This window comes from Tauraco erythrolophus, chromosome 21 (assembly GCF_009769465.1).
Source record: "Tauraco erythrolophus isolate bTauEry1 chromosome 21, bTauEry1.pri, whole genome shotgun sequence".
Lineage (NCBI taxonomy): Eukaryota > Metazoa > Chordata > Aves > Musophagiformes > Musophagidae > Tauraco > Tauraco erythrolophus.
Genome location: NC_141485.1, coordinates 6506520 through 6612078, shown reverse-complemented (window position 1 = coordinate 6612078; position 105559 = coordinate 6506520). Strand labels below are relative to the sequence as shown.

General features: G+C 45.3%; 4 protein-coding genes and 1 non-coding gene across 7 annotated transcripts; 2 read left to right on the top strand and 3 right to left on the bottom strand.

Moving 5' to 3' along the window:
- Positions 1-1648: 1648 nt before the first annotated feature.
- Positions 1649-13891, bottom strand: GUSB (glucuronidase beta). Its single transcript, XM_086624852.1, has 12 exons — positions 13655-13891; positions 11743-11931; positions 11100-11281; positions 10433-10575; positions 9727-9914; positions 8632-8784; positions 7850-8028; positions 7290-7436; positions 6039-6123; positions 4314-4490; positions 3564-3699; positions 1649-2330 (listed from the first exon to the last, which is right to left on the bottom strand). Exons 1-12 carry the CDS (start codon positions 13889-13891, stop codon positions 2173-2175), a joined length of 1974 nt encoding a protein of 657 aa, XP_086480978.1. The 3' UTR covers positions 1649-2172.
- A 1791-nt stretch (positions 13892-15682) lies between these two features.
- Positions 15683-25034, bottom strand: LOC147527270 (argininosuccinate lyase). 2 transcript variants are annotated; one of them, XM_086624477.1, is made up of 16 exons: positions 25017-25034; positions 22865-23059; positions 21820-21903; positions 21444-21500; positions 20756-20853; positions 20028-20105; positions 19656-19733; positions 19168-19220; positions 18667-18729; positions 18334-18448; positions 17572-17656; positions 17353-17412; positions 17097-17180; positions 16741-16821; positions 16386-16492; positions 15683-15882 (listed from the first exon to the last, which is right to left on the bottom strand). In XM_086624477.1, the coding sequence occupies exons 1-16, from the start codon at positions 25032-25034 to the stop codon at positions 15732-15734; spliced, it is 1407 nt and encodes a 468-aa protein (XP_086480603.1). In that variant the 3' UTR covers positions 15683-15731. The 2 variants fall into 2 exon arrangements, with proteins under 2 accessions (XP_086480603.1, XP_086480601.1); XM_086624475.1 differs by having other exon boundaries at positions 25023-25034.
- A 4614-nt stretch (positions 25035-29648) lies between these two features.
- On the bottom strand, positions 29649-37914 carry LOC147527269 (argininosuccinate lyase). Of its 2 annotated transcripts, none has more exons than XM_086624522.1 (16): positions 37897-37914; positions 36325-36517; positions 35287-35372; positions 34911-34967; positions 34561-34658; positions 33839-33916; positions 33466-33543; positions 33151-33203; positions 32646-32708; positions 32313-32427; positions 31561-31645; positions 31342-31401; positions 31086-31169; positions 30800-30880; positions 30318-30424; positions 29649-29815 (listed from the first exon to the last, which is right to left on the bottom strand). In XM_086624522.1, the coding sequence occupies exons 1-16, from the start codon at positions 37912-37914 to the stop codon at positions 29665-29667; spliced, it is 1407 nt and encodes a 468-aa protein (XP_086480648.1). In that variant the 3' UTR covers positions 29649-29664. The 2 variants fall into 2 exon arrangements, with proteins under 2 accessions (XP_086480648.1, XP_086480649.1); XM_086624523.1 differs by having other exon boundaries at positions 37903-37914.
- A 4587-nt stretch (positions 37915-42501) lies between these two features.
- TRNAG-GCC (transfer RNA glycine (anticodon GCC)) lies at positions 42502-42572 on the top strand. Its single transcript has one exon. It is a non-coding gene; the product is annotated as a tRNA-Gly (tRNA).
- A 2717-nt stretch (positions 42573-45289) lies between these two features.
- Positions 45290-75216, top strand: CRCP (CGRP receptor component). Its single transcript, XM_009978214.2, is given in 8 exon segments — positions 45290-45313; positions 46438-46473; positions 49760-49808; positions 49811-49857; positions 52956-52968; positions 52971-53049; positions 65995-66052; positions 74343-75216. Coding segments are annotated over 8 exon segments (450 nt in total). The 3' UTR covers positions 74487-75216.
- Positions 75217-105559: the final 30343 nt, after the last annotated feature.

Below are 105559 nucleotides of genomic sequence, written 5' to 3'. Positions count from 1 at the left end.
TAGAAGGGTTAAAGCACTTGGTTCCCCAGAGATACCGGTTTATAGAATTTCTGCAGCTTCATCATGTCTTGCTGAATGTTGTGTGCACATGGGTGTGTAAGGGTTTGAGCAGCATTGCCTTGAGGCTTTAACTGTTTACAGTTCTTTAAGCAACATGCAAAAAAACCCTGTCAAGTATGTTATATTTAGCACTTCCTGCTTTCCTTGGTTCTGTAGGTCTGCTTTAACTCCACTCCAACAAGATCACAAAGTATCTGGAAACTGCTGTATGTTTTCCTGGATTTGGGGGGGAGGAAGGGAGGGAGCTGTTGGGGAAGGCGGGTTGGGTTTACAATTGCACTGAGCTGTTAAGAACAAGCAGGAATTAGGACTCTGAAACCTGGGCTTACCGTAGGTGTGGATGTTAAACTTTGCATCTGCTTTGTTGGAGTGAATGGAAGTAACAGCTTTCTTATCTGAAACCACAAGCCCTGCGCCTTACAAACTAGATCTCTATGATAACGCATTAACGATGTCAAATCTTTATCTGCATTTTGATGTGGCAGCTGTTGGTACCTTATGTCTGTTGAAAGGGGAAGAAAATGTTTTTTTTTAAAAAAAAGATGTCTAGAGATCAAGAAGTTGAAACAACTTTCAAACATTGGTAGTGGGCTTAAATATGGTATCCACTCTTATACCAAGGTACGTTTGAGCAAGTGTCTTTTTACCACAGATAGACATTTACATTCTGGGTTTTTAGTTATATAGAAAATCTGTAAACCTAACACAGTATAACCATAAGAAATGTTCGTAGTATGTTTCTTCTTTTCCCTTAAAAACTCAAGAAAAATTGTTTTGAAGTCTGCAGTAAACATCTGTGTCCTTATTCTGCATGTGGCAGTGTAGAAGGTGATGTTGGTTTCTAATGTACCACATCTAAAGGAAAGATAATTTGGCCACCACACAACATAAGAGCAAATATTTTCTTTGTATTGGCAGATGTTTTGGTCGCTTTCTTGTACTGGCAGAAAAGCCAGTTGCAGAAGAAGTAGTCATCGCGACAATTTCACATGGTATCCATGAATCAGAATGATGAAACTATAATTGTGCCAACTTCCAAAATTGAGTAGGCAGCCTCCAGTCTTGTGGTTCTGCTGTAGGTGACGCTGCTCTTGGGACAACCCTGGGATGTTGTAATAAGTTTGCAGACCAAGTGTTCTGAGCTCTTCTGTGAGTATTGGCACCATCTATTACTGTCGAAAGCCTGACCTTTAGAGACCTGTGAGCCTGGTGCGCAGCCTGAAAGGGATGTTACTGCACTACAGTACTGCCTGACGTAGCGTGTGCACGTTAATTTACACATGGCCCTTCCCCAGAATGCTTCAGGCGAGTATCAAAAAGGGTTAGATCCAATTTATCCTCTAGACTGTTATCACTGTAGTACGTAGTGACAATTTAATATGAAGGATGCTCTTACATGCTGGAAGGTAAAACCGCATCTAATCGCGGCAGTTCTGGTACTGTGATTAAAATAAATAGTTTTAAACAAAGTTCAGTTAATGTAGTACCTACCTATCCAACATACTCCACTTTGCTGCTGTAGTATGAATTCCATACTGTACTGGAGTATGTTGGGTATCTTTACAGGAATAGTGGTTCCTCTATGCACTCCCTGGATGTTGTGAACTCCCAGAATTTCTCAACCAGTCACATACATTCTGTCCAGCAAGAGAAGCTATATAAATTGTGCTCATCCATAATCCTGTGGACAATTTGCTGCGATCTGGATGGAGTAACTGTTAGGGGAGTATAACTGGAAAACCTCATTTGGATTGGAGGGATGTGATGTTCATTTAGAGTAACTTAGATATTTTTTTAAGTCTTCAGCATTGATTTGTATCATGTAATTTTTTTACTTTTTTTTTTTCCATAAACAGATACCTCAGTCAGGATCTCTAACTTCAGCTCCTTGAAACTCTGAATACTCATTTTACTACCTGGAGACAGGAAGCCTACAGACATGGCTAAGTGTAGGAAACTAGTGTTTCTGATCTGCTTTCTATCATTGTGACTCCTTCAGGTGGACTAGAAATTGCATTAGACTTGCAAGACTTGAGTCAGGCATAAATATTATTTAAACAGAAATTTAATGAACCAGTTCAGCATAGTACCCAGCCACTCTAGCTTTTGATTTCATTTTAGAAAGGGGGTATGTGATCTTACTATAGGAGGAAGACAGCTTGATTCATTTGCAATCTTCCAGTATCTTTCTCTAAGAACAAACGCAGCTGATTTGGGTTGTCGTTGGCGGGTAAATATTCCTTTCTTGTTCCCCAAAACACGTGTGGTCCCTGTAGAGAAGTTATAAAATAAAGGAAGTATATATAAAATGCTCTTATATCCCCTACTATGAACTGTTATGATGTATGCGATAAATCAGGTTAGGTGGAAGAGACCTATGCACTTTCTTCTACACATAGTCAGGTACAACAGGGAACTTGGCAGATGTAACTTGTGTCATCTTGGCAAGATTAATTGATGTAAACAAGCAATATAGTTGCAATTCATTGTATTTACGACTGGTAAGTCGATGACAGTTAAGGTGTACCCATTAACTTGATCAGTGTTGTATTTACAGCAGATGTTCCTTCTGCCATTAGTTCCACCTTGAAATTTGGTGGTGAAAACGTTGATAGCTAACTGTTTGACCATACTGTCCTTCAGTGGTGTCTGCATCCTTTTTGCCTATTTTAGTTTTCATAGGAAACTAGAAAAGATGATTGCAACATGTAGAGGGACTGGTACAGCGTATGTGAACTTGTCTGCATTTTCTCCATCCTCCTATTTGAAATGAATATTACTTTTCTGACTGCTTCTCTGCAATGACTTGCTTTCTATTGGTGCTCTACAGGTTATTCTTAATGGTGTTTCTCTGCCTGAATTTAACACTGACTGTTGACCACCCTAACTCACTGCAGCTGGCATATGCATAACTGGTTCCTTACTAGGTCTCCTTCTGAGTTGTTTCATTTCTGAGTGACTGTCTGCACTGTAGATGAGGTAATGTCCCATACTTTGCAAATGCACGTATTAATAGTGGATGGAGTGTCATGATAAACAGTTGTCTACCAGTGTGGCATCTGGTCTTCTATAGCTAAACCTCGACCAAGTTATCAATACGTTATTTGAGGTGCTCTGTTTCTAAGGGCAGTTGTAGATGAAATATGAAGCAAGTGAGACACATCCCTAATGGCTAACTGAAGCTCTGAATCGAGGATGGCCAAGAAATAAAGTAATCTGGGGCTGCTCACAAGCTTCCCTTTGCATTCTGCCCTAGTGCACAGTGTCATGTTCTGGGTAGCATCTTTGCAGGTGGGACATCTAGGAGCTCAAGCTGGAGAGAGAGGATGCACTAAGTACTGGCAGGACCTTTCCTCTTGGCTCTGGTCATGCTGGACTTTGTCACAGAAAGTAGCTATGGTCTGTCTTGGTAAGCAGAGGGCCCTTATGTCCTACCCTACAGCACAATATTCTTTATGTATCATGAACTATTTTAGTTGTTTAGAATATAAACATAAGCTTACCTTGATTAGTCATGAAATCAGCAAAATTCCATATGAGCTCCCCGACCACATACTCTTTCCTCTTTTTGTCAAAAACAGAATGGTACTCTCTTAGCATAGCTTTCTGATACTCCTCGGTGAACATAAGAGGTGGATCCTACAGCCAGGAAAAAAGAGGTGGCCTTGAATGAAGGTGACAGTTAATCTCAGTAAAGGCTCCATATGTTAGCTTCCTATTTACTGGGGATCTGCTTCCTGAAAACAAGGTTTTCAGTTGCTTGGTCTTTTCATTGCTGCTGCATTAACAATGGCTATTTAGTGACAATTAGCAACTACTGAAATTACAAGGGGAAACACACATAAAATACAAACATAATGCCATATATACTTGGGGGCAGTCCACAGTTTTGCTTAGTTAATCGTGCTTTGTCATGATAGGTGCTGGTGTGCCAGCCCCTTCTATGCAGGATAGCATCATGAAATGAATGTCCAGTCTCCAGTGTCCTATTTTCCGATTAAGCATTTTCTACAAATACCAAAACACAGATTTCAAAGTGCTCAGTGCTTTTACTCAAAGCTAAGAACTTCTTTAGGTAGAAGCTAACCTTTGTTATTCATTGGCAAAGCTCACTGATTTCAGTGGAGCCACTTACAAGCTAATGCATCTCAAAACTAAGTAGTCAGGCTCAGTGGTGCCCATCTCCAGTTAAGTTTCCCTGACCCTGTAAGAGGAGCAGTGCTTTTTCCTCTCTAGGCCATTGTAACACTTACGCTGTGAAGTCCAGGAACTGAGTCTGCTCCATATTCACTTTGGATAATGGGTTTTTGGTAGGTTTTATACCAGTTCTCAAACTGTGCTGTGAGTTGTAGTGGAATAACTTCCAGATGGCCTGAGTCATGATACCAGGAGAAGTAGCTATTTACACAAATTACATCCACGTAAGGAGCCTACAGAAAACAAGGTGAGAATATTTTGTCAACAGAGTGAGTAGACAAGCCTCACTCATAAAGCTAAATCCTCCTTTTGGTTCAATTCATGGAATCATTTAATTACACGTAGAATGAAGTCCTTTCCCCCATCACTCAGGCCCTCCCAACATGACATCCTTCCCAGAAAAAAAAGCAGGATAAATTTAACAAGCTAATAGCATATTTATTTGGCATTTTTCTTACAGATTTAGGAAGTCACAGCAAAGAGTTAGACAAGATCAACCCATTTCATCCTCAGGTTTGTTAGAAATTTGTGAGTTTCCAAGATGTCTCTGGCTTGCTGGTGCATTTAGATGTACTTTGAGTATTGGAATGTGATTATCAAGTTAGTGGTCAAATATTTTGACTAGCAACTAAATTTGTGCATCAATGGTGCAATACTAAGACTAAGTATTCTGCAAGTTATATGCCATTTCTACCACATGGACAGTGTGATAAAAGGGCACGCAGCCCACTAAAGATAAAGTGATGTTGTATGTAATTTGTTCAATGTTCTCTTAACATGTTTTGTAATAAAAGGAAAAAGTTCTAATATCACATCAGCGTATGAGATCTATTATTTGGTTTTGTTTTCCTGCATTGTCTCAAGTTAGTCAGAACATGCTTGTGGGGATGGGATGTCAGAGTCAGTGTGCATGTGCCTGATCAAACAGCAATTTCCAAAAGCAGATTCCTGCTGGGCACCTTCAAAACTCAGGCCATCAGTTTTATTTTCCTGGGGTGGGGAGGAACAGATCTCCTGCTAATTGCAGGACAGCCTGAAAGAAATACAAAGTGTAACCTGTACCAGGAATGTGGGATCATGTACCTACAAACTCACCTGCTACAAGTGTTTATTGTACAGTAGTGACAAGTAGTATAAAGCCATCTTGAAAAATTAAAAATTGCATAGGAACTACTCTGGGAACAAATTGATGTGTGCGAAAGATTTTTGGATCGTGCTCTGTCAGCTTAAGGTACAGACATCCAAGAAAGTGCCTTTTGGCTATTTATGCAGCTCTAGGACTTTAATTACAAAGCTGGAAGAGCTTTCAGATTATTCAACCTTAACAGACATCTGCCAAAGAAGATCGAGAGCAGTTTAAAGCAGGAATTAAAGCAAAGCTTCCTTCCTTTGGACTTCCACAAGGGCTGTTAGCATTTTAAAGAGGCTTAAGCTTTGGTTTAATTGCAAGTGAAAATTCTGAGCATTAGTAAACACAATCAATGGAATAGAAAAGCATGACAATGTTAATGAAATCCAGGGGTCTGATCCTACTACTTCACTCAAGACAAAGAACTGTTCTTCTCTCTTAACAGATTTTTTTTTTTTTTCAGCTGGACTACAACTACAGGATAAGGTGCTTTGTACTAGAAAGAAAAAAATTTAAGTTTTATTCCGCCTCTCCCTCTGAAATACCTCCAGTAAACTTGGAGAGGTGGGGGGAAAGGACTGTAAAACAAATGACAAGAAATTTAATGTATGAATTAAAAAAAAAAAATATCTAGAAAATAAAGTGAACTTACACCATGATCAAGAGCGTAATTAGCTTCTGTCACAAAGGTTACTGGTCTGGAGGGATCGAGAGCTTTAGTGTGAGCTATCACTGTCCTGTTTGCAAACAGCAAAGCAAGAGTTCAACAACAGCATGGAGAAGCACAGCCCTATTTCCCCAAGCTCTCTGTCCCTCCACCCCCCTCAGACATTTAGGGCTGCTTTTGATTTAGCAGACAGAGTATTTTTAATTAAATACTTGGTGATCATCTGCTATAAAGTGCCTGCAATTCTAGCCAGTTCTGTAGGAGTACAAACATGATGGCAAAGAGGCTGTCTGTCACAAAGTTGGTTGCTGTCCCACCTGGAAAACGGCCAGAGTGGAGGTATACCAAACATGGGCTTGTTAATTTGTTGGTGCCAGCACCTTAGAAGTCGGAGAAGGGGCAGTTGAGTTTGAAGACGAAAATGTAAGAAGGGGAACGGGAAGTTTCTGAACAGCTCCTGGGCTGTGTTCCTGCAGCAGCAGGAGGCCCTAGTCCTGTTCCACAGCAGGCAGAGCAGTCACAGCTTGGTTGCTTTTGAGGAGGCTCCGAATGAGAGAGATGAGACAGAGAACGGGAGGGTCAAGCTCTGCTGCTACCTTGACATTGCAGGGAGGTGCTGGATCACTCTGAAGAATGAAAATCAGTTACCTCTTAATGCACTTACAGCTACTAGGGACAGTCTGCTACCTCATTACAGAGATGATGCTTCGCTATCCAAAGCTTAAATCTCTTTAAAAATAAAGCCAAGAGGTCTGTAGAGACTCAAAGCAGTGGCTCTGAAGTGGGGTGTCACGATCCCCTGCAGAACAAATAACTAGCACTAACTGAAGAACCTTGTCTTCAGAATTAAAGGACAGTTATTTTACAGCTTTGCCGTAATTCTCAAAGAATTTAGCACTTATCTTCTTTTGGTAACAGGAATATCCTGTTCCCATCAGGTCTGCTTTTGCTTGACCTTTAGGTCAAGAATAGATGCTCAGGCCAAATGGACTCTGGGTAATTTTGCGGAGCCTTACTCGTTCAAAAACAACAGGCTGAGACTGTTGCACGGTTATGAGCATGAGTTCAACACATGCAGCAGTTACACTTTTAGTTTGCATCTGTGAGTACTGTTTCAGGGTTCCCAAAAAAATGTTTGTCCTCTCTTTACTACTACTCTGTGCCATCCCAAAGGAAGAAGATGCATCACCTGCCAAGATTCAAGCCTCAGCTCTGGGTACGACCACATGCACTTACTTAAAGTAGTAAGCTGCTGGGGGCAGCTCTGACGCTGGCTCGTTGGCTACCGACCACATCACGACTGACGGCCTGTTCTTATCTCTCTGGATCAGCTCCTCCATCACGACAAGATGATGCTGCAAGGACTTGTTCCCAAAGCTCTCGCTGAAAAACAAAAGGAAGCCGGACCCGGTGAGGTGAGCGTATAAAATCCATCCCCTTTGCCTTCCCCTGTGAAAGCTCAAGCCTCTGGGGTGGGTAAGCACAGCTGCGCCTTGACACTGAATATGGCTTCTGCCCTATTTCCCCGAAGCCCGCTGCACAGTTCAGGGCCTTGGTTTGGGCTCGTTAATTGAGCCAGACCAAATGACATGATGGCCACGTGACAAAACGCCCTCCGGTTGCCCAACCTCACTGGGCACGCATGGCGCAATGGGCCGATTTCTAAACAGAGCAAAGTACTGGCGTTATCAGGACAACGGGTGCTGCGGGAAGGGGAATGCTGCGGGAAGGGGAATGCTGCAGCAGGAGTGAGCAGAGGAGGAGGAGGAGGAAGGGTCCCTGGCGTGACTGCTTACGGTGATTTAATCCCCACCGCCGGGCACTCGTCGATCACCACGATGCCGTAGGCGTCGCACAGGTCCATGATCTCCTCGGCGTAGGGGTAGTGGCTGGTGCGGAACGAGTTGGCCCCCAGCCAGCGCAGCAGGTTGAAGTCCTTCACAACCAGGGGCCAGTCGAGGCCTTTGCCACGGATCTGCGGGGGGGGAGAGAGACATCGCACCCCATCGGTGACGGGCTGGGACTCCTCGCGCTGGACCGCTGCGTTCCTTCACGCTGCCGGAGAGTTTCCAGCCTCAGGCGCTATTTCCAGCGGACTGCTCCGCCACTCCGTGCGGTGTGTGCCCTTCTGAGGGGCACGGCTACACGCACGCCCGCAGCCTGGTTGTCTGGAGCAGCGGAGGGGATGGTGGTTGTGCTGCTGCCAGGGACCGAGCCTCTGCCGCGGCTCTGGGGCCTCCCTGTGGCCGGAGGGAGCTGCCAGAGACTTTGTTCCTGGCGTTTCCTGGGGTGGGGAATCCGTGAGTTGTATTTCTGACCAGACACCACGGCTGGGAGATGGTTTAGCTCCTCCACCAGCACACTTGGGCTCACCCATCTGCCCCGAGAGGGATGTTACACCTATGGCAGGACTGGGCATGGTGTGCCCTTAACGCTGGTAAAAGTTCCCCCCAGCAGCTCCAAGCATGGGAGAAGGGTGTGAGGAAACAGCCCCTTTTGAGTGGAGAGCGGAGAAAACGGGGTGCTGCCTCAGCAGCACCAAGCGAGGTGCCATGAGGTGCCCCCACCGCACACTTACGTCCGCGTCTTCGTGCTTGTTGACGCCGTGGAAGTAGAAGGGCCGGCCATTGATGAGGAACTGCGTGCTGGTGACGTGGACGGTGCGGATGCCGACCGGGAGCATGTACACATCCTCCAGCAATGCTCCGTTTGCCTGCGCCTGCATTCTCACCTGGATTTTTGAGGGGGGAGATGCAAGTGATGTGCTGGGCTTCACAAGGATGCCCTGTCCTCCCTCCCCTCCGTGTGTAAGGGCTATCCTGACCGCCCATCGTTTCCCAGCCCTGCCTCGGCACATGGCCTGCTCATCACTGCTGCTTCGGCTGATTCTTGTGGTCCCCATGCACCTCCTCAAGGAAGGAGGAAGGTCTGACTAAACAGAAAATGGAAATCCAAGCTGGGGAAGCTGAAGGATGAAGAATGAACATTGGATGGCCCTTTTGGGGCTTGTTCACCCTGAAAGCTTTAGTTTCTTTTCCTCTTACTCATCTGGGCTGTTTCATTCCCCCAGGCAAGGCAGTGGTACACCTCTTCTGCCCTGCACCTTGATACCAAGCAATGACTGAAACATCATCTGCTCACAAGAGATACAAACCTGAGCCTCTGGAAACTCACAGCAGCTCATCTGCCATAATTTCTGCATCTAAACGTCACTACTCATCCTTAACTCACAGAGTCTTCCAGGATTGTGCTATTGAAGCTGAACTCTTGTCTTGCAGAGCAGAAAGCAAGCACATTGCATGGAAAGCATGTGGAAGAGGTTAGGAGCCTGTTCCTCAGAAACTCTCCACTTTTGCAGTATCTCCTCTCCTGTGGCATCTCAGACAGTCCTTTGCGAGGGGTGCATTGGGCCCTAATTGTGAAGGGCAAGCATCTGAGAGTGCATGCGTGCACTCCAGGCATGCCCACCTCTTCTCACCAACAGATCTTTCAGTTCAGCACCCAGGAAGCTGGCAAAGCTTGATTTGATTATTGCATAATTAGCAATGTCACTCTGGTCACGTGAACAGGATCCACAGGAGATGAGTATGGAAGATGGGCCATATGGCAGTTCCTTAACACTATTAGACAGTCAGAGGGAATGTATGCAGAAAGGAAGAAACGTCACTGTTACCTCTAAGGAGTAGCGGTATCCAGGGTTCTCATGCATCAGGTAAGGCCACCAAAGATTTGGGTTCAGGACTTTCAGCTCTCCAGCTGACCCATCACCTGTAGCAACCACTTTCCCCTCTTGGTCACGTAAACTCAGGGACAAGGAGTAGTGTGTGCTGCCAACAACCGACACCTGATATTGCACCATTGCTGGTTCAAAGGAAACAAAAGGCGATCAGAGACTGCCATGAAAGGAAAAACACATGCATCAAATGTTGGGAGGGTTTTCACATAAAGCAGCATTAAAAAAAAGAGGGAGATATAGAACAACAGAGTGGCATGAACTGAATGTAAGAAGCATGACCTGTCTGTCTTGAGGTCCAGAAGTTTCCAGCAAGATTTGTGTTTCACACAATTCTTTTACTTAGAGATAATCCTGCTTTAAGTGGCAGGAAGACTGCCCCTACTGAGAAATTCTACTTTGAGAAACGCCTGATCATCCTTTCGCTTTATCAGTAGTCTCTTGCAAGCACTTCTTTTTTTCCTTATTGCTTCTGAACTCTTTACCATATTCTTGCAGCTGCTGACCTGTGCAATAGACCAGCTCAGGTTCAAGAGGAAGCCACTACGAAACAAATTCAATCAGACTTTTGTAGGATATTTTCTCTGCTGCCCTTGTCATCTCCATTTGGAGCCTCAGGTAGCTGCTGTAATTGTTCTGGACTTACCAACATTCTCTGATGAAGTAGTTGTCACAGTAATATCATCTATGTAGACAGAAGGAGTGGTGTAAAGCACAACTGGGCGATGGATTCCAGCATAATTGAAGAAATCAAACCTGGTGTTCTGTACAAAATAGTTCTTGGGATACCTGAGTGAGCAAGACAGGAGAAACGGCTGCATTATGTTTCATTACACAAGAACTGAAGGCAGCATATGGATGCTAGCAGTGTAAACAGAAACGTAAAAATAGATGCTAGCTGGTAAAATTGTCTTTACAGCAGGATGGATCTATCTCTAGATAGTGCCACTGCTGCTACACTAGAGAGAACTGCCAGTTAACGAGTATCTAACACACGGAATAGGTTTGATCCTTCAGGATAGCCAGTACTTGCAGTTTCCAGCTGAACTCAAGCTTTTCAACTCTGTCATTGAATCAGCTCAGCAAATCCCTTAACCTCAGTTCCCCGCGCATAAAACAGATGCGATAACTCAGTGCAGGTTCCTCTTAACACTGAAGCTTAAACTCCTCCCTGCTCGACTGCTGAATTTCGGCATAAATGCAACCCATGCTTTTGTAAGATGCTCGGAGGGTCTTATGAACCAGCAGCCAAATAAATTCCCATCCCCTCATCCCTGGCATAAGCTCAGCAGTGCAGCGCTTTAGCAACTCACCTTGTTTTGTCATTCATGTACTGAATTGACCCCGGAGGCAGAGTATGAGGTGTCAGAGTGTTGTTGAGCGCAACGGTGATGCGGCAGGGGATCCCTGGGCTGCCCTGGACAATGCTGCTTATATCTGCTTCAAAAGGGAGGTGCCCCCCTTCATGCTTCACAACTTCTACTCCGTTGACCCACTGCAGGAGAAGACACCCATTAGCCCAAGAGGCAGAGTTACTGGGTTTTAGTGGGAGCACAGCAAGGACAAGGAAAGGAGCCCAGCAAAGAGCAGTAGGGATTCCCAGTAACACTGAACCTTTTTCAGGTTCTTACTCCTTGAGGGATCAATCTAGCAGCCCTTCCTTTGCCAGGAGCTAGGTCTGGGTCATGTACAAGCACGTGACACTGAGAGACACAGTTTTGGGCAGATCCTGTAGCAAGGAAATGTTTTAGTTACTAGTCCTGGCATTGGACGATCAGAGAAGAGACACCTGGGAAACACGACCAAGTTCTTGGCAGGAAGAAAACAGCCAAGAGTTAAGAAAATAGCAAACAGATATAAAATCTAGGCAGAGATGTGTTTGCTGAAGAAGTCACGGGACGGATTTCAGGGCAGCATGATTTTGGAAACACACGGACAATTTCCTGTGCAACGTACCACGATGGAGTAGTAATGGGCACTACCGAAACGGAGCACCACTCTGGTGTTGAGGTCGTCCTGAAGCCAGCGGACAGGAAGCAGCACTTCTTTTTCATACCAAACCCAACCGATGTAGTTCTCCAAGCTGGGGTCTTGAGTGATATCATTGAAGCTGGCAGGGACTGGCATGTCAATCACAGGACCGGTCTGGCAGGAATTGCACAGAAAGAGAGGGAACGGATAATTAAAAAAAAAAAAAGAAGAAATGTTACTGTCTTGGCTGTCCAACTTGTACTGCTGGAGATGTCCCCTTCCATGGACAGCCTTACAGTCCCTTTGCCAAGTGAAAATACTTGGGAAAACCTCTTTAGAAACTGGTGTGTTCTGCCACAGCTCCTATACAAGACCTACACAATATCAGGCCCAAGAACCTGCCCGTTCCTACAGGAAGAAGCTGCTCATCTTTTTCCGCTCCTGGTTTATGATAGGGAAATGCTTTTATTAATGGCTCTGGTATTGTGGAATCAGAAAAGTGAGGGGGGAAAAAAAAACGGCCAGGTTGTTGTTTCAGCCTGAGACTTCCCACGAACCGTAGTTTCTCCTGCACAGCTCCAGCTGTGCGGTGTGCAGTGCTGGTGGGGTGTCAGTTCACTGCTGTTGGGTGCTGCTTGTCAGGCTCAGAGCTGTAGTAGAAGAGTGGCAAGAGTCACAGATATTTTGGGCCACTTCTCCCAAGGAAGGTCTGTGGAGACTATGTGGGATGAGTACAGCCTTTCTCAGTCCCTGAAAGCAATATGGATTCCTTAGGATTACAATGGAGTCCATTCACTTGCTTATTTTTAATATAAGGATTGCAGGCGGGCAGCGGTGTAATACGTTTAACGCCGAGGTAACCGGATGCTATTGCAATACAGAGCTGTTCATTTTTAGCACCTCCTGCACTCGTGATGTTGCATCAAGTGCTGCAGCAGCTTCCCCTTTCCTACGGAAGCCTTTCCATGGAAAGCGGAACCAGGAAGGTCTGGTCGCCCAGGGGTGAGCACCATGTGCACAGCTGAGTCAGCACTGACCTGTACTGGTACTGCAGAGAAACTCAGCGCCCTTATTAGACATCAGAAAAACCCAGCAGGAAAATCCTTGGATGGTGAAGTAGATTTTTCTAGTATCTGATCCAGGAAAACCTTTGACTGGGATGGCCATAATGCGCATCTCCCTCAGGGAGATTCTCTAATGTCTAAAGTAGGTTGAGCATACATGTCTAAGCCTCCCTTTGGTGGACATAGTCTAGGATTCCTCTCCTCTGGCTGTCTCTTTTTGCAAAACTTCTAGCAGCGTAGTGTCTTTCAGCTCTTCTCCCCTTCCACGATTTGGAAAAAAATTGGCCAAAAGGCTAAAACGGAAACGATGAAGGACGCATACATTTTATGCACAGAATACATAACTTCTTTTAGGTAAAGGTTTTAATTTCATAACGGATTTCGGTTACACTAGAACCTGTTTATCTGCACTCGCCTACTTTGGAACAAATAATTCAAGAGTGCCCTTTCCCGGCAGGTTTTTGTTAATTCCATGTTGCGCAAGGCCAGCCTTGCTTTTGCAGCACAGGGATTTCTACCACAGCTGAAGGTGGCTGCAGTTCATTCAAATGCTTTCTGGCTTCTGAGCAGAACCGGGGCAATTAATTAAATTGCCGGGCGGTAATTAAAAAGCCTCTTAGGAAAACCTCAGCCTGGCGATAAGGCACTGAGCACAGGGCGGGGGGCAAAGAGCAGCCGCTCGGCGAGCCCGGTGGGGAAGGAAAGGGGAAACGTTTTCTTCGGGAGAGGAAACAAGCCCGCTTTGCAGGGGGGCCCTGCCCGGGAGCAGAGCACCCCCCTGCCCCGCGGAAGGGGCAGCCCCTGCCCGCGCCCCGCTCCCGGCCCCGCCGTACCTGCCGGAGCGGCTGCCGGTACCAGCGCTGCACGAAGCCGGCGTCCCTGCCCGGCGACAAGTCGGCGCGGAAGCTCCAGAGGCCGCCGAGCTCCTTCCGCTCCCGGGAAGGGGTCTCCCGGGGGTAGAGCATGCCGCCCGCCGCGGCCGCCGCCCGCCCCAGCGCCAGCAGCAGCAGCAGGCGGCGGACCCCCGCCACGCCGCTGCCCACCCCGCCGCCTGACGCTCCTGCCGCCATCTTGGTTGTGGGCAGTGCCCGGCCGCGGGGAGGGGCGGCGGGGGCCGGTCCCGCCCCCGCTCGTCGGGGCGGCTGCCGAGCCCGGGCGCGACCGGGTGCTGTGCCAGGGGGCTGCGGGCACCTCCAGCCAAAGGCATCGGTATCCTGGCGTGAAAGCACTTGCAGGAGCTGGGCTGTGTCCAGGACTGCGGGATTTCCGGGGGGGGTGTGGGGGTGTGGGGGTGTGTTTATTTATTTATTTACTCTTAATTATTTTCAGAGTCACTTGTTGAAGCGGGAGGGCGAGAAGTTACTGGAAATGGCACAGAGCGCTGATGGCCAGACGGCATTTCAGGGCCAGGCAGAAGGACGGTCTCCGCATTAGAAATCCACCTCTGGGCTCACCTGTGAAGCATGGTAACGTTTCCTGCTTACACCACATCCCGAAGAACCTCAGTAGGAGTAAAACGGGACAGAGGGAAGTATCACAGGGGCAAGAGAGGAAGGAAGTGCCATCGGATTGATTTTAATTTTACGGTACGTTTATTTGTAGCCCGTGTTTGTTTCCTGGATGAGAACATGCGCTTCCATGTGCAATATGCAGCTGTCAGTCATGCTGTATCCGATTTAATTACAGAAGCAAGAGCCTAGTCTATTGCAGATCAATGAAAGGTTTGGTGACACATGAGGATATCAGGAGGATCAAATAGGGAATACCAGTCGTTATGGAATTTATTTAAATAAGAGATTGAGATGTGGTAATCTGCTAAAACCACCTTTTTTTTTTTTTTTTTCAATCAGCAGCGCCCCACATTACTCAGCACTGACCCCCAAGATGCTGAACAGTGGCTGCTGGGAACAAGCAAAAGTCTAGTTGGCTCAGGGCTGTGAAGGTACTGATCAGGAATGAGAAAATACAAACAGGGAGAAAGTTTATATGAGGAAGGAGAAGAACTGTGAGCTGGGGAGGAGGAGATAATTCTGAGTCTGTTGTTATCACCTCTCCATCTGAATTAAGTGTACATAATTGATTTCCCTGCCACAGCTAACTTAGCTGGAAGGTAAGACAAATGTACTAAACCAGAAAAACATGGCAGTAAGCAGCAGGGCATTCAGGAACTTCCTGGCATTTCATTGCTCAAAGAAGACTTTTCCTGGTCATTGTTCTGATTTTACTTCTTTAAGGACAGAAGGGAAAACTGTAAATGATTTTTGTAAGAGGCAACAGCAATGCAATGCCAGGATTTTTTTTTTTTTTAAAGTAGTCTACCCTAGCTAGGTTGGAGGCAAATGAGGGCATGTGTCACACAGAGGAAAGAGCTGGACCTGGGACCATGCAACCCTGTGCTTTGGTGTAAACCAGAGCCAAAGGTGGTTTTGTGATGGACTGGGATGACCTGTGGGTTTACCTGCTGGCCAAATTCTGCCTAAAGCTATGCAAGTTCCATTGCTAGATGGTGAGGAGGCTTCTTTTCTGCCAGAAGCAGGGAGAGAAACATAATCCTAGGAGGAGGGCAGTGATAGCTGGAGATGTGGCGTATGTTGCAGGTATTGCACCAAGTGTCTCTCTTTGTGAAAACACACAAGCCTCCCTCAATACACGCACTAACACTACTGCTGCTCTCTTCCTACCAGCCCCCTAGAACTTGAGACCCCAAAATGAAGCTCCTCTGCCAGGTTCACACATGAGTGAGTGTTTCCCCAAGCCTCATGAGGGCTGAGGAAGCCCAGCCCAATCAGGCCCCTTAGAAGAAAGACACGAGACAGGAGGTTCGGTGAACTACAATGCACCCCAGTGTTTATTAACTCCAGATTAGTGTGATAGGCACAACGCTGCATCCACGGGATATCTCCCCACACTCTAAGCTTGTTCCTTATGCCTCTTCAGCAGCTCCCTCAGCTGCTCGATCTGGGCAGTCACGCTGCTCTTGGCGGTACCACCCATGGCCGTGTACTGCTCCACGCTGTTGACAACGTTGAAGACCTGGGAGACGTCGCTGCCAAACAGGGGGCTGGGGAGGCAAAGAGAAGAGGGGTCAGTGGAGAGCGCTGGGTGCTGTTGGCTGGCTTTACATGCTCACTGCCCGCAGAGAGGCTGAGGGACTGCAGACGCAGCCTTTTTCCAAGGGGGAGGCCTCGAGCAGCCCTGTTCTGCACTTCTACTGCCTGACAGTGGCTGCTTGTGGCAGACCAAAGTCAGTTCCAAGGGGAGATGGAGCAAGTTACGAGCCAGACCCCTTTGGAGGGCTGGTGCCTCCAGGTCAGGGCATGAGTTTCTTCCAGTCTCGCTTGGTACCTGCTGCCCATGCCCCGCTGGAGCTGAAGGGTAGTGATGTTGTCCCCTTTCAGTGTTTTCAGGCCCAGCAGTAGCAGCATTGATATTCAGGCCAGAAGAATTTATGGGGAGTTGTCTGCCCCAAGTATTCTGGGGAAGGGCATCATAAGGAGGCCCATACAAAGGGAAGCCGATACCTGCCTGTTGAGGGGAGTCATGGCAAAGAATAGTGATACGAACCTGATGCTCTTCAGGTCATCCAGGCTGAGATTATTGATGGTCGTGCCTTTAGTCTCGGCGAGGTGGACGGCCTTCCCAGAGGCAATGTGGGCTTGTCTGAATGGCATCTGCAGTGAGAAGCAGAGGCCACAGTCAGTGACCAGGCAACTGGGGTGCAGCCTCAAAGGAAAAAATGGATGTGCTGTCTGTTTTGGTTGGCTTGTTTTCACTTAGGGCAATGCCATGTGAATCCATGTTTGGTGACCCAGAGTGATCATCACCTGGGGACAGAACAGAAGGCCTCATCTCAGGCCCTCACTGAGCAGTATTCTGCGTCCAAAGAAATCACAGTTCCAAATCTCACTCTGATACTTACTCCTTTACGAACCAAGTAGAGAGCCAGGTCAGTAGACAGCATGTCAGGGCTTAAAGCTTTCTCCATGTTCTCCCTGTTGATCTGCAGAAAGGAGAGTCAGAAGGAGACATTATCATCAGCTCCTTCTTGGGGATATGTGAGCGGTAATAGTGAGGGGACTTCATCTGCAAGGGACTTGGCACTAAAGGATGCTCTGACCCCCTAAGCAGCTGACAGAGGGGCACATAATGAGAGGGGCATGTGTGAGGCACTGAAGAGCCTTCACCTTAGGACCAGTCCAGAGCTCTTTTACCTGTGCTACTTACAGGATGTGCCAACCCACATCCATGTTCAACAGTGAGAGGCTGAAGCCCTACCTGGAGGGTAGAAATCACTCCAGTGGCAACCTGGAGCACAGCATTCAGGGTGTCCACAACATCAAAGACGGCTTCCTTGTCCTCCTGTGTGAGAACAGGGATGGAAATTGCTGTAAGGCAAACCTGAATGCCCGGCCTCTGCCCCTTTCTCAGCACCCTGTGCACAAGCAGGGAAGTGCGGTGACAAGACTGCTCAAGAGCAGGAGGTGGCTGTGCCTGCTCAGAGAAATGGAGCGAAAACTAACTTCTGCTTTACCTGCAGGTCCTTGTTGTAGGTGCTTGGAAGCCCTTTGAGAACCATGAGAATAGCAGCCAACTGCAGAGAGAAACAGGTAAGGCAGAGAGAGGCAGTTAGCTACAAGAAGAGAAGCACCGTGCCCCAGCAGAGGTTAAGAGCCTGGACTGGGCACGTTTCTTTAGCTCAGCCCCAGTGTGAGCAGTTTCCCCATCCCATTTCTTTCTTTAGCAGGCTCACCCGACCAAACACACGACCAGCTTTGCTGCGGATCAGTTCCAGACTGTCAGGATTCTTCTTCTGAGGCATCAGGCTGCTGCCAGTGCTGAAAGAAAGACGTGAGGAGTGTAATGGTGAGCAAGACCCCAGTCCCTACAGACACAGGCTAAGACAGGTCGTGCAGCGTTCTGACCCAGCCCTCCAAAACGACACATACATCCCCTTCCCTGGCCACCTTTCTAGGGTGTAGGAAAGCAGTGAACTGAGTGTGCCGAGTTTCTCCTGTGTCCCATGCAAAGCCTTTGGTTTTGCAGTCTTGTCTGGAGCTACCACACAATCGCAGCTCTCAAAGAGGAAGCAAAAAGGAGGCTTCCCCCACGCCCCTCTAGAGGTGGTATCAACAGGCCAGCCTAAGTGCTGCTGTGACCACGGAGAGGGAGGGCTGTGGTTGTGCCACCCTGAGAGACAAGGAGTCTGTTAGGATTGCAAACCCGGCTAGTCAGGGAAGGGCTTTGGCAAGCCCTCCCATCCGAGGAGGAAGTTCTCTCTGCCAGCAGTTGCTGGGGAGGAGCGTCTGCTGAATGCAGACTTGGCTGAGTTACCAGAATGAGAAATAAGTGAACGTTACTGAGCAATGTTCACCCTACGGCTGCCTTTCTGCCAGCCTTTCAGTGCTGTGGCAGCCTTGTGCCTCAGAGAGACCCCAACCACGGTCTTATTCTCCCACGTGAGCATAACTGAGAAGGAGATAGTGGGGCAATGGCTCTGTGCCCAGGAACCTACCTGTAAGCATCAGAGAGCGTTAGAAAGCCAAACTCGCTGGTACTGTAGATGATGAGATCTTCAGCCATCTTGCTTAGGTGGATCATCAGCAGGGTGGCAACAGAGAGGAATTCCACTGCACAGAAGGCAGGAAATGAGGAGGTGAAAAAGGTGCTTGTTTGCTTGACAACCCAGGGAGCCCTGACTGGAGTTTAAACATGAGCAAAAAGATTTTCCGTATAATTACTTCCTAGTGAGGAATTTCAGTCCCCTTGTTAGAGGAGGTCAATTGGCAAGGTCTCGGAAGCCTGCTTCTAAAACAGTGGTGGGAAGAAGTGATCGAGTGGTGCTTACCCACAAAGTCTCTCTCGCTAACGGCATCCATGCTGTTCAGGCTGATGGAAGCAAAGTCCAACTCTGGAAGGAGAGGGATGAATGTCACGCTTGGCATGTCTGGAGCTTGAATGCAGTGGGCTGCCCCAGCTCCTGGTGCTGTGAGCCTTTGAGTAGTCCCAGGAACACAAACACGCTGAGTGGGGTTTGCTATTAGCCCAAGGCAGCCAGTGGGCAGCAGAGGTGGTTCTGTTTATGCTCCCACTCTACAGGCATCTGAAGTCTCATAGTAGTAAAAAGCCTTGTGGCTTTACTGAGTCATTAGGAGCTGCCTCCCACCTGTGTCGCTGAGCATCAGAGAGCATGAGATCATATGCATAGTTTTTTTATTTATTACCCTCCATCCCTAAGTTAAGGTGCTGCAACATGTCCAAAATAACATCAGGACAACGTATCAATGGTTCCCCAACTCCCAGATATTATGAGTAGACCTGTGCCTCTCAATCACAGGGAGACACTTACCACTGCGCAGAAGCTCTCTATCAATTTCCAGTGGGTTTCCAGCCAGGGCACCACTGCCAGGGGAGAAAGAAACACAAGTTATGCATGATATCTTGTACACCCCGAACAAAAGTGAGCTCTTGCAGGAAGCGATGTCACCTCTCGGAAGATTTCCCTCCTCATGTTGATTCTGGTGCCACACAGTGTGGCCTGAGGCTCAGCAAACTCCAAACTCTGGACTAAACCAGAAGTTCTCTTCCAAAGAGGAATGTTTGCTTGATGGAAACCTTGGAGTTCTTGATTTCAAGAAGGGAGAACAGTGTCTCTATGGTGAGAGTCATCTCTTTGGAAGAGTCTTCTCTTTGGTGAAAGAAGCAAGGTTTGTGCTCTCGCAGCTCTACAGCACTTATTGCAGACAAACCCCAGTGGTTCAGGGGATGCAAAGATCTGCCTCCGCCATTTTGCAGAGCAAAGTGAGGCCCAGGGATTACACAGAAAGTAAACTTTACCTTCCCAAAGGCAAAACGTTGATCCTCCTCTTCACCTCTCCCAGGCGCTCAGAATCACGGGTCAGTGCAACAGCATGGCTGGGAAAGAACCATTCACAACAGATAAAGCACCTGAAGTCAGGAAATGTCGCGAGGACCAAGAGGTAACTCTGGCCAAAGGACGGAGCGTACAGAGAGTCAGCCTCCACTGCCCACTCAGTGCTTGGGTGCTGGCTCAACCAGAGCCACACAGGAGCACGGGGAGCTCCTGTTCCAGTTTGCAGGGTTCCCTCTGCTTTGTCACCACCCTGGGCTGATGCGCTTCTAGGCTCTGGCAGAGCAGGGCCCCAAGGGTGGAGAAGGTTCCTCCAGCCAAGTGTGAAAGGTGGTTACCTGAGCAGGAACTGGCTCCATCTGATGGGCTGAGCTTTCTGCAGGTGGGTGTAGCCAGGTAAGATGACATCAATTTCTCTGCATGTGAAAGGAGAGAAAGAGGTGAGCAGCTGCTGTCAGGACAGAGGGCAGTGGCAAGTACGCTGCAGGATTCCCTGGCAAGGTCACAAAGAGAACTTCTTTAGCCTGTGTTGTGTTGTGCTGGTCTATGTGTCTTCCTCTCCCTGTCACCTGCTACCTAAGCACACTTGGTTTAGTTCTCTCCCGATCTTCCAGTGTGGTGTGTCTGCCTAGACCTCTCTGGAAACTTGCCTGGTACAGTAATCCCTCTGTAGCCAGCAAAGATTCCCCAGTCCACCACTGGTCTGGAGTGTGGTGTGCCAGGAGGAGAGTTAGACAGGAGTTAACACAGCTGAACTTTTCTCATGTGTAGCAACTTGAAACATGTTAAAGTCCCCATCTCTTTCAGATGGATTTGGCACTTTCTCAAGTCTTGTGTGGACCTCGCACCTCAGTTCCTTTGCCAGGATACACTGGGGGAAGAGGAAGGTCTCTCTGGCGTGAACTGAGAGAAAGAGGGTCTGTTGTCTTTCCCTGTGCTATCACAGAGTGCCTGGCTGTAACTTTGTCCGTAGAAGACCCTGCTGCTGCCCTGACTGGTGTCAGTCAAAGAGCAAGCCTACAAGTCTCTTGCCCCTGCAAGGCTGTGAATATGGAAGAGAACTTACATGGCAGCGCGTTCCACCAGGGTCTTAATGAGCTGCAGGAGGTGAGTGGAGATGACAGAGAGGGAATTCTTCATGAAGAGCTTCAAGTCAGTCACAACCTGTATGAAATTGGCCAGTCAGACAAAGCAGAATAGGACATTGTAAGTGATCAAATATTGTTCAGCAGAAAGCCATCCTTGTTCTGTGTGATGGGAAGGAAATCTTCCTCTTACCAGATGTGTCCCTGGTCACTGATTTGTGAAATTACTGTATTTTGCTTTCCATGAACAGAACCAAAGCCCATTTGGATTTCTAGAGTATTGTCAACTTTGGATCAGAAAATCCACAACCAACAGAAGTCGGTCATCAGTAGAAGGACTGATCCTGAAAGATATATGGCACCCAGCCAGTAAATCACAGTTTCTGTAGGCTTTGAAAGGGTTGTCAGTGGAAGTTTGTGGCCTTATACCACCAGGAAGCAATCCTGCACAGCCCATTCCTCTGTGCGGATGTCATTAGTTGATGGCCCTGGGGAGTAATGCTGAACAGTGACAGAGCATGTGAGAGATAACATAAAGAAATATGATTAAAAACTGAGATGGGTAGGAATACAGATAGAGGAAGAAGAACCAAAGGATTTTCTGGACCGAGGTCTCCTGAAGTGAAGTTGGGGAGGAATACAAAATAGAAATAAAGATTCTGTACATACCTGATCATTCCTGCTTCTTCCAGTGTGCAGCTTTCCAGCAACATCTCCAATCAGCTCCTGAGGACAAGAGAGAGGTTTCTATCAGTGTCTCTGTATTCTAAGGAGGAGACTTCACATGAGCAGACCCCATCCCTGCCTGGAAGGGACTCAGCTCAAGAATCCAGTGAGTAGCCTTGGGATCTCTTCTGGGGAAGGGCAAGTTTGGGTTCTATGCTTGTACAATGCCTCTTCCACAAAAGGGGTCTTGGAGACACTTGATTGTGCCATTAGTGCACAAGGTCCGGAGGAATTCCACAGTGGGAAAGAGGCGCATGCACTTAACATCAAGCAGATCTGGCTACAGAGGAAGGGGAACAAGGGGTTAGAAAGCCCAAACCTTTAGTCTGCGTTCATTGGCAGTGTGGATATCCTCATCGCTTTGTTTCACCACAAAGACTCCTTTAGACCATTCCTCAGAGATCTACAAACATCAGCAGAAACACCAGTCAGCCACAGCAGTTACCCGGCTGTGTGTAGGGCTGTAACTGTCCCCAGCAAACAACAACTTCTGCTGTCCCAGTGGAAATCAAAGGGTTAAGTCTTATGCGAGCTCTGGCATTCCTGTGCTTTCAGGCCAGGGCTGGCTGCTTGCTATATCCAGATATTCTATACTGCACTTGGTGGGATACATCTCTCGACCCAGGATGATCCTGCAGCGTTATGGCTATAGGAGGATTTAAGCAATGCAAGAAAAACGTGAGCTGAAATGTCAGTGATTGCTATAGCATTGTCCACAAAGATTTTCCTATACAAACATTGTATAGAGTCATCATTGTCCATGGCGGGTGAGCAACAACAATGGATATTTTCAAAAAGCGCTTAGCTGCGGACTTCTCTTCACCCCTATACAATGCTATGCATTGCGTCCTACTGACTCAGGCAGCCAGACTCAAAAGGATCCCAAGTGCCAGCAGAAAAAGAATATTCCTCATTCATACTGAAACAAGTCCTCGTGAACGTTCAGTCTGAAGAGGATGGGCGGGCAGGTCACACTGAGCACACCTCTGGAGGCACTGAGGCTGCCACAACGAGCACTGACAATGTGCACATCAGGGCTTCAGGCTGCCCCTGGGAGCTTGTCAGCTGGTTCACATCCTGCTGTTGGGCTTTGGTGCCTTTAGTGAGATGCAATTTGAACATCGATCCCCTGCCCAGAACACCTCCAAGTGTACCAGGTACAATCCACATGGGCCTGTCATGTCCATGGTTTAGGACAGCATTCTCTTTCACACAGCACTTAGCACATGCCTAGCTCTAAGCAATTGGACATGAGGACATTTCAAGATGCTTTTAGAACAGCAACTCCGGGAGGCTACTACAGATGCTATTGGAAAAGTAACCATTTATTCCAGCACACATGACAGATGGGAAGAAATAAATACCTTTTCCAGGCCACTCAGGATCTTCTCCAGCTCAGTTTTAGACAGGATCCCAGCCTTCTCCAAGGCTTTGGCGTAAGCCATGCTTCCCTGGATATCGACTTCAGACAGTCTCTGATCATAGGTAATGGAAGCATTGAGAATCTCCATAATTGGATCTGTGCTTCCACTGAATCTTCCTCCCCAAAGTTTATCTCCCTGAGAGAGAGGAAGAAGCAAATCGAGAGGCCTATTAATGACAGTTATGGTCCTGTGCATGTAACATCCTATTATCTGTTTCTCCAATATAAAGGCTGTGCTCAGTTACGTCCTTGCAGTGTGGAAGCACTGAACAGAAAGGCCCCTGGACTTCCGGACCTTTTACAAGTAGTTAAAGAGGTGGAGAACATGTCAGTGTCACTAGCATTTATCCCCTGAGGTGTCAAGTGTGGCTCAGCATGAATTTCTCTTTTTGAGGCAGCCGCAGGTCAATAACCCTTTGATAGCCTTTTAAAGAGGGGGGAAAACAGTGGTCAGTAAAGAATACAGTGAAATGTAGATTCCTCTAAGTCCTTTTTGTGCTGTTGACCTAAAAGATTTTTCTTTGAGCGACAAAGAGCTGAAGGCCAGCACAAGCCACATTATGAAGTGTTTGAAGTTACCATTTGAAGCATCTGCAGAGCCCATGATGTGCTCGCGAGCTTGGCACAAAATTAGCATAAAACTTGTTAAGGTGCAGACTCCAGAAGGGCAGGTCTGGGTACCTTCAGCATCAGGAATGTTCAGAAAAAAATCAATCAACAAAAGAGTTTTAAAAACACATAGGAACAAAAGTTGTTTTTCCACGCAAACCAAGATTCATATAGTAACCTCACACACGTGAATGTGTCATCTACCCAACTGCTTCACTGGGCGACCAAAGACAGGTACACAACTCCAGCTGTGCATCGCAGCAAGGTGTGCGTAAGCTTTTTCCACCAGTGATTCAGCAACTGAATGGATTCACTAGCCAAGAGCCATGTATGTCACTTGATCAGAAGCTTTTTGCTTGCCCAGGTAGGACACCCCCTGAAGCTCTAACTCTGACAAACTTGCACCAAAACACGTAAGAATTTACTTGTGCAGAGACCTGACAACTTATCCAAGATTTCAAAAGCAACCCTCCAACACTAGCAGAAATGAAAAACAAACTGGAGGACGTTTAAAGGAAGGGCCTAAATACAATTTTCATTGCAGAGCGGATAATAATTACTCATCTACTTGATTTTTTTAAACATCTCTGTCAAGCCTCCTTTCATGCTGTACACTGTAACTACCATGGACAGCAAGAAGCTCACACACACAGCTGCAAACTTATCTGTGCCAGGGCTTTATCGGTCAGACAAAGCACTGTTGGGCAACCGTAGACACTTTTTTCCCTAGTGACTGTCTCCACATCTCTGCTGATCCCTGCGGAAACAATGTGCCTGAGAGGACACCAGGATGGAGCCTACGGAGGTAAGAGTGTGAGCACGCGCTTTTCAATATCTTTAAGGCTGCTTTGTCAGTAAGCTGAGAGGGGATCAGAATTGAAAAAGTGTTAGAGGTTCTCAACGTGCATCTGGTGCCCACAGGGGCATGGCATAGGTGATGCTAAATTAAAGGCCAGTGCCAGAGGCTAAGAGCTTGAGTGAGGAACAGGTATATCCAGGCATCTAAGTATAACTGCAGTATTATGGGTTTCCATCAAAGCAAGAAGCTGGTCAGCAGAAGCATTGCAACACGTACATCTGCAATCAGGAATCAAAACTGAGACTAACTTCAGCTAGCTCCAGGACTCTGGTTAGAGAAGTGGCTAGTACAGTCCAACAGCTGATGGACTCTTGCCTGTATCCCAGAGCAGAGGCCAGGGCTGTCGGAGCCCTTTGGAATGCAGAAAGCGTGACTTGCTAAGATGACTAGTCACGGCTCACCTACCAGGCACAGAAACTGAAAATGCAGCTTTTGTACAAGAAATGTTTGCACAAGCTGCTGTAAAGTGCCTCCTGCCCAAACACAAGCCATCGGTTATTAGTGTCTCCCAGACAGACGGAAGCAATGGCAGGCTGCTCGGCCAGGACTTGGATTTCTCTAACTCGGCTGAGCTCGCGGCTGCCAGAGCATCCCGAGCCTCCCCCTCCGGAGAAGCAAAGTTCACCCTCACCTCGGCTGCCATTTCGGACGGCGTTTACTGGTGTGCGCAGCGATCCCGGGAACTGGTGCAACCTGTGGAACAGCGAGGTGAGGCTCAGCGCTGCCCCCGGGCCCGGTCCGGCTGCAGCACGGGGTGAGTCCCCGCTGCCCGGGTCCCCGGCCCGGCCCCTCCGGGAGCCGCGGCCCCGCTCACCTGCTCCGTAGCGAAGCCCCAGTGGCCGCTCGCTGCTCCCCGGCCCCGCCGCCCCGCTTTTACACGTCTCGGCGCGGGGCTGGCGGCTCGTCCCGCCCCGGCGGGGCGGGGTGTCCCCGGGGCCGGCCCCGCTCCGGCCCCTCCTCCCCTCGTACCGCCCCGCGGCGCAGCGGTGTTGCTGGTTTGCCGGAGGGGGTGTGTTACGGCGGGATGGTTTGGGTTTCAGAGGCCTTTGAGGCAGTGCAGAGAGTGCATCCCTGTTCTTTTGTCCCCTCTTGGGTTTTTCTGCCCTTTAACCAGCCCTGTTGTCACAAGACCCTAGGATAATTCAGGTAGGAAGGGCATAGTCCAGCTGTCTTTCCTATGTTCTTCTCTGTCCTGCTATTCATCTTCTTTCTCAGTTGAAGTCTTGGGCGCAGTGGGATTGCATGATTGGGGCATGCTGCTTTCTGTAGTGGAGAGGACACAGGCAGGGTGACATGGCTAGCATCAGGCTGCCTCTGGCTACCCAGCCTGCAGGAGCAGTTACCTTTTGCAGCTGGATTTCCAGTGTGCTGCCTTCAGTATCAGTCCAGAACTAGGCTCTGTATCTGGATTCATAGCCAACCATTAATTCACTACTTCTCACACATTTCCACTTAGGATATTTTTTTCGGAGATGATGACCCTGCTCCCTTTCAGACTTCCAGGCTTGCAAATGCACAGGGCATCAGTGTTGACACTGCGTAAACCTCTTTGAACCATGTTGTTGCCAGGTTCCTTCCTCTTCTGAAGTCCCTCATTTTTAATGCTTCTCTTGCTGTGTTCATTTTTGATGAATGTCGTTGTCCTTGTTCTGGGCTTTGACAGGAGGTTGCTCAGGATTTGGTAAAAACAGTAAGCACTAGATTTACATCCAGAATGAATCATATACAGGGAGAGGCTTTACCTCCTGGTGTTTGTGATATGGGCTCAAGATTGGCTATCTGGAACATGCACAACCCATTCAAAGACTGGTCCCCCTCAGAGACCATTTGTGACCCACAGGGCTAGAAAAGGAAAACTGGGATCTCTGTGACGCTTTCAGAGTTCCCTTGTATCTGTTTTGTTATTTGTGTTTTCACATCATTAACCCTATGTATGTGTGATATATGAAAGCTTTGATTTCTAGATATTACCTGCATTTAAACTGTTACACGGTTGTATTTAACAGTGAAAGCTCCAGTTTTGGTTCCATTAGTTCCAGGCCTCTCTGAATTTTTTCCATTTATCTGCACGTGCATCTCTCTGTAAGGTGAGGAATAGAAATGGTTGAAGAATCACAATGAAGTTGATTTGTGTTGCCTCTGGTAAAGAGGAGTCCAGTCTAGCTGGACACATTGGATATTGCTGTCTCAAATTCAACCGTGGTGCCTGCAGGGGACGTTGCAGTCACACAGTGCATCTGTTTCACGACTCTTGTGGTGGCAGATAAGCTCATCTTCTTCAACAGGCAGCCAGGGGATAAAAAGACCAGGCACAGCAATTCGTTTAGAAGGCAGAATATTCAGCAGGATTTTTCCAGAATGTAAAAGCAGGCTAGAGATCTTTTCTTTTGAGGAGCCCAGTGAAGAGTTCACTACTTTTTGTAATGTTTCAAGCAAGACCCCCTGTGTAGGTTTGTTATTTGCTTGGGTGTCAAATCAGAGTTACATAGCCGTCTGCTGAAAGTTTCAGTAGCTCATGATCAGCCTACATGAATTTTTGGCTTAAGTCCTTTCCTGTGGTCTGTAATGGAGCAGGGATTCAAGACCAAGTCCAGAGTAGTATCCAAGCCACTGATCCTTCTCTCTCTACAGATCCTCCTGTTGTAACAGCCAGGGCTTTAAAAACCCAAGTCACAATGAGTCATTGTAGGGTGATGGTGAAAGTCTGAAGACACTGTGGACCACACAATCCTGTAATGTCTGTGGAGCTTTAGAGACCTCCACAGGTCCCTCCCAATCTTAAATAATTTCACAATTTTAAGAAAAGGGTGGATGGGTGGAAAGTACCAGTAATTACGAGTTAGTCATTTAGGTAGGAAACTGAGATGCGATAATCTGCTAAAACCTCCCTTTTGCTTTCAGTTTGGCAGGGCCCTGTGTTACTCAGCACTGGCCATGAGGAACAATGCCAGATGTTTGCTGCTGGGAGCAAGAGAAAATCTATTCAGCTGAGGCCTCTGAAGGTACTGAGCAGGAGCTGGAAGATACAAACAGAGAAAAAGAGGGGAGTGGCACAGATAGAGAAAGCGTATGGGAGGGGAAAAAAAAGAACTGTGAGGTGGAGATAAGGAGATATCCCTTCTTCTGACTGTTGGTGTTGAGTGTTGGTGTCCCCTCCTTCTCCTGCTCCTTTCCCCTATCAGCTAAGTGTGAGTAAGTGATTTCCTGGCCACAGCTAACCTATCTGAAGAGTGAGACACAAATGCCAAAATAGAAACATAGCAGGAAGTATCAGAGCAAACACAAAGGAGGTTTATGAGGTGGTGATTGAAATGTGCTGTTCTTTAAATGCCGGGAGAACGGATCAGGTTTAGAGCCAGAATAAGGGGAGACTGGGGTTAGGGGGAAGTGTTGAAGAAAGCGAAGTTCTCCCACGTGTTTAAAGTACAAATGCTAGAAAGGTGGGATGAAAACATGTTGTATCTCCTGGGGTACCTCATCAATGGCAGGAGATTAAGCTCATGGCAGTTTGTACTGTCTGTGCTCCAGCCTTTAACCTAAACATGGTGAGGCAATGCTTGAGTTACTGCCATTGCCTACGTTTGTTACATACCGAGTCAGGAAAGTATTGCTGCATCAGCATGGAGGGCAGGGTGCTGAGCAAAACGCCACCTTTAAAGTGCTGTGACAGAAAAGAAATTGTCCGTGACAAAACTAGCACTACTGTGCTGTGGGTGTCACATTCAAACTGGTTTAGTGTTTAATGAATATTGCCCCACCTTCCCCGTAGACAACTGTTCTTTCTGTACCTTTTGACTCAAGTAGCAGGCGTTTTCCATCCAGAAATCAGTGTAGAACCATGGTGGGGAAAACTATTTCAAGTGTTAGGTTGAAAATATTTTATTAAACAATGAAAGACACAAGGTCGCTGCATTCTCATTCCCCAAGTAAGACTCTTCCTTGTCTTTGTTCCGATTGTATTTTTTTAAGGACAGAGATAAGGACATAAGATTTGTAAGAGGCAGCCAGCCATGCCAGTCTCTTTTCAAACATTCTGCCCCAGCTAGCCTGGCCTGGGTCACAGAGAGGAAAAAGCTTGACCTGGCACTATGCAGCCCCTGTGCTTTGGTGGAAATCAGAGCCAAAGATGGTTTTGTCATGGGCTGGAATGATCTGTGGGTTGACCTGCTGGCCAAGCCCTGCCTAAGACTATGCAAGTTTTGGTGCTAGGTGATGAGGGGACTTCTTCTGGCTGCTTAATCTCCCCTGCCAGAAGGCAAGCAAGCATACTCCTATGAGGAGGGCAGTGATAGCTGGTGATATGGCCTGTGTTGCAGATGCAGTACCAGGTGCACTTTGTGCACACCCACAAGCCTCCTTCAGCGCATTGTGTAGCCTGCTCTGGCACTGCTGGATCCAGCCTTGTGCTGTATAGAATCATAGAATAATTTAGGTTGGAAAAGACCCTTAAGGTCATTGAGTCCAACTGTTAACCTAACACTACCAAGTCCACCACTAAACTGTGTCCCTAAGTGCCACCTCCATGGATGGTGACACAGCCTCTTCCCTGGGCAGCCTCTTCCAATGCTTGACAACCTTTTCAGAGAAGAAATTTTTCCTAATATCCAATCTAAACCTCTCCTGGTACAACTCGAAGACATTTCCTCTAATCCTATCACTTGTTACCTGGAAGAAGAGGCAGGGACCTTGTTACAGCCTCCTTTCAGGAAGCTGTAAAGAGCAATAAATTCTCCTCTTAGCCTCCTTTTCTTCAGACTAGACAATCCTGGTCCTCTCAGCTGCTCCTCGTAGGACTTGTGCTCTAGACCACCCTTCACCAACTACACAGTCCGTCTTTGGACAAACTCCAGCACCTCAATGTTTCACTTGTAGTGAAGGGCCCAGAACTGAACACGATATTTGAGATGCAACCTCACCAGTGCCAAGTACAAAGGGACAATTGCTTCCCTAATCGACCCCTCTCCTCGCCAAGAAACACATCTTCAGGTCTCTTGTAGACAGACACTACTGCTGCTCTCTACCTACCAGCTACCCAGAGCTGGAAGACTCCACAACCCAGTTCCACTGTCAGGGAAGAGAGATTTCCCTTTCTTTCACATCGGTCAGTGTTTCCCCAAGCCTCACGAGGGCTGAGGAAGCCCAGCCCAATCACGCCCCTTAGAAGAAAGACACGAGACAGGAGGTTCAGTGAACTACAATGCACCCCAGTGTTTATTAACTCCAGATTAGTGTGATAGGCACAACGCTGCATCCACGGGATATCTCCCCACACTCTAAGCTTGTTCCTTATGCCTCTTCAGCAGCTCCCTCAGCTGCTCGATCTGGGCAGTCACGCTGCTCTTGGCGGTACCACCCATGGCCGTGTACTGCTCCACGCTGTTGACAACGTTGAAGACCTGGGAGACGTCGCTGCCAAACAGGGGGCTGGGGAGGCAAAGAGAAGAGGGGTCAGTGGAGAGCGCTGGGTGCTGTTGGCTGGCTTTACATGCTCACTGCCCGCAGAGAGGCTGAGGGACTGCAGACGCAGCCTTTTTCCAAGGGGGAGGCCTCGAGCAGCCCTGTTCTGCACTTCTACTGCCTGACAGTGGCTGCTTGTGGCAGACCAAAGTCAGTTCCAAGGGGAGATGGAGCAAGTTACGAGCCAGACCCCTTTGGAGGGCTGGTACCTCCAGGTCAGGGCATGAGTTTCTTCCAGTCTCGCTTGGTACCTGCTGCCCATGCCCCGCTGGAGCTGAAGGGTAGTGATGTTGTCCCCTTTCAGTGTTTTCAGGCCCAGCAGTAGCAGCATTGATATTCAGGCCAGAAGAATTTATGGGGAGTTGTCTGCCCAAGTATTCTGGGGAAGGGCATCATAAGGAGGCCCATACAAAGGGAAGCCGATACCTGCCTGTTGAGGGGAGTCATGGCAAAGAATAGTGATACGAACCTGATGCTCTTCAGGTCATCCAGGCTGAGATTATTGATGGTCGTGCCTTTAGTCTCGGCGAGGTGGACGGCCTTCCCAGAGGCAATGTGGGCTTGTCTGAATGGCATCTGCAGTGAGAAGCAGAGGCCACAGTCAGTGACCAGGCAACTGGGGTGCAGCCTCAAAGGAAAAAATGGATGTGCTGTCTCTTTTGGTTGGCTTGTTTTCACTTAGGGCAATGCAATCTGAATCTGAGTTTCCTGGGATGTGAAGAGGGGGAGGCATTAGGAGATAAAACTCCACCTGCAAATTACTATCAAGTCCACCTGGCAGTAGTTCCACTACTTGGGATACATGTAAAGAATGGGTTTCCAGCTTTCGTATTTGTTGACCCAGACTGATCATCACCTGGGGACAGAACAGAAGGCCTCATCTCAGGCCTTCAGTGAGCAGTATTCTGCGTCCAAAGAAATCACAGCTCGAAGTCTTCTTCTGATACTTACTCCTTTATGAACCAAGTAGAGAGCCAGATCAGATGACAGGATTTCAGGGCTCAAAGCCTTCTCCATGTTCTCCTTGTTGATCTGCAGAAAGGGGATTCAGAAGGAGACATTATCATCAGCTCCTCATTGGGGACACATTAGCTGACGTTGGGGCCATTATTGAGAAGTATGGGTGAGGCACTGAAGAGCCTTCACCTTAGGACCAGTCCAGAGCTCTTTTACCTGTGCTACTTACAGGATGTGCCAACCCACATCCATGTTCAACAGTGAGAGGCTGAAGCCCTACCTGGAGGGTAGAAATCACTCCAGTGGCAACCTGGAGCACAGCATTCAGGGTGTCCACAACATCAAAGACGGCTTCCTTGTCCTCCTGTGTGAGAACAGGGATGGAAATTGCTGTAAGGCAAACCTGAATGCCCGGCCTCTGCCCCTTTCTCAGCACCCTGTGCACAAGCAGGGAAGTGCAGTGACGAGACTGCTCAAGAGCAGGAGGTGGCTGTGCCTGCTCAGAGAAATGGAGCGAAAACTAACTTCTGCTTTACCTGCAGGTCCTTGTTGTAGGTGCTTGGAAGCCCTTTGAGAACCATGAGAATAGCAGCCAACTGCAGAGAGAAACAGGTGAGGCAGAGAGAGGCAGTTAGCTACAAGAAGAGAAGCACCGTGCCCCAGCAGAGGTTAAGAGCCTGGACTGGGCACGTTTCTTTAGCTCAGCCCCAGTGTGAGCAGTTTCCCCATCCCATTTCTTTCTTTAGCAGGCTCACCCGACCAAACACACGACCAGCTTTGCTGCGGATCAGTTCCAGACTGTCAGGATTCTTCTTCTGAGGCATCACACTGCTGCCAGTGCTGAAAGAAAGACGTGAGGAGTGTAATGGTGAGCAAGACCCCAGTCCCTACAGACACAGGCTAAGACAGGTCGTGCAGCGTACTGACCCAGCCCTCCAAAACGACACATACATCCCCTTCCCCGGCCACCTTTCTAGGGTGTAGGAAAGCAGTGAACTGAGTGTGCCGAGTTTCTCCTGTGTCCCATGCAAAGCCTTTGGTTTTGCAGTCTTGTCTGGAGCTACCACACAATCGCAGCTCTCAAAGAGGAAGCAAAAAGGAGGCTTCCCCCACGCCCCTCTAGAGGTGGTATCAACAGGCCAGCCTAAGTGCTGCTGTGACCTCAGAGAGGGAGGGCTGTGGTTGGGCCACCCTGAGAGACAAGGAGTCTGTTAGGATTGCAAACCCGGCTAGTCAGGGAAGGGCTTTGGCAAGCCCTCCCATCCGAGGAGGAAGTTCTCTCTGCCAGCAGTTGCTGGGGAGGAGTGTCTGCTGAATGCAGACTTGGCTGAGTTACCAGAATGAGAAATAAGTGAACATTACTGAGCAATGTTCACCCTACGGCTGCCTTTCTGCCAGCCTTTCAGTGCTGTGGCAGCCTTGTGCCTCAGAGAGACCCCAACCACGGTCTTACTCTCCCACGTGAGCATAACTGAGGAGAATGACTCCCTAGACACCAGAAACTTACCAGTAAGTGTCAGAGAGCGTTAGAAAGCCAAACTCGCTGGTACTGTAGATGATGAGATCTTCAGCCATCTTGCTCAGGTGGATCATCAGCAGGGTGGCAACAGAGAGGAACTCCACTGCACAGAAGGCAGGAAATGAGGAGGTGAAAAAGGTGCTTGTTTGCTTGACAACCCAGGGAGCCCTGACTGGAGTTTAAACATGAGCAAAAAGATTTTCCGTATAATTACTTCCTAGTGAGGAATTTCAGTCCCCTTGTTAGAGGAGGTCAATTGGCAAGGTCTCGGAAGCCTGCTTCTAAAACAGTGGTGGGAAGAAGTGATCGAGCAGTGCTTACCCACAAAGTCTCTCTCGCTAACGGCATCCATGCTGTTCAGGCTGATGGAAGCAAAGTCCAGCTCTGGAAAGAGGGGGATGAACAAAGGAGGTCAGGCTCAGCGTGTCTGAAGCTTGAATGCAGTGGGCTCCCCCAGCCCCAGGTGCTGTGAGCCTTGAGTAGTCCCAGGAACACAAACACGCTGAGTGGGGTTTGCTATTAGCCCAAGGCAGCCAGTGGGCAGCAGAGGTGGTTCTGTTTATGCTCCCACCCTACAGGCATCTGAAGTCTCATAGTAGTAAAAAGCCTTGTGGCTTTACTGAGTCATTAGGAGCTGCCTCCCACCTGTGTCGCTGAGCATCAGAGAGCATGAGATCATATGCATAGTTTTTATTTATTACCCTCCATCCCTAAGTTAAGGTGCTGCAACATGTCCAAAATAACATCAGGACAACATATCAATGGTTCCCCAACTCCCAGATATTACAAGTAGACCCGTGCCTCTCAATCACAGGGAGACACTTACCACTGCGCAGAAGCTCTCTATCAATTTCCAGTGGGTTTCCAGCCAGAGCACCACTGCCAGGGGAGAAAGAAACACAAGTTATGCATGATATCTTGTACACCCCGAACAAAAGTGAGCTCTTGCAGGCAGAGAAAAAAACACAGTGTCTCTGTGGTGAGAGTCATCTCTTTGGTGAAAGAAGCAAGGCTTGTGCTCTCGCAGCTCTACAGCACTTATTGCAGACAAACCCCAGTGGTTCAGGGGATGCAAAGATCTGCCTCCGCCATTTTGCAGAGCAAAGCGAGGCCCAGGGATTACACAGAAAGTAAACTTTACCTTCCCAAAGGCAAAACGTTGATCCTCCTCTTCACCTCTCCCAGGCGCTCAGAATCACGGGTCAGTGCAACAGCATGGCTGGGAAAGAACCATTCACAACAGATAAAGCACCTGAAGTCAGGAAATGTCGCGAGGACCAAGAGGTAACTCTGGCCAAAGGACGGAGCGTACAGAGAGTCAGCCTCCACTGCCCACTCAGTGCTTGGGTGCTGGCTCAATCAGAGCCACACAGGAGCACGGGGAGCTCCTGTTCCAGTTTGCAGGGTTCCCTCTGCTTTGTCACCACCCTGGGCTGATGCGCTTCTAGGCTCTGGCTGAGCAGGGCCCCAAGGGTGGAGAAGGTTCCTCCAGCCAAGGTGTGAAAGGTGGTTACCTGAGCAGGAACTGGCTCCATCTGATGGGCTGAGCTTTCTGCAGGTGGGTGTAGCCAGGTAAGATGACATCAATTTCTCTGCATGTGAAAGGAGAGAAAGAGGTGAGCAGCTGCTGTCAGGACAGAGGGCAGTGGCAAGTACGCTGCAGGATTCCCTGGCAAGGTCACAAAGAGAACTTCTTTAGCCTGTGTTGTGTTGTGCTGGTCTATGTGTCTTCCTCTCTCTGTCACCTGCTACCTAAGCACACCTGGTTTAGTTCTCTCCCGATCTTCCAGTGTGGTGTGTCTGCCTAGACCTCTCTGGAAACTTGCCTGGTACAGTAATCCCTCTGTAGCCAGCAAGATTCCCCAGTCCACCACTGGTCTGGAGTGTGGTGTGCCAGGAGGAGAGTTAGACAGGAGTTAACACAGCTGAACTTTTCTCATGTGTAGCAACTTGAAACATGTTAAAGTCCCCAACTCTTTCAGATGGATTTGGCACTTTCTCAAGTCTTGTGTGGACCTCACACCTCAGTTCCTTTGCCAGGATAAACTGGGGAAGAGGAAGGTCTCTCTGGTGTGAACTGAGAGAAAGAGGGTCTGTTGTCTTTCCCTGTGCTATCACAGAGTGCCTGGCTGTAACTTCATCCGCAGAAGACCCTGCTGCTGCCCTGATTGATGTCAAAGAGCAAGCCTACAATTCTCCTGCCCCTGCAAGGCTGTGAATATGGAAGAGAACTTACATGGCAGCTCGTTCCACCAGGGTCTTAATGAGCTGCAGGAGGTGAGTGGAGATGACAGAGAGGGAATTCTTCATGAAGAGCTTCAAGTCAGTCACAACCTGTATGAGATTTGTCACAGACAAAGCAGAATGGGACATTGTTAGTGAGATGGACCATATTGCTCTAAACTAAACCACTCCTTGATCTGTGTGATGAGAAGGTGCATCTTTCTGTCATCATTTGATCATTATATTGTGGTAATGTCACTGTATCCTGCTCACCAGGAAAAGACCAAAGGATTTTCTGGACCGAGGTCTCCTGAAGTGTAGGTGGGGAGGAATACAAAATAGAAATAAAGATTCTGTACATACCTGATCATTCCTGCTTCTTCCAGTGTGCAGCTTTCCAGCAACATCTCCAATCAGCTCCTGAGGACAATAGAGAGGTTTCTATCAGTGTCTCTGTATTCTAAGGAGGAGATTTCACATGAGCAGACCCCATCCCTGCCTGGAAGGGACTCAGCTCAAGAATCCAGTGAGTAGCCTTGGGATCTCTTCTGGGGAAGGGCAAGTTTGGGTTCTATGCTTGTACAATGCCTCTTCCACAAAAGGGGTCTTGGAGACACTTGATTGTGCCATTAGTGCACAAGGTCCGGAGGAATTCCACAGTGGGAAAGAGGCGCATGCACTTAACATCAAGCAGATCTGGCTACAGAGGAAGGGGAACAAGGGGTTAGAAAGCCCAAACCTTTAGTCTGCGTTCATTGGCAGTGTGGATATCCTCATCGCTTTGGGTCACCACAAAGACTCCTTTAGACCATTCCTCAGAGATCTACAAACATCAGCAGAAACACCAGTCAGCCACAGCAGTTACTCGGCTGTCTGTAGGGCTGTAACTGTCCCCAGCAAACAACAACTTCTGCTGTCCCAGTGGAAATCAAAGGGTTAAGTCTTATGCGAGCTCTGGCATTCCTGTGCTTTCAGGCCAGGGCTGGCTGCTTGCTATATCCAGATATTCTATACTGCACTTGGTGGGATACATCTCTCGACCCAGGATGATCCTGCAGCGTTATGGCTATAGGAGGATTTAAGCAATGCAAGAAAACGTGAGCTGAAATGTCAGTGATTGCTATAGCATTGTCCACAAAGATTTTCCTATACAAACATTGTATAGAGTCATCATTGTCCATGGCGGGTGAGCACAACAATGGATATTTTCAAAAAGCGCTTAGCTGCGGACTTCTCTTCACCCCTATACAATGCTATGCATTGCGTCCTACTGACTCAGGCAGCCAGACTCAAAAGGATCCCAAGTGCCAGCAGAAAAAGAATATTCCTCATTCATACTGAAACAAGTCCTCGTGAACATTCAGTCTGAAGAGGATGGGCGGGCAGGTCACACTGAGCACACCTCTGGAGGCACTGAGGCTGCCACAAGGAGCACTGACAATGTGCACATCAGGGCTTCAGGCTGCCCCTGGGAGCTTGTCAGCTGGTTCACATCCTGCTGTTGGGCTTTGGTGCCTTTAGTGAGATGCAATTTGATTCCCTGCCCAGAACACCTCCAAGTGTACCAGGTACAATCCACATGGGCCTGTCATGTCCATGGTTTAGGACAGCATTCTCTTTCACACAGCACTTAGCACATGCCTAGCTCTAAGCAATTGGACATGAGGACATTTCAAGATGCTTTTTAGAACAGCAACTCCGGGAGGCTACTACAGATGCTATTGGAAAAGTAACCATTTATTCCAGCACACATGACAGATGGGAAGAAATAAATACCTTTCCAGGCCACTCAGGATCTTCTCCAGCTCAGTTTTAGACAGGATCCCAGCCTTCTCCAAGGCTTTGGCATAAGCCATGCTTCCCTGGATATCGACTTCAGACAGTCTCTGATCATAGGTAATGGAAGCGCTGAGCATCTCCATGACTGGGTCTGAGCTTCCGACAAACCTTCCTCCCAACATTTTATCGCCCTGCAAGTAATGAAGTTAAGTGGGTTGAAAACACTTCCTGATATATCCCTAAAGATCAGATGATGTCCATCCCACTCCTTATCCAACTAAAACTGAGGACATACTCAGGAAATGTTTTTTCAGTGCTGTACCATTGAGCAGTAAAGCCCCGGACTTTAAGACTATTAGCAAGTAGTTGCAGAGGTGGACAGCATATCACTGGCACTAGAATTTAGACCTTGAGATGTCAGAACTGTCTCAGGAATCCTCCAAGATACTTTACCCTGCAGGACTGTGCAGGGAGTATGTCCTGTCCTTGCAAATGAATATCAGGGCCTATGGTGCAGGATGAACATGCATCTCTCTTTTAAGGCAGCTGCTGAGCACTGACCATTTGATAGTCTCTTGGCAGGGGGAAAAAAGTCAGGGAGTCAGGGATGTAGTGAAAGTTATTGTCTACTGTTACTTGAAAGAATAATTATAATAAACCCCACTCTTTTAGGAGACTAGAAGAAAATATTCAGTTGAGAAAGACCTGTGGGCCAGCACAAGCCACATCCTCTAAAAGACTCCTGTGACTATGGAGTTTTTGGAGTTTCCATGTGAGGCATCTGCAGAGCCCATGATGTGCTCGCAAGCTTTGGCATAAAATTAGCATAAAACTGGTTAAGGTGCAGACTCCAGACGGGGAGGTCTGGGTACCTTTCAGCACCATAAATATTCGGGTAAAAAGAAAAGGGAATTAAAAAAACCCAGGACCCCAAACCACCCCTGCAGAAGGTCTCCCGAGCAGCGCGGCGGCGGGGCCGAGCGCTACCATGGACAGCGGGCGGAGCGGCGCCCGCGCCGGGACCCCGCCGCCCGGGGGGACGGGCCCGGGGCCCGGGAGACCCTTTCCCAGCGACTGTGTGAACCAGCGTGGCTGGGAGGAGAGCAGGAGCGAGCCTGGGGAGGGCAGGGTGCAGGCGCGGGGGGCTGGAGATCTCTTTTGAAAGCAGGTTTTTGTCAGCTGCGGGCGGAAACCGGAGTTGAAAAAGCCAAAGTTTTGCAGCTCCTCGCTGGGAAAGCAGTCCCCTGGGGTGAGCGGCAGAGGATGGGGAGTGAAGGGCGAGTGCTGGGAGCTAAGCGCTTGGATGGGGAAGAGGTATCTAAGTCTGTCTTCGAGGTATTTAAGTATATCTTCACTACGGTGGGTTTTCACCAGAATCAGAGGTAGGTGGTCCGAATATTGCAATAAATGTTTGCTGTCCCCTTCTCCACTCAAACCCCAGGAAAACAAGCAATTTTAGAGAGAAGCACCCGAAGGAGCATGGCAGGTTGCAATGCTGGGGTTACCACACCGGGAACTCGCGGCTGCCAGAGCACCCCAACACCCCCCTGCCGGAGAAGCAAAAGTTCACCCTCACCTCGGCTGCCATTTCGGACGACGTTTGCTCGTTGGTGCAGCGATCCCGGGAACTGGTGCAACCTGTGGAACAGTGAGTGAGGCTCGGCTCGGCTCGGCTCTGCTCTGCTCTGCCCCGGCCCAGATCCCCGCTGCCCGCCCAGCCCCGCTCACCTGCTCCGTAGCGAAGCCCCGGTGGCCGCTCGCTGCTCCCCGGCCCCGCCGCCCCGCTTTTACACGCCTCGGCGCGGGGCTGGCGGCTCGTCCCGCCCCGGCGGGGCGGGGTGTCCCCGGGGCCGGCCCCACTCCTGTTCCCCCCCATCCGAGCCCCCTTCGCCCTTCCCACCCCTCTCCTGTCTCCGGCCTCTGCTCGACCAGCGCATGATAGACAGTCAGGGAGAGAAGTTTCTTTGGAAGCCGGGTGGCTGCAAGGAGGAAGGTTGGGAGAGATGCTCTCGTGTTGCTTGTTAATGAAGTTATTGGTGTAGCTTTAGGCAAGTGCTCCCGCAGTGCCAGAGGGTCTTATTTCACTGACAGGTCTGCTCCTTTTCTGGGAATATCCTTGTACTGAAAAAGTCACATCAGTCCGAGTGAGTAGTCGTTGATATGAATGTACTTGGTTATGACGGCTGGGTCATGGTTGCTCTGTCCTCATTGCCACCCCAGCAAACACACAAGAATAAACCAGATGGGAGCTAGTTGCTCTTTCCCAGTTCTCTGTGGATGAGACTTGCCGCACCACTTGTAAGGATGCTGCAGCTCCAGCTTTGGGGATTCTCTGCTGTCACCAGTCGCATGGGATCACTCCTGCCAAGAGGCTCCTATGAGCCTCAGTCTGTGCCGTAGTGTGTGAGGTTGTGCCCTGCAGCCTTGGCAAATAGCCCCTATCTTAAACTCATCAAACCCTAAATATCATGGAAGAAAGAACTGACTTAAAATACAGGAGAGCTTTGGGAGCAGCAACTTGAAAAGCTGTGGCTCAGCACCAGTTTCTCATCAACTCCTCAGACAGGGCACTTTTCTGCAGCCACTCCACAGAAAGCAGAATTGTGGCTGGTGTGCCTTACTGAGTGTGCTACTACAGTATAATATTTTCCTGTCTGCATGGTCCAAACCTTTCATAGAGCTCAGGAAACAGGTTCCAACTTTCTCGTCCACATTTTGTTGGGTTATTTTCTTCCCTTTAACTGACCCTCTTGTCCTTTTCTACTTTTCTCTCAGTTCTGCAACTTATCTCCTTTTCCTTTTTTCAGTAGGACATTTATACTAGGAAACAGTGCTTGATCATTTTGTGATCGTGTTCCTTCCTACTCTTAAATCCCTCATTTTTACCACTTTTCTTGTCCTGTTCACCCTTTAGGAGTGTCCTTGTTCTTACTCTGGGCTTTGACAGGAGATTGCTGATGTGTTGGGAAGATAGTAAGCACTGAATTTATAACCAGAGTGAATCTATGTCAGTAAGATCTTATTAGTCTATGTCTGATATTACATATGGAAAGGACACGTGCTTTCACATGGGATCTGTCAGCAGCATCATTGTGTGTTTAGCAGCCTTCATAGGGATTAGTTTGCTTGTAGTGCGCTGCTTAACTCCTGTCCAAGTTTGTATCTAGGAGAGTATTAATTCTCTCTTTTCCCATTTTTGGATGAAACAGGCAATAACTATCATTTCTATATAATAAGCAATGTAGAATACAGAGTAATATTTTTACAATAAAAAATGGAAGTGAAACTGTAAATGCAATTGGAAGTCATTAATGTAAAAATGAACACTGAAGAAATAGGATTTCTTCAAGACTTGGAGATTGAGAGTTGAACATTTTTTTGGGGAGGGAACAGTGAAATAGCATTGTAAAATAGGTTTTCTAATGCACATTGAAATGTATTCTCCTCATTACTATCTTCTCTGTTTGTTCTGGTTTTGATGATTCTCCACTTCCCATCGTTTTTCTTTCAATATTTATTTGCTTAGTGAAATAGAAAGATCAACCCCAAAATCTCCACCCACAGTTAAATACCAAGGAAGATCTGAAGGAAAGGTCTTTCACTTATTTTCCCTTCTAGCACAGTGAATGGCACATCATTTGTACGTTAATATTCTCAGCTACACCCTTTTCCAAGCTGACATACGATGAGGTAATACTAGAAAGTAAATTGCCCATTTTGCAGCATGGAGAAGTTTAATTAAATATATTTTAATGTCTTTGAAGATTTAACTTTATTTGTGCTTGATTTTGTAATCAGTCACAGCCTTACTATTTCTTTAGAGAGCATTTTTATTTTGGAAGAGTACAATACTTGGGGAGTGCCGCTCTGAAGCAGCGCTTTAGTGGTTTCTAGAAATGCACTTTCCATAATAGGGCTTATTTTCCTAACTGAGTCCAGTGAAGAAAAAAGGATGGCATAAACTGCTACAGTGCACCATCTTTAAAAACATTCTTTTCTAACTGTCATTTTGGTTTAGAAAAGAAAAAAAAGCTCTATGGGCTGAAAGTGCTAGTCAAACGCACTGTCAGCTAGACTGATGTGAAGTGGTGCTGACATTTTTTTGTTAAAAAAACCCCCAACTTTGTTTAATGAATTTTGAATGTAAAAGAAAAAAAGACACTATAGGGTGATCAGCGAAATGCTGAATACAGTAAACATCTTTCATGACAAAGAACACAAATACCCTGCAGATCTGCTTTCAATAGCAATTACTAGGCCCCCTGTTTCAATAGTTAATACCGAGGCCCCTCTCTCACCGAGCCTTAGTGGTAACAATCACAAGCCAATGCTTAAAATGTTGACATGCTAAGCACATTTAGAAAAACCTATGTCTGCATTCCCTATGGATGGTGTAGCATAACTGTCTAACACCTAAAGTGCAGCAATTAAAACCAAAGCGAACTGAGCTGATCTCCCCACCTCTCCTGAAAAGTTGTATGTCAGGGTAATGGGTTCTCTTTCAGAGAGTCCTCTTCTCCCTTGCACGATGTCAGTGGACCTGTAGCTGGTCCATTTGTGTATTTACACCCTAGCAGGCTATATGTCTCCATTGGGAAATATTTAGAATGAATAATAGAAAAAAAATTGAAAGCCATTGAGAGAGGCAGTTGTGTTATGCTCATTCATCCCAGCTGCTGGGATCAGGCATCATCATCACGGATTGTAAAAAAGTGTGTCAGCAAAGGTCTGGAATGAAACTTTTGGAGAAACAGTGAAAGTAAAGATGATAAATTAGTGCTAGGGGAGAGATATAAAAAGGAGGTGTAAAGGAGAAATAACATCAATATGCTGAAGATTTTGAACCCATATCTAAAGAGAGTGATGAGGGGCAGGCGAGGATTAGTAGATTTCTGGAACAAAACTCTGAAATTTGATAGTCTGGAAATACCATATCCTCAAATGAAAGTTGACACCATCCCTCTTCTGGCGTCTGGTCAACAGGCAGTTTCACATGCATGGTTTGAAACATGGCAGAGAAGTTACAGAGCATTTGCTGTGCCAGTTTTGGCCAACTTACAAGGTCAGTTAATCCTGACATGAAAAAGAACAGCATCCATTACATCCTATCCACTAAGTCAGACCAATGGCTTTCAGTCTGCAGTTTGAAGACCGTTCTCCTGGTTCTTTTTCCATAGGACTTCATGACAAATGACTCTGGAATATAAATTAATTCCTCTCTGTATGACAACGTGTATGTGATGGGGGACCAGATGTCCACTGAAACTTTTTTAGGGGTCTTCAACTGAAAATGGCTGAAAAAGCTTTGCAGTAGGCTTTTAAACTTTGCCAAGCACTTAAATGTCTGATGATGATGGTTCCTGGAGAGCTGGGAGCTGTTTGTTGCCCGCTCTCCTTGACTGTTCTGAAGTGTTGCAGTTTGCTCACATTATTCACAATTGGCTGAGGATTTGCAACACCCCAAGGAAAAGCAAAGTCCCAAAAGTGGGAGTGGACCTTCTTCTGGCTGGACTCTGGAGAGAAAAGCTGATTTTGTGCTAGTATTGCAAGAGGAAGGTTGGGAACACAAGGAGAACCCATTCGGTTCCCTAGATTGCTCTGACAGCCCTGCTGCAAACAAGCAAGTGTATGTGTATGTGACTCCTTAGGGAGTTAGTGTGGTTTTGCATATAAACTTTTTGCCTGAGAGATAATGGCAAAATTAAGTAATTAGTGTTTCCCTGGCTCCCAGTCTCCGAGCCAGACAATTTCCTTGCTGTAGCCCACAGGATTTTCAGCTATTTGCTCTCAATGAAGTGTCTTCAGTTTTCTTGTGAATGAAAAGGGCTCTTGCAAAACTTAATAGCAAAGAGATTAAATGGGGAAAGAGTCTCAGTGATTGTAGGAAAAGACACATGCTGGTGAGCTCGCTGAGTTGTATGTGCAGGTGCTTTAAAAGGCAATAGGACTATTCTACAACTAGCTCAGCCTACAGTGTTCTGTTTGCATGTGATTAGAAATTTGATCTGGAAGGACCTCGACAATACTATTTTCCCCTTGTCATATTTAACAGTGGCTAATTGCCTGGATCAGGGTAGGTTTTTCAGAACATGTTTTGCTATAGGTAAAGGTTTCTTGCGCTCTTTCTGTCTAGGGTCGTTACAACTCAGGAGACAGCAGCTCTTTCACCACACAGGCATTGGTGGTTCAGTGGTAGAATTCTCGCCTGCCACGCGGGAGGCCCGGGTTCGATTCCCGGCCAATGCAGTTGGTGTTCTGTTTTGTTTTGTTTCTTTTACCTCCTCCCCCCTTATTTCTCCTTCCTTTTCCGCTTCCGTCCCGGCCACCTAAACTTCCTTCAGCTGCGGCACGGCGGGCTGCGGGTCTGTGCGTGCGAGGGCGAGTTCCGTGGCCAGGGGGGCGACCACAGCGCGCGGCCGCGCTCGGGGCGCAAGATGGAGGTGTAAGGAGCGGCGAGGAGGGCGGGGGAACGGGCCGCTGCCGCCTCCCGGCCAGCTGCGACCCTTCCGTGGCGGCAGCGGGGGCTCCAGGGCCGGCGTGGGGGTGTGCGGAGAGGGATGTGTCCATATGGGCCTGCCTGTGCTGGGGGGGGGGGGGTGGGGGGGGGGGGGTGGGGGGGGGGGGGTGGGGGTGGGGGGGGGGGGGGGGGGGGGGGGGGGGGGGGGGGATATCCATTGGGCCTGCGTGCCTGCAGTGCGCGTGGATGTATGTGTATGGGGTATATTGGGCCTTTAACGCCCCTGTAACCAGCACTGTGTTCTGACTTTCTGATGGGAACCAGTTGGTTTTTGTTTGTTTGGGCAAAAGGAGTCACGGCTCAGCCTGAATCCCGCTCCCCGTCCCCATCTCCCCCGCCCTCTTGGTTCCTCGCGCTCCCTTCTCTGCTCTGCCCCAGGAGAGCTGAGAAGTGAATCCTCTGCCGCAGCTTTGGGGAGAGAGTTGTTCCTGTGAGCATCGGGTAGACTGCTCACTGTAGGAGCTGAGTGTGCTGGAGAAGGAGAAGACCCAACAAGCGTGCTCCAGCAATTGCAAATACAAGAGGCGAGCCAGAATTTTTGGGTAGCTGGTCGTTTGTGGTGGTTACACTAGCCAGCCCCCGGGTTGCCATCCCAGGAGGCACATTGTGTTGCCTTCCTGTGCTGATGGCACCATGCGTGTTTCTGTCTTCTTAGCGTCACTTGGGCACAAAACAATAGGATTTGACCTGTTATAAAGCTTCGAAACTCATCCCTGTGAGTTCTGCGGAGCCCATTGCGTTGTGTGGTTGGTTTATGTACGTGGTACTGGTTTCTAAGGAAGGGGGCATGGAAGATGCGAGTCCTGTGGGGTACATGTCAGCATGCACCAAGTCAGCTGAGCTTTTGCAGTTCATGTTATCCATGGATGCTTTATTATCATTAAATCTTCTATACTATATATCTATTATCATCAAATCTTCTTGTCCACTAGCAACCTGGTGTAGTGGAAGGTGTCCGTGCCCATGGCAGGGGGGTTGGAACTAGATGATCTTTAAGGTCCTTCCAACCCAAACCATTCTATGATTCTATGTAAAGTTTCAAAAGCGTGTAACAAATAAGATGCATCCATTGAAATATGAGTTTGTTTTATGTTAGCTTTGACATGAGCAGCAGCCTGCAGCAAAATGAGCTGTTCCTGCTGTTGTATACTGAAAAATGCTGGTGAAGCATGCACAGGCTAAAAGTTGCTGTTGCATGCGAGGAAAGATAGGATTTGCCCTATGGAGAAAGGTGCATTTGATACATTAATATTAAGTCTGTGATGCCACTTATACATCCACTTGTTTTTAACTCCCTTGAGTAGCCCAACTTATTTTACTGGTGCCACGTCCTTGTAGTACCAATAGGAAGGTGCATCAGAGGTAGAAGACCTGGGAGCTGAAGGCCTGAGCTGTGGGTGAACTTCCCTCGCATTGGAATGGAACAACTTACAGTTTAGTCCATTTTGCACTTGAATTGCTGTTGGAATTTAATCTCCTAATCTTTTGCCTCCTGCCTGACGGTCTTCATGGAGGGAAGCTCTGCCACGAGGAAGACTTAAGTTTCTTACTGTGTCAGAAGTATCTGTTACTAGAGAAAAGAACCCTCCAGAAGACATTTTGGTTTATATATACAACAAATTTAAAAAGTAGTTTTAAAAACATGAAGTGTCAGTGATATTTTTAGAGGTGTGATGCCATATACCAAGATATTTTTTATATTATATGCAGAAGACCGTCTCAATACTAGTTTGGTTTGGATTAAAATGTAGACAAATGTTACCTGTATAAAGATTTTAAAAGGTGTTTATGTATTTGCTGTTAACATGATGTTTTTTTCCTTTCGTTTAAGTCATAATCTTGTAAAAATTAAGAATACTGTTTAGTTGACTATTTAAAATATACTTCAGAATTAATTTATAATTTCTTGTTTTCTGAATGTAAAATTGACAGTTGATTCATGAGAGGACTGAAGAAAATTATTTCTATTTTATAAGTTCTGCAAAAGTTTTTTGAAACTAGTCTTGTGTATCAGTTTATAGTTCTGGTATTTCAGCACAACAGAAATTGTTGAAGATTTCAGATTGACTCATTTGCTATCCATTATTAGAAGAAAAAATAATTATTTGTCTGAATGACAAAGCATTTAAAATTAAAAAGGAAGCAGTGTCTTAAATAATTTAGCTTCAGATAGATTTCACACTCATTTGCGTAGTAATATATTTACTCTATATGACCCTTTCACTAATTTAACAGAATAATTCCTTATATAATTCTTCTGTAGCATTATTATTTCTAACAAAGAATGTCTTTGATCCATAGGGATTTCTGTAGCAATAGCCTGAATGCAAACATTCTGAAGAATTGCACTTACCTAACAACAAAAGCTATATGGTTTGTAAAACATGAATGAAAACTAATGCGTGTGTGAGCCTCCACTTGCTGAAGTTTCACTCGAGTCAGCGAAATGGAAGTTGAAGTTCATCTCAGCGTATTTTAGAAGGTCCTTTTCATTTAAAAACAATGATAGAACCTGTGGAAGTTTGTGGATGCGTTAACCTCGTTTGAAAGTGATGAACGTGACAGTTCTATTCAGACAGTTGATGGTGCTTAACAATACATTGTACCTTTCTTTTTTTTCTTTTTTGTTATAAGCTGCTGCACGGACCTGAGAAAGGCCATTTTTTTTTTTCCTTTGTATGGAAACTTTCTGTTGTTGTGGCTACTGACGGCTCAGCAGAATGTGTGTTCAGGGAATATAGGATGTTCTGTGTCAGTGTTTCTCCCTTTTTTTTTAATTTAAAATATAAAATACAATATCCAGTAGCAATAGAGATGTGTTTAATCTAAATACGCACTTGACTCAAAGAGAGTGCATTCAGCCTAGCAGTGGTGAATAAGGATTCGTGCTTAATTGGGACAGAATTAGTGGGGAAGTGTTTGGGCTGGGTGAAAATGAGAAACTCTCAGCCTTGCCTGGTAATAAAGGAGTAGGCACATAAAGGTACAAAGAATAAATAAAGAGGAAATGCAGTAAGGTGTTTTTTTTACTCAGTACAGTACATGTAAATATAGTGCCATATCTATACCTATACACACACTTGTTGTACATGGTACTAAAATAGTCATTGTATTTTCTTTTTCTGTGCTCTTGACTAATAAATAAATAGTATGTGTCAACTGCATTATTTTTCCTGTCAGTCTTTATTCAAATCAAACTGGAGGCCTTTTTCCGTAAGGAAGAAGCAAGGCAATTTGGTTTAGTTTGTAAAATTGGATGAGTGAATAAACTAGGGTGGCTCAGTAAAGGAATTATGTTGTACAGGTGTGTAATTACTTATGGGGCAAATTGTGCAAAATATACTGTATATTTGTGCAATAATTCTACTAACAATATGGAAAATATTTTCCAGAGGTAGCAACAGCTTAGCAATTGTAGAATTTGTAGAATTTTGGTGATTTGTAGAATCACCAAAAATAGATTCTTGGAGGTTTTTTTTTAAACTTTATGAAAATAGAGTCTGTTCTTTTAGCATCTGCATGACTCAGTAAGGAAAAACTTTTCTAAATCGTTTCATTTGGAACATAAATAATAGTTTTCTTTTTTCCTTTTAGAAAAGATGCAATGCCGCATTGCTGAGTAACTTTGAGGTGAGTTTATCTGCGTCCTGTTTTTAAACCAGCAGTTTAAAGCTCTAACCAGTCACTTGTATACTTCTTCTGAAGCTGAGAATTGCCAGTGGCAATCAGCAAGACCTGTGTGTGATTTCCACCCCACCCCACATTTGATTTGTTTTTAAGGAAAAAAGTTTATTAAAGAAGATCTGGAAATGTTTTGCTAGTAATGGGTACTGTATTATTATTTGTTTGGTTCCAGATCTATAAAACCAGATATAAATATGTTTTTCAAATAGATGAAGAGCAGATGTTCAGAATGGTAGCTTTAACTTCAGCCTTGCCACGTTTATACTGTTTCTGTGTGGTTAGTTTGCTGAATCCTCTTGTGTATCCTGGTTTGTTACTTACATTTTGATTCTCCACATCTTTAAACGCTTGTGTATTTGGGCAAGTGAACTGGATTCAGTGGTGCTTGGTATGATGTGTGGTGCATCGGATCCCAAATCGGGAATGTTGACACCTCTGTAACTGGGCAGCAATGACCAAGATAGCTTTTTTCTTTTTTTTTTAATTTTAAATTTTTGTCTTACAACAAGCCAATATACCACCAAGTGAGTGACGCACTGATAGCTGGAGTCTCTTTAATATTGCAAATAAAAATTCTCGCAGAAAAATTCAAACATTTTTCACAGGTGGCTGCTGCTGAAATCAGTGTTTTGTGTTTAACTTCAGCCTTGTAATGTGCAGTATCATCTAAGAACCTGTAACTCATTAATACATAGTTTTATTAAAGCCAGTGCTACTGGAAATGGAGTCTAACACCCCTGAATACTTGGCAGGATTTTTTTTTAAAGATCTTGAGGCGTTTCCGAAGCAGGTTAGGTGAGGCAGTTTGCTGGTTGTGTTACTCAGGATAAACACTCCTAGGAGCCAGTAATGTACCTTGAGCTGGTGTCATGGGAAAGCTACAGTGCCCTGTCATAACAAGCAATAAATACTGGTGTACAGATAACAAATACAAAAAATAGTCATATTTTCTAGTGTAGGTACAGTCTGGACTATTTTCCTCTCTCCTGAGTAAAGGTATTTTTTTAGTGAAGTAGAAAGAAATGTAGTGTTCTTGTTGGTTTAGCTTCAGCCAGGTAATGGAAAGATTTCAGTGCTTTGTTTGTGAGTGTAATTTTTTGAATGCTTTTAATAACCCAAGTGCTTTGTTTTATTGCTGCACCTTGAAAGCGGCACAGCTGTTTCATCATATTCTGAAATAAATCTTGAAACGTTTTTATCTTGAGCTGCGCCTGTTTGCGAACAGCAGAGCAATCTATTAGAAGGGCTTTAATGAGATCCTTGGAAAGAACTGTCTTGCCTAAGAAATAGATAATATTATGTATTAGACACTAGTATTAGTGTCTGTTAAAAACAATACTGTTGCAGTACAGAAAATAGAAAATATTTCAGAGATTTATTTATTGCAAAATCATCTCTGCTTCCTTCCTCTTCATTTGCTGGGATGTTGTTGGGATCTGGGTGTTACTGCGTGCTGAGGTTCAAGTGCTGTCAGCCACAGTATGTAAGATCTATAGGTGTCCTAAAGGTGTGATCCGGAACAGGGAGGATTGCAGAATCCGTGTTTGGTCAGACTTTCTTCAGCTGAGTCTCTTTGTTGGCGAATGTACCATGTGTGTTGAAAAAGAGCAAAGGAAGTGGAAAACGAAGTTACTGATGGGAGTGCTTATTTCTCATTTCCCTTTCACAGCACGGTTGTCACGCACGCAGCTTTGCGATGCTTTGCAGCAAGGGATTTGCAGTGTCTGCAGCTATAGGCTTTTGGGGCATGGCTTTTCCTGCTCTTCAAAGTACTGATTCCCCTCAAACTACCCATCTCTTTCTGTTTTCTCCTCTTTTCAGTCGCAATTTGACTGGCATAGCTAACATCCTCTTTATCGAGGTAACGTTTTGCACAGAAAGTGGTGTTTTGAACGGAGTATTCAGGACTGACATGTTGTATGTTCCATGCCTACGTTTCTTCTGTGAGTTTGGAGTTGTCATTTTGTGTTTTGTTGTCACTGGCTACGTTTCCTTCAAGTATTTATTGGATAAAAGCTCATAGCTTGAGTTTTGGCTTTCAAGTCAGGATTAACAGGTGTTCCTTTTTCATAGAAGATGCAATATAAAGTAATTGCAGGATTCGTAGCCGGTAATGTTCTTATTTCTTGTTGTCTAGAAATGTTTGTATTCTTATTTCTATGGACTTGTCAGCTTATAATACCATTGGAACTGGATCTTGAATGAAGCTAGTTAAAAATTAGGGGATGAACAGTAAGAAGTGGTGTGTTACTTTGCTGTGGTTATTGGCTCTGGATATACCGTAAAGCCTGAAGCAAAACATCTGAAGAAATTTCAACCTAATTGTGATGCTGTCTCAATATTTTGCTGCATATCTAGCTATAATGAATAAAGATGTTGCGGTGTTGCAACAAATTTGACAAAGCACAGTTGGAAAAATGAAAACATTTTCCTTGTCTTCAGACTTACCCTCCGAATCTCACCCCTGCATCAGCATTCACTGTCTCATAAATGTGAAGACAACTTTATTACATTCTTTTCAAGAGTGTCTGCTTGTTTTACATTGTTGTGATGAAATAGGGAGCTAATTTAATCTTTGTAGTTTAACGTACCGTAACACCATACCGGTCACTGTAACATTTAGTATTATGAATAACTCCACTGGAGTTTACAATAGGATCACTAATCTCAGGAGCATCTGTAGGTCAAGCCTTTATTTAGCTGGTTCCTGGTGGTGTGACCAGTTGTAGAGTTTACTTTTTTTTGCAGATAATGTAAAATTGGATCTCTGTGAGACAACATTTACATTCATTTTAATATCATAGATATATCTGTCATAACAAATCCAGTAGGGCCATAAACTTGTGTGACATTTTCAAACATCGCTCATATTTAAATGGGGGCTCTGTGCCAGTACAGCAGTGTGTGACCCAACTCTGTTCAGGACATAAGATAAATAAGTAGAATAGATTCATCCTGGCAGCTCTCCTTTGGGGGTCTTGGATAACATTTAACAAGTGCTGAAAATGTGTTTGAAATAGTCAAGATTTCTAAAAAACAATTTACATACTTGTTCACCCATTCTGGTGCCAAAACATTTTTCATGTCATTTGCTTGTGCATTCACCAAAGAAGCCATGCTCTCTGTTGTTTGGTTGAGAGGATTTTGCATTGTTCATTTATGTTTTCCTGTTGTAATATTCTTAGGTAAAATATTCTCAAATGGTCTGAAACATTTTATTTTTTTCCCTCAGGTCTTCCAGTTACTTACTGATCTTAAGCAGCAGCGCAAAGAGAGTGGAAAAACAAGCAGAGCTCTGGTCAGCAGAATCTGAACACAATCATGTATGAGGTGAGTATTGTGAAATCTCTTTGCAAATTAGCCCAAGCTGGAGTAATTCACATCCTCACATCCGTATCCACATATCTGTATGTTCATGACTTTCTATCAAATTTCCCCTATTAAAAACACAGTAAATTATTATTTTTTTTGCCACTTTTTCTGTGGTCAGTTTATTCAGGTTGTGGGCTAACTGCGCTGTCAGGGCAGAGGCATGCAGCAGCTCTTATGAAAATCTATCACAAAAAGAATAAAAACCAAAACAAACCTCTTTTTTAACTGTTTAGCTTTGTGTGTGTTTTTTTTTTTTTTATTCCAAATATTCTATCCTTTTAAGAGCCAGGACAGAACTTGGCTATCATCTGATGAATTGATGATACCATGAATTCATTATTTCAAAGTTGAGGCACAGGTCACATATGGTGTTTTTTTTATTAACAGAATTAAACTAATAATTTCCAACTAAAATAGGTGGTTGTGGGTTTTTTTTTGTCAAAAGAATAACAGAATCACACGTACGGATAGCAACAGCAGTTGGATGCCAGATTGATAATAAATGTTTAATCTATTGCTAGGAAGAATTTACAAATATTAACATTTTAAATATCTCACATTAGCAACCTCGTAACAGACTTGCAGTATGACCTATTGTGTCTGTGTCAGAGAATTGCATGAGTAGCACCACGTTTGGTACGAGTTGAAAGCAGTTTGCCTTGCTTGCATGAGTAATCCCGTTGAGCAGTGAAACTACTCATGTGAATAAGATTGGCCTAGGCTTTGTTTTTGTTTTAGTTCTGGCTTTGAAAAGGTATAGAGTTGTAATTCCCAAGCCTCGTATTCAACAAAATAGGGGCTTAAAAAAATCTAATTTAAATCTTCATGGAGACTAACAGTCTCTTCCTGTAGCTCTTTGAAAACAGCTGAGAAAGATCCTGTAAGTATATTTTATCAGAATGCACCTTAAAGCTTTAATTGCCTTGTTATATTGCTACATTAACGTTAAATACCTATAGGATGCTCGGTTTTGTGCATGGAGTGAAGCTGCTGTAAACTTTATGTGTATTTTCTCTATATTTAACTAAAAAAAGATCAAAATTTGATCTTACAGGATTGTCTTTGCTCATGCTGAGTCTATCTTCATAAGCTCTGTGTGGGCTCGTATCCATTGGTACTGAAATAATGAGATGAAGCTTGCTAAACTGGAGCTACGTTTTGCTGTATGTCTGGCATTTTAATTGATTTGAAATCGCCAAAAGACAACTAAACTGGAAAAGAAATTACTTCTATTAAACGATTTTGTTACATGACAATATTTCGTCAATGCTCGAGCTGTTAAGTAGGGTGAATTATCCTGTGTTGATGAAGTCCATTTTCCTTTACCTAGCATTTTTAAATGAGAACAGATACACTGTTAAATACACTGGAAATACATTTGTATGTTTTCTTATTTGATGTACTGATCTCGTAGCTCATTTTTTACCAGTGTCTCTTGTTTTCTGCTCTGTGAGTCCTGTTTCAGCTTTTTTGACTTCTGACTTTTCAAATACAAATATTCACTTTAAAGATTTTCTGAGAAAGAAACTCTGAGTATCATAGGGAATTTTATGGGGTTTGTTGTTGTTGTTATTATTACTAATATTAATCTGTGCATGTGGTATCCTACCACATGTGTCTGTATTTGCAATCCAGTTAGTGCATGATGAGTCAGTTGTATTGATACTTTTAAGCTTTATGTATAGCTGTGCAGTATCACCAGATGAAGATTTTCTTCCTTAATTCCAAACAAGCATTGGCAATACTCTCCTAAATCCTTCAGTTGCTGATGCACACAACTTGCAGACAATGTAAGGATTTCCTTGACTTTTCCGTTGATGCTCATTATTTCCAACTCTTCGTTTTGAGGTCTAATCCAAGCAACTTTCAGGAAGATTCTGAGCTACTTCCAGTGAAAAGACAGCTGGAATTTGTGTGGTGGTTTTCTTATTGACAAGCTTTTTTTTACTCAGGTCAAGTTACATTATGTATTATCTGTCTGCTAGGTGTCATATTGTTTTAAATAAAGCAAGCAGATTTAACATCTGCTGCAAAAGTTAGCTGAGGTTGGTAGGTGTTGTATGTAAAAAATGGAGCAAAAATAAATTGTCTCAAGTCAGATAAACATTTCTAATACTACAGTATTCTTGCTGATTTTCATGACAACCCACCTAACTTGCTTCTATGAACTAAGAAAGCATTGCCAAATACGCATATAAAGGGTGAAACCAGCCATAGATTGAAGAGCTTAATGACTTATTTATGGGTTGGCAGTGAGAGTATCCCTGGCACTGAGCACATGAAAACTTGGCAGAAGGTAACATGGTTTTAAGGATGAGTAGCGTTCACCTTTTGCAAAGCATTACTGCTTTTAAAAAACAATAACAAAACACAACAACAACAAAAGCAATAAAAAAGAAACATCACCAAAAAACCCCCAACAAAACCATGTAACTTTTTAAGCTAGCTTTGAATCTGTAAGTGGTTGTTGGTTTTAAAAAGAAAAGTAGATCTGTCAGTGTGTCTTGATCACAGTGTTAGCATCACCTGAGATTATTTCAAACCAAGAAAGCAAATGTCTTGCACAAACAGCAGGTGTTTTTTTTTTAGTAGACAGAGCTAAAACTCACTTCTTTCCTGTACTCTTCAGCATGTGACTTTGGGCTTTGCACAGATCCGATAAAAGCTGCAGAGGGAATAGTCAAAGCTGTAAGTCTCACCTGGGTGTGTAATGAGCTGGCTGGGTCATGTCTTTACGGAACGAATTCCCTGGGGCTTGCTGGATAAGTACTAATGTTTCATTACACACAGTTGTAGTTACATATTGTCTGTTTCTTACTCCCTCAGCAAATATCAGTATAGTCTTACTGAAGACATAAAAGTGTGAGTGATCTATGACAGCACTTCCCACTGTTAAAAAAAAAAAAAAAAAAGTAGTAAAAATCCAAACCCTGAAACTTGAATTGACTTTTCCAATTTTTCTCAGTAGTGCTGAGGATTCTTTTTGACATCGGCTTGTTTCATACACAACTGGTAAAGCAAATTGTGAAATAACGTATACTTTCTATCCATTACAGACACTGAAGTACATTTCAAAACACCCTGTAGATACCAGAGTCCTGAGACTGTGAGAGATTTCCTCGTAGCAATGAAAGGCCATAAGCTAACCAAGTAAGTAGAAATATGCCTTTAAACAAAAGTATAGACTCATGGAAATGTTGAAAAACTGATCCCCATGTACACAGTATGATAATCTGTCCAGCTTTGATTAACGTATTTTAAGTATTTTCTGCCATTATTTAAATACTCATCCAAACATCTTTTCCTTCACTCGGTAACACCATCGTGGATGAGTGTTTCCTTAAGTGGGTCTGTGTTTACCGATGTATTTCTCAAGCAGATTCTTGTTAGTTTGTTGGGTTTTAGCATGGTTTCACATGGTCCAAGCCCAAAGTAGAGTTCATAAAATGTTTTCTGAGGAGGAAGTTGTAAGTTGTGAATAGGCTTTGAACACAGTAAGACAACTGCAAAAAAAACCACAAACCCAACCTCAGTTTATTATCAATCTTGTTTTTATGAACTTCCTTGAGCAAAAATGCATTCGTTCCTAAGAGGTTAAAATAAAAAGAGTAAATAAAATCCTAATATAGACATATGGGAAATAATGTTATTCTGAAGCTAAGTTTTATGGGAATCTGTGAACCCCAACTGCTACAGATCATCTCTCGGGGTCATGCTCTCTAACTGGTGTTTAGCAAACTAAGATGTTCATCTTCTCTTTTTGTGCTGTTTGTCCACTAATTATGTCCACAAGGATTTCTGAGGTGCACATTTCACTACATCAATCAACTTTTTCCCCCATAGTTTCTACTAAAGCTGAACATACTACTCGTTATTGTTACTTTGAGAAGTCCTACATAGAAAATACAAGATTTCCTTCACAGTTACAAGAAGACTCAAAGGGCATTTTTTCCTCTTTGGCGGTGGTGTGAATGCCTGTTCACAGTGCTTGAAATACATAATTCTCTCCAGCCTCTCTCCAGAGTGTGAGTGAAGCCTGTTGTATATATTCAGACCCACAAGAAATTGAATCAGTTGGCTGCTTGCTTGGATAGCTCTAATCAGTCATCTGATTTTAAAGCAGAAAGAACAAAGATTTAGTTTCTGCTAAATGACTCCCTCTTCACCACAAAGGAGTAGTTTATGCTGTATAGACACTGACTGCGTTTTTCTTCTCTGCTGGAAGGACTCCCAAGGAGTTCATGCTCTGGGAAGGAGGCTCTTACTAATAATCTGGTTGTGGCACAAAAAGAAATGTGAAGTGAGACCATCTGGAGGGCGCAGTGCTGCAAGACAAGTTTTTACCCTGTCCAAAGCATAGTAGGTTGAGTAGAAAGCAGATTGTCAGCTATTTTGTTAACTTTCAGTGCCCCCTCTCTACAAACAGTTCTGCTCACATCCAGTGTATCAGCAGCTCTGATCACAGTATTGCTGTCATTGCAGACACAGGGGTGCTGGTACTTGGAAGCTTTGTCATGGGTGTTGTGACTTTGCTTGTAGTGCTTTCTTTTGTAGAGCTAAACTTGCCAGGTCAGTGTGTCATCCTTTAGTCCTCCTGTAGCTCATTTTATATAGCAGGAAGCTAATTTACGTAGTGGGCAAGAATACCCTTATTATTTTCCGACGTTGAGGTGTTCAAGTGTGGAGAAAATCCTCTGTTTACTGTAAAGAGCTGATAGCATGGAAATGAAAGAGAGTATCTCAAAATCGGCAACAATTTTTTCGAGTAAGTAGTGATCATCCCTGATGCCTGGTACTGTGAAACAGTCGTCCTCTTTGGAGTGAAAACAGTCGTCCTCTTTGATGTGAAAAAAAGCTTGTTCAGTGTGTGCAGGGCGGTAGTTAGGAAAGCACCAGCAGAATGCTCTATCACAGCAAAAAGCCAAGGGGAGTTAAAAAGGCAGAATAGGGTTTTTTAGAAGCAGCTGAATGAGTTGGATATGAGAGTCTCATTAAAAGTCAAAGGGCTTTTTGAGTTTTAAAGCTCATTTCTAAACTTCTTTCTAGTAGAATATGACCAAGACCTCACGGTTAACTTCTACAAAACAGGCAGGAGAGCTCTATGATGACATTAGATACTTTGACTGCATCTTCTCCCCCATAGGATGTCTCTGAGAGTGAAGTACTGAATGATGTTGGGTCATAGCACGGAGAATTCTAGCTACAAAATGTTGTACAGTCTGCCATACTGCTTAACTGTTTTGTGGAAGATCTACCCAGATACTCACCTTCCCAAGCCTACTTATTCTTTGAACTTGAATACAGCAACTGGGGCATAGGTTGAAATAGTTACAAGCTTTAAATGAGCTTTTTGACTGTTTTACCTCCTTTTTGTGAATGCTGGAAAGTGCCCTTAGTTTTAGGTATCCTCTTTGTCCTTTTTTCTGTCAGTCATAAGTAAGATAATTACTCCCAAGTAATTTCCTTCTGCATAATGGCAGAAAAACAAGAGTGAAGAGCCATCCACTGGTTTAGGTTACAAATTTACTGTGTTTATGGCCTATCAGAACTCAGATTGAACTGTAATACCTTTCTTGAGCATCCTCTGCAACTTTTAGTTAATATCTTTGTCATCTGGTAAAGGACTTGCCAGCACTGCATTTGCCATATACTTTACAAAATAAGAAAGAGAATCGTTTGGTGTGATCCTGTCACTTTTTTTCTTCTCATCTTTTCCATTTAGACACTTAAAGCCAGAAGTATCAGAGCCCATCTGGCAGCCTCTTTTCACCAAAACACAAAGCATGTGGTGTGCAATTACTATATAATGCACTTCATGTTAAACCACTTAAAATAATAATGCCTCCAAGGAAATTTTGAACGACTCTTTGGTTCATAACCAACATCATTTCAACACTGCTCTGTTGTTAAATAAATGAAAAACTAAAGACTTTAATCATTTCCATTCTGTGGGATGGAGGTGGTATTTGTTTAAAAGGCTTCGCCAGAGACTTTGTTGCAGTTAGCTGGTAGAGAGCTTTCCTCCCCCTTGAGAGGAAAGAACCTGCAATGTTTGCTCTCCAGGACCTTGCTTACATGATCTCTCTGTAACGAACTTTCCTCCCGCAAAAAGTAATCAACTCCAGAGTCTGTCTTTGCTACTTCCTTTCTGGGTAAGGCATTCAAAGTTGTGCTCTCTCCTTTAATCTCTTAGCTGGTCGTATGCTGTCCTTGCTGGTAGCCCTTTTCTGAAGGTCACTGATTTGATTTGTGGTACGGATTAGTTGGTGTCTGTCCTCAGTGAGGGCACAGCAGCATTTTCTGTGCTCTCGTTGCAAGAGGAATAGAGGTTCTGGTCAAAAGGCACGATTAGTCAGAAACCCCCCTCATCTTCACCTGCTTCCTCTGCCGTTTAAATTCCGTGTTACGACTCTGCCTTTAATCAAGGAGGAGGCAATTAAGCAGTGTGTTTCTGCTGTTAATTAGGCTTAACAACTTCTTTTCCAATACAAGGACTTCAGGCTGTGACTATCAGAAGGATTTGCAGCTGTATCTGAAAACCCGGTGGAGGTCGGCAGTGAGGAGCTGCCGCTCCCTGCGCAGCGCGTTATTGCAGCACGGCAGCACTAGGTTGTGCTGCTGTATGCGAGAATTTCGAGGCAGTGAGGAAAGACCAGTCACCATCCAGAGAGGCATCAAGAAGTGAGGCACGTTCATTTAGAGAACGGAGCTTTTAATCGAGTGAATTCTCACTTTTCCTGCTCTCCTACAGACCACCGGTACTAACCATGCAGAATGCATTGCTTGTCGGGCGACATGCGATGTCCTAAAATCTTCTGGCTCCGGTTACAGAGCTGGTGGCGTTGTGCTGGCAGACAGTGTGGTTCCTGTAAAGTCACCTCAAGTCTTCTCTTTCTGTTATTGCTGATATTTGCTACTCAAAATACCGGTTTAACAAACCAGCATGTCTTTTCTGCTGATAGCCATCTATTTTGTGATGGGTTTTTCCATTTAGTATTACAAGCAGAAAAAAAAAAATCCTAAAAGGGAAATTTCAAAAATATAAAAAAATAAATATCAACTTGTACAAATAACTTAAACCTTTCAGAATCATTTCAGATAGCTGCTAAATAGAGCAAATTCAAAGACATCTGAGCATATATTTCACTGATATAGTCAGTAAAGTATGATAAAGCACAGATTTTTCCTTGTCATCAGTTATTTTGGTAAAATCGAAACTGTAGAACTGAGATTTTTTTTAAATTAAAGGCTCTGAACTGACATCATAGTGAATTTTATTATTACCTTGTTGAGGCCTCAAGCTTTGGCTAACGCTACAGTACAGTAAGCATGTTGCATTTGGAAATACAGTATGCCACTAGCAGCTAATTTTCCATTTTTAGTCCCTGGAATAGCTTCATATTTTGTAAGGTAGTGCGAATGGCATTGCATGAAAAGAACATTTTTTAAGCTTGCACTCTGTAATTACAGTTAAATGAAAATTGACTCTACTTGTACTTCTTCCTGCTACTGATAGCCAATCTTAGATGTAATTTTGAAATAATCAAATTTCCAATCACTGCATATTATTATAATTTAAAAAAATTGGACATAAACATTGGCCTTTTTGTCTTTAAATCAACACATTCAAGGAAGCGTTGAGCTGAAAATCAGTAGTACTTTAAGAAAGTATTTTCCCTCATTACTGCCAAAACCTACAACAAATATAAACCTCTGCAATATTAAAGGCTGAATGATTTACTTTGTAATTTTTGTCTCCTCCAGAGCTTTCAAAGTGAACATTCAACACCAAAGTCAGGATGGTGCTAGTTTAACAACAGGATCATTTAGAAGTCTTTAAAAAAGACCATTGTGTTTCCCACTGAATTGATTGGAAATGAACCCTTTGATCTGTATTAGTGTTGCTCAGTTTTTTTGCATTCAGGTACCATTATCAGCCCTCAGATTTCAACCTGCACAAACGTACCGACATCGAAGGGCAGTGGTAACCCCTGCAGAGAACAGAGCCTGGTATATTTGCACAGACCACATGCAGACTGGTACTGTGATTTCACAGACCACAGCTCAGGACTGCTCATCTGTAAGCCACATCCTGTGATCTCCACTCAGATGACATTCTACATGAGTTGCTGTGGTCGACTCAAGACCGTAGGATTTGACTCTCAAGTTATTTCCAGCTAGTACTAAGATACATGGTTATGTATGCTGCTGTTACTTTATGATTTTCTTAGCAACTAAAACCCATACATTCCTGAGGATAAATTTGCCTCTGCGCAGTCACAGATGTTTCAGGGGTTTTTTTAGCGCTGTGTGCTGTATCTTGGCACTAATACTGTTCTTTTCTTAGCCATACCTATAGATCTCTTACTAGAAAAACAAAACGTGCATGCTTATATATTTACATACAGTCTAGGAGCTCAGTACCTAAAAAATGGGCAATACCAAGACACATAATACGAGGTTTTGGTTAAAATATAAATGCTGCAAATATTTGGCTCGTTGCTGACAAAATATGATAACTGTTTTACAGTACGTAACTTTGTGTAATTTTTTAGAATCTGTGAATTTACTGTGCACTGTAGCAATGTACTGTCCTGTCTCCCCAGATGCACAGTATGATCTTGAAGACAAGACAGTGTGGTTTTTTGCCTTCTAGGAGAACTTTTTTTTTGATTGTGAAGGATTACGCTATTGTAATCCTACATGCTCACCTCCTTCAGTACACACTCTCCCTCAAACACAGACCTCAGACCCGTTTTCTTGTCCCATAACTGCACACGTTTTTGTCTCTTGCAGGCTGAGCTGTAGATGTTCCAAAGCCCACTCCACATCATTTTGCCCTCAGCTGGAAATGCTGATCTTGGCTCTAGCTGAGTCTCAGCTACTACTGGATGTGGCCTGGAAGCAGAGAGGCACAGCTCAGCCTAACAGCAGTAATTGCCATTTTGGGATTTCTCACTAGGCAGGTCCTGTAAGAGTCTGCATAACGGACGATTAACTCTGATTAGTGGAATCTTGCTTTTATGTGAGAAAATGGCTTTCAGCTGTCACTCATCTTTTGTATGTATTCTTCTCGTGAATGCAGCTTTCATGTTGCAAACAGTGTTACTAAAATCGAAGCAGTCCAGAGAAAATACAAAGACTTCCTTTTTGGGGACAATTAAGCTGAAAATATTCTTCACCTTCTGTTTGGATGAATGGGACAGTTATCTTTTTTTATTTAATGAGTGTGAGTGTACACATGCGTGCTGTAGAAAGTGTAAAGATGGATTTATCTGGGTTGGAAAAAGTTTCGTTTACTTTTTAGATGTAATGGAGCATGAACTAAATTCAGGCTTATCATGTGTGTGCCTATGCAAAATACTGCAGTCAGCAGCGATACTGATGCGTGTTCAGGCTTGCAGCGTTTGCCTTCCTTAAAGCTTATTTCTGATGGAATTGTGGGTATTCTGGTTCTAATTTGTCTACGTGCTAGCAAGAAATCCCAGGTACGCAGAAACTCTGATCCTAACAGTCAATTTTTTGTATCAGTGTTAGGAAAAGTCAGTGCAGTGGGTACTGAGCCCCAACTCATACTCCGTGCAGCTATAACGCTGCTCACTGCTAGAGTTGGGGGCTGAATAATCCAGTTTTCTGTTGCAACATTGAATGTCAGAGGCATTTTGTTGAGTGTTTGCTTCAAGGGGATGCCAAGAGTAGTACCCTTCTGGTCGCTCCGTTTGTTACGAGTAGGAAGGTCAGAAACTGCACGCAGGGAGAAGCACTGGGACCAGAACATCAAAAGGGTGCTCTGAGCTGATCTCGGATCACGTACTTGGAGTGCATGTCTGTATTCTGTCATGCTGCTAACATGGACCACCCGAGCAAGCAGAGGTTACTCCGTAGAATCACAGAACGGTTTGGGTTGGAAGGGACCTCAAAGATCATCTAGTTCCAACCCCCCTTCCATGGGCAGGGACACCTTCCACTACACCAGGTTGCTCAAAGCCTCATCCAGCCTGGCCTTGAACACTTCCAGGGATGGGGCAGCCACAGCTTCTCTGGGCAACCTGTTCCAGTGCCTCACCACCCTCAGAGTGAAAAATTTCTTCCTTATATCCAATCTAAATCTCCCCTCTTTCAGTTTAAAGCCATTGCCCCGTGTCCTGTCACTACACACCCTTGTCCAAAACCCCTCTCCAGCTTTCTTGTAGCCCCTTTAGGTACTGGAAGGCTGCTAGAGGGTCTCCCCAGAGCCTTCTCTTCTCCAGGCTGAACAGCCCCAACTCTTTCAGCCTGTCTTCATAGGAGAGGTGCTCCAGCCCTCGATCATCATGTCTTGCACACTTGCATGCTTGATATTTGTTAAATAATCTTAGCAGCTGGATATTTACTAAACAGAAGAGGAAAGATAAAATATTAGTGTTCTCTGTTGCACAAGGAGCACCTGTATCCATTGTACCCCTCCTAGTATCAACTTATTTGTCTGAATGTCTTCAATTACAGTCAATCATCCCTTTGCCATCTTGCAATGTTTTGCCAAAATAAAATAAATTACCTATTCCTTATCAGAATGATATTTAGATTGATCAGCAAATAATAAGCTAGGTACTGGTTTTCAGATGAAGCTTACTGAATAGTTTGTAATTTCCCTGTGCCTTCGGATTAAATCTCTGTGTAAATAAAACAAATATATTACTTAAATCCTAATTATATAATGTTAACATGTCTAAAGATTATTTTTTTTAGTGTTAATTTATGTTATAATTTCTACAGCCCTGTAACACTACACAAGCACCTTCAGATGAAATATGTCATTTATGTAGCTTGTTTTTTGCACCCTGCTGCTAATTCCTTTTTGATGTTCTGAGTCGTTTTTCCAGTAGAGAGCTTTGCAGATCAAAAACGGGCATGAAATTTTTCAGATAATGCATTTTAATGACTTATTTGCAAATTATCTGTCTTCTGTACCTATTTTAAAAACTGTAGATGCTCTGAATTTGCTGAAATAATGCTTTTGAGATCCATTTGTCCCCCCTGTAAAACTTCTGTCTATTCACTAGTGAGTTATACTAATGTTTATGGCTTACAAGCAAAAAGTCTTTGAGAGGTGACCTTTTTATTGTGTCCTGTATTTCTTGTCTTCAGGAAACAATGAACAGTTTCACTAACTGTTTGTTTTAGTCACCAGGTATAATTGATTTTAATTTATTTCTGTTGTTACCTGCTCTGCCAGTAATCTTTCTGTGATGAACATGATGGAGTTCTGCCTGTTCTAAATAGCTCTGGATAAATAAGATTTGCATTCTTTAGCACAGGCATGATACAGCTTTGGTTATTTGATCCTGTTTATTTGGCTGTGAAGTGTTGCTGGCAACAAATTTCAAAGATACTCCTTTGAAAAGCAAAAATATGATAAAATTTACCTTATGTGTTCTTTTGTCAAACATGTTTTCTTCTGGAGATGCAGTGGAGCTATAGGATTGGATTGGGACATGTCTTGCTGCAAAAGTGAAAAAAGACTTGCTTGAAAAGGCTCTGATCTCTGAAGTGGCATGTGAGTGTACAGTGCAGTGAGAAACTTGTATGAATTCATTAAACAGCGAAAAATAAAAGTCTGTCTGTGTAAGTAGGGCTTCGGGAGGAGGGAGAAGTGTTGTACAAGTAGATATCCTCATAGCTTCTGTGAGAGCTGCAAATGTTGTCCCTGTTTTAGATGTCTGGAAACTGAGGCACAGGCACGTGCTTGGCCAGGGACCATAAAGCAAATAACATCGAAAGCCAGGACCAGGGTGGCAGCTTCCGCATCTCTGTCAAGTGCTCCAGGCACTGAACCAGGCAGTTTCCTACCTCTTGAGGAAAAAGCACTAAATCTTTCCTACATTCATTCATTCAGATGAATTGGACAGATTTTTGTACGCTGAAGATGTTTTTTAACGTTTTTCACCCAGCTCTGTTAGGACTTCTGCTTTTATGGTAGTGATGTCTTTTGCTACAATTTTACAAGGGTGGGATTTTTCTCTCATTGATTCCTTAAATGACCTGCTCTCAATTTGAATTCTGATCTAAAGGATTTCAGTACTTGTCTCCTGTCAATATTAAGGTTTTAATTCTGTCCTTTCATTACTTGTGACAGTAGTAAATGGCAGCAGTTATAAATACCTTATCTTTTTGACAGTAAAGCAGCCAACAGTGGTGCTCTCAATTCAGTGTTAAATTCAGCTCTCAATAGTCTCTTGTAAACATCAAGCTCCCAAATAGATATAAGTGATTAGCATGGGAAGACAAAGGAGGTGTATTCACTGCTTCCCACCAATGGAAGCATATTTGGCTTTCGTCTTTGGTTCTTGAAAACCAAAGCAGTCTGATAAATCTGGCTAACCAACCTAATTCTAATTCCTTTGTGTCGTCTGTAAAATCACAGCATTTGGAATTTAAGACGAAACCCTGCGCTGCCAAGGAGTTGTTAACAGGAGAGGGAGGAAAAATGTAAACAGTTATTCTGCAGGAGGGAAGAGAGAACGTAGTCACTAGAGTGGGAATTGCCTTTAAATACTGATTTATACTGTAATTGACACAAAGGACTTTCCCTTGCAGCATCCTCCTGTATTTTCGCAGCCTGGATGCACCTTACAGTTCGTGAATGCAAGGACAGATCCTTTCCAGAGCACTGGAAATTCCCCAAGAGGAAATAGCAAGTCTGGCCAGGGGCCATGCACACACAGTCCGTTTCAGGATTATTTAGAGGAGACTCCAAAGACTGTAGCAACATCTTCTGCCATGTCCTGTCTTAGGGGCCTTTCCTTTTTTCCTTCCACACCACATCTCTTCCCCTCTCTTCCACCTCTAAACCCCAATTCCTTTAAAGCACTCACTGCTTTAGTCCCCCTCAGTCTCACTGTCTGCAAAATGGGAATAGTCATCCTTATTTCTGCAGTATACGCAAATAAATTTCAACAAACTTGAGGAACTGATGTTTCTTAGAAAACACTGTTAAAATGCTTGCTTTAGGAACGTATTTAGGCACCTTTTTTTAAGGAGTAAGTTGGTGGCCCTGCTCGGAAGGCAAATGGTGATGTGCAGGTAGAAACATCTTCCTATTCTTCAGCAAAAGTAATCTTTTAGCTGTGAAATCTGAAATGGATGTGAAATCTGCCACGCTTGTTGGCATTTATCCAGGTGCCAAATGTCACTTTATTGTGAGCTTTTTCTGGAAATGGAGAGAAATCTTCTGATGTGGTTCTGTAGAAGTAGAAAAGAAGATTAAAAGGATAGGGTGGTACCCAAAATGTTTGAGCTCATTTTTTAAACAGACATCTTGGATAGTTCTGTGGTTGATTAAAATGGAGTTTTCTTCTCTCTCTTTTTTTTTTCCTCCTTTATAAATTCATAATTCCTTAACCCCTTCCCCAATTTTGACATTTAGAGAGTAAAAAAAAAAAAAGGTACATTTGTAAAGTAAATGTAAATTTAAGATGTTGAACTCTGTGTACTTTTCAATGATTAATTAATATACAGGAGGATTTCTTGAAGCTTTCCATTGTGAATTGTTAATATTTCACAAATGCTGCATTATAAAGTTGCATGCTTTTCTTTTGAAGCTGAAAATCATGATTATAATTATTTTCCAGCATTTTATAAAAATGATGACAGAATGGCTCAGGGACTAGGTGGAACCATTAAAAAGTTTTCTTTTTGGGGATTTTGGTTTTGTCACCAGCAGGCTGGGTCTAAAAACAACAGTCAGCGTGTCATCTCTTCAAAGCTGTGTTCTGTTCTTTAAGGCTGTGAATACACATCACAAACCCCTCTGGTATAATGAAGCTCAAAGTTTGGTATCAGCAAAGCTGTTGTCTTCGCTGAGCCGCGGAGTCTCCCGTAGTCCTATTCCCATCACTAAGTCACGTGCAGTCACGGACATTTGAGCTGAAGAAGTTCTGTTAGATCATCCAATCTGTGGTAATACAGGATTTTTCCTCCAGGTGACATCAGCCAGGAAAATTTTATGCCTTTATGGGAGACCCTGGGGCTGTGAGTTACAACGTCTGTGTTCTCCTGAAAGCCACTCACAGGTCCAACAAACCAGGAGGAAACTCTTCAGAATCGGTTTGAATATGCATTAAAGATGCCTTTTAAATAACGATAAATTCCAAGCTTTAATTCTTCAAAATTGTAGTTCACTACTGTATCACAGACTGGAAAATCGTGCATGTTAGCCATCAGTTCTCACTTTAACGCGTGAATGTGTGCGATAGCAGCACTGCATAAACATAGGTACCTGCTAGGAGAGGCTGTATATTGAGTAATAATCAAGATCCCACTCTTCTCCCCAAAAAAAGTATGTTCAAGTTAGTTTACTCATTATATCTATTATTATTACACTGGAATTGTGTGTTTTATTATAAAAGTGCATTTATTACTATTTATGCCCTTTTAAACATCTGTTTTATCTTTAGGAGTGTTGTATTATTGTGCTTTTCTGTTCTAAAACACAAAGATCGACTCAGATCATTAGTCATACCGCTATTATGTGGTCAATGTTAATGTTTTGATCTTCTGAAATTAGTGAAATATGCATTACTGGCGTATGACAGCTGTTTTTTCTTTGTTTTTGGAGTGATTTGTGTTTAAGTAGGGTGTAAAATTAATAATTTTTCACTGCAGAGCTATTGCCTAAATGTTGTGGTTTGAATTTAAAGAACATACTTGTTTGATCACATCTTCCAAAAAAAAAATTCTAAATGTAAATGAAATTTTCTCCGTCATACTCCTTTTTTTCCTATTTTAATGATCAAAGTGTTTAAATGGACATTTGTGAGACCTTGAGATTTCTTGACAAGAAAGTAGAGCTGATAGCTGTTTGGTGAAAATGAATCCAGAAGAACAGTGAGGCTGGGTGAGCTTAGTGATGATTCTGAATGTATCTGGAATTCTGCCACTGGCTTCAGTGGTGCTAAACCGTCCCTCTGCATATTGAAGGGTTTTGTGTTTAAGTACCACAGTCAGACAAGTTTTACTGACTTCTCCCCCTCGTAGGCAGAGGAGAATGGAACTGGACAATTAAAAATACAATTGCAATGTGGTTTGTATCTAAAGTCAAACCAAAAGGAGCTAATATTGACTGAAGTGCTTTTGTGCTCACGGCGCAGGACTGCGAATCTGAACGCACAGAGTCGCTGTCTGTCCGCCTTAGAGTGTGCACAGGTGATCAGAAGTGTTTGAATTAATGAATTATCACTTGTCTTTTAAACCACAGTAAGTGACCATACTTTTACATCTCAGGCACTGACTGAGGGTCGTGAGGGATTGGGTTTTTTTTGGCATTTTCTGTGTCTTTGCTGCCTTGCTGTATGTGGTTGTACAAGTCTTTGTGGGACTGTGTAGTCAATCAAGTCAAAAACAACCCAGGAAAAAGAGGTTATCCTTACAGCCCAGCTCAGTCTCCCACCTGGTTTGCTGCATGGTGCCCAGCAGTTTTAGAATCTGCATGGGAACAGAGATGAAGATATATTTTTGCCTAGAGATACATGTGTAAAAGTATGGCCTCAGCCCATTGCAATAATGTATGAAAAAATGCATTGGCCTGAACCATATGGGTTCACACAGCGCGTGGGTTTTTTTGAGTGGTTTCAAGCAGAGGTGTTTTTTTTTTAAAAAAAAATAATTTTGCATTTGCGGTGGGCTAAAGGAATAAACGAGTTATTGCCATTTGGCTGATGGATTGTAACTTCTTAGGTGTGATAATTGTTGTTGTGGTCCTGTGTTCATAGCAAAAGAGTCTGTGATCTTTCACAAGTTGTTTAGCATCTCTGTACGGCGTTAAACAAAGCAACAGTGCATGTTAATTAATGCTCCTGCAGTAATGAGCTAAGGGGCTCTGCCTTGCCACCTTAGACTAGAGGTGGCAACAGCACTGTGTCTAAACACACAAGTACAGGATTTAAAATCCAAATTATCATGGCGATTAAACCTCACTGCAAACTCAGTCAGAATTATTCTTGGCAGGGGCGTTTCATCCCTAAGTTATCAGGAATGTATTTGCATTTTACCAGCCATTTGAGGAGACCCTCAAATTATACAGTAATATGGATTGGTTTATGCTTTGCTTTTAAACAGGGCAGAAAAGCTCCAGTTGCTTAACCACAGGCCTGTGACAGCAGTTGAAATACAGCTGGTAAGTAACAACACTCCTGAGTGTGCAGAGTTTAAATGAAAGCAGCTTTAACCTTGAAGATCAGATGAATAATTACTTTCTCATGGTCAGTGATTGAATATATCCCTTTATGCACATCCTTACATTCATGGTTTCAAATCCACTCTGCTTCCTCTCTGAGACCTCCTTGGAGACTTGCCCATCTTTCTCTCAGGCAGATTCTCCACCTCTGTTTGCTTGTGTCACATATGGAAAATGCCCAGTGCAGTCATTAGAGGTTAATTACAGTATTGTGAGTACGAACATGTTTAACCTGAGTCTTTTTACTGCTGCTCTGTAATCCAGTACTTCGCTTTTTGACAGCTGTGATGGTTGTTTTGATGGCAGGGCTTTACGTTACAGGAAAACCAAACATGCTGAAAAGGAATGAGTAATGACTGACAGGGAATTCTGAGCAGTGGTGCAGAATGAGGAATAGATATAAACAGACTTTCTGATGGAAAGTAGCCATTATCATTGTTTTTTAAACAGAATTCTGGTGTAAAGAGGGATTGTCGCTAAATAGCAATAAATTGTTATATTCTCTGAAGTATCTCCTTAGGAGTACAAAATCCTGTGGTAATAGAGAGATTATTATAATATGGATATTCTTTTAATAAAGAACATCTGTTTACGATCTTATCCTGAAACTGAACTATGTAGTAACAGGATCATATTTTGCTGCAAAAAAGGAGAGGATTAAAGAGGTACCAGTAGGACTTTGTTTATTTTGTAGCCAGGGAGTAGACGATATAATGCAGAAGGTGTCTCATAAAAGAGTGCCTCTAGCTGAGAAATTAATACTGTGTTTTGTAATTGGAGGGATCAGTGTCAGTCACCAACCCAACCAAGAGCATTAAGGCTTCATGAGTTTTGCTTAGGAAGTCAGTCAGAAGCGATGATGGAGAGCCTGTCTCATACTTTCGTTAGCTTCATGTGCTTAGACAGAGATTTATTTTATTCCCGTATAGGCCATATATGGCCTTTTTTTCTCTTTTGTTCTTTAAATGCAATAATCTACTGCTGCTTTCAGGTGACTGTCGTTTTGTCTGTCTTTTCCCTCCTCCCCTCATTATCCTACCTAGTTCCTCATTATCTTCCCTATCCGTAAAATATTAAAAATAGTTTTGCTCCTGTGTCATGTTTGAAGTCCAGGATGCAAGTGTAAGAAATTTGGGGCATTATATTAGAAGTCAGGTTTCTGTAGAGTGTCATGCTTTAGATATTCCAAGGTTTATAGTGTCAAAGTTAGATAAAACTCATTGCTAAAACTTCTAGAATACAGATATGAGATTTGGGTTCAGTGTCAGCCCGTTATTGGTATGTAACCCTCTCTAAGGATCAAAAGCAACTTCTGAAAAATGTAATATTCATACATTTGGGGACTAACCTGAGTTTGCATCATCATGGAAGTATTTGGCATGCAGTTACTTCTGTTCCATTGCGATACCCCTGTTATTCCCAGGGCAAGGTTCTCTAAAACTAGTATTACAGTAAAATGGGTTGACTCGGGTTGTTAACACTGTGTTGAATTAAGCCTCCCCAAAACTGCATTACACTTACTCTTTCATCAAAGTATATTGAAGTCTTTTGAGCTCCATAACTGCTGGGAAAGTGCAGGCCATTTTTCTTAGTGAAATACAGAGAGTAGGAGTGATAGCAAGGAAACGATTTTGCTGTTTGATTGCTGTCTTGAATCATTTTGGTTTCTGGTGAGGACAGGGGAAAGAGATTGTAGCAGTGCGAAGTTTTTGAACACAGAAAACTTCTGTCTTCTCTGAGCATCTTGGAGTATAAAAGAATGCAGAGCCGTGGAGGCTACCGGCGTTTTCTTCTTTGATGTCAGTAGGGAGAAGGTTACCCAAACGTGGGTTTTGTGCAGGCAGGTCGATTCACTGCGGTCGATGGATGAGAGACAACCTGCAGAGAAGTGAATACTAGGTCTGAAATCGCCTTGATTTTCATTGAACTTGCCCCTGCCACGCACAAGCTTTGAGTCATTCCTGGAATTGAAATGAGAAAGAAATGCTGATGAAAAATTCTGACTACTCCATATAATATAGGCAAATCAATCTCATTTTTAAAAAGCGAGCTTTGGACAAAGTGCCAAACAAGCCATATCTCTGTCTCTCACTTACTCAAATAGTTTTGATGTCTCAAACTTTTACTCAGTGCTGCCCGTCCGTGAAGTGGAGTCAAATTTGCTGATAGCTGTTTAATAGCTGATGTGAGAGGATACTTAATATTTACTCCTGCTTGTTGCTTTTTTGCCTTTTCAGTTTTTGGTTTTTGCTTTCCCTCTATAAAATTCCATGCCTTTAGTTGTATGCAAGCAATAAATCAATTTTGATAAAATTACATTTAAGCTAAAAAGCAAATTTATGTTGTGATCTTTTGATCTCAAGTTCTTTTGTCTTTATGCATAAATCGCTGCGTTGTTCATGTTTGTCTTTCCCGGACTGTGGGCCAGGATTTATTTTCAAACAACAATAGCAACGAAAGGAGCATGAAATTCTAATTCATATCCCACAGGGTAAAACACTGTACACATTGCAGTTATCTTGACCTCCTGTTTTAATCTTTAACATATGTTGTTCCTGGCTCAGTGATGCACAAAGGAGGCAAAAAAAGACAGTCATGTTGATCTAACCATGGCAGTGCTGCAGCTTTGCTTAGTGCTGAACCGTGGTGGGCTTGAAGATTGAGCATCGTCTTTTCTAATTATCAAATTGCTCCACATTCTTCTTTCTGAATGGAACAGTAGATTTTAATTCTGTGCTTTTTAAAACTCGATCCCCATCTCGGAGAGCTTTGTACCTTGCGATATGTGCTTTGCATAACGAGCCTGGCAGATTGTCTTTTATCGTTGGAAAGAAAATAATAATGTAGAGTATTCTTCTGGAAAATGGAAGATGTTAGAGGATTTAAACGTTTTATTTTCTCAACAATATATTTTGCTTCCCACTTTGCATACTTGGTTAATTATCTCTGAGGGACATTAATCCGATCATTCAGTCTTTTGCTTTATTTCTTTTTTATGCCCTTTTTTCCTATTAGCATGTCGGTGCTGAACAATTTCAAATTACTGCTCAAAGGAGGAAATAGCAGTCATTTTCTCATAAAATATGTACCTCCTACACTGGAGTTAAATTATGTGCTTGATAGCTTTGGAAGTGATCAGAATCCTTGTTTCCTTTATTACCGTAGTTTACTGATTATTTTTAAAATAGAGTTCTTGGCTTATTATTCAAATCAACAATAGCTTTTAACTCACAGCTTGTTCTGTTCTATGATGCTGAGGTTTGTTACTCTCAAATGTTACTTATCTGTGAGACAGGTTCTCAGTTCTTTCAGAACTTTTTAAGGTTCTTCAGTGTGACTTCATTTATTCTTCAACATTTGCAGTGCATTGTCGTGTCTCGGGAAGCTAAATGAAATAAACATTAGCATTGAAAGCTTAAAAGAAGCACAGTGAGGATGATGAAGTCTCTTATACTTTGCTTTTACTTGGGTAGGCAGAAAAGATGAGGTATTTTTATCGTTTGGGAAGGCACATTCCTAAAATGTTTGTCCTTATTTCACCAAGTAAAAACAAAACAAAAAACAACCAACCAAAACCCCAATCAAAAAACACCCAACTAACCAAAAAAAAACCAAACCAGAAGACAAGTATACCTGTGTATATATGTCTGTTCATATTGTGCTTACATGTGTACATGGCACTGTGAACATACAGATTTCCACATTTATTTTATGAATAAACACTTTACTCTTTGAAATAATCGTGATAGTCAGGCTAGCTGTTATTTTCTGATTCACTTTCTCAATAAATAAAATCTTTCAAAGCTTCTGAAATGACTTTCTGCCATGAGAATTTATCAGCAGGTTTTAATGTGACTTACTGCTTAATGTAATTCTATTATTACATTCTGATTTGGTAATTATGATGGTTTTGTTCCTCTGAGAAATTCACGCACAGTGCTCGATTGAAAAAAGCTGCTGTTAAAATGTGCAGCTGGGAAAGGCTGCATGGTAGTAAAATATTCCACGCACACGTTTGTTTAATAAGCACAGCTCTGGTTCCCAGTAGCGGTTGCGTTACTGGGCAAGGCATCTGCCAGTGTTTAATTCTGCAGTTGACGAGCAATTTGTCTTTTCAGTCTCTTGTCGCAAGACTCGGTGGTGGATGTTGGATGTGTGCTGTGTTTGCTGCATCAGAAAGCCCGGTGGATCTGGAGAGGCTGAGCAGAATCGGCATCCTTTTCTCAACATACTCTCCATTTAATAAACGTTTGCCTAATTTTAAGCTTTAAGTCCAGTTAAGATAGCTAGGACCTCTTGAGGACTTGAAATTAAATCAGTACATAAGCTGTGGCTCGACAGTTGTAGGTACAAGGTGCTTAAGGAGGTGCAGAGTTGGTTATTACACTTCTAAATAAAGGTGACATTGCTTTCAGAGGTGAGCAGTCCAGCGGCTTCTGCTGCCTTCTGAATATTTTGTATATATTCCACAATTCTAAAGATCTGGATGTTTTTATCAATACATTTATCAATAAAGTAAGAAGCAACTCTAGGTACTGAGGCTTGAAAGGTACATACTAGCTGCAGGGGGAACATGCCTGTTGGGTTTTTTTTTTAGCTGTAAGAATTTTATGCCAATTAAATGACCAAATGAAGTTTTCCTGCTTCCTTCCTTGATTGCTTGTTTGGTCTTCATGTAGATGATCTCGTTTAGAGCATTAGCTGGGAGGGAAATGAAGTGTGAAAATTGCTTACTGTATGACCATATTGCAATGAGCATTTAATAACTAGCTTTTACTAGTTTGAGTGAAATAGAAGTTGTTATTGAGGCCTGACTCGACTGAGTTGATCTTGACCACGTAGATGCATTTCCTAGAAAATACATCCTGTACCTGTGCATGAATGGCATTGATATGCTGCAACATTTGCTACAAAAGTACTGTAGTTATTTTACTCTCATTTGTGCTACTGTAACATTGTCCAGTTCTGCTGCTTTTGCAAACCCCTGAATACTGAAAATATTCAGCAAAGTTGGCTGATGATACCCTGCACTTTGCATGTGGCATCTGTGAGGATAATCTATTTCCATTGGGCTTATGTGGCACTGCCAACATAAACATCTTATGTCATACACTTATTAAAAACATTTGCATTTTTGTTTTCCTTAGTATAAACTTTGCATTCCTGACTGCTTATGGTTCGCATCTGTTGCTTGAGCAGTTTCAGCCAACTGCAAGTTAGAGGTTAGCAAGGCTTTTTGATAGATACTTTTCATATATTGGTAAAATTCTTGCTGGAAAAGTAGGCACTTGAATACAACTGTTTCTTTTTGCCTCTAAGGCTTTTTCTTACGCATAATTTCTCTTCTGAGCATCATAACACTATTTCCTAGTACGATCAGCAGCAAAGGTATTTTGTGTTGTAGTTGTAAATCAGAAGATTGTGCGAACATCTGTTGAATCTAGAATGAGCCTCTGCATGACCTTCTGTTTCCCTTGATAATTTGTTTTCCTTTAGGACAGTTTCATTTGTCTCTTTATCTACATGCTCTCTGTGCTTAATTTTTGAATTTTTCCTTTCAGCATGCTGCTTTGCTGCTTCCTAATTGCTTATGTTTTCATAATTCACAGCTCAGGCTGTTTCCCTGAAGAGTGAAAAAAATTGATTTTTATAGCTTATGCTTTTGATCCTTTGAACTCTTGAATAGTATCACACCAAGTAGCGCTGAAGCATCGTCTTGAATAATAAGGTGCCCATCCTGCCAAATGGGGATTTTTGCCTATCGGTAATTCCTGGTGTGAGAGCTGGCAGTGAGGATGCACATCTCAGAGGCACCGAGAGGTGAGCCCTTGATGAATTTGCTGCAGTAATTTAAGGAATTACCACTTTCCTCTGGCAGAGACTACAGATCTGTTAACAGAAGGGAATTTGGAGCTACTTTACCCGCTCCTCAGTGCAGTATCCATCTTTAAAGAAAGATGTTTTTCTCAATAGTTTAATGAGACATCAGTTACAGCACCAATGCATCTAAAACATGAAAGACTACTTTCTTTCATCATCTTGCTGGCAAACTGTGATTTCTTGAACTGCCAGAGCAACCACCAGAGCTCATCTGTCAATGTCCCGAGTCGTACCTGCAGTTTGCCAGTCCTGCAGGCTTCCATGTTCAGCCAGTACAGATGACATCACTGTGATTGGTCATATTGGGAGTTGGGGCATTACTCATTTGGCACTCAGGGGCACCTAAGAAGCAGTGATTAGACACTCATGTAAGTGTATTGTGCCTTAAATGCAGAAGTTGAGAAAATCTTGAAATCACTTTGTATTATATTCCAGTTCTAATGAAATCCTTGCATTTAACTCTGGCTACTCGAAGCAAACACCTAAAGGAGAAAGTGTTTGGAGAAGAAAAGGAAAGGAGATATATAAAGAGGGATAAAATTTAAATGAGGAAGAGGGGTGGACTTCATTTCATCCAATAACTCAAATCTAAACCAGACAAGGTGCTGTTTTTCTGAAGATCAGGAAGCAGTGGGAGGGTAACAGATGCAGGAGACATTGGCCACTAAGAGATAATTCATTCTGCCTTGTGATACTGCCTGTCCAAACGATGTGGGCTTTTTCTTTATACAGTTCCTGCTGCTATGGGGCTGTCACCTTTGAAGTTCAACGTAACAGTAATTAATAATGCTATAATCCAGTCCAAAAACCAGGCTGATAATCCTCTATGAAACTTAATAGCATAGGTCATCTGTAGAGTAATGGCTTTGTCGGCAGTGTTGGCAACAGAGAGTGTATTTACGTGCTGGAACATACTTTATTGTATCGTGTTGATGCTCCAAGGTATGCTAGTCAAGCTGCTGAGATGATCACCTCTGAACTGCAGTCTAGCAGGCAATTATCTGGTACCACTTCAGTAGCCGCAGCCGTTGCTTACGCGTAAGGGTAACGTTAGGGAGCTTTTCAGTGTATTTTAACTTGTAGCATATAGTGTAGCAGCTGGCGGTAATGAGAGCCAGGGCTGTTTTTCAAGCCAGGGTCCTACAGTAGTTCTTGAACTAACTGGAGTTTGAAAGCCACTCCGCAGAGAATTTCATCCTTTGATCAGGATGGTCCCCAGAAACAGTCGTTTGCAAATGGATATTCACTGTCTGCCTTTTGCTGCACGAGTGGATTCTGGCGTGCTTGCGTTCCTCTCGTCAAGTATCTGCGGGTAATGGCTGATGAAAGATGATCAGATTGTGCAAAGAGGGCTCAAAGGATATTGAAGGAAAAAAAAAAGTTAATTGAATATACCACTCTGCTTTTTAGAAGGCAAGATGCATATGAATAGCTGACAATTTGTAGCTAGAGCTGATTAAACCTGTGTTGACTTGGAACCATAATTAATATAAATCACTGCTCTTCAAAGGACGTTTTAAAGGACTTTGTATAAAAAAGAAAATCTCAAACCCCGCAATCCTAATTGGTTTCATTTGCGTTTGAAGAGTTCATTTGGCTTCATTTTCCAGTCCTCTGACAAGCTTTTCCTTTTAACAGCTGCCTATAAATTAGGGCAGTTGTTTTTACTAGTAGCAGTGATATAAGAGTTCCCACAGCTCCACAGTTGAGAGTAGGTCCCTAATTAATCTTATGGAATTTTATTGTTGATTCGTGACAGCATGTTTTGTGTTGATCAGAGCTTTTATATGCCTTTATATTCAGGAATCTCACAGTCTAAGTAAATTCCAATAAAGTATGGCTGCTTTAGGCTTAGATGGCTGCTTTTATGGCCTAATTGTTTATGGTGTAGGTGCTGGATGAGATACCACGGTTCGGGTAACAACTCGCAAGTTATCTCATTTCAGTTCTTGCATGAAAGCACAGGAACTTTGAAAAATAGCTCTGGAAGGCAGCTCTGCACATGAGCTAAATGAAAAGTGGCTCAAGATACTGATGTGTCGGTTGGGAGAGGCCGCAGGAGAAACCAGGGAGGAAAGCCTGTTCCGAGTGTGTTCCTCTCCTTGTTGTAAAGAAAGCAGGGTCTCATTATGGAGTGCCAATTGTTGTGGTTAACAATGGAGCTCTTCTTTCTTTTTTTTTTTTTTAAATATTGTAAGAGTTCCACTTTGTAAAATGCTTCTGTAATGAGCTCAGACAATGTCTTGCATCTGTTGAAATTAGGATTTCCCAATTAGTTGAGTTCCTCTGTTTGAAGCTGAGGAAGGAAGTATGGATTTAATGATTATAATAGGTTGTTTTTGACCTGCAGATGGTAGAAGAAAGCGAGGAAAGACTAACGGAAGAGCAGATCGAGTCACTACTCCATACAGTCACCAGTATTCTTCCAGGGGATCCGGACGAACAGCAGAGAGACTCGGCCATGGCAACAGAAGACAAAGGTGACCAGGCATAAGAGGCATCTAGACCAAAGCTGGCAACCATTTCAGCAGAGGAGAATCGGCTAATATTTTTCTGATTTTTACTTGATACCAGTTTAATCTCGTTTTGGGAATCGTTGTAAAATATGTTACAATTTTTATTACTCAGAGGTGATGAGGGAACCAATTGTTTACAAGAAAGCATGGAAAAGGACACTATTATTTTGACATTTTGTCATAAATGGGGATGGTAGTAACTGAGTTTGGAATGTAGCAGTCTGAGAAATTATGGGTCGCAGAATCTGAAGCTTTTGTATTTTTTCCATTACCCATATAACAGCTGTACATTTGAATACAGCTGGCAATGTTTTAATTATCAGAGCAGTACTGTAATTGTAATTGCTTTCATATGCTTTCAAATTGCCCAACTGGTTTTCAGAGTACAGTCTACAACGCGAAGCCAACTTTTGGAGCTGTTTGTGGAAAGGGCTGTTTTCAGGGATCAGTACATAGAGTGACATACAAGCACTGCTTGGTGTCTGGCCAGACAATTTCAAGTAGCTTTGGCATCGTGGAAGCGAGAGGATCTGCTGGTAGGGTAACTATTCTCAAGGGTGTCTGACAGTCTGTACTTGATAAAAGAGAGATCCAGATCATCAGCTAAATCAACATAGTGCCACTGGCATCAGCTGCATTGGACGAGTTTACAGAAGCTGAGGCTCTGGGCTCAGACGCTAAAGCTCTTAGTGGTACAAACAGAAGAACTTTTAGACGTGAGGTGTGTATTTTTCCCTTTGAATGTTTGTTCCGATATTTATATATAGACAAGTCACAGTCTTGTGAACGTGCTGTCGACCGTGGAATAAATGAATGAGTCAACACTGAAGTGAAGTCCTAATCTGGTTTAGAAGAAAGAGAATCAGTCCTGATTGAAGCAGAATTTTTTATGTACTGAGCTTTTGTCTGATTAAAGATTTCAGGATCAAGTATTTAATGTTGAAAGCATTGATGATTATAATAAATCTTTTGTGTATATATACATGAAGTCATGAGTTACACATGGCACTGGTTTTATACAGTGACTGCAGACTATTCTTTTATAATAATTATAAGATACTGGAAATAGAAATAAAGTTTGAAGTACATCCTGGGAATTTTGTGGCTTATAGAAAAGATAAAAGACCTTGAATCAGAATATCTGACTTTTTTTTTTTTTTTTCCTGCTTCTGTCATGGTTTTATTTTGTGTTTTTATGCAAAGAATTTACGCATTCTGAGCTTCAGTTGTGCTGTATATGAAAGGGAGTGATAACTTCCAGTGTCTGGGGGATTTATGATACACATTTCCATGATATTTTAAGCTTCTTTGATGTTTGGAGAGGAAAGGAAATTATTGGAAAATATATTTGTTACCCCTTAAACGTAGTTTATCTTAAATGCATTCCAAGGCTGAAGACTAAAGGTACATTTTGACTGGGTAAGTATAGTATTAGAGGAGAAAAGTCCTTGGTGGTTTTTGCAATACGTCAATATATATTTTCTCTCTAAAGGGGCAACAAAACAAAAGAGATGAGTAGAGCATGTCACAGAATGATGTGAAATTAATTTTAAAATTAGCATTTTTACTCTTCGCAGTCACTGGTGGTGTTTGACATCCCGTGGCCTTGGGCTGCCAGTGTTTACGTTTTTATCTGTTGTCCTTTTCTAAAATTAAGTTACTGAAGCATGTTCTAAACTTATGAAAAGCAGATGGAAGCAGATTGCAAGTGTCTTTAACCAGCAAGAGTATTTTAACAGATCTCTAAAGTTGGATGTTCCATCTTGGGAACTGCTGATTTGTTATCTTAATGGATTTTTGCCAGCATCCATGTTGTCTTCTGTTGTATACATATTGTACAAGATATAAGAACCCCTTCACTTGCTATTTTATTTAGCCTTTTTATCAAAATTAGTTCCAGATGAATGCACATACAAAATTTTGTACAAATGCATGGATAGCTTATTCAGTCTCAATTAAGATACGTAAACTATCACTTCCCTAAAAAAGCAATACTAAGTAACATTTGAAGGCATCTGGGATTTTGACATCTGCATTACATCAAGAAATCTTTTTTTAAATCTACTGTCTGTGCTCTCTGACTAAGTGCAGGTGAGGAGTTGCTCTGGCTCTGAGAGCAGGTTTCACGTTGTGTTGTTTACTCTCGGGTGCGTTATTTGAAAACCTCAGACTCAGAAGTGGTTTATGGACAGCAAATGTCATTTTGCTTATGTGATACCGTTTTTCCGGTGTCCTATATGTTACATAAAAGATCTGCCTGTCTCTCAAGGCTGCGTTTTTTGTGTTCTTGACTAATGAGTTACCTAACACGTAACTGTACTCTGCTAGTGCTTTTGCAGGAGACAAGAGGGCACGAGGAGAGCGGCCCTCTGATGCATCAGTGTACGAGAGAACATACGTACGTATTGGGTGCTTAAAAGCTCGGTCCATAATTTTGAGAAGAAAAGGGCAGAGTACTTGACACTTTCTGAATAGTTAAGAAGTAGGTATTATTAGTAGTATATTTATAGCTTTCTCATTTCTTGTGTGTTCCTTGCTTTTACTCTGTATCATGCATTTCGGTCCTGGCAGGCTGACAGCTCTGCTTACAGCAGCACTTGCACTCTCGTCGCTGCTCTGGGAGAAAGGGGAATGAGCTGCTAGAATTTACCTGAGGTTTCAAGCTCTTTGTGAGGTATTGTGGCTTCTCTTTCCATAAATTCAAGCCCAAGAAGGCCAGCTCTCCTTGGGATTGCTTAGCAGTCCTTGCTGGAGAAGTTTTATTAGCAAGAAGCTTTGTTTTATGGGAGGAGAAGCGGCTGCCGCTCCTACCTAGCTGTGCTCTGGTGCTGGGAAAGGGAAATGGATATGCTGGAAACGGAGATGTCCACAGGGAATTTTGTAGAAGATACAAGAAATCCCCCTGCCAATTTGCTGAGCAGCTTTGGTGGTGGTCATGCCGTGGCAGGGCTGTGTGTAAGGCCGTTGCCCATCACTGAAATGCAGAATTAGACAAACTCCCCTTCTCTTACAGGGAGCAAAATGTGTTTTGTTTGTGTGGTGTATTTACTAGATAAAGATGTGTAGTCTGGAATAAGCAAACAAAAAACTTCAAAAGTTTGGAGTTTTGGTTTTCTTCTGCAGCATATCTTTAAACAATATTGAAGTAGTACCTGGAAATGGCATTCAAGCCTATTGCATCGCTGTGCTGGAAGGGTTAAATAGCACCTACGGAGTGTCTTGAAGTTTGAAAGTTTTTATACATGTAGTTTTTAAAAGATCCTGTTATTAACAGTGCTGTACCTAACTGTTTACTTACTAAAATCTCTACTGGTCATAGTCGAGCTATTGCATTTGAAGTCACCCAAACTGGGCTGATTTACACCTGTCGAGAATCGTGCCCTGAAATAATTAACCAGCCACATCACGACACGGCGTCAAGGGTGGATGTTTGCAGCTGCTGTAATCCTCGCAGACCCTTGACACATGAAGAATAATCAAACTGTCCTACCTTAGAAGAAATAAAGTTGAGAAATTTAAGTAGAGCACAGCTGAGTTGTTGCAGACTGAAGTCAATGTCTGCCCTGGAGCAAATTCCTGCTGGTCCCAGAGCTGTCGTGGAGGTTGTGCTGGGAGGGAGCAGGGTAACTGCAGGCTGCTTCATTCATACTTTGTTCTTCATCCTGTTGGAAATACGTTTCTCTCAACGGATAGTCGAAGGGGGAAAGACCTTGTTGACCCTGCTTTGAGCGAGGAGTCCGACCTCGGTGTTTCTGTCAGTCTGTTTTCCCGTCCTCCCGCTATGGACTCGGGATGTTTTCGTCGCCCGGTCGTTGCAGAGGCAGAGGCTGCTGTTGTTAAGAGCTGAGAAGCAGCGGGTCGAGGGCTTCTCCCCGATCCCCCTTTTTGTCCGTGCCTGGCGCAGCGTGGCCCCTTTGCAAGTGGGTGCTTGGGGCTCTTTATTTCGGGGATGTTGACAGAAGGGGACAGTCTTGCAAGGGTCGCAGCAGGGTTTGTGCCGTGCCTGCGGTTTCAGCAGTTGCTTGAGTCTGAAATGGGAGTTGAAGGAGCTGCTCGGCATTAGCAGCGTGTCCTTGTGCGCGGTGCAGCTATGACAGTGGGCCGAGTCTGTGCCAAAAGAGGCTCCTCTGGAGTGAAGGATGAGTCCCAGGATGCTGCTGGGAGAGGATGGTGTTTCAGTATGGTCTTAATCACGGTTTTCTCTTCAGTTTTGCTTAATGTTACTCCACAAGCCAAATGAATCTGTGGTGTGTCTTTGCTGCCTTAAATTGGACCCAAAATACAGAACCACTCACTCATTCGCACTGGCTGTGCTTTGCCCCTTTGAGTCCAGCGTGGGTCAATTAACCAAACCCAAACTGGGATTCTGGATCCTGGTTTCGAAACACACAGGTTTTTCTGTACTGCATTTTCTGTGACTAAACTTTTTATTGCCTCTGCCTCTCCAGGTTGGCAGCTCTTTGCCACAGCAACGTGCAAACAGCACATTCTGTATCCCAGAAAATGCTTTGCTTCCTAAGCCTGAAATCTGCATCCCTGTGTTTGGACGCAGATTTCGAAAGCATCGGTCTCATCTGGGAGCTGCTGTTGTTCGAGTGACTTTTGAAACACTTTGGGCTTTGGCAGGAGGAAGGGGAGTCGGGAAGCCTGTGTGCACCTCGGCTTGTCGAGACGGGGCTTTTCTCACTTTTCTTTCTTCGTTTTCCATCCATGAGCCGTAACCAGCCTGTTCCAGGTACCAGCTCCCAGAGCAAAGGGGGTGTCAGGCTGTTTGAAGAGACACGCTGCAGAGAGAGCATGAAGATCTTTCATGCCTAAAAACTTGTCTGTTTTTTTTTTCAGTTGTACCATTTGTTCTAAATAACAGCGTCTCGCCCCGTGAGCTTTGCTTCGCTGTTAAGAGCACCCATGGTTATGAAATGTTCCTAGTAACTGAGAAGGATTCATGGAAATGTCTCCATTGACTCCTCTCCAGCGCAGGCAGGCGATGCTCACGAGGTGACCGCTCGGCAGGCAGCAGCAGCTGCCTCTCTGTGCTCTGACCCACAAAAATAAAGCCTTACATTTAAATCTGAGAAACAGCTACTGTCCTTTTAGGATGAGATGGTGACCAGGTGGGGACCAAAACAGCTCCTGGGGTTCCAAGAGGTCAGTTCTTTGTCCTTAGAGATTTATTTCCTTTATTTCCCATGGATGAGCAGCGCTGAGGTGGAAGATGCGGAGTTCGGAGCTGGCGTGGCAGGACGGGTGGCATCTGTCCCCGCAAAGGGAGATGCCCGTGGGACGGGTGCGTGGAGCAGCATTGGGCAGCGAGGTGCAGGTGGGGAGGGGACCGCATTTGCCACCTCCAGAGCTTTCCATCGGGTCTCCAAAACCACTCAATTGGCAGAAGGAGAGGAGAGTTACACGGTGGCTTTGGAACCAGCCTCAATCAGCAAACACGTGCTCTGCCACCGGCCCATGGCCTTGAGTGAGTTTTCTCTTTTCTCTGCCTTGAATTCTTTGGCCAAAAGCCACTGTTTTTTCCCCAAAGGCCTCAGGACCCCGACGTGAGCGATGAGCGGGGCACGGGCAGTGCTGTCGCTCGGGGCTGGCAGTGAGGCTGACACCAGGAGCTGCCCAAGGGCTTGTTTGAGATTTTTGTGCATCCTTACAGATAAGGAGCCTTCTGTACTAATAACTACGGAGCTGAGGATGCCGCAGCCTTTGGCTCTCCCCGTGCTTTGAGACCAGCACGTGGGTGTCCGTCCATGACTGTGACCATGGCCCTGCCATGCTGGCGGGCTCTGCTGGGGCTGTCCCCTTCCCGCGGCGGTCCCGACGTGACCCTGTACTTGCATACCTGTGGTGAACCCGTGGGGGTTGTGTGTCACAGGGAGCTGAGTCAGGAATTCCGTAGGGTGAGGAGTGCCACACTTCGCAGTCTTGCACTCCTGGGGATCAGCCCACCACCAAGGCAGGTCCTGCGTGCACTGCTCATCTTTCACAGCACTTTCAGCAGAGAGAACGGGGAGGTGAACTGTGTGATGAAAGGACTTTCTAATGAAAACATCTGCGCTCTTGAATCAGGCACAAGATTGAGTCTGAGGATGGGGCTGAGCCATGAAGCCAAAGGAGAGTGTTCGCTTGCACGTGGACTCCTGAGCACCGTGGGCTGGTGGTCGTGTCCCCTTCAGCAGGGCAAAGTCACGCTTTCCGGATTTACTTAATGGCAACCAGAGGGCTGTGTTTGTGCAGGAAGCCTAAATGACACAGGTTCCTCTCGTGTTTAAAATGCAATTGTGGGAGCAGATGCTGAGCTGTCGTACACAGATGTTGCTCTCCTGACCTCCGTGGCAGAACAGCAACGTCTGCAGGAGCATCCCATGACTCCAGGAAAACGTGGAGAAGGCAGCGCTTGGCATCATCCCAGTGAGGGAGTTTGCAAAGGGTGACTTGGGACACCAAAACTGGCCTCGGTGAGGAGTCGGTAGGGAAGATGCAATGATGTCCCAAAGCAAGCGCTGCGGTAGAGCTGATGTTGGGGACAGGGCTGGGATGTGGGAAGAGCAGAGCAGGAAGCTGGAAGGCCACCAAGAGGTGAATGAATGGTGAGTACCAAAATGAGCATCGTACCTCTTCCTGGCCTGAGAGAGTGATGCCTTTGGGTGGTGAGATCCTGCCCTAAGGACACTGGTTCCTCACCACCAGCTTGATAACTCAACACTCCAGATGCCAAACTGTGGGATCAGGGATTGGGACCTTGTTACTGGGTGGGATCCTGTAAAGGGGAAGGGGGTTTGGGTCAAGGCAGGCAGGGAACTGCTTGTCCTTGGGATATTAAAGCTCTTTAAAATATTTTAACAGCAGCTTGGATGCATCCAACCCCCCCCCAAACCCCGAGACGAACCCAGGGACTTCTCTAAAGAAGCCCAAAGCACCCTTTAAAACCACTAATGATGTTTTATAACCTTCCCAGAGAGAGGAAGGTCATGTCAGCCCCCCTTTCCAAAGGGCTGCTATGGAGGCGCAGTTTGGGATCCAGCCAGTGTCCTGGAGGGAGTCGATGGCAGCGTTGTTTAGGTTGGAGCTGCTGCAGACGTTGACAGAGAAAATATTTTCTGTTCCCACAGAAAGAAACCCTGCTGCAAAGTGTTTTATTGAGCAAAAAGAAATGCTTGTGCTGAAAAAAAATCAGAACTCCAGCCAAAGCGCAACTGAAATGCAGCGAGCGCTTAGGAAACGTTTGTTAAGTCCCGAGAACTTTTTGCTTGCCATGAGCAAGAGTCTGCCTGCACGTGTTGCTTAAAGGAATTTCCCTCTGCATTAAGGTTCTTCATAGCATTAACTTTAGTGTTTATAAAAATAATCATCAAAGGTAGCTGTGATGCTGTTAACTTAAAGATAACTAGAACAAAGCCGGCCTGCCAACCAGCCAAACGGGGTGAAAGAACAGCTGAAAAGAGAAGGGAAAAGCTGAAAAATCATCCGGAAGGACTTGATGCAAATAGCGAAGCTGGGAAGGGGGCTGCAGGGAGGGCTGGGGGCTGCTGCCTGATGGGACCTGCAGCTGCACGGGCTGGTACACGGGGGAATGAAGAGCGTCTTCCCAATGGCTCTCGCCAGCATCTCTGCCACATCCAGCCCGGGGAGGCGGCTGGGGGACACACAGGAGCACTGGAGACACCCAGTCCGAGGATCCTCATTTGAGGGTCACTTTTTCCCACAGCCAAATCTGCCGTAGGGGCTTTTTCTTGTGGCCACCTGCGAAACAGTGCTGGTGGTGCATTTTTACACAGCCACCCAGGTCTGGCTGCAGCACGGCTCTGCCTCGCCTGACACCCACCCATGTAGATTTTGCAGAGCTATTGGATATTTTGGTTTATTTTAGCCTTTTCCTGTGCCCTGGAGCAGGGACCAGGAGAGGCAGTGCCTGAGTGCAGGAGTGTGGCACCAGTGGTGGCACTGGCATCTTTGGTCACCTTGGTCAGGCTTTGGCACTGAGCACGAGGGCTCACTGTGCCGCTGTGGTTTAAAGCCCTTGTTTGTGCATCCCACCCCTCGGCCCCCTCCTAACGAGCAGCCTCACCCCCCAACCCGCTGCGTGCAATTAGTGCTTGGCCCCACTGGGCTCCAGCTCGGTGCCCTGCCGAGCTGCGACGGAAAAGCTGGCAGGAATCACTCGGCCCTTTTCTTTTATGGGGCCAGGCAGAAAATTCATTGTTCATTAAAAAAAAAAAAAAAAAGAAGAAGAAGAAAAGAAAAAAAACACTCAACAAACCCAGATGTTTTGCAAAGTCTCCCACCTCTCACCCCAAAACGTTGCCATTGGGGTCTCTGGGAACAGGAGGACAGCGCAGTCATGGATGCCCCATCGCTTCCCAGCCAGATGCAACTACAAGATGGTGATGTCTAATGTGATCCAGGGCTTTCACCTGGGATATCAGTGGATGGGGGGACAGGGATGAGTCCATGCCATCAGTCCCAGCTGGAAATGAGCCACCAGGCATCTTCACCACTGCTCCCGTCAGTGCTGGGTTGCTGCAGCATGTCGGCGACCTGGTACGGTCACGTTTGTGCAGCAGGGTGATTCCTGCTGCCGGGTTTGCTCTTTATGCACCGACTGGCTTTTTCCTCTTAAAAGCCATGGAATTAAGCGAAACACCGGCTGCTCCTGAAGCTCGGGCTGATTTAAGCGGCTCCTCTGGAGTGTTTGCTGAGCCGGTGGAGAAACGGTTTCCCACTGGGCTTTATCCCGGTCTCAATCCCTAACTCTGGCAGTTCTTATGTGAAATTAAGGGTAATTAAAGGAAATAAAGAGATTTGTTATCCCAGAGGTTTCCATGCTGGGGCTGGGATGCTGGACAGGCTCAGAGTCAGGAACCTGTTGTGCCTCTAGTGGGCGATGCTCAGCAGAGGGCATGGCCGGAGTGCTCTCCCAGTTCTTCCCACGCTTTATATATGCATATATTTATATATATAACAAAAATCAACCCCTGGAGACATGCTAAAGGCTTAAAAAAAAAAAAGTGCTCTGTTGGGCTAGAGATATTTTTACCAAGTCTAAAAGGACCTTAAAGTGCTCCCTGTGCTGCCCATTGAGGGGGGAGGGCATCAGCTGGGATGAAGTCAGAGTCTTTTATCGGCAGCTGTGGTTCAAACATCTGCTCTTGCACTGGGCTGAAAGGGCTTATCACCTGATTCAAATTGCTGTTTTTTCTGTTAATTAGATGCATTTGTTTTTCCAGCCGTTATGGAACAGCGACACACGGTGAGCTCTGAATTGTCGTGGGTGGCCAGAAAGCAGGTGGGATTTGGGGGAAATACGCAGAACAAGCACCTCGATGCCTCTGCAAGTGGCATCCTGGTCCCCATCCTGGTGCATCGGGCACCTGGTGTCCCTTGTCTCACAGGGGAAGTGGTTGGTGCCACCACAATGGGACTCACCTTCTCGAGCACTCGGCAAATTCATCTGCAAAGGTGGGGTTTCCCCCTCTTTTTTCTGTTCTTCACCAACTCCCTTAGAACCGGCCGTGGCGAGGCAGGGCTAAAGGGCTCCTCGGGGTGCAGCAGCCGGAGGGCGACTGTGAGGGAGGGAAAAGGAAACACCAAAAACACCCCCTCCAAACCCAACGGGATTCAACTGCCTCCTCCCAGCAGTTGTGCTCCTTCATGGCCCGGCCAAACCCATAAAACCCCCAAACGCTGCTGCTTCCAGCTGCCCACGCTGCAGCGCCCGGGAGCGGAAATGGGCGGCTTCGGGCCAATTTAAACATTTTCCCTTTTCCTGTGCAGCGTTCTGCCCCCAGGCGTGGGCTCAGCGGAAAGTGGCCACTTTCTCAGCCCCACGGGGCTGCACCGAGTGGGATGGGACCCCCCAGCCCGTGTGTCATCGCCGCAGATGAGACTCCAGCGGTGGAAACAACTGGAGAAGATGGCTCGAGCGCCACAGGTCTTGCACTGGAAATGGCTCCAAAATGCTCCTCGTGCTCCAAGAAGCTGGTGGAGAGCAGCTGCGCGTAACTCATTCGCCCACACGTGTCCCATCCACGCTGGGTGCCTGCAGCGGGATCATTCCTGCCCTGTCTTGGAAACCACCAGGCTTGGTGGGATGAGCAGCACACAAGTGTCCGATGTTATTCTGGTGAAATACGATTTATCCCGTTCAGGGTTGACGTGCTTTGCCCAGATGAGGCTTTGCTCTGCAGATGTGGGTGCAGAAGCAGGGTTTGCTTGGCTGGGGGGTCTGTGCAGGTAAGGATGAGCTGCTTTCTTGGATATTTTCCCTCTCCGTGGGTGCTGGGAGTGACTCAGAAGGTGAATTCAGCCCTGAATTGCCCTGCTGCTGGAGCCTCTGCCCTTGTCCAGGGCAAGGACCACAGCTAAGCATCAGCCACGTGTGGGGCAGGTTCTGCACCAACCCTGGCTCGTGTCCCAGGGAACGTCACTGCCCACGGCATCTCCCAGGGCTTCATCAGGGCAACGGAGAGCGAGGTCTGACCATGAGCTCAGCTCATCCCTAGTGCCCAACGCCCTGAGAAAGCCTGCAGTTCCCCCCAAAGCCTGTGATTGACTCTACAAACGCTGCTTCTTCATGATTTAACCCCTAAACGTTGCTTCTTCCTCTTTGGACTCTGGGGTTTGAGCTTTTCCAACCTCTCTCCCAGCCGTTCTGCAGCTCCAGGAGCTGGAGCCTTCCCTCCAGCGCCAGCTGAGCTGGTTGTATCAGGCCAGGAGCAGAGGCTCTGAGGAAAACCATCAATATTGCGAGGCTGGAGATGAAGCAGGGAGCTGGCAGGAGGGGAAGGAGAGACGGAGGGAGGCAGCAGATTCTGCATTTTTTGCTGGGGCCTCAGCAGAGCCCAATAGTTAATCATTAAAATATGCTTATGTGTAACTAATCTCTGCAGGACAATGAACTGAGAAATTATTTAACGCAATTTAAATGGATCATAGCAGCCACTCTAATGTGTGCCCGGAGCCAATGGGAGCTCTCAGGCTCCTATAAAAGTGGGTGGGGAAAAAATAGCAGCTGGTGGGAAGAGATCACCGAAGACCCGATGCGTGTCCTGAGCCGCCTCTCGACGTGCGGAGATCCTCCCGATCTGCCCGAAATCAGGCTCCAGCTCCGGGCTGAGCCCTCCTTCGGACATTGGTGATCCCTCCGGCGGTCAGTGGCCGTGGCGGGAAGGACAGCATCTGCCCGGAGCCGGCGCTCGCTGCCGCTCGGCACTGCTGATGGGGACCAGAATCGCCTATTTAAGTCTAAAAAGGTGAAATTCAGCAGTGCCGTGAGTCAGGGGTGGCGTCGCTCGGGTTGGGGGTGAGTGGGATGCTCTTCCACAAGGCGGGTTGGACCCAGGACAGTGGCTGGTTTTGGTGAAACCCCGTTTGGGCTTGTGATTTGGAGATGGGAGGGTGTTAGCAGCGTCATCGGGGCATCATGCTGCAGGGACACGGTGCTGAGCGGGTGCTGTGCCGGCATTTTGCAGCAGCTCTGTAGAGGAACAGAGCGGGTGGAAAATGAATGGAAATGGATTTTAGTGGACTTTGATCGGCTTGTGAGCGGGATTATATCAGCCGGGTGCTTAGTGAGCTGACCACGAGGGCTGGCTGAAGTCCTGTCCTCCTGCGAGCTCGGCGCTTGCTCCTGGCCATCCCACTGGTGTGTTTCGGCTTTATCCCTGTTACTGTTTGCAGTCCCGTGGGACCGATGCACAGGGCACCGTGGGTGAGCGCAGCTGGGACCCTCCAGTATAGCACTGACCAAGGCTGGGGTGACAATATATCTGCTGGAGGGAGAAGTGGCACCGAGCTTTCTGCCAGCCTCGTTGCCTGCCTTAAAACACCCCAAAGAGATGTTAAGTGCAGCTGTTTGTAGCTCCACCATACAGACATTTGCTCCTGCAGCACGTTGCCGCTGCCCTTGCTGCCAGTCCTTAGATAAGGCGTAAACCTCAACATCCCCAGACATCAGTTTCATCCTGCTACTTGCTTTTCCTCCAGTCTTTTAGTTTAATAATATTTTATCTGTCTCTTTTTGTGATTTTTCTGTCTTTTGTCCAATTTTATGTTATATATAGTTAGTTTATATCAAAGCCCACGTTACGTGAAATCAGCCTGCAGCTCCCTTTGCCCCGTTTGCAAATAAGCAAATGGATGCAAGGACTTTCGGAGGTAATCGTGGCTGCGCTGGCCAGCTGCTCTCCGGTCCAGAAAATAAAGAGCACAGCCTGTTTCCTGTTAAATTTTGTTGGTCACATTGATTTACATTGTTTGTCTCATGTTTTATGGCTTCCAAGCTGATGTTGCGTTAAGCTGGCTGGAGTTTAGGCAAGAAATCAAATGCAGGCACTGGCAGGCTTCCCCGAGCGCATTCGTGAGGGTTGATCACACAGTCACATTTTCTTAGTCACTGGAGGAGCTGCCTTGCTCGTGTCCCGGCCCCTTTGCGTCGATGCTGTGCGGGTGAAAAGCACTCCTCAGACAATTTTGGAAATTCAAATTGTGGGGCAATGCAGGGGCTGCGTCCCCCTGCGCCGCGGCTGGGTGCTCCTCCAGACGCCCACGCGGTGGTTTGGGGGATGTGGGTGTCTCCTGTCTTTATCTCAACCCATGAGTTCTTTATTTTTTTCATTTTACCTTCTCCCCGTCCTGTTGAGGGGAGTTTTGGAGCAGCTGGGTGGGCGCCTGGCAGCCAGCCAAGGCCACCCCACCGCAACCACAGACTGGGGCAGAAATTCACATATACCTGTGTGTGTGTATATGGAATCATAGACTCATAAAATATCTCAAGTTGGAAGGGACCCATAAGGATCATTGAGTCCAACTCCCTGCTTCTTGCAGGATACCTAAAACTGAACTATATGACTAACAGCATCATCCAGATGCTCCTTGAACTCTGACGGGCTTGGTGCCATGACCACTTCCCTGGGGAGCTTCTTCCAGGATACGTATGTGCATTATATATTTGTGTATATATATATATATATATATATGTAAAAATGCATTTTAGGCAAGGCAGGATGAGTTTCTCAGGTCCTTGCACAGGACATGCCATTAGGACTCTATGCAGATAAGTGAGACCAGGTATTGGTGCTGCTGGTGGCTCCAGGTCGGCATTTTACCGGAATGGCAGCGCCACGGGCGGCGGGAAGGAGAGAGCTGCCGTTTGCCCCGCTCCCAGGCCAGCATGGGGAGGTCCTTCATATGGGTACGTCTGATTTGAGGAGGCACATTGCAGATTTGGGTCCTCAATGGTTTGCTATCATCGTCGTTGCTGGCTCTCAGCAAGTCTGTGCAATGAGATGTGGAAGTAGCCACAAAAAAAAAAAAAAAAACAAAAACGAAACACCCAAAATAACTGTTTTCCATCTGCCTCGGGTTGGTCAGAGGCTGTCTGCAGAGCAAGGCTGGGATTTCTGCCCAAAGGAACCCAAAGTATTTGGAATGGAAAGCCCTGATCTAAGGGCAAAAGCTTCTCGCCGGCTGCACGAGTGAAGAAAGTTTCTTATTTCATTTTACAAGCGTCAGCAGCACGTTGGTGGGGGAGTTCTGCCCTTTCTGCTCCGTTTCTGGCAGAGGAAGTCTCGTTTTTCCTTAGGCAAACAAGAAATAGAATATTCCTGTAGGACTGAGTGCGAGAGAACGTGCGGAAGTTAATATTAGGGAAGACACCTACAGAATTCAGCAGGTTCCTACGGCAATAGGTCGACTGACGTTTAGCATTAACTGCGAATTGCCTTTTTCTGTGGGTGTATTTGGCAATAACGGAGAAGCCGTGCGGGGGTTGGAGGCAGCGTGGGCCCAGCAAGTCCTGATTTTGCCATTTCTATTCCCTTTCTCTCCATCTGAGCTTGGAAAATTGGCATATTGACGGCTGCTCTCTTTTATTGATTTAAAAGTACTGCTGCAGGAAGATAGGTTCATTCTTTGCCTCTGCTGGTGCACATTGGGTTTTCTTAAGGGGAAAAAAAAAAAAGAGATTGTTTCATTTTGTGCCCCAGGCTTTTCGTATAATGTGGCAGAGCTTCGGCTGATGATTTCTTTGGTGCATTTTATTCTTTGTACTGCTTTTTTAATTTAACATCTGTTTTATAGTTGAGGGGGATACTATCCGGTGGTTAGGGCAGGAGATGGGGAGAAAGAAGGTCTGGATTTCACAGCTTATTTACAATGAATTTCTAGTTTCATATGGGACATTTTTTGGTGGGTGCAGATTTCAGGTGTCTTCACACCCTCAGGTTCTCAGCTGGGTCTCACCGCTCCCATCACCTCTCTAACGAAGGTGCTGCCTCTGTTTTCAGTGAGGGCTGTTTCCCCTCCCTATCTCAAACCCAGCAGCATCTCAGCAAGCTCAGAGAAAGCATTAAATGCCGCGTTCCCGTTTCAAAAGGCTGCCGTAAAAATAAATGATTGATGGAAACCAAACAAGAGGAGGGGAGGGAGCTCTGCAGGAGGCACTGCTCCTCCCTCCCCTGTTTACCATTCTCCCAGACTTTGGCCCAGGGGCTCAGGCTTCACCCGTTTCACAACATGCCTTGCTCGAGACCTGAAGATATGGTCTTGGGAACAAAAATTGGGTCTAAACCAGATGTTTTCAAGCAACATCTTGGGTTGAGCTGTTCAGCCACTGCAAACATGGGAAAACCACTGCCAGGGTAGGGTGCTGGACCCAGCAAAGGAGCCTGTCCTCAAAAGCAATGGGATTTTATTTGTTGGTTTTTTAGGGCATCACATTACCCTCCTCCTCTCCTGCCAGGAAAGGGGCCAAACTCCAGTGGCTGAGCCGACACTTGCCGGTGGTGACCCTGAGAGCAGCGGGGCCGCACGGCAGCCCCTGGGGACGGAGAATGAAGGTTTAATTCAGTTTCTTTTAGCTGACAAATCAAGTTCAACCATAAAGAAGGCAGGAGATGCTGAAAATACTGCAAGGCTGGAACAAGAAACTGCAGTGGGGATGGGATATAAATTCTATTTTGTCTTTACCAGTGTGAATTTTCATACCACTTACAAGAAACTCAAAGAAAAGGGCTGCATTATGTATGGTTTGGTTAGCAGCATTAACAGTGTTCCTTCAGAGCTTTATGCAATTTTAAAATCGTTTAAACTTCTATAGCTCCTTGCAAGCTGGCCGGCTAACGAAGGGCCGGGTGATGGACCCACTGCACATTCATTGTACCATCGCTGCTTTCAAAACGACCGTCATGATAGAGACACCAACATATTTAAACGACAGGATTTTTTCATTTTCAAAGCTGCTGTAGTTGAAGAGCCAAGTCCTGCACGACCAGCCACGCTGGCCATCCTGCTCCGACGTAACTCGTTGCACGGACCATAGCCAACTGCCCGGGCACGGTGCATGCGGCTGAGGCGATATCACTGATGCCCCACAGCCACCGTCACAACCAGAGGGTTCAAAAGCCTTTAAGCCGACACAAGTAGAGCTCCGTGTCCTTGGAAGTGGGGTTTTGGGGTGTTTTTTTTCAGATGCTGGAGTTTGTGAGCTGCTCTTTCACCTCCTTGCGCTGTTTTCCAGACACAGATGAGATCATTTCCTGTATCACCAGCATCATAAATAAGCTGATGGATATTTAATTCATTAAGTGGCCACCACAAGTGCTCCTGCTTCACAAACCCAGGACTTAACCCTGCAAACCACTGGGAATTTTCAGCCATTTCAATGTCACAGGACAAGTGCCACAAGAAACAGCTTACCACTCTGCTGAGGGTTGGCGTCCTGCTGCCGCCGGTGCCCTCGCAGGCAGGTGGCCGTGAACGTGATGCACCGCTGTGCTGAGGATGGGCTGTGCGGGTGCAACGGGGCTCCGAGGAGCATCGCTCCTGGCTGGCGGATGGAAGCCCAGCACTTTGCTCCCGGCCTCCAGGACCAGCCGTGCAGGGCAGCTCAGCCACAGCATCGCACATCGCTCGAAGCAAACGCCTTCAGCAGCGTGGCAGTGGGTGTACGAGACTTTGTAAGAGCTTCCACTTAGCTGCAGTCTGTGATACTGGATTTTTTTAATTTATTTTTTTTTTTTAGGGAAACCTAAAGGAGGGGAAGGAATTAGGCAATGGCTTGTTCTCGGATGTTCCCGTGCCGGAGGCGAGCGCTCCGCCTGTGCACGTCCGTCGTGCCACATAGGCAGCTGTCTGCAAGCCAAGAACACGGGAAGATGCCTGTAAACGTAAAAGAGGAGAGTATCCACTCCTGCACTGTGACTGGAAAAACAGCTACTTCTAAATTTATTGGATGGCTCAGACTGCCTACTGGCTGGAAAAACCCAAGGACTCCACACCTCTAGAGTCCTACAGCTGGGGAAAAAAATCTCCCCATGAAATAAACACATCTGATGCCTAAAATACCTCACCTGTGAGAACAGGGATGAGGACTGCATGGAGATATTCCTAGCCCCGTAATTATTTCTCCAGGCATGTGGAAAGATCAATTCTCAGCTGTCACATTTAGAAAGCAGCAGACACAAGATCAGATAGAGGTGAGGGAATATGGAGCTATTTATCACAAAGAGCTGCTTTAGGGGGTTGGAGCAGAAACTGCCTCGTTCCTCTCTGAGCTGCAAGCAGGTTAAGGTCAGGTTGCAGCTTCCTAAAGAAAAGTCCATGTTCTCCTGACTTCGATAATCTCAGTTTAAATCCTCCTGAAACAGTGCTTGCAGCAGAAGAGCCAGCCCTGCCCGGCGATGGAGCGTGGCCCTGCTGGGATTGGGGAAATAAGGGGTCAGAGCTGGGGCTGGGGCTGGCGGGGAGGTGGGTTTCTTGAGGCTGCAGCACCGAGAAACCCACTGGTGGGAGTCGGGAGGGTCTGGCTCAGCAGCTGTGCCCAGACCGCTGGCCTGGACCTCCAGCAGTGGTCTGAGCCAGTGCAAAGCGTGTTTGAGGTGTAACCAGATCCAACGTGTCATGCTTTACCCTCCCACGGGACGCCAGGCAGCTGGGACCACGCTGAGGATTTATGTTTTCAAGGCAATATCTTTCCGGGCAAGCAGGTGCAGCTGCCACGTGGGATGGTGAGAGCGGGTCTGAAGAGCAGAATGAGCCCTGTGAGACCCAGGGGATCACTGCCTGGGAACCCAGGACAAAGCAGAGGTAGAGGAGCGATGCTTTCAGGATATTCACAAGGATGATGCTGTGTGTGCAGTTTAGGTGGATCCTGTGCTGGCAGCTGGGGCTTTTTGCAGGCAGACACCAAGAATGGCACCTTTCTGGTCCCACAGTGATTCCCAGTGCTTGGTTTTTCTGCCTTTTGCAATGAAATACAAATTGTGTGGCTATTGAAAATGCTCAGTGGTGCCCCAGCCCATCAGCGCACGCACCACATCTGGTCCGGCATCCCCTGGGGCAAACTTTGCTCTGCTAACGTGATCGATACGCGAGGCAGCCGGGCTAGAAAAATCATATCGGTAGCAGAGAAAAGCAATAAAAATGAGCGTGCCTCTGGGAAACGCGGAGAGACACATTAGCATCCTTCCAAGTTAAACAGCGTCCTCGCTGGGTGCGCAGCTGACAGGTTTGCTCTGCTCGTAAGACAGACTGCGCTAAGTGCAAGGCGTGATTCTGGGTGCAGAAACAGCTATTCAGCAGGAAGATCTTACTCTCCTGCTGTGAGGAGGCGCAGAGGAATGTCATCAGCTTGATGTCTTGTGGGGTCTGTTTTCCCTAAACTCAAAAGCTCAGACTCACACAGTCTTTGGATGTTCTCCTCCTCCGGGGATTGTAAGTCTTCTCTGAATGCCCAGGTTGGGTTTTTTTTTGAGCAGTCTGCACTTACAGATGTGGCTGGGATCCACCTGTGGTGCTGGGTGCCAGTTGCCCCCGTCGCTCCCCGTCCTGCCATGATGGGCAGCTGGGAGCGGGGCATTCCCATCCTCTCTCCCCTGCTTCTAGGGTCTGGAATAACCCTCAGCCCAAGATAAATTTAGGGCATCTCAGAGGCCAGGATGTGGGGACAGATGCTGCCCCACAGTCCTGCCCTGCCCAAGGCACCAGCCGAGGGATGGTCTGTGCTGGTTTGACCACCGGCAGTTTACTTTGTCAGTAAGGTGTTAGGTCCATCCTCGTCCCCTATTCAGGGAGCAGTTTGTTCGTATCCATAAAGGCAGAGATAATAGGATTGACTAAAGCAATCCGTGTCTTTGACACGGAGCCAACTAAGCACTTAAGTGGGGTTGCTCGGAGGAGGAAGGATGCCCAGCACAGGCACACACGGGGCTTGGGATTTCTGAATTACTTCTACCTAAAGGCCAAATGAATTTCCCAGATGCATAGGACGAGCTGAAACCCAGCCCAGCTGCTTTGTCATTTATCATATTGGCATCCTCCAAATTCCTCTCTTCCCTCAGTTTCTTCTACAATGGATCTAACTAAATATAACCTTCTATAACAGAAGCAACAGGGACATTTTTTGAGGTAGATGCAGCAGCTGAGCCTCTTACAACCCCTCCCCAGCTTTTGAAACCACATGGGAATAAAAGCCACAAGCCCCGACCTCCCTCCATCTGCCTCTCGGCGAAGGAGAGATCCTCCTGGTGCCAGACAGCCAGCGACGAGCCGCGTTGTGCAATCACTGCTGAGGCATTCGAGGAAAAAGAATAATATTTAACAGTTCTGGCAAGAACATGCCGAAACCAGCGAGCGCAGCTTTCCTTGCTCAGGCCAGGGGAATGATCTGGGCAGAGCCAGGGGGAAATTCTTTGCATTCTTAGGATTGGGAAGGTGGAATTAAGGTAAAATACCCCTGGATGAGGGACAGGGTATCTGGACTAATGAGCTTTCTCTTGCTTTTAAACATCACACTGGAGTTGAATTCAGGAATACTTTTGGAGTGGAGTTGGTGTCACGAAAAGCACTGCAGTGGAAGTCCAGGGAGGGAAAAAAAAAAAAGATCAATTTTTTGTCCCTGAACATGCCAGACCTCCAGCTAGCAGAGTTCAGGGCAGTGTGCTGAGGACTTCACTTGCTCGTGCACTGGCCCAGCGACTGGTGTGACATGGTAGGAAAGCTGCCGCTCACCGGGCAGGTGTTGGTATGAGTGTGAAGCAGCACAGTATGGATCTGTGACAGTCTGTGTTGGATGCAGCTGTGCAGGGTGGCTCCCGGCTCCTGCGGTGTGTCCTGGGCCCCTGATGTTCCCTGGACCCGGTGCATGGAAGGAGCGTGGATGCAGCCGCCGCGCTCAGTCCCTCCAGGCAGTGATGTCCAGCTTGGTCTCTGCCATTTGGAGAAAAAGTTTATGTTGTGGCTCACATTCGGAAATAACATAAAAGAAGTTTAATGTAAGCTCCTAAATAGAACCAGCACTCAGGACTCAGGGCTGCTCTTCCCTCCTCCTCCTCCCACCAACGTTCCCAGACGTGCTGTATGGCACTGCGAGAACGTAAAGCCTGGAAACAATGGTAAGCCATGCTGCTGCCGGGGGAAAACTGGGCACAAAACAGGCTCAGCCACCAGGACCTGCTTCTGCTTCTCTTGGAGCTCAGCAAGCCCTGAGCTGTGGCCTCACAGCACCAGCCCCGCTGCCCCCAGAGCTGCGGCTTCAGTCCTGGGCTTGTCCTTCATCTGGGGTGTGCAGCTGAGCCCCCAGCAATGGGGAATTATTTCCCAGCTTTAAGGTAGGAAACAGAACACGTTCTGGCCAGCCGGAGCTACAGCCAAGGCAACTGTGAAATGATGAGCAATTAAGTGCTGTCGCTTCTCGTGGTGTTTATCCACCAGCAGCAGCAGCTCCATGGCCGAGCGTTGAGCTCCGTCCGTACCCAGACTTGCGTGATGCAATATTTGATGGGTTAGTTGATCTGCAGCTCCCAGACGAGCGCTGATTAAAGAAAGGCCTGGCGTGGGCCACCCGCTATGTACAGTAGCTCCGTCTGCTTCGTACAGCAGCATTGTGCTTTCCCCTTTCCCTTGGAGAACAGCATTTTTTCCCCCCAGAGGCACCATTTGATTGCCCCAGATTGGAAGCCTTTAAAAGGGACGATCTGTGTGAGTCACAGCTAAAGCCATAAAAGAAAAACCAATAAAGCGATTTGAAAAGTGCTGTTTAATGGCTTGAGGCAAACTTACTGGAAACAGGATACAGACTGTTTCATCTTTAAATCGTTAGTTCAAATCCGGCTGCATTCGGGAGCAAATGACATTTATTCCCCATCAATAGCTGTCAGATAAAAGAAATTTGAAAGCAGTTTTACCACCTGAAAGGAGTTGCTGGTTTCTCTACGCTCCCAGCAGCTCCCTGAGCATGTCTGAAAGCCTTACGGACACTGGGTACTCTTAAAACTCGGTCCTTACAGGGCAGAGCCTTTCCCAATGTGAAAATACTTGCCCTGCATGTAGATACCTGCTCACACCGCTGCCTTTGCTTAATTTTCTTAGCAAATAAAACACACATGAGCCACACCACGTTCCCCTCCACTCCATAGTGATGCTGCTCCTACACCTCGGAGAAGCAGGAGGCAGAAAAAGCGCTCATCCGTATCGGCTCTCTGGGCAGTGCCAGCAGTGAGTGTTGGCTCATCGGTGTCAGTGGAAACCATGCCCTGACAGCCTCGTAAAAGTTTTATGATAAGTGCTTTGTAAGGGCTATGAGACATGAGGTAATGGGCTGTGATTAATTTTTTCACCCTAACGGTATCGCCGTCAGCTCAGGCTCTGTCACTCGCGTCTCGTGAGGCTGGGATGACGGCAAAGCCCAGCTGGTTATCTCCCAGCTGCACAGGATTGGTACTGTCTCTCCGGGAGACAGGACAGTGAGTCACACCTGATTTTAGGGCTTTTGGGATTAAAAGGGGATGTTCCCCCACACTGTGGTTCCCATCCTTTTTATACCAAGGTCTTGCTGCTGGTGCTGTCTCCCGGCCCCGGTGTCCCCAGCCAGCCGAGCCCTGACTGAGTCCGGTGGCACCGAAGTGGCGGTGGCTCTCGTTAGCTGCCAGCTCCTGTGCTGCAGCAGTGACGGCAGAGGGGACGCCTCAGCCACAGGAGGGTTTGGGAGGCAGAGGGCTGAGGTCAGAAACATCCATCAAGGTTGATCAGGGATGAGCGTCGGTTATGACTGCTCATTGCAGAGGCAGCTTTTCCCAGACTGAATTTTGGGCTGGTATCATGTTAAATCCCTTTAGCTGATTTCCCCCCACCCCTCGTTTAGCAAGCAACACAAATTTGGGGAATGTCCCATGAGATTGTTCCCTTTGGTGTGATCCTGCAACAGCACTGACATTTCCATGGGATTTTGTCTGCATACAGTGATGGCAGCTGGGCCAGAGCTCCTGTACGTAAAGTAGTATGTTTTCAGTTTGATTCAGTCTTTACACATCGCTGTGTTAATGTTAACAAGTCAAACTCAACCTGTTTTCCTGCACTTTAGAGACAAAAGTTGTCTTTCTGTATAGAGCACTGAGAAGGAAGCAGTTGGGATGGCCTGAGGCCAGTCTCTGTTACAGGGGAGTTAACCTATAGATGTGAGTCTCCTCATATAGCTACACGTCTGGGGGAAAAGTGCTGGTGCAACTCATCCTCAGTCCTTGCCTGGCCGCTTCACCCAGCTGTGGGTCAGAAGGGTTGTGAGCTGTGCTGGCAGCCAGCACAGGCTCCAGCCTGATGCTATTCCAGATGTTTCCACACCCACACACATGGTGGGCACATGGCTTGTGCCGCAAAACAGGTGCATGGCACCAGAGGACACCTGAGTGCTGAGCCAGGTGATGCTCCCTGCTGTCCCGCGCTGTCAGTGTCCATTAAAATGTTTAACCGTAGCTTTTTGCAATTTATCGGGCAGTTGCAGTGCTGCACTTAAAACCAGTTTGCCCAGCAGAACGGACTGTGAGTCTGGGATGGTTTCACCTGCAACACCGGCTTCTGAAACCTCAGCCAGCGGGCACCATTTGGTAAAGAGTTTTCTTGTTCAAACATTGCTATTGTGCAAACCTTTAGCCGCTGCCTTCGGCGGTGCTGGCCTGCTTTTGTGGACAAAATCCAGCTGTTCCCGGCCATCGACATCTGTCTGGCACAGCTGTCCCGACGTTGGTGCACGTGGGCTCATCCGGACGCTCACGTGGAGCCACGGCCCAGATGTGCGCCCGCGCCCCCCGCCTGCTCCAGCTGTGCGCCCCAGATGTTTCCCGCCGGGCCCGCCGCGCCTGCAGGACTTAACGGCCCCGCCCCCACAGCTGTCAATCTCCATCGCCCGCCCAACCGCGTCCCGCGACACATCGAGGCCCGCGACCAATCAGGGCGTGGTTGTGATTTCCATGGCAGCCGCAGCCGCGCGGCTGAGGGGAGGTGGAGGCGGCGCAGCCGGTCCTGGTCGCGGTCGCGGTCCCGGTCGCTGCCCACTGCGATGGTTCCTGAGGGGCGCCGCGGCGGAGGAGGGGCAGCAGTGCTGCTGCGCGGCTCCAGCCCGGCCCTGGCAGCGGCCGCTGAGGCGCGGGGGCGGCGGCGGCCGCACAGGTGAGGAGCCGCTGCCCGCCGCGCACCTGAGGCGGGAGGCGCGGCGGGGCGGAGCGGGCCCCGGGCGCGCCCGTTCCCTCCCGTCACCGCCCGCGTAGCCCCGACGGCGGCCGCCGTGCTCCGCCCTGCCCCGCCCGGCCGTCGCTGGGGCGGCTCCGGTGCTGCCAGAGCCGTCGCCTTTGTCAGCCGGGCTGGGGGGCGGCCGCGGCCTGAGGCGGCGGCTGCGAGCGGGTCGGCGCCGCGGCCGTGCGGTGCCCGCGCCCCTCAGGCGCCGCTGCCGGTCGGGGGAGCCGGGCCGGAGCACTCGGCTGCGCGGGCACCGCCGCGGGTCCTGTCGCTGCAGCCGGGAGCGCCCGAGGATGCGCGGCGGGGCCGGCTCGCTGCTTCCCGCCGCGGCCGTGGCGGGGTGCGAGGTGGGTCGGAGCTCGGTGAACGGGGAAGTTTCCGTACGAACTTGCTGAAGGAGCTGCCAGCGCTGCTGGTGTCTTTGTTCGGCAGCTGCGATGTGTCGGGGGAGGCTGCGCCGCTGTAAATACCCGCGGCGGAGCCGGGAGGCACACGGGAGTCGTTGTGCAGCTCCGCGTTTGTGTGCGCAAACACCGCGTGTGATGGTCGCAGTGTCTGTAAGTGTTTTAGCTGTAGTTTTGTAGCGCCAGACCTAACGTGTCCCTTGGCTGGTAGTGGTGCTGGAAGAAGCCGTTTGCGTATGTTGTTGTGAACGTGTTGTGCAAATTTTTGTAGGTCTGTATCTTTTTCGTATTATGAAGCAGTTTGATTATTTGAAGTACCTTATTGTATAATGGAGTGCTGAAATCCCTCTTCGGAATCACAATGCATGTACAAGTGCACAGAACAGTAGCTCCTCTGCTATTAGTGTGCTACTGACTTTTTTCCGCTTCTCTTGTTTTTTTTTTTTTTTCTTTTTAACATAAGTTTAAAGAGCTAGAAGCCTATGTGTCGCCAATAAAAATCCTTTTGTTGAGTTGTTTTCCAGCAGTAACTGTCGTGCTTAACACATACTGTGTATTCTTGCATAACTGGGCACATGTTTGTAACTCTTTTTTGACTGTTCAACATGCAAGTCCAGATAATTTGCTGTATGTATTATATACTTAGGTAGAGCAGAATGTATACATATATTCATGTGTGTTATCTACACGTCTGTCTAGTGGAGGATTTTGAAGATAGCTTTTTTTGGAGGGGGTTAACTGGTAAAAGGAAAAGGTACAGATTGCTTCATCTTTTCACTGTCGATTATGTGAGGGAAATGCATAAATATGAGCACATCTTTTTTTTACTCCTTGTGATGTGATTATACTAGAAACTGTGAAGTTATTACATAGTTGTGTACAGTCTTCCCCAATATGGAAACTTCACATTCAGCCGTGGTCTATGGCCATGAAGGTTAATTTGGCCTTTACAATTTTTCAGAGCTTTAGATTAAAAAAAACCCTAAACAATTGTAGGTTCAAGAGAATGCAAACCTGTGAACAACATTCCTATGGTTCCTACAGTGCGAACTATAAGGGAATGTTGTTCACATGTCTGCATTCCCTTACAGTAGTTTTGTCCAACTTTGTCGTGTCATTCTACTTGTCAAACTGCTCTGCATGAAGCCAGGCTTCACCAGGCCTGGCTGGCTGTCCTTCATTCCAGATGCTTTCTGTCAGGTGACTTCCTGCTTGTTTCGTTGTGGAGTTGAATAAAAATTGCTCATTCTTATTTTGTCGTTCTTTTTTCCTGTGTAACTAATGGGGGAGAAGTCTGGAGGCAACAGCTGTAGGGCTTGAGAGCCATGATGACTTGAAAAGCTAAAGATGAACTTGGTACTCAAGGCTTCTTGATTTTGATTCCTGGCTTTGCTGAGTGTTTTGCTTGGGGTTTGCTTGCTCGTGCTGTACTTTGGCATTCCTCTCCCTTGTTGTGTTACGTGACTGGTGGTAATACATGATATCCGGTCTTTGGGGAAATCATTAAGGTGATTGTGCAAACACTGCTTTGAAGGCATAAAAACGCTTCCCGAATACTTAAATGACTTTTGGAACAATCTTCTAAACGAGCCTACGAGGGTTTGGATAGCTTCTTGAAGTGGTATACTGTGAATATTTCAGTCGTGTTCCTCGGTGGTGTGCTATACCATTATCGTGTAACTGTTGGCTTTCCTATGCAATCTTCTTTGTGGTGAACGAATGGGAACGGCCAGAAACAAACCAGTTCATTGAAGGAAAGGTTTTATGGAATTCCTTCCTTTGACTTTCTTTTAGGAATGGTGAAAGACTAACATTGTATGCGAGGACTTCTTACGTGAACTGTCTGATGAGCTTAATATAGAACGTCTAAGAAATATATTGTCTCTGGTTTTCTCAGTGTATTTTGTTTTGAAGATAATTCTTGAGAATTCTCAATATCTGCTGCCTTTCAAGTACTTATTTTTACTGGGGAAAAGTGAAGGTGCAAGAAGAGGCAAGGAAGATGCTGACGTGGTTGACATTTGCCTCTTTAAGTCCTAGCAGTACTATCATTTCCCCTTCTCCAGTCAGGAGCGGAGAAGAGAGTGACAATGGAGAACAACAGTTTAGGATTATTTTTTTTTGCCATTCAGTTTAGCTACCTTGGCACTGTAAAATTCCTCTGCAGATTTATACCACAAGCTTTGGGTGTAGTAGTCAGGCTGTGGTTGTGCATCAGAAAGCATCTCTGAACTGTGAGAATCTTTTGTTTCTGGAGTCTGTTTTGGAGTCTACTGCATGCAGCCTTATGGAGGAGCTGGTCATAGTCCCAGAGATTAAGGGTTTGAGCAGACTTCCTGTGTAGGAAAAGAAGATCATGGGAAGATGGTAGGAGGACATGAGGGTAAACTGTAAAAAGAGCATGTGTGGAAAGAGAAGTTTCCAACAGTATGAACTCTAGTGTTCTTCCTCTCACCTCTATCTTGCTCCTGCTTTCCAGCACAGGTGGGAGGGCACAGCGTTTTCAGAAGGATGACTATGAAGCCTGATGGCCTGCTGACACTGACCTGAGTGTGATCTTTCCTCCCTGCAAAGTTCTCCAGAAGCGTTGAGGTCAAACACCGTGACGAACGCTTGGGCAGATGCAGGAACAAGATAGATGTCACAAAAATCTAAGCAGTACTGCTGTGCTTGCTCTTTGTAGAAGGAGATGTGGTTATCAGAATCTGAGCCAGTTCAAGAAATGGAAGCAGAGGACAAGTTAATCCCTGAGAAATGTTTTATATATGTAGGGATTTTTTGAGATGGGTAATGGCAGTGTTGGTGTCCTGTTAATTTAGCCTTGGAAAAAGCTGCTTGGCTGAACATGAGTAGGGATGTGATCGTCACTCCTTCCAGCCTCCAAAGTGAAAGTCTGAGCTCTAGAGCTCATGGGGATTGCTTATTACTGGGTGGCAGTGGATCATCGTTTTTCTCTTCGCAGGGAATGCTTAAGCAACAACAAAACCCAAACTGTTCTGACATAAAATACAAATGAATGACTCGCCTCGACTAAGCTAAAAATCTTCAACATATTTTGGATGAACTTGAGGAAAAAAGGTCTTGACCTGCTGCATGTAGGGGCAGGGAAGGAGGGAGAGAGAATTAGCGTGTGCCAAGGAAGGAAACAAAGCAGTCATTTTGCTTTGCAGACATCTCTTGTGGCTGACTCGTAGGTCTGGCTTTTCTTGGAATAAAGTTCAGTTATGTGTGCTTCTGCTTAGCTGCATTTTAGTGTACTGAACCTTGTAGATCCTAACTCTGTCTTTTTTTGAGTTAGACTTAAATTTTTCCGGGAATTCATTTTAGTCTGTCATTTGAAACTGTTGGTGATACTTTCTCTTCTCTACCATTGTAGTCATCATCTTCAACTTCCTCAGCCTGTGTTGTCTAGGGGGGTGTCTGTGTGTGTTTTGGGAGTGTTTTTGGTTGGTGGGGTTTTTTTTTAGTCTTTTGTTTTATTTTGGGTTTTTTATTAAGAGTTGCCTGTGCTTTTAGGTGGAGTGGCAGTTTGCTCTTCTCAGATCACAGTGAGTAAAAACGCCACAGTTTTTCAAAGCTCTACTTAAATGCTGACAAGGGATTGCTGAGTGCCTTGCTGTGATTTTTAAATGCTGTCAATTTGGTTCCTGTTAACAGGAGAACATGAATGACTTGTAACAGTCCTTCAGGTTAACAGATGTGATCCAGAGCACTTGCTCATGTAGAGCAGGGAGAAGGTGGGGTTTATTTGCAAGCTGCTGGAAGAGCAGTAACTTCCATATGTCATACTTGTCCCAAAGAGCTTTATTTGTAACTTCAGGCACAGAAGGGAGTTTGCTGGCTTGTAGAATAGATTAGTTTGCTGAGAGGTGCCGTTTCTGACTGCTCCTATGTTGGTTTCCTGACATACAAAGCCCTGGTCTTACCACAGTTTGTGGCAGTTGCATGCCCCAGTATTGCTTCCAGGAAAGAAAACCGTGAGCACGGAAGGTTGCAGGACAGCGAAATACTGAAGTCTTTATGGACTTTCAGCCTTTGGCATCATGGAACTTATGAAAAAAGTTACTGCATCAGATGAAAGTATTTGTGGTTGATAGGTGTGGGATTTATTTGGTCACGTGGATGGATTTTTGTTTTTTATACATGAGCAGTTAATACTTACAGCAATTTAGGAAACCTCCTCCCAGACTGCAACGCGTATTTGCGTTCAGCTGGAATTGTGCTGAGTGAGTCATCATTCTGCTTCACCCGACCTCTGAAGTGAGGATTTCAGTCTTGAGTCAACAGGCTTTCCTCTGATCCTGCTCGTTCTTCAGATTGGTTCTGAAAACTGGTGCTGTTTTCTGGTTTGGTGTTTTTAAAGTGATATTGTAATACAAATGATCAGAGTAAAACAGTTGCATTCAGTCCTGACATGTTTTTCTGTATGATCAGCCACCTCACTTTGGCATTTGGGGAATATTACTGTCTTTGAGGAATAGTTTTTAGTTTGGAAGATGGAAGTTTTTGTGGAGGGTTTGTGTTTTTTTTCTTTTTGAGGAAGTTAGTTTTATGGAATTTGCTCAAACTGAATAACGTTAGGGATTGTGTGAAGTGTAAATATTTGCAGGTCTTGTGTGCTCTGTGGCAAAATACTGTTTCTGTTGTGTTAACTCTTCTCTCAGATGAGTACTGACTTTTAACTCTTTACTGTATCTAAAGCATTTAAAGAGATCCTCTGTACTATCCGCTAGTTTTAAGCAGAACACTTTCCCCTTCCCTAGTTGAAAGTTAGGTGTGCATGCAGAATCTGCTCAGGGGGGAGATTTTCTGATTTTTTGATGCTGTAGAGGTATTGACTGCATGATATATATGTTTTTTCTTTCATTTTAGTTGAGCACTGTTCAGATGACCTCCATATAAATCCCTGGGATTTATTTCTTTTAATGTGCAGATATTTAAGGCACAGTTAAAGCCAGCTCTTCAGCAAGCAGAGGTATGTAAGTAGAATGCAATTGTTACAGAGGATGAATTGATTGTAAGAGTGGTGCTCTTACAGGAGAGTGTGGGAGAACTCCTTGCCCACTTCATATAAAAAGAAGTGAGTTAATCCTTAAGTTATGATTCCATTTTAATTTTGGTAACAAAGACTAATAAGCTGAACTCTGAGTGTAGTATTGTGACAGGTGTGGATTTGGATAAACTTTGTTAGTGTGAAGGGGGCAGGACATTCTCCCGCAGCTTGGCGGCCAGCTCTGGGATGCACTGCAAGAGAAAAACACCTCCGCGATAGATGCTGGTGTGAGGAATTCCCTTCCTCCTCCTGCCCCTGCACTGCTGCCATGCTGAGTGGGAGTTCTCTCCTCTGTCTGCTGCTGTCTGGTTGCACAGCCTCGGAAAGAGGGACTGGGAAGTCCAAGGCACTTGCCTGCGAAGACTTGCAGCAGGATCTGCAGGGCAGCCTGGCTGCTGGTGCTGAGCAGCTCCCAAGGCCCGTGGTCTGAGGAGGGAAAGGTCCGGAGACCCCTGCTCCGATGGCGACTTGGGAACTTCTGAGTTGGTGCCTGGATTTGCCTGGAGGAAATGGTTAAGTGGCTAATGTTCTGGAGAGGGGATGGAGAGTAGACATAAGCATGCCCTTCATTCAGGGACGCGTCTTGCATTGCTGACAGAGATGGAAAAGTTTTGAGCAAGCCAGTCATTTAAAATGTCAGTGGTACCTCAGTACTTAGAGCTTCTTACAATTAAAAGCATCTGTGATTCATACTGTTCAGCGAGTTATTTCAGCTCCAAAGAGCAAGCTCTTATTTAAAATTTCAATTAGAGTACTAATTTCGTTTGAATTTTGAGAGGAAGGGTCAGTTTTCCACCTACCTTATCTGAAAATCCAAAGCTGTCGAACTACAGAGCACAGGTGAAACAACTGTCTCTACATTAACTGTTACAAATGGAAAAAAGAAAGGTGCAGTGTACAGGTTGGCATGACCAGATCAAGCCATCTGGGCAGCAGATTTGTCCGAGTCAGTGTTGGATGTGACCCACTGATGTTCGCTGTAAGATATGCCGTATTCTTAGTCCTTCTTGTAAGTGTCTACGTTGGAATTTGGCAGATAGATTTTAAAATCTGAAGTTTTGTTCAGACTCACATGCATGTCCAGAAATCTTCTAATATAGTCCGGTTTTCTTCTCATCTGTAAAAATGAAAATTGCTTTTAAATAATGCAATTTTAAGAATCCTAAAGGAAAAAAAAATAATGAAAAACCTTAGTTTTATTTTGCATACCTTGGGGTTTCAAACATATTTTCCTCGCATTACACCTTGGAGAAATAACTTTTAGAATTAAAATAAGTGTTATATAAAATATTTAGTCATAGATGTGTTAGCTGTGCAAACCCTTCATTCCAATACATGTCTCATTTGTTTTCAAATACTGAATTATATTGTCATTGTAGAAAATAGTACCATACCTATTTGAAAAAAAAAACTTCCAGGAGAAAAGTGGTGTGGTAAAATGGACTTTGTTCAAGCAGTAGTCATACTGAAAAATTATTGTGTCAGCAAGTAGTCATCACTGCTTAAATTGTAGGTTAAAAAGCAGAATGAAAGCCATGTTATTGATCCCTCATGAAATAGAGTGGTTGCCCTTGATTTGCTTCTCTCTTTGTAATTGTTGAAAGGGTTTAAAATCGACTGAATAATTTAAAGTGACGTTGTACAACCCGAAGGAAGATTATACTGTGACGTAAGTTAAGGTTTTTTTACAGTATATATTTCTATTCCATGCTGTAAATATGAAATTGCCATAACCATAAACTTCATTAACGTGGGCTGCCGTGATGCTTACATAGTTGTTTTACTCTTATTGTCAGTTGGCTTTTGATTTGCCCCAAGAAAATCAAACCATAAACCCTTCTGTGCAGTAACCGCGTATTCGGACTCTTGAAGTGTGACATTTTATCTTGGAGGGGGAAGCTCTTGCTGTTGTACCACCAAAAATGCAGAAAAGACTAAAAAAAAGAGTGAGCTCAGCAGCACTGCTTAAAAGAAGCCCAGACCTTGTTTGAAGGTAGAATGTGGTATATATTCTGCTCTGGCTGTGCCTTATTGCATGACTTAACATTATGCAAGGCTTTAGCTCTTTTCCCTGGGGTGCTGATTGAGAACAGAATCTATTTTTCTTTCTTCCTAATTTATTCAATTTTTTTAGTATTTTAGCTAACATTTCTCTGGAGTTCGAAACACTGCGTAAGATGCGAGGGGAGGGTTGGTGGGTTTCTGTGTTTTTTTAATTAATAGAATAGTGAATGATTATAGTTATGTTTGGTTTGGGTGTGGTTTTTTGGAAAGAAATATCTCTAAGGGCCAAATTTTAGGTAAAGAAAACAATAAAGAAGGAAGTTAGGATGAAATCATTAGTTTTCTTTTTTATATCCTGCTTTGTATTATCCGGATGCTGGGATGGATGAAACTTTTTAAGTCAGCATGAGTTGATTCTTTCTGTTGCTGTTGAACAATTTAAATCAAGACTGATCTTAGTTTTGATCTTAATGAACTTTAATCCTGAATTGTGTTTGTAGTTTTTAATGACTGTGTTCTTCTTTAATCAAAGCTTCCCTCGAAGTAAAAATTGAAGTTTCCCTTACTTGCTGCAAACTAGTTTTCTTCATTGTTTAAAGGCCTTGGCCAAAAATTGGACGCGGTCAGTGTTGATATGTAGCTGTGAATCACCTTTTACTATCATCTCATACCCTGTGAAGGAAATAAAGCATTTCAAGCAAAACAAAAGATAACAGAGTTATGTGAAAACGTGACAATAAGCAGGGTACTGCTGCCATCTATTCAAACCGGAGTTATCCTAATACTTAAATGCTTCTGTGATTTCTAACGTGGTTTGTGTGGGGTGTCTTGTTCATTTGTTTTATCTAGGTGACTGACTCAAAGAGGTCGTTTTTTTGTCTTTTTTTTTGCCTGTAAAACTTCAAGTAAAGAACAGTGGTTTCTTAAAAATTAGGTTTTTAATGTGCAGAGTGTCATATAAATGATGTCTTTGACTGTAAAGTTTGACAGTAGCTATCCAGTGGTAAAATTCTTTCAAACATGTTGTTAAAATGTACTAGAGAAGTTCTCTAAGTAGTAATCGTAGTCATGAATCTTGTTATGT

Coding starts and splice junctions, on each gene's coding strand:
- GUSB (XM_086624852.1), bottom strand. CDS start 13,891: ATGGCGGCAGGAGCGTCAGGCGGCGGGGTGGGCAGCGGCGTGGCGGGG. Junction 3,700..4,313: donor CAGTTCCTGGACTTCACAGC/GTAAGTGTTACA, acceptor TCCTGGCTGTAG/GATCCACCTCTTATGTTCAC. Junction 2,331..3,563: donor TGATTTCATGACTAATCAAG/GTAAGCTTATGT, acceptor ACTTCTCTACAG/GGACCACACGTGTTTTGGGG.
- LOC147527270 (XM_086624477.1), bottom strand. Junction 21,501..21,819: donor CCAATGAACGCAGACTAAAG/GTTTGGGCTTTC, acceptor TCTTGTCCTCAG/GAGCTGATTGGAGATGTTGC. Junction 15,883..16,385: donor GATGACCTGAAGAGCATCAG/GTTCGTATCACT, acceptor TTGCCTCCCCAG/CCCCCTGTTTGGCAGCGACG.
- LOC147527269 (XM_086624522.1), bottom strand. Junction 33,204..33,465: donor AACGTTTTGCCTTTGGGAAG/GTAAAGTTTACT, acceptor CTCCCCTGGCAG/TGGTGCTCTGGCTGGAAACC. Junction 30,881..31,085: donor GAGTGATTTCTACCCTCCAG/GTAGGGCTTCAG, acceptor CCCTTTCTGCAG/ATCAACAAGGAGAACATGGA.